Source organism: Akebia trifoliata, chromosome 6, assembly GCF_017979445.1.
Source record: "Akebia trifoliata isolate Shusen 1 chromosome 6, ASM1797944v1, whole genome shotgun sequence".
In the NCBI taxonomy this organism is placed as follows: Eukaryota; Viridiplantae; Streptophyta; class Magnoliopsida; order Ranunculales; family Lardizabalaceae; genus Akebia; species Akebia trifoliata.
The window spans coordinates 63,226-206,955 of NC_141380.1; the positions used below are offsets into that span (position 1 = coordinate 63,226).

Below are 143,730 nucleotides of genomic sequence, written 5' to 3' on the forward strand. Positions count from 1 at the left end.
GATTCGTAGCACATACCCACTCATCCATACAGATGTTAGCTACGTTACCATGTTCTCGGATTTCATCCCGCAGACTGGGATCCTTTCTGAAAAACATGATTTCCGTGAGGGTATAACTTTTTTGGGGTAAAACATATGCGCATTCAGATGGTCATATCTTATCGCCCGTCTATCGATTTTCAACGTAATCTACTCCCAATCATCCGTATCGAAAATGCCTATGTTTCACAAGAGAAAGATTCCCGATTCGGACTCATCTTCCTTGCCAAAAATGGCAAACAACGGGAAGCTCCGCCCAAGCGACCATTCTCATCGAAAACTCAAAATTTTTGACATTTTTTAAACACCCGTATCTCACTGTTCGTTCAACTGGTGGATTTGTAGTACATACCCACTCGTCTGTACGAATGTTAGATACGTCACCATATTCTCCGATTTCTTCCCGCAGACCAGGATCTTATCCGAAAAATATGATTTTCATGGGGGTATACCTTTCTCCAAGCAAGCCACGTGCACGTTCAAACGGTCGTATCTCATCGCCTGTCATTCAGTTTTTATCCATGCCCAATAGTCTGTATCGAAAATGCCTGCGTTTCACAAGAGAAAGATTCCCGGTTCGAACTCAAATTCCTTGCATAAAATGGCAAACAACGGGAAGCTCCGCCCAAGCGACCATTTTTGTCGAAAACTCAAAATTTTTGACTTTTTTTAAACATGCGTATCTCAATGTCCGTTCAACTGGTGGATTCATAGCACATACCCATTCCTCCGTACGGATGTTAGCTACGTCACAATGTTCTCGAATTTCATCCCGTAGGTCGAGATCCTTTCCGAAAAATGTGATTTCTATGGAGGTACACCTTTTTTGGGACAAGACACATGCGCGTTCAAATGGTTGTATCTTATCACCCGTCTTTTGGTTTTTAACATAATCTATGCCTAGTCGTCCGTATAAAAAATTCCTACGTTCATCGAGCAGAAAGATTTTCTCTTTAAAATCGTCTTCCTTGCCGAAAATGGCAAACAACGGTAAGCTCCACCCGAGCAACCATTCCCATCGAAAACTTTAAATTTCTGACGCTTTTTTAAACGCCCGTATCTCACTCTCTGCTCAATTGGTGGATTTGTAGCACATACCCACTCATCCGCACGGATGTTAGCTATGTCACCATGTTCCCGGATTTCACTCCGCAGGTCGGGATCCTTTCCGAAAAATGTATTTTCATGGAGGTACACCTTTTTTGGGACAAGACACATGCGCCTTCAAATGGTTGTATCTTATCACCCGTCTTTTGGTTTTTAACATAATCTATGCCTAGTCGTCCGTATAAAAAATTCCTACGTTCATCGAGCAGAAAGATTTTCTCTTTAAAATCGTCTTCCTTGCCGAAAATGGCAAACAACGGTAAGCTCCACCCGAGCAACCATTCCCATCGAAAACTTTAAATTTCTGACGCTTTTTTAAACGCCCGTATCTCACTCTCTGCTCAATTGGTGGATTTGTAGCACATACCCACTCATCCGTACAGATGTTAGCTATGTCACCATGTTCCCGGATTTCACTCCGCAGGTCGGGATCCTTTCCGAAAAATGTATTTTCATGGAGGTACACCTTTTTTGAGGTAAGACACGTGCACGTTTAAATGGTCGTATCTCATCGCCCGTCTTTCGGTTTTCAACGTAGTCTATGCCTAATCGTCCCTATCGAAAAGGCCTACGTTCCTTGAGTAGAAAGATTTTTGGTCCGGACTCGTCTTCCTTACCAAAAATGGTAAACAACTAGAAGCTCTGCCCGAGCAACTATTCCCGTCGAAAACTCAAAATTTCTAACATTTTTTTAAACACCCGTATCTCACTCTCTGTTTAACTGGTGGATTTGTGACATATACCCACTTGTCCGTACTGATGTTAGCTACGTCACCATGTTCTCGGATTTCACCCTGCAGGCCAAGATCCTTTTCGAAAAACATGATTTCTGTGGAGGTACACCTTTTTCGAGGTAGGATACATGCGCGTTCAAATAGTCGTATCTCATCACCCGTCTTTCAGTTTTCAACATAATCTATGCCCAATGGTCCGTATCGAAAATGCCTACATTTTTTGAGCAGAAAGATGTCCAGTCTGAACTCGTCTTCCTTGCCAAAAATGGCAAACAACGAGAAGTTCCACCCGAGCGACCGTTTCCTTAGAAAACTTGAAATTTTTGACATTTTTTTAAACGCATGTATCTCACTCTCTGCTCAACTGGTAGATTCATGGTAGATACCCACTCATCCTTACGGATGTTAGCTACGTCACCATGTTCTCGAATTTCGTTCCCTAGGCCGGAATCCTTTTCGAAAAATGTTATTTCTGTGGAGGTACACTTTTCTCGAGGTAGGACACATGCGCGTTGAAATGGTCATGTCTCATCGTCTGTCTTTTGGTTTTCAATGTAATCTATGCCCAGTCATCCGTATCGAAAATGTTTACGTTCTCCAAGGAGAAACATTTTCGATCCGGACTCGTCTTCCTTGCCGAAAATGACAAACAACGGGAAGCTCCGCCAGAGTAACCATTCCCATCAAAAATTCAAAATTTCTGACGTTTTTTTAAACGCCCGTATCTCACTCTCCGCTCAACTGGTGGATTCATGGCACATACCCACTCATCCGTACGGATGTTAGCTACGTCACCATGTTCCCGAATTTTGCTTCGCAGGTCGGTATCATTTCCAAAAAGTATGATTTCCGTGAAGATATACCTTTTTTTGAGGTAGGACACGTGCGCGTTCAAAGGGTCGTATCTCATCGTCCGTTTTTGGTTTTCAACGTAATCTATGCCCAATTGTCCGTATCGAAAATGCCTACGTTCTCCAAGTAGAAAGATTTCTGGTCCGGACTTGTCTTCCTTACCGAAAATGGTAAAGAAAATGGGAAGCTCCGCCCGAGTGACCATTCTCATCAAAAACTCGAAATTTCTGACGTTTTTTTAAACACCCGTATCTCACTCTCCGCTCAATTGGTGGATTTGTGGCAGATACCCACTCATCCGTACGGATGTTAGTTACGTCACCATGTTCCCGGATTTCACCCCGCAGGTCGAGATCCTTTCTGAAAAATGTGATTTTCGTGGAGGTACACCTTTTTTGGGAAGGACACGTACGCATTCAAATGGTCGTATCTCATCGCTTGTCTTTCAGTTTTTAACGTAATCTATGCCCAATCATCTGTATAGAAAATGCCTACGTTCTTCGAGAAAAAGATTTCAGGTCCGGAGTCTTCTTCCTTGCCGAAAATGACAAACAACGGGATGCTTTGCCAGAGCGACCGTCCCTGTCGAAAACTCGACATTTCTGACGTTTTTTTAAATGCCCATATCTCACTCTCCACTCAACTAGTAGGTTTCGTGGCACATACCCACTCATCTGTACGGATGTTAATTACATCACCATGCTCCCAGATTTTGCCCCGCAGGCCAGGATCCTTTCCGAAAAATGTGATTACAGTAGAGGTATACCTTTTTTGTGACAGGACACGTGCTCGTTCAAATGGTCGTATCTCATCATCCGTCTTTCGATTTTTAATGTAATCTATGCCTAATCGTCCATCTCAAAAATGCCTACGTTCTTCGAGGAGAAAGATTTCTGATCCGGAGTCGTCTTCCTTGTCAAAAATGGTAAACAACAGGAAGCTCCGCCATAACGACCGTCCCCGTCGAAAACTTGAAATTTCTGACTTTTTTTAAACGCCCGTATCTCACTCTCCGCTCAACTGGTGGATTTGTGATATATATCCACTCGTCTATACAGATGTTAGCTACGTTACCATATTCTCAGATTTCTTTTCGCAGGTCAGAATCCTTTCCGAAAAACGTGATTTCTGTGGAGGTACACCTTTTTTGGGGCAGGACACGTACGCGTTCAAATGGTCGTATCTCATTACCCGTCTTTCGATTTTCAATGTAATTTATGCCCAATCGTGCACCTTGAAAATGCCTACTTTTTTCGAGAGAAAGATTTCTGGTCTGGAGTCATCTTCCTTGCCAAAATGGCAAACAATGGGTACCTCTGCCCCAAGTGACCGTCCCCGTCGAAAATTCATAATTTTTGATATTTTTTTAAACGACCGTATCTCACTCTCCGCTCAACTGGTGGATTCGTAGCATATACCCACTCATCCGTACGGATGTTAGCTACTTCACCATATTCCTAGATTTCATCCCGCAGACCGGGATCCTTTCCAAAAAATGTGATTTCCGTGGAGGTACACCTTTTTCGAGGTAGGACACGTGCGCGTTCAAATGGTCGTATCTCATCGCCCGTCATTCGGTTTTCAACGTAATCTATGCCCAATCGTCCGTATCGAAAATTCCTACGTTACCCGAGAGAAAGATTTACTTTCCAGATTCGTCTTCTTTGCCGAAAATGGCAAACAACGGGAAGCTCCTCCCGAGCTACCGTCCCCGTCGAAAACTCAAAATTTCTGATGTTTTTTTAAACGCCCGTATCTCACTCTCCGCTCAACAGGTGGATTTGTGGCATATACCCACTCGTCCGTACGGATGTTAGCTACATCACCATATTCCTGGATTTCACCCCGCAGGTCGGGATCCTTTTCGAAAAACGTGATTTTTGTGGAGATATACCTTTTTTGAAGCAGACAAGTGTGCGTTCCAATGGTCGTATCTCATCACCCGTCTTTCGATTTTCAATGAATCTATGCCCAATCGTTCGTATAAAAAATGCTTATGTTCTTTGAGGATAAAGATTTTCGGTTTGGAGTCGTCTTCCTTACCGAAAATGAAAAACAACGGGAAGCTCAGCCTGAGCTACCGTTCCTATCGAAAATTTGAAATTTTTGACATTTATTTAAATGCCCGTATCTCACTCTCCGCTCAACTGGTTGATTCGTGGCACATACCCAATCGTCCGTACGGATGTTAGCTACGTCACCATGTTCCCGGATTTCACCCCGTAAGCCGGAATCCTTTCGTAAAAATGTGATTTCCGTAGAGGTACACCTTTTTCGAGGCAGGACACATTCGCGTTCAAATGGTCGTATCTAATCGCCAATCTATTGGTTTTCAACGTAGGTAATGCCCAATCGTCCGTATCGAAAATGCTTATGTTCCCTAAAGAGAAAGATTTACGGTCTGGAGTCGTCTTCCTTGTCCAAAATTGCAAACAACGGGAAGCTCCGCCCGAGCGACCGTTCCCGTCGAAATTTCTAAATTTCTGACATTTTTTTAAATACCCGTATCTCACTCTCCGATCAACTGGTGGATTCATGGCACATACCCACTCGTCCGTACAAATGTTAGCTACGTCATCATATTCCCAGATTTCGTCCCGCAGGTCAAGATCCATGTAGGTACACCTTTTTTGGGGCAGGACACGTGCATGTTCAAATAATCGTATCTCATCGCTTGTCTTTTGATTTTCAACGTAATCTATTCCCAATCGTCTATATCGAAAATGCCTACGTTCCCCGAGTAGAAAGATTTATGGTCTGGAGTCATCTTCCTTGCCCAAAATGACAAACAACGAGAAGCTCCACCCAAGCAATCGTTCCCGTCCAAAACGCAAAATTTCTGACGTTTTTTTAAACGCCCAAATCTCATTCTTCGCTTAATTGGTGGATTCGTGGTACATACCCACTCGTCCGTACGGATGTTAGCTATGTCACCATGCTTCCAAATTTCTCCCCGCAGGCCGAGATCCTTTCTGAAAAATGGGATTTTCGTGGAGGTACATCTTTTTCGGAGTAGGATACGTGCGCGTTCAAATGGTCGTATCTCATTGCCCATATTTCGATTTTCAATGTAATCTACGCCTAATCATCCATATAAAAAATGCCTATGTTTCTCGAGAGAAAGATTTCCAGTTTGGAGTCATCTTTCTTGCCCAAAATGGCAAACATCCGGAAGCTCCGCCCAAGTAACCTTTTCAATCGAAAAACTCAAAATTTCTGACATTTTTTTAAACGCCCGTATCGCACTCTTCGCTCAATTGGTGGATTTGTCGCAAAACCTACTCGTCCGTACGGATGTTAGCTATGTCACCATATTCCTGGATTTTGCCCCGCAGGCCGGGATCCTTTCCAAAAAATGTGATTTTCGAGGAGGTACACATTTTTCGGGATAAGACATGTGCACGTTCAAATGATCGTATCTCATTGCCCGTGTTTCAGTTTTCAACATAATCTATGCTCAATTGTCCATATTGAAAATGCCTATGTTTCCCGAGAAGAAAGATTTCTGGTCTGGAGTCGTCTTCCTTGCCCAAAATGGCAAACAACGGGAAGCTCCGCTCGTACAACCGTTCCCGTCGAAAAATCAAAATTATTGACTTTTTTTAAACGCCCGTATCTCACTCTCTGCTAAACTTGTGGATTTGTGGTACATACCCACTCGTCCGTACGGATGTTAGCTACCTCACCAAGTTCCTAGATTTTGCCTCACAGGCCGAGATCCTTTGTGAAAAATTTGATTTCCATGGAGGTACACCTTTTTTGAAACAGGATATGTACGTGTTCAAATGGTCATATCTCATCTCCCGTCTTTCAGTTTTTAACGTGATCTAAGCCCAATCGTCCGTATCAAAAATGTCTACGTTCTTCAAGGAGAAAGATTTCTGGTCTGGAGTCATCTTCCTTACCGAAAATGAAAAACAACGAAAAGTTCCGCCAGAGCGATCATTCCGGTCGAAAACTCAAAATTTCTTACGTTTTTTAAAACACCCGTATCTCACTCTCCGCTCAACTAGTAGATTCGTGGCACATACCCACTCGTCTGTATGGATGTTAGCTACATCATCATATTCCCAGATTTCACCCCGTAGGCCGGGATCCTTTCCAAAAAATGTGACTTTCGTGGAGGTATACCTTTTTCGAGGCAGGACACGTGCGCGTTCAAATGGTCATATCTCATCGCCCGTCTTTCGATTTTCAATGTAATCTATTCCCAATCGTCTATATCGAAAATGCTAACATTCCTCAAGGAGAAAGATTTCCAGTTTGGTGTCGTCATCCTTGACGAAAATGGCAAACAACGGGAAGCTCCGCCCGAGCGACCTTTCCCATCGAAAACTCAAAATTTCTGACATTTATTTAAACGCCCGTATCTCACTCTCAGCTCAACTGGTGGATTCGTGGCACATACCTACTCATCTGTACAGATGTTAGCTACGTCACCATATTCTCGAATTTCGTCCTGCAGGTCGAGATCCTTTTTAAAAAATGTGATTTCTGTGGAGGTACACCTTTTTGGGATAGGACACGTGCCCATTCAAATAGTCGTATATCATTGTCCGTCTTTTAGTTTTCAACGTAATCTATGCCCAATCGTCTGTATCGAAAATGCCTACGTTTCTAGAGAGAAAGATTTCTGATCTTGAGTCGTCTTCCTTACCCAAAATGGCAAACATCCGGAAGTTCCGCCCAAGAGACCGTTCCCGTCGAAAACTCAAAATTTCTGACATTTTTTTAAATGCCCGTATCTCACTCTCCGCTTACCTCAAAAAATGTGTAGTACATACCCACTCATCCGTATGGATGTTAGCTACATCACCCTATTCCCGGATTTCATCCCGCAGGCCGAGATCCTTTCCAAAAAACGTGATTTCTGTGAGGGTACACCTTTTGTGGGTCAGGACATTTACGCGTTTAAATGGTCGTATCTCATAGTTCGTCTGTCAATTTTTAACGTAATACATACTCAATTGTCCGTATTGAAAATTCCTACGTTTCCCGAGGAGAAAGATTCCTAGTCTGGACTCGTCTTCCTTCCCAAAAATGACAAACAACGGGAAGCTCCGCCTAGGCGACCGTTCCCGTCGAAAACTCAAAATTTCTGACGTTTTTGTCAACGCCCGTATTTCTCTCTGCTCAACTCGAAAAATTAGTAACACATACCCACTCGTCCTAATGGATATTAGCTACATCACCATATTCCAGAATTTCATCCCGCAGGCCGGGATCCTTACCGAAAAACGTGATTTCTGTGGGGTACACCTTTTTCGGGCAGGACATATGCGTGTTCAAATGGTCGTATCTTAACTTCTGTATTTCAGTTTTTAACGTAATCTATATCCAATCGTCTGTATCAATAATGCCTACCTTTCCTAAGTAGAAAGTTTTCTGATTCGGACTCTTCTTTATTACCAAAAATGGCAAACAATGGGAAGCGCCGCCCGGGCGACCGTTCCCGTCGAAAAATCGAAATTTCTGATGTTTTTTTAAACACCCGTATCTCATTATCCGCTCAACTCAAAAAATTCGTAGCACATACCCACTCATCTGTATGGATGTTAGCTACGTCACCATATTCCCGGATTTCATCCCGCAAGCCTGGATCATTTCTGAAAAACGTAATTTCCGTGGAGTGTACCTTTTTCGGGCAGGACACTTGCGCGTTCAAATGGTCGTATCTCATCGTCCGTCTATCGGTTTTTAACGTAATCCATGCCCAATCGTCCGTATCAAAAATGCCTTAGTTTCCTAAGAAAAAGATTCCTAGACCAGAATCGTCTTCCTTGTCGAAAATAACAAACAACGGGAAGCTCCGCCCGGGCGATCATTCCCGTCGAAAATTTGAAATTTCTGACATTTTTTTAAACGCCCGTATCTCACTCTCTGCTCAACTCAAAAAATTCGTAGCATATACCTACTCATCCGTATGGATGTTAGCTATGTCACCATATTCCCAAATTTCGTTCTGTAAGCCGGGATCCTTTTCGAAAAACGTGAGTTCCGTGGGGTACACCCTTTGTGGGACAGAACACGTGCGCATTCAAATGGTCGTATCTCATCGTTCGTCTATCGATTTTTAACGTAATCTACATCCAATCGTCCATATCAAAAATGCCTACGTTTCCCGAGTAAAAAAATTCCTAGTCCGGACTCGTCATTCTTGCCAAAAATGGCAAACAATATGAAGTTCCGCCTAGGAGACCATTCCCGTCAAAAACTTAAAATTTCTGACATTTTTTTCAACGCCCATATCTCATTTTCCGCTCAACTTGAAAAATTTGTAGCACATACTCACTCATCCATACGGATTTTAGCTGCGTCACCATATTCTCGGATTTCGTCCTGTAGGCCGGGATCTTTTCTGAAAAACATGATTTCGTGGGGTACACCTTTTTCGGGCAGGATATGTGCGCGTTCAAATGGTCATATCTCAACTTTCATCTTTCGGTTTTTAACGTAATCTATATCAAATGGTCCGTATCGAAAATGCCTACATTTCTTGAGTAGAAAGTTTTCCGATCCGGACTCGTCTTTATTACCGAAAATGGCAAACAACGGGAAGCTCTGCTAGGGGGACCGTTCCCGTCGAAAACTCAAAATTTCTGACGTTTTTGTCAACGCCCGTATCTCACTATCCGCTCAACTCAAAAAATTCGTAACACATACCCACTCATCCATACAGATGTTAGTTACGTCACCATATTCCTAGATTTCATCCCGCAGGCCGGGATCTTTTCCGAAAAAAGTAATTTTCGTGGGGTGCACCTTTTTCAGGACAGGACACGTGCGCATTCAAATGGTCGTATCTCATCGTCCGTCTATCAGTTTTTAATGTAATCCATGCCCAATCATCCATATCAAAAATGCCTTAGTTTCCCGAGTAGAAAGATTCCTAGACAAGACTCGTCTTCCTTTTCGAAAATAACAAACAACAGGAAGCTCCGCCCGGGTGACCGTTCTTGTCGAAAACTTGAAATTTCTAACATTTTTTTAAACGCCCGTATCTCACTCTCCGCTCAACTCGAAAAATTTGTAGCATATACCTACTTGTCCGTATGGATGTTAGCTATGTCACCATATTCCCAGATTTCGTCTTGCAGGCCGGGATCCTTTCCGAAAAATGTGATTTCTGTGGGGGTACACCTTTTGTGGGGCAAGACACGTGCGCATTCAAATGGTCGTATCTCATCGTTTGTCTGTCAATTTTAAACGTAATTTACACCTAATCATCCATATCGAAAATGATTACGTTTCCCGAGTAGAAAGATTCATGATCCGGACTCGTCTTCCTTGCCGAAAATGGTAACCTAGGCGACCGTTCCAGTCTAAAACTTGAAATTTTTGACATTTTTTTCAACGTCCGTATCTCACTCTCCGCTCAACTCGAAAAATTCGTGGCACATACCTACTCATCCGTACGGATGTTAGCTATGTCACCATATTCCCGGATTACGTCTCGTAGGCCGGGATCCTTTCTGAAAAACATGATTTTCGTGGGGTACACCTTTTTCGGGCAAGATAGGTGCGCGTTCAAATGGTCGTATCTCAACTTCCGTATTTCGGTTTTTAACGTAATCTATATCCAATGGTCCGTATCGAAAATACAAACATTTCTCGAGTATAAAGTTTTCCAATCCGGACTCGTCTTTATTATCGAAAATGGCAAACAACGGGAAGCTCTGCCAGGGGGACTGTTCCCGTCGAAAACTCAACATTTCTGATGTTTTTGTCAATGCCCGTATCTCACTATCCGCTCAACTCAAAAAATTCGTAGCACATATCCACTTGTCCGTACGGATGCTAGCTACGTCACCATATTCCCAAATTTCGTCCCGTAGGTCGGGATCCTTTCCGAAAAATGTAATTTTCGTGGGGTGCACCTTTTTCGGGCAGGACACGTGCGCGTTTAAATGGTCGTATCTCATCGTCCGTCTATCGGTTTTTAATGTAATACATGCCCAATCGTCCATATCGAAAATGCCTTAGTTTCCCAAGTAGAAAGATTCCTAGACCAGACTCGTCTTCCTTTCTGAAAATAACAAACAACGGGAAGCTCCACCCGGGTGATCATTCCCGTCAAAAACTTGAAATTTCTGACATTTTTTTAAACGCCCGTATCTCACTCTCCGCTCAACTCGTAAAATTCGTAGCAATACCTACTCGTCCGTATGGATGTTAGCTATGTCACCATATTCCCAGATTTCGTCTTGCAGGCCGGGATCCTTTCCGAAAAATGTGATTTCCGTGGGGGTATACCTTTTGTGGGACAGGACACGTACGCATTCAAATGGTCGTATCTCATCGTTTGTCTGTCAGTTTTTAACGTAATCTACACCAAATCGTCCGTATCGAAAATGCTTACGTTTCCCGAGTAGAAAGATTCCTGATCCGGACTCGTCTTCCTTGCCGAAATGGCAAACAATAGGAAGCTCCGCCTAGACGACCGTTCCCATCGAAAACTTGAAATTTCTGACATTTTTTTCAACGCCCGTATCTCACTCTCCGCTCAACTCGAAAAATTCGTAGCACATACCCACTCATCTGTACGGATGTTAGCTACGTCACCTTATTCCCGGATTACGTCCCGTAGGCCGGGATCCTTTCTGAAAAACATGATTTCCGTGGGGTACACATTTTTCGGGTAGGATATGTGTGCGTTCAAATGGTCGTATCTCAACTTTCGTATTTCGGTTTTTAACGTAATCTATATCCAATGGTCCGTATCAAAAATACAAACATTTCTCGAGTATAAAGTTTTCCAATCCGGACTCGTCTTTATTACCGAAAATGGCAAACAACGGGAAGCTCTGCCAGGGGGACTGTTCCCATCGAAAACTCAAAATTTCTGACATTTTTGTCAATGCCCGTATCTCACTATCCGCTCAACTCAAAAAATTTGTAGCACATATCCACTTGTCCGTATGGATGTTAGCTACGTCACCATATTCCCGGATTTAGTCCCGCAGGCCGGGATCCTTTCCAAAAAACGTAATTTCCGTGGGGTGCACCTTTTTCGGGACAGGACACGTGCGCGTTCAAATGATCGTATCTCATCGTCCATCTATCGATTTTTAACGTAATCCATGCCCAATCATCGTATCGAAAATGCCTTAGTTTCCCGAGTAGAAAGATTCCTAGACCAGACTCGTCTTCCTTTCCGAAAATAACAAACAACGGGAAGTTCCGCCCGGGTGATCGTTCCCATCGAAAACTTGAAATTTCTGACATTTTTTTAAACGCCCGTATCTCACTCTCCGCTCAACTCAAAAAATTCGTAGCACATACCTACTCGTCCGTATGGATGTTAGCTATGTCACCATATTCCCAGATTTCATCCTGCAGGCCGGGATCCTTTCCGAAAAATGTAATTTCCGTGGGGGTACACCTTTCGTGGGGCAGGACACGTATGCATTCAAATGGTCGTATCTCATCGTTCATCTGTCGTTTTTTAACGTAATATATACCCAATCGTCCGTATAAAAAATTCCTATGTTTCCTGAGTAGAAAGATTCCTAATCTGGACTCGTCTTCCTTACCGAAAATGGCAAAAAACAGGTAGTTCCGCCTAGGCGACCGTTCCCGTTGAAAACTTGAAATTTCTGACATTTTTTTCAACGCCGGTATCTCACTCTCTGCTCAACTCAAAAAATTCGTTAAACATACCCACTCATCCGTACGGATGTTAGCTACATCACCATATTCCCGGATTTCGTCCTGTAGGCCAGGATCCTTCTTGAAAAACGTGATTTCCGTGGGGTACACCTTTTTTGGGCAGGATATGTGCGCATTCAAATGGTCGTATCTCAACTTCTGTCTTTCGGTTTTTAACGTTATTTATATCCAATGGTTCGTATAAAAAATGCCTACATTTCCCGAGTAGAAAGTTTTCCGATCCGGACTCGTCTTTATTACTGAAAATGGCAAACAACGGGAAGCTCCGCCCGGGTGACCGTTCCCATCGAAAACTCAAAATTTCTGACATTTTTTTAAACTCCCGTATCTCACTCTCTGCTCAAATCAAAAAATTTGTAGCACATACCCACTCGTCCGTACAGATGTTAGCTATATCACCATATTCCTGGACTTCATCCTGCAGGCTGGGATCCTTTTCGAAAAACGTGATTTCCGTGGGGGTACACCTTATTTGGGACAGGACACGTGTACGTTCTAATGATCATATCTCATCGACCGTCTTTTACTTTTTAACGTAATCTATGCCTAATCATCCGTATTGAAAAGGCCTACATTTCCTAAGTAGAAAGATTATCGATTCGGACTCATCTTCCTTTCCGAAAATGGGAAACAACGGGAAGCTCCGCCTGGACGACCGTTCCCATTGAAAACTCAAAATTGCTTACTTTTTTTAAACGCCCGTATCTCACTCTCCGCTCAACTCAAAAAATTCGTAGAACATACCAACTCGTCCGTACAGATGTTAGCTACGTCACCATGTTCCTGGATTTCGTCCCGCAGGCCAGGATCCTTTCCGAAAAATGTGATTTTCATAGGGGTACATTTTTTTCCAAGCAGGACACGTGGGGGTTCAAATGGTCATATCTCATTTCACGTCTTTAGATTTTTAACGTAATCTACGTCTAATCGTCCATATAAAAAATGCCTACGTTTCATGAGGAGAAAGATTCTCGATCTTGACTCGTCTTCCTTACTGAAAATGGTAAACAATGGGAAACTCCGCCCGGGTGATCGTTCCCGTTGAAAACTCAAACTTTCTGACATTTTTTTAAACGCCTGTATCTCACTCTCTGCTCAACTGGTGGATTCGTAGCACATACCTACTCATCCGTACGGATGTTAGCTACATCACCATGTTCCCAGATTTTATCCCGCAGGCCAGGATCCTTTCCGAAAAATGTGATTTCTGTGGGGTACACCTTTTCGGGACAGGACACGTGCTCGTTCAAATGGTCGTATCTCAACGTCCGTCTTTCATTTTTTAATGTAATCTATATTCAATCCTCCGTATCGAAAATGCTTACATTTCCGAGTAGAAAGATTGCTAATCTGGACTCGTCTTTATTGCCAAAAATGGCAAACAACGGGAAGCTCCGCCAGGACGACCGTTCCTGTCAAAAACTCGAAATTTCTGACATTTTTTTCAACGCCCGTATCTCACTCTCCGCTTAACTCGAAAAATTCGTAGCACATACCTACTCGTCCATATGGATGTTAGCTACATCACCATGTTCCCAAATTTCATCCCGCAAGCCGGGATCCTTTCCGAAAAATGTGATTTCCTTAGGGGTACACCTTTTTTGGTGCAGGACACATCCAAGTTCAAATGGTCGTATCTCATCGTCAGTCTACTGGTTTTTAATATAATCCATGTCCAATCGTCTGTATCAAAAATTTCTACGTTTCCCAAGTAGAAAGTTTCCTGGTCCGGACTCGTCTTCCTTGCCGAAAATGGAAAAAAATGGAAAGCTCCGCCCGGGCGACCGTTCCTATCGAAAACTTGAAATTTCTGACATTTTTTTCAACGCTCGTATCTCACTCTCCGCTCAACTCAAAAAATTCGTAGCACATACCCACTCGTCCGTACGGATGTTAGCTATAACACCATATTCCCGGATTTCATCCCGCAGGCTGGTATCCTTTCCGAAAAATGTGATTTCCATGGGGTACACCTTTTTAAAGCAGGACACGTGCTCGTTCAAATGGTCGTATCTCAACGTCCGTCTTTCAGTTTTTAACATATTCTATATCCAATCGTCCGTATTGAAAATGACTACGTTTCCCGATCCGGACTCATCTTTATTACCGAAAATGATAAACAATGGAAAGCTCCACCCGGGTAACTGTTCTCGTTGAAAACTCAAAATTTCTGACATTTTTTTCAACTCCAATATCACACTCTCTGCTCAACTCAAAAAATTTGTAGCACGTACCCACTCGTCCGTATGGATGTTAGCTACGTCACCATATTCCCAGATTTCGTCCCGCAGGCCGGGATCCTTTCTAAAAAATGTGATTTCCGTGGGAGTACACCTTTTTTGGGCATGACACATACGCGTTCAAATAGTCGTATCTCATCGCTCGTCTTTTGGTTTTTAACATAATCCACGCCTAATCATCCGTATAAAAAATGCCTACGTTTCCTGAGTAGAAAGATTCCCGATCCGGACTCGTCTTCCTTGCAGAAAATGCCAAACAACGGGCAGTTCCGCCCGAGTGACCGTTCCCGTCGAAAACTCAAAATTTCTAATATTTTTTTAAACGCCCTCATCTCACTCTCCGCTCAACTCAAAAAATTTGTAGCACATACCCACTCGTCCGTATGGATGTTAGCTACGTCACCATGTATCCGGATTTTGTCCCGCAGGCCGGGATCCTTTCCGAAAAATGTGATTTTCGTGGGGGTACACCTTTTTCTAAGCAAGACACGTGTGCGTTCAAATAGTTGTATCTCATCTCCCGTCTTTCAATTTTTAATGTAATCCACGTCCAATCGTCCGTATCGAAAATGCCTACATTTCCTGAGTAGAAAGATTCCCGGTCCGGACTTGTCTTCCTTGCCGAAAATGGCAAACAACGGGAAACTCCGCCTGAGCGACCGTTACCATCAAAAACTCGAAATTTCTGACATTTGTTTCAACGCTTGTATCTTACTCTCCGCTCAACTCAAAAAATTCGTAGCACATACCCACTCGTCCGTATGGATGTTAGCTACATCACCATGTTTCTGGATTTCGTCCCACAGGTCGAGATCTTTTCGGAAAAACATGATTTCCGTGCGGGTATACGTTTTTTGGGACAGGACACGTGCGCGTTCAAATGGTCGTATCTCATCGTCCATCTGTCGGTTATTAATGTAATCCATACCCAATCGTCCCTATCGAAAATGCCTACATTTTCTAAGAAAAAGTTTCCTATTTCGGACTCGTTTTCCTTGCCGAAAATGGCAAACAACGGGAAGCTTTGCCCGGGCAACCGTTCCCGTCAAAAACTCAAAATTTTTGACATTTTTTTAAACGCCCGTATCTCACTCTCCGCACAACTCAAAAAATTTGTAGCAAATACCCACTAGTCTGTACAGATGTTAGCTATGTCACTATGTTCCTGGATTTCATCCCGCAGGTCGGGATCCTTTCAGAAAAATGTAATTTTCGTGGGGGTATAACTTTTTTGGGGAAGGACATGTGCGCATTCAAATGGTCGTATCTCATCGCCTGTCTTTTATTTTTTAACGTACTATATGCCTAATCGTCCGTATCGAAAAGACCTACGTTTCCTGAGTAGAAAAATTATCGATTCAGACTCGCCTTCCTTGCCGAAAATGGGAAACAACGGGAAGCTCTACCCGGGCGACCGTTCTCGTAGAAAACTTGAAATTTCTAACATTTTTTTAAACGCTCGTATCTCACTCTCCGCTCGACTTAAACAATTCGTAGCACATACCCACTGGTCCATACGGATGTTAGCTACGTCACCATATTCCTGGATTTCGTCCCGATGGCCAGGATCCTTTCCAAAAAATGTGATTTTCGTGTGGGTACACCTTTTTTTTAGGTAGGACACGTGCACGTTCAAATGGTCATATCTCATTGTTCGTTTTTCACTTTTTAACGTAATCTATGCCCAATCGTCCGTATAAAAAATGGCTACATTTTTTAAGGAGAAAGATTCTTTGTCTGAACTCGTCTTCCTTGCCGAAAATGACAAACAAAGGGAAGCTCCGCCCGGGTGACCGTTCACTTCGAAAATTCGAAATTTCTGACGTTTTTTTTAATGCCCATATCTCACTCTCCGCTCAATTGGTGGATTTTTAGTACATACCCACTCGTCCGTATGGATGTTAGCTATGTCACCATGTTTCCAAATTTCATCCCGCAGGCCAGGATCCTTTCCGAAAAATGTGATTTCCGTGAGGTACACCTTTTTTGTGTCAAGTCACGTGCGCGTTCAAATGGTCGTATCTCAATGTCCGTCTTTCAATTTTTAACGTAATCTATATCCAATCGTCCATATAAAAAATGCCTACATTTCTTGAGTAGAAAGATTCCCGATCCGGACTCGTCTTTATTGTCGAAAATGGCAAACAACGGGAAACTCCGCCCGGGAGATCGTTCCCGTCGAAAACTGAAAATTTCTGACGTTTTTTTAAATGCCCATATCTCACTCTCCGCTCAACTTGAACAATTCGTAGCATATACCCACTGGTCCATACGGATGTTAGCTACGTCACCATATTCTTGGATTTCGTCCCGTAGGCCAAGATCCTTTTCGAAAAACGTGATTTCCGTGGGGGTACACATTTTTCTAGATAGGACACGTGCGTCTTCAAATGATCGTATCTCATCGTCCGTCTTGCAGTTTTAACGTAATCCATGCCTAATCGTCCGTATAAAAAATTACAACATTTTTCAAGGAGAAAAATTCTTGGTCTGGACTCGACTTCATTGCCGAAACTAACAAACAACGGGAAGCTCCGCCAAGGCGACCGTTCTCGTCGAAAACTCAAAATTTCTGACATTTTTTTAAACGCTCGTATCTCACTATCCGCTCAACTCAAAAAATCCGTAGCACATACCCACTCTTCCATATGGATGTTAGCTATGTCACCATATTTTCGGATTTCATCCCGTAGGCCAGGATCCTTTCCGAAAAATGTGATTTCCGTGGGGTACACCTTTTTTGTGTTAGGTCACGTGCGCGTTCAAATGGTCGTATCTCAATGTCCGTCTTTCAATTTTTAACGTAATCTATATCCAATCGTCCATATCAAAAATGCCTACATTTCTTAAGTAAAAAGATTCACGATCCAGGCTCATCTTTATTGCCGAAAATGGCAAGCAATGGGAAGCTCCACCCAGGAGACCGTTCCCGTCGAAAACTCAAAATTTCTGACTTTTTTTAAAAGCCCGTATCTCACTCTCCGCTCAACTCGAAAAATTTGTAACACATACCCACTAGTCCGTACGGATGTTAGCTACGTCCCCATGTTCCAGGATTTCATCCCACAGGCCGAGATACTTTCCAAAAAACGTGATTTCCGTGGGGGAACACCTTTTTTAGGGTAGGACACGTGCGCGTTCAAATGGTCGTATCTCATCGCCCGTCTTTCAGTTTTTAACGTAATCTATGCTCAATCATCCATATCGAAAATGCCTACGTTTCTAGATTCCTAATTTGAACTCGTCTTCCTGGCCAAAAATGGCAAACAACGAAAAGCTCCGCCCGAGCGACTGTTCCCATCGAAAATTCGAAATTACTGATGTTTTTTTAAACGCCCGTATCTAACTTTCCGCTCAACTCAAAAAATTTGTACCATATACCCAATCGTCCGTACGGATGTTAACTACATCACCATGTTTCCGGATTTTGTCCCACAGGCCAGGATCGTTTCCGAAAAACATGATTTCCGTGGGGGTACACCTTTTTTGGGGCAGGACATATGCTTGTTCAAATGGTCCTATCTCATCACTTGTATTTCGATTTTTAATGTAATCCATGCCCAATTGTTTGTATCGAAAATGCCTACGTTTCCCGAGTATAAAGATTCTCAGTCCAGACTCGTCTTCCTTATCAAAAATGACAAACAATGGGAAGCTCCACCTAGGTGACCGTTCCCTTCGAAAACTCAAAATTTCTGACGTTTTTTTAAACGCCCGTATCTCACTCTCCGCTCAACTCAAAAAATTTGTAGTATATAACAACTCGTCTGTACGGATGTTAGCTTCTTCACCATGTTCCTGGATTTCGTCCCGCAGGCCAGGATCCTTTCTGAAAAATGTTATTTCCGTGGGGGTACACCTTTTCGAAGCAAGACACGTGAGCGTTCAAATGGTCGTATCGCATCTCTCATCTTTTGATTTTTAACGTAATCTATGCCCAATCGTCCGTATCGAAAATGCCTACGTATCCCAAGCAGAAAGATTCCTGGCCCGGACTCGTCTTCCTTACCAAAAATGGGAAACAACGGGAAGCTCCGCCTGGGCGACCGTTCCCGTCGAAAACTCAAAATTTCTGACATTTTTTTAAACGCCCGTATCTCACTCTCTGCTCAACTCAAAAAATTCATAGCACATACCAACTCGTCCGTACGGATGTTAGCTACATCACCATATTCCTGGATTTCGTCCCGCAAGAATGTGATTTTAGTGGGGGTACATCTTTTTCCAAGCAGGACAGGTGCGCGTTCAAATGGTCGTATCTCATCTCCCGTCTTTTGAATTTTAACATAATCTATGCCTAATCGACCTTATCAAAAATGCCTACATTTCCTGAGAGAAAGATTCCTGGTCCAGACTCATCTTCCTTGCCGAAAATGGCAAACAACGTGAAGCTCCGCCCGGACGACCATTCCCATCGAAAACTCAAAATTTCTTACATTTTTTTAGACGCCCGTATCTCACTCTCCGCTCAACTCAAAAAATTCGTAACACATACCAACTCATCTGTACGGATGTTAGCTACGTCACCATATTCCTGGATTTCATCCTGCAGGCCGGGAACCTTTTCGAAAAATGTGATTTTCGTGGGGGTACACCTTTTTTCAAGTAGGACACGTGCGCGTTCAAATGGTCGTATCTCATCTCCCGTCTTTCGGTTTTTAACGTAATCTATGCCCAACCGTCCGTATCGAAAATGCATACGTTTCCCGAAGAGAAAGATTCCCAGTCCGAACTCGTCTTCCTTACTGAAAATGACAAACAACGAAAAGCTCAACCAGGGCGACCGTTCCCTTCAAAAACTCAAAATTTCTGACATTTTTTTAAATGCTCGTATCTCACTCTCCGCTCAACTCAAAAAATTCGTAGCACATACCACCTCGTCCGTACGGATGTTAGCTACGTCACCATGTTCTTAGATTTCGTCTCGCAGGCCAGGATCCTTTTCGAAAAATGTGATTTTCATGGGGGTACACCTTTTTTCAAGCAGGACACGTGCGCGTTCAAATGGTCGTATCATCTCCCGTCTTTCCATTTTTAATGTAATCTACGCCCAATTGTCCGTATCGAAAATGCCTACGTTTCCCGAGCAGAAAGATTTTCGATCCAGACTCGTCTTCCTTTTCAAAAATGGAAAACAACGGGAAGCTCCACCTGGGTAACCATTCCCATCGAAAACTCAAAATTTCTTACATTTTTTTAAACGCCCGTATCTCACTCTCCACTCAACTCAAAAAATTAGTAGCAAATACCAACTCGTCCGTACGGATGTTAGTTACATCACCATGTTCTTGGATTTCATCCCGCAGGCCAAGATCTTTTTCAAAAAATGTGATTTTCGTGGGGGTATACCTCTTTCCGAACAGGACACGTGCGCATTCAAATTGTCGTAGAAAGATTTCTGGTCCGGACTCGTCTTCCTTACCGAAAATGGCAAACAACTGGAAGCTCCGCCTGGATGACCGTTCCCGTTGAAAATTTAAAATTTTTGACATTTTTTTAAACGCCCGTATCTCACTTTCTGCTCAACTCAAAAAATTCGTAGCACATACCCACTCGTCCATACGGATGATAGCTACGTTACCATATTCCCGGATTTCATCCCACTAGCCGGGATCTTTTCCGAAAAACGTGATTTTCGTGGGGGTACACCTTTTTTGGGGCAGGCCACGTACGTGTTCAAATGGTAGTATCTCATCATCCATCTTTCGGATTTTAACGTAATTCATGCCCAATCATCCGTATCAAAAATGCCTACGTTTTCTATGAAATATTCCCAGTTCAGACTCGTCTTCCTTGTCGAAAATAACAAACAACGGGAAGCTCCACCCGGGCGACCGTTCTCGTCGAAAACTCAAAATTTCTGACATTTTTTTAAACGCCCGTATCTCACTCTCCGCTCAACTCAAAAAATTCGTAGCATATACCAACTCGTCCGTACGGATGTTAGCTACGTCACCATATTCTTGGATTTTGTCCCGCAGGCCAGGATCCTTTCCGAAAAATATGATTTCCGTGGTGGTACACATTTTTTCAAGTAGGACATGTGCGCGTTCAAATGGTCGTATCTCATCTCCCATCTTTTAATTTTTAACGTAATCTATATTCAATCGTCCGTATTGAAAATGCCTACATTTCCTGAGTAGAAAGATTCCCGATCTGGACTCGTCTTCCTTGCCGAAAATGGCAAACAACAGGGAGCTCCGCCCGGGTGACGGTTCCCATCGAAAACTCAAAATTTTTTATATTTTTTTAAACGCCTGTATCTCACTCTCCGCTCAACTGGTGGATTCGTGGCACATACCTACTATTCCGTACGGTTGTTAGCTACATCACCATGTTCTCGGATTTCACCCCCCAGGCCGGGATCCTTTCTGAAAAATGTGATTTCCGTGGAGGTACACCTTTTTCGAGATAGGACATGTACACGTTCAAATGGTCGTATCTCATCGCCCATCTTTTAGTTTTCAACATAATCTATGCTCAATCGTCCATATCGAAAATGCCTACATTCCCCGAGAAGAAAGATTTTCGGTCCAGAGTCGTCTTCCTTGTCGAAAATGGCAAACAACGGGAAGTTCCGTCCGAGCGACCGTTCCCGTTGAAAACTCAAAATTTTTGACGTTTTGTTAAACTCCAGTATCTCACTCTCTGCTCGACTAGTGGATTCGTGAAACATACCCACTCATCTGTACGGATGTTAGCTACGTCACCATATTCCCAGATTTCACCTCAAAGGCCGGAATCCTTTTCAAAAAATGTGATTTCCGTGGAGGTACACCTTTTTTGAGACAGGACACATGCGGATTCAAATGGTTGTATCTCATCGCCCGTCTTTCGGTTTTCAATGTAATTTATACCCAATCATCCGTATCAAAAATGCCTACATTCCATGAGTAGAAAGATTTATGTTCCGGAGTCGTCTTCTTTGCCAAAAATGGCAAACAACGGGAAACTCCGCCCGAGCGACCGTCCCTGTCGAAAACTCAAAATTTCTGATGTTTTTCTAAACGCCCGTATCTCACTCTCCACTCAACTGGTGGATTTGTGGAATATACCCACTCTTCCGTACGGATATTAGCTACGTCACCATGTTCCTAGATTTCACCCCGCAGGCTGGAATCCTTCCAAAAAATGTGATTTCCGTGGAGGTACACCTTTTTTGGGATAGGATATGTGCACTTTCAAATGGTCGTATCTCATCGCTCGTCTTTCAGTTTTCAAAGTAATATATGCCCAATTGTCCATATCGAAAATGCCTACGTTCTCCGAGAAGAAAGATTTCCAGTCCAGAGTCGTCTTCCTTGTCGAAAATGGCAAATACTGGGAAGCTCCGCCCGAGTGACAGTCCCCATTGAAAACTCAAAATTTTTGACTTTTTTTAAACGCCCGTATCTCACTCTCCGCTCAACTGGTGGATTCGTGACACATACCCACTCGTCCGTATGGATGTTAACTACGTCACCATGTTCTCAGATTTTTCCCCGTAGGCCGGGATCATTTCTGAAAAATACGATATTCGTGGAGATACATCTTTTTCGAGGCAGGACATATGCACGTTCAAATAGTCGTATCTCATCACCCGTCTTTCAATTTTCAACATAATCTATACTCAATCGTCCGTATAAAAAATGCCTACGTTCCCTGAGTAAAAAGATTTCCGATTCGGAGTCGTCTTCCTTACCAAAAATGGAAAACAACGGAAAGCTCCGCTAGAGGGATCGTCCCCGTCGAAAACTCAAAATTTCTAACGGTTTTTTAAACGCACGTATCTCACTCTCCGCTCAACTGGTGGATTCGTGGCACATACTCACTTGTCCATACGGATGTTAGCTACATCACCATGTTCCCAGATTTTGTACCGCAAGCCAGGATCCTTTCCAAAAAATGTGATTTTCGTGGAGGTACACCTTTCTTGGGACAAGACACGTGCACGTTCAAATGGTCGTATCTCATCGCTTGTCTTTCAGTTTTTAACGTAATCTATGCCCAATCGTCCGTATAAAAAATGCCTACATTCCCTAAGTAGAACTATTTCCAGTCGGGAGTCATTTTTCTTTACGAAAATGGCAAACAACGGGAAACTTCGCCCGAGCGACCGTCCCTGTCGAAAACTCAAAATTTCTCACATTTTTTTAAACGCCCGTATCTCACTCTTCGCTCAACTTGTGAATTCGTGGCACATATCCACTCGTCCATACGGATGTTAGCTACGTCATTATGTTCTTAGATTTCACCCCCGCAAGCCGGGATCCTTTCCAAAAAATATGATTTTCGTAGAGGTACAACTTTCTCGAGGTAGGACACATGCACCTTCAAATGGTCGTATCTTATCGTCAATCTTTTAGTTTTCAACGTAATCTATGCCCGATCATCCATATCGAAAATGCCTACGTTCTCCGAGGATAAAGATTTCCAGTACGGAGTCGTCGTCCTTGCTGAAAATAATAAACAACGGGAAGCTCCGCCCAAGAGACCGTCCCTATCGAAAACTCAAAATTTCTGACGTTTTTTTAAACGCCTGTATCTCATTCTCCGCTCAACTGGTGGATTCATGGCATATACCTACTCATCCGTACGGATGTTAGTTACGTCACCTTATTCCTGGATTTCACCCCGCAAGCTGGGATCCTTTCCGAAAAACGTGATTGTCGTGGAGGTATACCTTTTTTGGGTAGGACACGTGCACGTTCAAATAATCGTATCTCATCGTCCCTCTTTTGATTTTCAACGTAATCTATGCCCAATCGTCTGTATCGAAAATTCCTACGTTCCCCGATGAGAAAGATTTCTGGTCCGGAGTCGTCTTCCTTTCCGAAAATGACAAACAATGTGAAGCTGTGCCCGAGTGACCATCCCCGTCGAAAATTCAAAATTTCCAACATTTTTTTAAACGCCCGTATCTCACTCTCCGCTAAACTAGTGGATTCCTGGCACATACCTACTCGTTGTACGGATGTTAGCTACGTCACCATATTCCTAGATTTTGCCCCACAGGCCGGGATCCTTTCCGAAAAATATGATTTCCGTGGAGGTACACTTTTTATAGGTAGGATACGTACACGTTCAAATGGTCGTATCTCATCGCCTGTCGGTCAATTTTTAACATAATCTATGCCCAATCGTCCGTATAAAAAATGCCTACGTTCCTTAAGTAGAACTATTTCTAGTCCAGAGTCATTTTCCTTGTCGAAAATGGCAAACAATGGGAAACTTCGCCCGAGCTACCGTCCCTATCGAAAACTCGAAATTTCTCACATTTTTTTAAACGCCCGTATCTCACTCTCCGCTCAACTGGTGGATTCGTGACACATATCCACTCGTTTGTACGGATTTTAGCTCCATCACAATGTTCTCAGATTTTACCCCGAAGGCCGAGATCTTTTCCAAAAAATGTGATTTTCGTGGAAGTACACCTTTTTTGGGGCAGGACATGTGTACATTCAAATAGTGGTATCTCATTGCCTGTCTTTCGATTTTCAACATAATCTATGCCCAATCGTCCGTATCGAAAATGCCTACCGGAGTCGTCTTCCATGCCAAAAATGGCAAACAACGGGGAGCTCCGCCCAAGCGACCATTCTCGTCGAAAATGCAAAATTTTTGATTTTTTTTAAACACCCGTATCTCACTGTCCGCTCAACTGGTGGATTCACAGCACATACCCACTCTTCCGTACGGATGTTAGCTAAGTCTCCATATTCCTGGATTTCGTTCCGCAGGCCGAGATCATTTTCGAAAAATGTGATTTCCGTGGAGGTATACCTTTTTCGAGGCAAGACATGTGCAAGTTCAAATGGTCATATCTCATCACCCGTGTCTCAGTTTTTAACGTAATCTATGCCCAATTGTCCGTATTGAAAATGTCTACGTTTCCCAAGTATAAAGATTCCTAGTCTGGACTCGTCTTCCTTACCGAAAATGGCAAACAACAGGGAGCTCTGCCCCAGCGACCATTCTTGTCGAAAACTCGAAATTTTTGACATTTTTTTAAATGCCCGTATCTCACTGTCCGCTCAATTGGTGGATTCGCAGCACATACCTACTTATTCATACAGATGTTGGCTACGTTGCCATGTTCCCGGATTTCATCCCGTAAGCCAGGATCTTTATGAAAAATGTGATTTCTATGGAGGTATACCTTTTTTAAGGCAAGACACGTGTGCGTTCAAACTGTCGTATCTCATCGCTCGTCTTTCTGTTTTTAACGTAATCCACGCTCAATCGTCCATAACAAAAATGCCTTCGTTTCCCAAGAGAAAGATTCCTGGTCTGAACTCATCTTCCTTGCCGAAAATGGCCAGCAACCGGGAGCTTCGCTTAAGCGACCGTTCTTATCAAAAACTCAAAATTTTTGACGTTTTTTTAAATGCCCGTATCTCACTGTCCGCTCAACTGGTGGATTCGTAGCACATACCCACTCATCCGTACGGATGTTGGCTACGTCGCCATGTTCCCGAATTTCATCTCGCAAGCCGAGATCCTTTGCGAAAAACATAATTTTTGTGGAGGTATACATTTTTCGGGGCAGGACAAGTGCGCGTTCAAACGGTCGTATCTCATCTTTCGTCTATCAGTTTTTAAAGTAATCTAAGGCCAATCATCCGTATAAAAAATGCCTACGTTTCCCAAATAGAAAGATTCCCAGCCCAGACTTGTCATCCTTACTGAAAATGGCGAGCAACGGGGAGCTCCACCCGAGCGACCATTCTCGACAAAAACTTGAAATTTCTAACATTTTTTTAAACACCCGTATCTCACTGTCTGCTCAACTGGTGGATTCACAGCACATACCCACTCGTTCGGACGGATGTTGGCTACGTCGCCATGTTCCTAGATTTCGTCCCGTAGGCTGGGATCCTTTCCGAAAAATGTAATTTCCATGGAGATATACCTTTTCGAGGCAGGACACGTGCTCGTTCAAATAGTCGTATCTCATCGCCCGTCTTTTGGTTTTTAATGTAATCTAAATCCAATCGTCTGTATCGAAAATGCCTACATTTCCCAAGAAGAAAGATTTCCGATCTGAACTCGTCTTCCTTGCAAAAAATGGCGAACAACGGGGAGCTCCGCCAGAGCGACCATTCTCGTCGAAAACTTGAAATTTCTGACATTTTTTTAGACGCATGTATCTCACTGTCCGCTCAACTGGTGGATTCACATTATATACCCACTCGTCCGTACGAATGTTGGCTAAGTCACCATGTTCCCGGATTTCGTCTCGCAGGCTGGGATCCTTTCCGAAAAATATGATTTCCGTGGAGGTATACCTTTTGAGGTAGGACACGTACGAGTTTAAACGATCGTATCTCATCACCTGTCTCTCGATTTTTAACGTAATCTACGCCCAATCGTCCGTATAAAAAATGCCTACATTTCTCGAGAGAAAGATTCTCAATCTAAACTTGTCTTCCTTGCCGAAAATGGCAAGCAACGGGGAGCTCAGCCCAAACGACCGTTCTCGTCGAAAACTCAAAATTTTTGACCTTTTTTTAAATGCCCGTATCTTACTGTTCGCTCAACTGGTGGATTCGCAGCACATACCCACTCATCCGTATGGATGTTGGCTATATCACCATATTACTGGATTTTATTCCGCAGGTCAGGATCCTTTCCGAAAAATGTGATTTCCGTGGAGGTATACCTTTTTTAGGGTAGGACACGTACGCGTTCAAACGCCCGTATCTCGGTTTTTAATGTAATCTACGCCCAATCGTCCGTATAAAAAATACCTACGTTTCCCAAGTAGAAAGATTCCCAGTCCGGACTCATCTTCCTTGCCAAAAATGGAGAGCAACAGGGAGCTCGACCCGAGTGACCGTTCTCGTCGAAAACTAAAATTTTTGACATTTTTTTAAACGCTCATATCTTACTGTCCGCTCAACTGGTGGATTTGTAGCACATACCCACTCGTCCCTACGGATATTGGCTACGCTGCCATATTCCCAGATTTCGTCCCGTAGGCCAGGATCCTTTCCAAAAAATGTGATTTCTGTGGAGGTACACATTTTCAAGGCAGGACACGTGTGCGTTCAAACTGTCGTATCTCATCACCCGTCTCTCAGTTTTTAACGTAATTTATGCCCAATCATCCGTATTGAAAATGCCTACATTTTTTGAGTAAAAAGATTCTCAGTTCAGACTTGTCTTCCTTGCCGAAAATGGTGAGCAACGGGGAACTTTGCCTGAGCAACCATTCTCGTCGAAAACTCAAAATTTCTAACGTTTTTTTAAATGCCCGTATCTCACTGTCTGCTCAACTGGTGGATTCGCAGCACATACCCACTCATCCATATGGATGTTGGCTACATCTCCATGTTCCCGAATTTCATCCCGCAGGCCAGGATCCTTTCCAAAAAATGTGATTTCCGTGGAGGTATACCTTTTTGGGCAGGACAAGTGCGCGTTCAAACGGTCGTATATCATCGCTCGTCTTTTGGTTTTTAACGTAATCTATGCCCAATCGTCCATATAAAAAATGCCTACATTTCCTAAGTAGAAAGATTCCCGTTCTGGAGTCGTCTTCCTTACCGAAAATGACGAACAACGGGGAGTTCTGCTCGAGCGACTATTCTCGTCGAAAACTTGAAATTTCGGACGTTTTTGTAAACGCCCATATCTCACTGTCCACTCAATTGGTGGATTCGCAGTATATACCCACTCGTCTGTACAGATGTTGGCTACGTCGCCATATTCTCAGATTATGTCCCGTAGGCCGAGATCCTTTCTGAAAAATGTGATTTCCGTGGAGGTATATCTTTTTCGGGGCAGGACACGTGCATGTTCAAATGGTCGTATCTCATCGCCTGTCTTTCAGTTTTTAACGTAATCCAAATCCAATTGTCCATATCGAAAATGCCTACATTTTCCAAGTATAAAGATTCCCAGTCTGGACTCGTTTTCCATGCCGAAAATGGCGAACAACAAGGAGCTCCGCTCGAGCGACCGTTCTCGTAGAAACCTCAAAATTTCTGACATTTTTTTAAATACCTGTATCTCACTGTTCGCTCAACTGGTGGATTCGCAGCACATACCCACTCGTCCATACGGATGTTGGCTACGTCGCCATGTTCCCGGGTTTCGTCCCGCAGGCCGGGATCCTTTCCGAAAAATGTGATTTCCGTGGAGGTCTACCTTTTTCGAGGCAGGACACATGCACGTTCAAACGATCGTATCTCATCGCCCGTCTCTCGGAATTTAACGTAATCTATACCCAATCGTCCGTATTGAAGATTCCTATGTTTCTTAAGAGAAAGATTCCCAGTCTAGACTATTTTTTCTTATCGAAAATAGCGAGCAACGGGGAGCTCCGCCCGAGCGACCGTTCTTGTCAAAAACTCGAAATTTCTAACATTTTTTTAAACACTCGTATCTCACTGTTCGCTCAATTGGTGGATTCGTAGCACATACCCACTCATCCGTACGGATGTTGGCTACGTCTCCATATTCCCAAATTTCGTCCCGCAGGCTAGGATCCTTTCTGAAAAATGTGATTTCCATGGAGGTATACCTTTTTTGAGTAGGACACATGCATATTCAAATGGTCGTATCTCATCGTTCGTCTCTCAAGTTTTAACGTAATCCATGCCCAATCGTCCGTATCGAAAATTCCTACGTTTCCCGAGGAGAAAAATTCTCGATCTGGACTCGTCTTCTTTGCTGAAAATGGTAAGCAACGGGGAGCTCTGCCCGAACGATCGTTCTATTCGAAAACTCGAAATTTTTGATATTTTATTAAACGCCCGTATCTCATTGTCCGCTCAACTAGTGGATTCGCAGTACATACCCACTCATCCGTACAGATGTTGGCTATGTCTCCATGTTCCAAGATTTCATCCTACAGGCCGAGATCATTTTCAAAAAATAATTTTCGTGGAGGTATACCTTTTTCAAGGCAGGACACGTGCGCGTTCAAACGGTCATATCTCATCGCTCGTCCCTCGATTTTTAATGTAATTCATGCCCAATCGTCTGTATCAAAAATGCCTACATTTCTCGAGGAGAAAGATTCCCGATCTGGACTCGTCTTCCTTACCAAAAATGGCGAGCAACAGGGAGCTCCACCTGAGCGACCATTCTTGTCGAAAACTCGAAATTTCTGACATTTTTTTAAACACCCGTATCTCACTGTCTGCTCAATTGGTGGATTCGCAGTACATACCCACTCGTCCGTACGGATGTTGGCTACGTTGTCATATTCTCAGATTTCATCCCGCAGGCCGAAATCCTTTTCGAAAAATGTGATTTCTGTGGAGGTATACCTTTTTCTTGGCAGGATACATGCACGTTCAAACGGTCGTATCTCATCGTCTGTCTCTCGATTTTTAACGTAATCCATGTCTAATCGTCCGTATCGAAAATGCCACGTTTCCGAAGAGAAAGATTTTTTATCTTGACTCTTTTTCCTTACCGAAAATGGTGAGCAACGGGGAGCTCCGCCTGAACGACCGTTCTCGTCGAAAACTCGAAATTTCTGACGTTTTTTTAAATGCCCATATCTCACTATCCGCTTAACTGGTGGATTCGCAACACATACCCACTCGTCCGTACGGATGTTGGTTACGTCGTCATATTCTTGGATTTCGTCCCGCAGGCCGGGATCCTTTACCAAAAATATAATTTTCATAGAGGTATACCTTTTTCGAGACAAGACGCGTGCGCTTTCAAACGGTCGTATCTCATCACCCGTCTTTCAGTTTTTAACGTAACCTATGCCGTGAAGGTATCCCTTTTTCAATGCATGATATTGATCTATTCAAATAATCATATCTCATCAATCATCTATGGGATTTAATTGTAACTTACACCTACTTATTCGTATAAAAAATACTTACATTTTCCGAGAATAAAGATTTTCGATAAAAATCATCTTCCTTCCTAAAAACGACAAACAATAGGATACTCCGCGTGAGCACTTGTTCTCGTCGAAAACTCAAAAAAATTTGTTTTTTAAACGTTCATATCTCCTTAGTTGTTCATCTAAATGATTCATACCACATATCCACTCGTCCGTACGGACGTTAGCTATGTCTTTATATTCTCGGATTTTTTTAGTGATACTAACAACCTTCCCAAAAAATGTGATTTCCTTGAAGGTGGTATCCTTTTTTTGAAGAAGGATATCGATGCATTCAAAATGTCATATCTCATCACCTGTCTGTGGGATTTAATAGCAAGTTACGCCCACTCATCCCTATCGAAAATACCTACATTTCCCAAGAAGAAAGACTTCTGATAAAAATTTATCTTCCTTCCCGAAAATGGAAAATATGGCATGTCAACAAGTGGTTGTTGGTTCGAAAAAAAATCCAGTTTTTTGTTTTTACAAAAATCAAATAGAAATAAATCAACCGATAAAAAACCTACCTCCATTTATGTAATCTTCCAAAATTTTAATCTTAGAAGCTTTAGAGATGAGGAAATGATCAGAAAAATGAAATGCAAGTTGCTCACTTTATTTTCTATATGTGACTAACGAATGAAAATGTTAGGATTTTTTTTTTAGATGTGGTGCAAAAAAACATACGATCGAACAACCCTTTGGGTGCAAATAGAGCTCCCCTTTGGAATTCCACGATGGACCGAGTGGGATGGTTGAATCATGATGTGATACACATACAACAATAATTAGTAAGTACTTTATAAAGGAAACTAAGTATTCTATCGAAATTGAGGTACACAATAAACATGGGAACATGACATTCCGAGTTCTTCTAAATTGACTTCCTTTGACATTGTGCTAATGTGGTAGTGTCCAGAACCATAGATTTTATCCTCAAGATACAACTTAAAAAAATCCATGGTTAACTTTCCTTTCTTACTAAGATTTTAAGCCTTACTAAGGGTTATTTTGCTCAAATGGAATATTATCAAATTGGCAACCCAACATCACAATCCTCAAGATTTCATGAAAAAAACTCAGATAAAGAAAAAAAAAAATCTTTTAGACTTGATCCAATATTTTGGAAAATGGACAGCTACGAAACTTCCACCTAACTCCAAAATTTAAAATTAAAATTCAATCGTGAAAATTAATTTTTTTGGGATTTTTTTTTTTTTCAAAGTTAATAGAATTTTTTTCCTCTACAACCTTGAAGCATCATATCATGGTTTTGGATGCCACAAGTTGAGCCTAAGGACACCTAGTAAAGGTGAAATACTTACTAACGAGTTAGTAAGGCTAGTCAGACTCTTTTCCAAAAGATAAAAAAAGGTTAGAAGACAACGGTTTGTGTCAGTGTTTGTTTCCCATGTGTATACATATAACATACTTTAAGAAAGAAGAAAGGGAACCGTTGCTTCCTTATCTTCGGTTTCGTCCAATTCCACCACAGAACACAACCCAGCCACAGTCATCCTCATGCCCACACCACACTACATCATAGCACTTCATCCCATTATCAATTAATTAATTGACCATACATATCTTAGAGCTTAGGCGATAGAGAAAATTAATGGCTGGAGCCACGGTATTCTTTTCCATGATCTATGGTGGTAAGCCAGTAAATAATATCAGGCAGTCTCCATCATGGTCTCCCAGCACCAGCATCTACCCTGCTCGAAACATCGGACCTTATCGCATGGGGGCTTCGGTGAGGTGTGGTATCCAAGACTTCATCGGAGGGGATCTACTGAAATTTGATCTAGGCCGTTGGTTATCTGATGTGGAGGAACACAAAGCATTGGCTATATACACACCACATGAGGGAGGATACGAAGGACGCTATCTTACAAGACTGCGGTACCAAGGTTACCATTTCTTAGACCTTTCTGCTCGAGGCCTTGGAGATCCCGAGACTACACTTACTAAAATTCACCCTGTTTGCCCTGTGAGTACTTTTTTAACCTTTAAATCATTAAAAATTCCTCCCCAATGTCGACAAGGGAATATCTGTTTACAGCTCCAACTTTATCAGAGGTGTAATTTTACTTTATGCTTTGACTTGGGACTTAAATTCAATTATTTCAAGGGGAGTGGATTTATATTTCTTCACTCACGGAATGTTTCAGTGTGATAATTAGTTGACATTGTAGCCAAACATTTTCTTCAAAGCCTCATTATTTTATTTTATTTAAAATAAAAAAGAAGGTATAAATTTATTTATTTACCATTTTTCAATGAAATTAAGAACGCAGTGATGGCCGAAATTGAGCCCAAGTCCATGGAATCATCAGCTAGACTTTACCAAATAAGAGAATGCATATACCATCATTAATTTTTTTGGAAGGCTTGACTATTTTATGGACCCCCCCCCCCCCCCCCCCCTCTTTTCCTCTAAATTGGTGATATTAAGTTTACTGTCCTTGACCATAAGTCAGCATTGCATTTTCTGAATGATTTAATGATAAAATTTTGATTTTTTATTTTATCAAAATGCTCTTCACATACATAAATCACTAAATCAAAATTATAAAAACAAAAAAAACAAAAAATCAAATCAAATCAAATTTTCGCTATTAAATCATCCAGAAAGAGCAAACCTTGACTTACGGTCATTGGTAAATCTAATCTTGCATTTTTGCAAAGGGGTAAATCTAATATCACCAATTTATCAAAGAGGCATTTCTAAAATACTCTATTTTATTTTATAATAGAATTTAGTCTTGGGTGGAGGATACCTTCATTAAAAAACACTTCCAACCAAATCATCAAAGCCTTCTCCTAGAGAATTGGGGTCGAAGGACAAATCTAATTAATTCTTCAATTCAATTTTGTCTAAAGAAATTTGTAACAAGTGTCTGGTGGTTTTTTTTATAAAGGAGATATTATATATGAGGAAATTTTATTTACACGCCATAGAGCTCTGAAGGCCCTCCAATTTTTAGGGGCACCTCTAAAAATAAAAATAAAAATTGTGGGCACCCCTCTCATCATCCAATGATTTTGATGAGTTGGGCGAGGAGAAGAAGAAGGAGGGAGAGGAGAAAAAGAAGAGAGAGAGAGGAGTAGAAGAAAAACAAAGACAAAGAGAGAGAAATAGAGAGGCGAGGAGGAGTAGGTGTCGGAAATTCGTGATCAATTTTCGACGTGTAGAATCATCAAAGAAGACAGAGTTGCCAGAGTTTTGTGGGTGCCCTAAAAAATAAATTTTATTATTATTATTATTATTATTTGTTCACTTTCGCTTGTCCTCGAAGAAACTTGGCGTATCAATAAAATTTCCCTATATGCCAGGATGTCAACTAATACACAGTGGCAATGCTATTAAGCTTGATAGATATGCTATTAACATACATGAAGAAAGCAGGACTCACCCCATCCCTCAAATCACATATGTTCGATGTTAATGTTTCAAGATTTCAATATTCGTGTCTTTCTTTAATAAATGATAACTAAATTTGCAGGCTCACTTGGGGAGACAGCCCATAGTTCGGTGGTATTTCCCACCGGAGGTTGATTACAGACTCTCTTTACTGCCTCCTTCTGCTAAAGGTCTAGTTGTTTGGATTATCGAAGCCAAGGTAATTAAAGGCTGAACAAACAACTGATTTATTTAGAGTAGTGATAAATTGACCTAGCAGTGCATAGAACCATAGATCTTTTTCTTGGAGATACACAAGGAAAAAAGATCTATGGTTCTATGCACTTCTACGTCAAAGAGCGTACAAAGAACATCAGGTTATCCTTAATCATTTATTTAAAAGCCCAAAAAAATGTTTAATATAATATATATTTGCTATATATCATAACAACAACCTCTCCTCTGTGTGCGTGTGTGTTTTTTTTTTAAGGTTTTGTCCAAATCAGAGTTGCAATTTCTTGCATTGCTTCCTAGTCTCCGACCTAAAGTGAAGGTCATTGCAGAATGCGGAAACTGGTAAGCTTTTCCAAATTAAAGAGAAATTGCACTTGTATATTGAATCTGAATGATGACTGATACATTGTATATATGTTCTAATTAATTACAGGAGAAAATTCATGTGGAAACCACTCAAAGAAATATCAGGATTGGCTGTGAATGAGGCAGCACCATCTTAGTCATCCTAGCTTGCTAGAAAACACCATCCATGTATGTTACGCAAGAGATAAGGGTGTGAGATGTTTTCACTCTCCCCTTCCCTGACTGTTGTATATATATATATATATATAATTTTTTTTTGGTGTGTGCTAAATGAGCAAAGGATGTATTAATAAGGGAAAATATAATATTTGTCAGGAATGAATTTTGTAGGTTGGGGGTGCGGGGCAACGCCCCTGCGGTATGGTACAGGGGTATTATTGAAATTTTCTAATATCTATTGTGTGATTAGGATTTATTATAAATTCTTATAATGTAACCCTAATTTGACATATAGTAAAAATTTAGTTTTTCGTTTTTGTGGATATAGGCACATCGTTGAACCCACGTAAAATCTGTGTGTGTTTATTTTTATTTCTTTCCTGTTTTTCTTTTTCGTATTATTCATTAAAATTGTCGCACGTAGCAAAACACTCCTATATATGTTTAGGAGGGGGGCGGGGGGCGAGGGGTCAGAGCTGAATATAACAAATTTCCAATTCCAATCGGCTACTTGTTCATTTTAATTCCCAAAAACAAAAATGTGAGAGTGCCGATTTTTCTTGTGACGATCTCACCAAGTCTAAAGTGAAAATCTCTTCTTTTTTTTTTTCAAAGTGATAATATCGTTGGTTTATATAGTAACGATCTTGCTAAAAGTATTGAACCTAAGAGATTGACACTTTTATAATCAACAAAATTGTCACATTGAAAAAATATATATATCAACGAGATTGTCACTTTAGACTTGCAAGGTCGTCACTTGAAAACATGTGATCTTTCATGTTTATGTTTTGGGAATTAAGATGAATAGTTAGCCTGAAAAGTTGATCACACATTTTGAGAAATTTCTCTTTTTTGCTTTTCCCATCGAAGCCAACGTTTTGTATCCTTAGGGGATCACATATGTAGTTCCTGAGCCTGTCACGTCAGATTATCTATACTATTGAGAGAATTGTAAGTTTAATTAATTGATACGCATAAAGAAATTAAAACACTACAATAAAAATAAAAAATCTCCCACCAATTAATCGAACTATCCCAAATAGATAGATGAGATACATGAGAGAGATTACAAGCAGAGGCAAAAGCAGACAAGACGATGCATAATTAAAACAAAGGACAAGAAGAAGAAGAAGAAGAAAAGAAAAAAAAAAGTCATAATCAAGAGGAGCGAACTGTAACAGTTTGCATCATATCCTTAAATTCATAAAAGTCTACTCGACCATCCTGGTTTCGATCAACCGAAAATATCATCTTGTGGACTCTATCTATTTCTCTCCCTTCTGACAATCCTAGCTTTCCTAAAACATTTTGCAATTCTGTAGCGGATATAAACCCATCTCCATCTTCGTCGAACACCTTAAACGCTTCTGTGAGATCTATCTCCTCTTGTGACATTGATGATGATGATGATCTATGATCTCCTCCTTTGTCCTCCTCTCCTATTTTTTCATCGCACCCAAAGTACATGTTCCCCAAAGCTTGGTGCAACAATTCGAAATCATCGAATTCAAGACCCATGTTCCCTGCTTTTATGTAACTATGCACCGTAGACTCCAATTCGTTTGAGTCGGCTTCCAACCCAAGCAAATCCAATGCTTGGTTCAGCTCTTCCACCGATATCAATCCATCACCATTCTTGTCGAATACATCGAAGATTCGCCTAAGTCGAAGGCAATTGAGGCTTGGGCTTTGGAGCCGAAAGGACAAAGACGGACGACCTAGGCACGGCTTGCAGGTCTTTGCTACTTCCATTGATTGATTCCGACCAATCTAGCTAGCAGCTGAGCAAACCCCAATGGAGCCCCGGCGGAGAAGAGAGAGATTTGGATTAATGATCAAAAGTCGTTAAGAGCTGAAGAAACAGGAAAATAAGGATTTTAATTTATAGAGAAGAAAATTAAAAAGCAAGCAAGCAAGCGCGTGATTAGGAGAATAGGAGCTGGTTGAAGACGGACGACTTTTATTTTCTCTTATTATTAATTATTATTTATTCCTTTAATTGGCAATTTTCCAACTCAATACCAAATTTTCTCTTTTTCTACGCCGGTCTATTTGGTGCTTGGATGTCATTTCTTGACCGTTTCCCATCTCCTTTTATTCGTCTAAGTAGAATTTTTCAAGTTGGATGGATGGAATGTTCGAATAAGTCTTGCCGAAACCTTGGTCCAAGGAAGCTTGTGAAACTCCAAAAATCGAGTCAATGAGTTGAATTAAAACTTCTAGTCCTCTTTAAATCTAATTTCTCCTTTTCAGCCTTCAGATATATATCTCACAACCTATCAAAATAAATTGAATCTCAGCCATCAACCCTGTGCTCATGTTATCTGGAACCTTCTTTTATCTTGTCATACATTTTGTAAGAGTTTTTAAATGAGTTGGTTGTAACAACTAACTTCTTGTTTGTTTGCTATGTTGTTGTAACCAATTGCATCATCCTCCAGTCCATTTGTTCTGGAGAGATCATCACAAACAAACCTCCATCATCATCATCTGTTCTTGTTAGTTTCCAAGTTACCAAAGCCACCAGATTAGCATCTTTGGCTGACCATCCCTTATCACTCCTCTCTTCTCTACTTATTTTTCTTCATTCCCAAACTCTCTTATGGTAACATGGAATCCCTCTTCACCTTTATTGGCATGATTTTAGTTCATCTTGATAATTACAATTATCTGGTGTGGAAATCTCAATGTCAACCACTTTTCGTGTTCATAATCTTCTTGGTTTTGTTGACGGATCAAGTTCTCCTCGTCCGTTCATTCTTGATGAAAAAGAAAATCCAATGGTCGAATGGTTGTTAAGATGGAATTCTTACCCATGTTGTCAGTCTCTCTCCATAGCTCGTGAGAAACGTTTTGCTTCTCTTTTAAGATCACATATCCCCAGTTGCAAACTCAATTACAATCCATGAAGAAAGGCTTTCTCTCGGCCACTAATTACTTATTGAAGATCAAATCTGTTACAAACAACCTAGTAGTTGGTGCATGTGTGGTGGATAATGAAGATGTGATTCTTCCGACACTCAATGTTCTTCTAGCCAATTACGTTTCATCCAACTAAGTTCGCAAGAATAGACTTGCACAAGTAAAAAAAAAAAAATGCAAGTACCTTAAAATCAAGTGGATAAGTAAAATGTAAGGTTTTAAATTTCTTCTAAAAAATTATCACGTTTTTAATAATAAAAAAACAAAACTAACGTTGTTTTAGTAATTTTAATTTTTTCCTTTAAAAAAAAATGTGATTGTGGTTAGTTTTGGCAAAAAATAATGTTTTTTTTTTTTCTGTAAAGTACACGACTATATAAAGAGAGCTAGATCAACTTTTAATTATAATGCACTAATTATTGGTTATTAGCCTTTGCAAATAGTCTTCTTTTATATATATATATATATTTTTTTAGGATGTCATGATCATTGGGATGCTTATTACAAGTAAAAGTCGGTGTGGCAATAGAAGTTCTCTTTGTATGATAGATACTCGGTAGTTTGTTGGTCACTTAGTTCTGAAGCTTACTTAAAAGAACACCTAGATAAGGGCGAGATTTGTTTTTTGGTTTTTGCCTCAATTCAAATCGATGGGTATTGCTATTGCCACGAGCTTGTCTCCCATCCTTTCTCTCAACAGTTATGAAAAAAATCAAAACCAAACCCAAACCCAAACCCAGAAGAAGAAGAGAAACAGAGCCCTACCCCGCATTTTCATCTCCACAAACCCTTCTCATATCAACCTCCTTCAACTCACAAACCTCTTCACCTCGTCCAATCTCTCATGCCACAGATTTCCAAACTTTGATTCCCAAGGCCGGGTCGAACCAGTCAATCCCGACAAGCTCTGTATCGCTCTCTCGCACAGTTCGGTCGTCGTCTCTGTCTTCTGCAAACCTGAATTCTTGAAGGATGATGAATCAAACATCAAGAAATCAGAATTTAGGTTTGGAGAATTGTTCGAGAGAGCAATTCCAGTGACAGAATTGAGTGGACAATTGGTGGGTTTCGGACGTGCCATTTCGGACAACGGCTTGACGGCTTCGATCCACGACGTCATGGTAATACTCATACTAATAACTAATAAGAAGGAATGCGGTTTAAGACTAATGTTTAATATGTCTTTAAATTATAAATAAATATGAGCCCTAGAAATCTGAATTTCTGAATAGTTAAAAGTTTATAGTTATTGTAGAGGTGATTTCGAGTTACCTCTGACAACTCAGCTCCTGTACGACGCTGTGTGCTCCTTTCTCCCTCTGCCAAGTGGTGATACCGGTATGGTATCTGCCAAAATTCTCCGACGATCTATACAGAAAGTAATGATCAGGAAAAACTCCCTCCCCTCCCTCCCTCAGTCTCCTTCTCTATTTATAGGATTCCTAGATCTTCTTGAATTACAAATCTCCACAAGATCCTTGATCTCCAAGGATCTTCATAGGAAATCACCTACCTTTAGAGGAAGTTACCCAGAGAGGGAGAGATCCGTGTTGATCACATTATCCCCCCTCCAAGATTCCCAAGATCTTTCCTGCCACATCAAGAGGTCTAGATTGATTTGGCGTAATCCGCAACTCTACCCTACTCGGCCTTCTGTACAAAGCAGGTTCGAGGCTGTACTCTGCCCTTCAACCGGGTTGTGCTGCCTCAGGTACCACTCTGAGCAGAGTAGCTCTACTCTGGTCTGTTCATATCTGGACATTTGTAGGGTCCAGATGCTTTATCATTTAACCTTCTACAATTATTGTAGAGGTAAAATCTCGGATGTTGTCAATTTCTCGATTATTGTTCACAAGGACTACGTCCCCAAGCTCCGAATAATCATTCCACTATTTTTGAAGTCATTACAAGATCTACAAAAACTACCTTCCTCTTCTTTTTTTCCTTCTCCCAAAAAATTCTTTCTTTTACATAGTAGTTCTCCTTATATAGATACAAAAGATGAAACTAAACCTTAATGGAATGAGTCAATCTCCCCCCAATCAAGGGATTCTCAACCAACTATTCAAATCTATCATTATCTAAAAATAGAAATTCCCTAGGTGACTTTTTATTTTTGGATAAGATTACATTTTTAATTAAATAAATTGTAATTTAAAATACATCAATTGACTCTCGAGATACGTATTACATACGTCATGTGATCACTATTCGTCTTATTTATACTACGTGTCTTGTACCACTTTTTACCCACACAGTTAGCTCCATCTCGCAGGTGGAGATTAGTGAAGTTGAGATCCACCTATGAGAATACTACACTACTCTCGTATCTCAACTTTATCTTACAAAAATACTGTCCCCTTTTCATCTTTAGTCAAGATGTTATTCACTCAGGACATTGGTCATTCAGGACCCTCATCCTCTCAGAACAGAGCTGTCACTCAAAACAGTAGTCATTCAAGACCCTTAAACCACTCATGGCTGCAGTTAGGATATCTTGGCCACTCATGACCCCTGTTCACTTGGAACTACTCTGCCACTCAAGACAGAAACTTGGTCAGTTTGGAGCCATTGTCACTCAAGACGACTTTGCCACTCAGGGTAGAAACTTAATAGAAGTCTGATCCTCTTAAAAAGTGGATCAAACTTCTTCAATGAGTCTGGTTTACTAAATGTTTTCCCTGCAACTCTTTAAGCTACACCAACAAAAAACAATAGTATATGCATAGAATATGACGTGGTTATTATCCCCCAAGTAATAATTTAATAATTTTACCTCATAAATTGTATTAATAGTGGGCTCCGGTGTATCCATTTTACAATCGATAAAATTGGTGACAGAATGAGCCCCCAATCTAGTCACGTGATCCGAGATAGTTTCTTAATTTGATCAAATTCTTGAACTATAAACTCGACTCAGTGGAGTCTTGTGACTCAACTAAGTTCATGACATAAATAAAAATATACCTTATTTTATGCCTCAATGTTGTGCATGAACCAATCATCATGAGCAGAAACCGAGCAGAGCTGGATTTCGAGTAGAGCTAAGTATAGCAAAACAAAGTATATCCTGAGGGAATCCCGAGTAGAACAAGGTTGGGTTCCGAGTAGAACTGGGTAGATTGAGCAGGACTGGGTAGACCGAGTAGAGCTGCGTAGACTGAGCAAAGCAAGATTCCGAGGGTTGATTCTACTTCCCATAGTTAGTGAATAGGACAAGCAACTTGAACCAACAAAATCGCTCTACTTACACAAGGATGTTAAAAACTCGTGATTTAATCATTTCTTGCAACTTAATAAGAAAAAATGTAATCAAAGGATCTGATCACAATTAAAATAAAGATTCGGACATCATGATTAAATAATCCAATCGGGAAACTAAGATCTGTTCCTCGTTAAGATCAGATTGGAAACTCTAACTTGCAATTGATTTTGGAGACAACCTCCAATTCTTAATGGGAATCCCAATCATTATTTGTGGTGTCTTGATCTGAATCTCCACATTGTGATTTTTGTTGGTGTTTTCAAAGTCAATTCTCATAAATGGCTCCAATTTGTAGAGGTAAAATCTCGAATGTCGTCGATTTCTCGAGATTTACCTATAACAATCAATCTTCATTGTTATTGATGTATACAAATGATCAAAATCACACATAAAACTAATCAAAGAAAAAGGAAAGGGGGAGAGAAGACAAAACACAAGATTTGTTCACGAGGTTCATCTCAAAATCGGACTACATTCCCGGGTTCCGAAGAGCTATTCAACTATTTTTTAAGCCATTACAAAACCTAGTCTCCTCTTCCTTTTTCCTTCTTCCAAAAGCCTTTTTCTTTTACATAGTAGCTCTTCTTATATAGATACAAAAGATGAAATTAAACCCTAATGGAATGAGTCAATCTCGCCCCAATCAAGAGATTCTCAACCAACTATTCAAATATATCATTATCCAAAGATAGAGATTCCCTAGGTGACTTTTTGTTTTTGGATAAGATTACATTTTTAACTAAATAAAATGTAATTTAAAATACACCAATCGACTCGCGAGATACGTACTACATTCGTCATCTGATCAATATTCGTCTTATTTACGCCATGTGTCTTGTCCCGCTTTTTACCCACATCATTATTATTATCAGTTACCAAAGTTCAGATTCAGCAATTGTTTGGTTTAGTTGGGTTAATTAATTCAAATATGTTCATGAAAGGCTTTAAAAAAATTAGGGAAAATTTCGGGGATTATACAAGTGATGTGTTTTAGGTTTCATCCCAAACCCGTAATTTTCAACTACACCCCTGAAAACCCTCGTCTTCATAAGATTTGAATGTTGAAGAGAGTAAAATCTTGAGGATGAAAGGGTGAAAATGTTACCCTATTCAATGATTATATAATCAATTAATTTGTCAGATTTAATCTGTAGGTCCCTTATTCAGAGAATTTTATGATTTTTTGGAAATTTTGTGACTGATTATCAGGGCAATGATACCACCGCACCATTATGTTATGAACAAGCATCATACGTGATTTTATTACGCACCCCATAAGTGAACAAATGCTACAGTCACGAAACCTCATTGTATTTGTCATGATTTTATAATAAAATCACTTATGTTGCTTATTCATAACTTAATGGTAATGGAGACTAAAGTATGTATTTTTTTTCTTGTTGGGTTTATTTCTCTTGTTAGTTATCTAATAGTAATAGAGGATTCTACTCTGGAGTTATCACAAATGGTATCCTACAAAAATTACTGCTGTGACATTCCCTCCGTTTACCTAATAAATTTCTTCTGGATCCGGAGTAAATATTTTAAGACAAGTAGCGGATAAAGTTTAGAGATTGGGTTGATTCTGATTAATGATTAAAAGCTATCTATTCTATGGATTTCCCTTGCTCATGCTTTTGTGTGCTGGGTTCTTGTTTTTTTTTTTGGTTCCATCAAATTTCCTCAGTCGTTTTGTCTGGGATTGTGAAATTTTGAAATTCACAGAGGAGTTTCCATCTCTTTTACACATACTTTTTGGAACTTGTATGATTTACTAAATTTACTAGAGGCATGATGGATTTAAGATCGTAACTGGATTTCACACAAGTCACCAGTCTATCGGCTTTGTGGGGACTTATGAGGATTATTCCATATTAGACTATTTTCAACAAGTCACTTCTGGTTTTTTAAATTGGAAGGCTGATTGGACTATAGTTTCAGATAACTGATTTGATTTCACCTTATTGAAGTATCTATCATTCCATTTCCATGAGTAAATCAATCAGTCCCTGGAAAGATGATCTGTTGCAGAAAAATCCAATTAAAATATGGACCAAAAATACATCTATAAGAAAAGCATATGTAACCCTCAGTACTTCAGTACATGGTTTCTTCCACAAAGTTCATTTCTCCAATCAGCCAGAACTTCGCTTTGGTTTCATGTTTACCATTTTTGGTTCTAGTAATCGTGATGTTGCATTCTTTCTGCTACTCATGTAACTAGGAGATGATAGTTTGTCATCTACATATTTATATAATCTTGATTCAGCAGTTTTCAGGTTCTCCCTTCATTACGGGGACTTGGAATTGGCAGGATGATAGTTAAAAGGATCATAAGGTGTGTATCTCTATTCATGTTAGAATTGATAGATTGGGCAACTTGATCATATTATGGTTTACTTTAATATGATCTTATGTAGCCTTTGTATTTGTGCTTATTATTATAAAATCTGACGTTTCTGACAAACCTACCAGTTAGACCTCATGGTTAGTTAACCAAGGCATACCAGTTCATATGGTGCAGACACATGAGAGCTACCATGTGATCATGGTCCCTCCCACTTAGTAGATCTTCTATACTTAGAATTGATGTGACCAGAGTCTGTTTTAGCTTTCTGGAGAAGAATAAAATATGATACTGATGGGTCGAGTTCCTTTATCTTTTAGTTTTTGTAAATTATAACCCACTCAGATCTGATCATACATTATTTATGCTAATATTTTTCCAGGGTGCTTACTAGTCGAGACATTTACGATATAGCAGCCCTCTGCTCAGAAAAAGAGAGGTATTAAGTTTCTTTCTGGCCTTCTAACCAAGTTTCACAATTTGGGGAAACCCAACTGAAAGTATTGTGGACTAGAGTCCTAGTTTACTCAGAACTTGGTTCAGTTCTTGATCAACAATTTTAAGCCTAATATCTTCTGGTCCACTATATCTATGTTTTTTTAAAGCACAAAATTATCAATGATTGTGTTCATCATGAATATAATGCAAACAAAGATTGTCATTTAAATTTTATAAATATATATATATATATATATAGATATCATCAATTAGATAATTCGGACTATATGATGTCTATCACTATCCAGTAGGTGACCTGAGATATGGTAGGCCAGTTTTTAGTGATGAGTAGTAGTATGCACAATCTATGGCATCAAAATCATGTGAAGGGTTCTTTATGCATCATCCTTGTGCGACAATCCCTCCCTCTCTCCCCTATTCAAGTGAATGTGGCAGTGTTTGGTACAGGCACAGTATGAGACATCATTCTTCCTCTCTTTCTATCCATTATCCATCCATGTGAGGCAAGGGATATATACTCCATTGAATTGCTTTCAGATACCATAGATTGAATGGTCTATTATGCACCTGTGCACATGCACCAGGTGGATTGTGGATAGTGGATGAACAGAGGAAGAACAGAATCATTCCATTCTGAAGCCAATACCAAATATATATATATATATCCACACACATGTATACGTGTGTGTGCATAGACAATTTATCTGTCTGCTCATACTAATGCCCTGAGAGCTCTTACACAGATTTTTCTTTGAAGCATGCGGATTTGGAGATGATATGTTAGGGTCCACCACAATGATGTATACACGGGAACCGTTGAGCCATTATACGAAAGGTGATCAGATGGTTAAACATGCTGGTCGGATGCTGCTGTTAGTTCCACCATCAAGAGAATCATTCTCTTTTAAGAGGATCACTTCTGACTAAATATCCGGTAAGTCCCTTTGTTGTTCACAGCTTAAACTACCCTTTTGCCAGTGTGAAGCATTGATGCCATACCTGAGAAGAGAAGATCTGATTGAAGCTTAACCAGGTCTTTTAAAATGGGGCCTGGTGTTCGACTTTCAAGTTCTCTAAACCAAAGCTTAACGGCATCTGAAAAGATGACAGTCTCCGTCCTTCGGTAGTTTGTGGTCGGCTTCTTTACTCATGTAATTTGAGTCGCACAAATCAAAGCCCATGGAACATTGTATACTATTTCCATTCTCATGTTATACTCTACATTTTGCAAGGTGTGGGTACCCTATTATCATTGTTATAGTGAAAAGACATGGACACCAACTCGTAATTATTGCAACTTGCTGGACACATGACCTGCACCCATGAATGTTGAATATAATTTGAGTCGTGATTTTCTGACTCGAAAATTTTCACTTGGTCTATTCACGACTGACGTGTCAAGGGCATAGAACCATAGATCTTTTCTTTGGGATACACAAGGAAAATGGTTATATGCCCTTGACACGTCAGCCAAGTACAGATTGAGTGAAAATTTTCGAGTCGAAAATCATTAGCGATATAATTTTTCTTGACTTAAAACTTTAGATTGTTTGTCTCCTCACACAGATTCATTCACATCACCAAGGTTAGCGATGGTAAACCCAAAAGCCAGATCTGGCTGGAATAAGGTCCAAATAACCTTTAATGACACCGAGGGGGTGTGAAAATTAACTCTTGCCAATTACATCTTTGCTTTTGGTATGTCATCGCATTGAAAACTTAAACATGGGATATCTCAAAATGTTTACCAAAACCCTGAGGGAAAGTCTTATAAAGCCTTTCGGTTCGTTTAGTAAGCATCTTCTCCTTGAATAACAAACGGATCAAAATAATAATAATAATGACCTCTCACTAAGGCCCTGTTTGGATTGAAAGTAATTTTGGGAGAAAGTAGTGTCCTTTTCGCATTTTAAAAAGTTAAAAATTTTTCCCTAGTAAGTGAATGCTCAAATCTTTATGCATGTAAACAAAGGATTCAGAGTTGAACGCTCAAAAATTCTCAAGAGTGATAACATTCCATCTAATTGTCCACTTCCTTTCTAGGGATCGTGACCCACCGACTCGAGCATGAGAATGCAACTCTCAGGGTCTACGTTCATTCTCGACTTATTTGACAGTCAAATTTATAGAAAAAGATAAAGGTTTAAGCTGTGGTAATTGATATTTGATCACCATTGTTATATTTATGTATTTTTCTTATATTTAGCTTAATCATAAAAATAAAAATGTAGAATGTTCAAGGAAGCTACTATAGGCCATATTTGGATTATCTTTTCACATAAAGGGGTGGTAGAGATGGCAATCCAAAATTATACATTTAATTTTGTCAAAGGGAATGAGTCTATTTCAATCCCATATTTTATTTGCCCATTCAATGCCCATTTCTTTGTTTTCTCAGTTTTTCATGCAAGTTCAAGAACCCTCCCCATCCATTTCTTTGTTTTCTCAGTTTTTCATGCAAGTTCAAGAACCCTCCCCATCCATTGTGTCCCGTGGCCATCTCACAGCCTTGTTGGTCATCAACCGCCACCGCCACAGCAAAATGACTGCATATAAATATGCCTGGATGAAGGGTTTACGACTTTCAAACTGCAACATTCCTTCCTGATGATGCTGACATGGCCTTCATTGAACATGTCCATGTCATCTCCATCCAATTTCTCCCAATTCAATTTCTCTTGGCCATGCACCGAGGAAAAATCATACTATTAATATGTTCCAAAGAAAATCCATACATAAGAGGATGGATGACTTTTAGGACAACCCAGGTCATGTGTGCAGGATAGATGGATCGATGTCCATGATATAGGGGGAGCTCCGCCAAGCAACAATTGTTAAAAGCGGCTAAAATGAGAAAGTAGAGGCCAAAACAGGCCTGCAAAATTTATTAAATGAAGTGATATTACCATTACAAGTTTGGCTTAATAGAGTTATAAAATAAGCACAGTAACAGAGACATTTATGGATCATATTATTGTATGTACACAACAGATACAGGTCTCTTATTTACAAAGAGAAGCATAAGGCATAGTGTGCTTTTTTTTTTCTTGAGTAGATAATCATATTTATATATGTAACTCGATTATTACCTACGGTCAGTTTTCAAAAACTGAACATATTCCTGCTGCAACATTTCCCCTCCATTCAAAGGATCAAAACTGCACCTGTTGAAACTGGAAAATTGAACCTGAGTTAAAAACAAGGGAGAGAGAATTCCAGAGCAAGAAACATACATAAGCCAAGGCATCATGCAATACCAGAATACTACAAAAGATAGAAATCAATTCGCTGTTTGTTTAAAAGGAGTTGAAGTTGAAAGGCTTTGTACCTCCCATCCATGCCAATAATTATGACACTGTTTTGAGATCCAAATGCAGCAATAAATCGGGTGCTTTCTGGAAAGTGAAACTGAGCAAATGACCATTCCGAGCTAAAATACTTAGGCAACACCCCTGACAAGTTCAGAAGAGTTCAAGTAAGATATAAAGAAGGAATAAAGCAAAGTGCATTATCGGAACCATGATGCGTAAAGAAAATAAGACCATTGGTTGAAATTGTTAAGTTCCAAAGGATGCATGACCAAGGTTTATAAGCTTGGAAGTAAGTTGAACACCACTGGATGATATCACCAACTCTGAGTCAATGCAATACAGGTCAAGAACTTGATCGATTTTCTTGGGTTCAACACTCTTAGAATGTAGCTTATTGAAATAACAAAAAATTAAAATAAAAAATAATGAATAATGTTGCAGTCTACTTTTTCATGTTCTCTTCGCACATTTTGTTCAGGATTCATTTTAAGAACTGGAACAAGCTTGTAAGTGCACTTGTTTGCTCTGTTCAGTTTGCATAGAAAATGATTACGTATGCAGAATCCAGTCAACTCTTCAACATTTGGTCAAACCTTGATACAGACAACCCAACCATTTACTCCTTTTTTTAAATATTCACCTTTCCAAGAGGTTTGAAAGTATTTCTGGATAAACAAATTTTACCTTTCATGAAAGACAATGACGAGCCTGGATTGGCACCTGTGGTTGGGGATATTAGGACATCAAGAGCAGTTGAAGAATTCTGGTGAACCAAATCTGACCCTTGAGCAGTACTGGAATGGTTCGACAAGTCTTCCCCCACCACTCGAACTCTGAGACCAAATATGTGGACTGTACCTTTGTCACTAGAGACAGCCAACCACTGGGCATTTGGAGAGAGTGCAATGCTAAAAATTTCTGCTTTGTCAACCCCCCTGCGAACCTACACAGAACAGAAGTACATGGATTACTCACAAGTTTTATCATAATTGTAGCCAACAAGGGTATTATAGAGCAAACAAGCCAAACAAATAGATAAGCAACTAATGATCAAGCTTATAGATCAGGAGATAGAATTATGAGCCACATTCAAGGACAAAATTACTAAGAATTTGAAAATAAAAAAACAAAGAGTAACCATTTGACAGTAATAATATGAAGACCTGAAATTCACAACAATAAAGCAAAAGTGACAATGAAACAGACAGAAAATAAAAACCAAAACTATGTGACAAGTATTCCAGCAGAGTTCAGGACGACCAAATCATTATTCAATAATATACATGTCTTGTGCAAGAAGACAAAGACCGAAAAGGAAAGCATAATTGAGGTGGCATAACTAATGCCCCACAATACTACACATAATATTTTGGAGATGTAAAGCTAACATAAAGGACTTTCTGAAGTCAAGGTGAAAAGGAGAATCATCACTTATTCCCACTGAGTGGGGGATAATCTTCACAACGGCTGCCAATACCATGGAAAGGAAAGATTTCTTATGGACTGAAAGTGGGAATCACAATATTTCAATAGGGAAGCAGCTGCACCATGAATACTAAAAGATCCTGTCAACCATTAGCAAGCATGAAATAATTTCGGTTGAGAAAACAATTTTGTTGTGTGGTACTGTCATTGTCTCAGGCCTATTTTCTCATACAATGCAATATACTGGTCCTGTTAAATTGAATTCTTTTTTCTGCTGGTGAACTCAACTATTTTCTCCAGTTCTTGTATGCATAATCAGTTTTGTGCGGATACTGGAATAGTAGTAAAGAGGCTCCTACTTCTTTGGCACTTAATTGTCTGTTGTACTATTGTAAAGGGGTTTGTTTTTACACTACATTGCCAGTCCCAACCCTGGACAGAGGAGGATTATTACATCAGGATGGTAGCTGAAGCAAAATTGTCATCTCATAAAACAAATAATTTGCGATAAGGCCCTGATAATGATGACGACTTCATTGTCTACGTGTTTACATGTTACAACCCTTCTACTTTTGCAATGATATCCCATCTAAATAAAAAATTCTTCAAAATATACATATATTCATACACTCCTTGAATGACTTGGCCTCCAAAAAAATTAGAAGCCTCAATGTTAGCAAATCACAAGGATAACCAGAGTTTCCTCCTCATTTCCATCACACACACTTCTACTCAAGCCCTTCCCAAGGCCTCAACACAGAGAATGGCAAAAACCTACATAGAACCTAGCCCCTACATGAGAAAATAGGAATGGACCAACTACAATAAAAATCCAAGACCATAAGGCATAGTCCAACAACTCAACGATAAACTCAAAAAGTGACAAATTATTTAATATCATGAGCATCACAACCTACATCTAAATTTCACTCTTTGAGAATTACTGAAAGGTTAATACTTAACCTAGATGAAGCAAGTCTTGGTAAGTTCGTCATCATCTTCATCGAAACCTTATCCCAAATATTTGGGATCGGCTGAATGAATCCTATTCCTCCATTCAATTTTTTCCAACACCACATCTTTTGTAATTGGAAGGTAGTTCACATCTTCTTTCACTATCTCAATCTTCTTTCTTTTGGGTCTTCCTCACACTCTTTTAGCACCTTCAACTTGCATGTTCTTACCAAAATTATTGAAGAGCTCGAAGTTTACAACTCTTACAGTAAAAGAATTAGCAATGCCCAAATCAAAGACAATTGTAGCCAATTTTATGTCTACAATATAAATTGTTATACTTTGGAATGTTTTAACCATGATAAGAACAAAGCAATCTTTGGTAATTAGTTCTAAATGGTAGCTATACTAAGCAAAAAACTTATATTTTATTTTATAGGCAGCAATAACTTATATCTGAATCCGCACAATAACAAATGCTAAAAGCTCAATACAACATAGATGAAAAATGAAATTGTGGAGATTAACATCAAATTTGTTAAAGAGCTCTTCAAATTCCAGTATGGAAGCTTACAACTCTTCCAGAAAAAAAATAATAATAATACTAATACGCCGCACAATGTTAGCCAGATTATGTGAAATTTAACAATTTTGAATCTCTAGAATGTTTTAACCATGATGATAAGAACTAACAAAGCTTCGATAATTAGTTCTTAATGTTAGACAAACTAAGAAAACAAAAAGAGTGACTTCATATGAAAATCAATTATTGAGTAAGGATACCTCTTGTAAGCGGGTTCCATCCATTGTGTTAAAAATTCTAATCAATGTACCCTTTATACTAGCAGTGGCAAGAAGCAGCCCATCCATTGTTAAGGCAAAGCACGCGATCTGAGAATCATGCGCATTAATGAACTTCGTCATCTTCAAACCAAAGTGTTCAATCCGAATCTGTCCTCGATGAAGACCTGGGCAAGCCAACACAGAGGTATTTGAATTGTGTGAAAGGCAACAAAGTCCCCTTGGGTTTGCTAGAGTTTCTATTTGATTAAGGAGCTTGAGATCCATGAAGTTGTAGACATATATCTTATGCTCAAGAACCACAACAATACGGTCTCGTCTTAACTTCACTCCACGAACCTCAGATCTGAATGAAAATTCGCTAATGCAGCGACTCTGATGATCGTCCCATATCATAACTTTGTTAGGAGGGTACTGAGGATTAGCTCCACCCCCAACAAGTGCTAGAATGTTGCACCGAAACAACATTTCAACAATTCCAAATCCACCAATTTTCAAATCCCTCTTAAAGGTTTCCTTGAAAGGCTCACAGTTATAAATTCGAAAACCACGGCTTGTGCCAGCAGCAAAGCATCCATAGTCTTGATTCCAGGACACTGACAGTAACTCGGTTTCATCACTATCTTTGAAGTCTGGCTCAGATTGACCAAAAGGTACGGAAGATTGTGCCTGTGGGGATCCACAGGTGACGAGCCTACCCGGTGGATGTATACCTTGGGAGGTGGAAACCATTGAACTCATCGTTGCCAATGTTAATGTTGGAAGCAATCAAAAGCCATCAGAAAGCAGCAGCAAAAATTGGAATTCCTCAAAAGAGGATGTAATAAAGGAATATAATAACCTGATGCCAATTATGAAATTAAGCAAGATGAATCAGGTGATTTAAATTGAAGAAAACTACCATAAACGAAATGCTAGAATACAAAAAAAAAATGAAACAGAAGAGAAGAAAATAGTGTTGTTGAAAGCATTAAAAAAAAAAGTTACTGGAATAGCAGGAATAGAATATTTGTCCTGTGAAATAAAAGAAAAGCTTTGAGAAAATATCTTGTCTTCACACAAAAATGCCAATCGAAACAGATCCTAGTAGAATAGAATTGCAACCATTTTGGCAAATGAGAAAATCATAAATTATTGCTTCCAATATAGCAAGTAAGCTTCTAATGCTAGACGATAATAAGCTCGTGTGAATTGTCTGCAACTTATATATATAATCAGTTGTGTTGCCTCGTCTTAAAAATTAACAGTAAAAAATATCAAATGTTGTGGATAAAGCTAGAGATCTAAGCGTTAGAAGAGAAATCTTGAATGTCCATAGAGATAATACAAGTCTCCAAATCATTGAATAAATAAGTTGTTACCATCCACTTTCTTTTTTATAATAATTTTTTTTTCATTTTGTTATCATTCTCAATCTCAAAGGATATCAGATCATCATCTAATACTCCAAAGTTTTGGATTTAGCTAATAGCTACAATTCTGAAATCATACAGATCGACTCAACTAAACTAAGCAAAGCAAAGCAATCGAACTATTTTTGACAAATCTAAGAGCGAGCAAGCGAATCACGTTCAAAATTCACCGAATCTGCAGCACAAAATCACTTAAAAACAAATACCCCCAGAAACATTCAACGAAGAATTGGATTATAAACGGATTATTGGACGAGTGCAAACAGCGATTCTTTAAATGAATTAACAGAACGAATTTACCTGAAATTTACTAGGTTTTCAGGAATGGCCGCCTCAGAGAGAGAAACCTGTTTATCAGATAGATGATCTCCGGCGTTTTAAGGAATGAAAGCAGAGTCGAATGAATCTATGTATATATTTTTGTTCTCTCTCTCTCTCCCCCATAACCAACAAATAATGGGAGAACTTCGGTGTATTGTTTTAAAACTCGTTTGGACGTCTTGCCCGTGAAATGTGAACAAGACCGAGTCATCTCGGATGAGTCATCAAATTTATTCGACTCTTCTTACTCAACAATGACTCAATGAGACAATGGACGATTGACTTAAGTCAATGACTTTTAAGATGAGTTTCACTGTTTGAGATGACTTGCCAATCCATCTCGTTCGTGGATGATATCTCGACAAATCGGACGAGTCGTCTCAATCTCGGACGAGATTTTAAAACATGAAGAGTACCCATCTTACCAAAATCGATAACCTCTATAGAGGGAAATAACTGTACAATCATCTAGATTATACATGTATTCAAATTGGTTAAGTAGTACCATGTGCAAATCAACATACAGAGCGCTGTCCAACAGAAGACAGGCCAAGGTGGAGAGCACCTGACTTAATTAGAATGATAGCACAACACTGAATAAAACCTGATCTACCAAGCAGGGCAAACCTAGTAAAAGAATATTCGTAATTCTAATTTGTGCACGTCATGCCTAAAGATCTCGGAGGAGATCTCCTCAGTATAGCATATCTAATCCATAAGGTCTCCATTCTGTTTAAGCTCTTGAGAATCAGGAAATTCTCCGGGATCACCTCCCGCAAAAAGGGGAAACCCTGATTCAGAGGAAAGATCTATAAATAACATAATATGCACAGATTTAAAGATCTTTTTGTCGATTGAAAGTCTAGTCAATATTATCCATTATTCCTCTGCTACTCTAATAGAAATAATTTCCCATTAACAACATTAATGGGAGCTTGATCGAAACTGACTCATTGACATCATTGATGGGAATGATTTCCCATAGTATTTTCTTCAGTGGTGCCAAGTGAGGAAGGAAGCAAGGCAAAAAAAAAAAAAAATACTTGCCCCTTGCTTGCCACCTGGCATGTTCTCGGTCACTGCTTGGTAAAATTGTACATTACAGAATTATTAGACGGACAAGGGATGATGTTTGTTGAGAGTGATCAACTGTAGAATAGCAATTAGAGAGAAACACCTATTTTATTCTCAGTTTTATTGAGAGAGATAAGAGAGAACAAAATCAACCTCGCTTAAGAGCAACTCCAAAGGGAATATCCAAGCCATAATGACCAAGAACAACTCCAACAAGATATGGATACGCACGCCCATACACTTTTATGGATCATCAAGTGATCATGGATATACGCTCCAACTAATTTTCTATTGGCACCCCCACAAATATTTTTATATTTTTTAATCCAAATTAATTTTCTATTGGCACCCCTAACTGTTACTGATCTCACCATTCCCTCATTTTGTTTATTTTTAATTGGGGTGTAAATAAGCAAAATTGGGGGTGCCAAAAGGTAACCCCATCTTCGTTTCCAGCAGTCTGGTTCAATGCCAGAGAGAGAGAGAGAGAGAGAGAGAGAGAGGTACATTGTGAGTTAACGCCATCAATGGAGGTTCACAGAGGTCCAATTGGTGTTGTTGAAGCTTTGATTCTAGGGTTTTTCAACAAAGCAACGACCTACAACGATCGGAAACCTACCCTTAACCCTACTCCAACCGTTTGATTTCGATTTCCTCAAAAAAAAAAAGGAAAAAAAAAAAAAATGGAGAACGTGAGAGAAGCGACGGACTTACAGTCGTGAGAATTGGAAGACCCAAAATCTGAGATGGTATGGGTCGTGCGTTCGAATTCATTTTATGCGTTCCACAACCCAAATCGACAGTTTAGGAGGTTATCGGTCGTTCGATCAGTACAATGGTACCGCGTTGTACTTGTTCTGACCATTCCACTATGGATAGTTATTTTGGATATTCAAAGAATATGCACTCCAACCATTAGAGAGTGGGATGAGTAGTACATTGAAGACACATTTTGAATTTCACTGTCCAAAATGACAATTGGGAGGGCATGGAAAGTGTGTTGGAGTTGCTTTAAAACACCATGCAGATCGACGAACATGAACATGTCATTAGAGGTTTGCTGTTATCCCAAATACAAACACTAGATATTATTCTCTATAACTCCTTGGAATAGTATTTGTAGCTCAAAATTAGTAAAATACTTGAGATGCAGGATCCAACCTTGAAATGTATAAATCATCCGAAGAAGATATGATCCAGTCCAATCAAAACCCAATCCGACAAAAGCCCAAACAAAGTGACCAACCTCCTATTCATGTGATAGGAGGTTCGCCTTTACCAATAGCCGAACCCTCTATCACATGCATGGATAGGAGGTTTGACCTGTATATCCTTGTGATAGGTGGTTCTTACACACACACACTCTCTCTCTCTCTCCAATTGATTTGGCCCCTACTTGCTTTTCTTACACTACATCACATTGCATTATTAGCAACTGCAATATTACGTTAAAAACGATTGATAAAAGTTGTCGTTCATTGTGACAATTTTTAGTTGTCATTAAATAGTCATTGTTAATCGGCAGTGATTTTAGATGAAGTTGTAGCCATTGAATATGCGTATAGAGAATTGTTATTTGTGAGAACATTATATCAAATCTCTCTCTTGCAAACTCACTCCTCTCTCTCTCTCTCTCTCTCTCTCTCTCTCTCTTTCTCGTGCACTCTCTCTCTCCATAGCTTCCCAGATCTAGGGTTTGAAGAGATAAAACCTAGTTTTAATTGGAGCTCTAGGTTAATCGCACCTCTCATTCCTCTTCGATTCAATCAAACAAGAACGAAATTACTCTTTGATTACTTTGTTCAACTAAGGTTTTACTCCAAGTTTTGAATTGATGTAATATTAAAAATGTCATTTTTAGGATTTCGTTTTCTCTTTAAAGGTTGATTTCGCGGTGAAACAATGCGAATCCGAAGTCTTAGGGTTTATGTTCTTGTGATTATTGTCGTTTGAATTGTCGCAATTAATCTAAAAAATTGAAGTAAATTTGTTTGTTTTAAGTTTTTTTATTGTAATTTTGTTTTTAATTTTTGTAAAAAGTTTATATTTATTGTTATCTTCTTATGCTTTTCTTCTCACACAAGGATTTTGGTTTGATTGGATCCATGCAGTTTTAATCTATTTGTATTTGTATTTAGAAATTTTTGTTGGAAACAAGTACTTAGATTTACTAATAATATAGTAGGTTTCAAGTAGCGTGCTTTTTTCTATTATTACATAAGGGTTCACAGTTTTAGTATTTTTATAGTACTTTGTGTGGTTTTTCTAGCAAATTTTCTTTTGCTTGGAAAGTCGGTTTAGTACTATTTTTAGGAAAGTTTGGGGTTTGGATAGAAGAAAGTGGGTTCTTTTTTGAAGTGAAAAACTCAATTGCTTAAAGTATTAGTCATGGGGGATTGGAATACCAAGCATCACCATATTCTTTGAAACATTTGTCTGCTAGGTGGCATTGGAGTGAACATATGGCATGTGAAGACTCCTTCATAGGAGGCCCAGGACATACTTGTGGAAAAGAGCTTGGTTGTTATTTATTTATTTATAATTTTGTTGTAATTTGAGTTTAAAGATTCAGTTAAAGCTCAATTTTTGAAGTTTATATTATGGTGATACATTTTTTGTTTGGTTTGAATTTGGTTTAGAATCTCGAAATTTATGTGCTTAATTTGGTATTATTTTTTTTCTTAATTGGTTCTTCTAGTGTCAGTTATTAAGTTCAACTTTCTCCATGAAAATCTCTCCCTAATGGGAACTGCAAACTTGAGTGGTCCTTTTTATACTCGATCCATGTTTTAAAGAAGGTGTGTCGGTACCTCACTTATTATATAACTTTTCAATATTTCTAATAGTTATCATCCAAATCAAAGTGATAGAGCTTGTGAAGTTTTGACCATAATTTTAAGAACAACATGATGGATCTTGTCTTAATGAATTTTTGTTTTTGATCTCTTAAACATCTCTCATGTGAAATCTCACCTAACACCTTGTATAAAGTTGTTGGAAATTTTTTGGTACCTTATTATACAGTAGTTTCCAGCATTGAATTCATTTATCTTCTTACCTATATTTGCAATTGAGTGAAAAAAAAGTAAGTTTAATCAATGGAGTCAAGTTCTTAATTTTCTTTGCCACCAATGTTCTTTTACATCTAGATGTCCATTTTTTAACAAGTTGCGGTGGATTCATTTAAATTAATGACTTTGTATGGAGTTCAAAGTTTATTGCTTATATATTTGTGTTTTTTTCATGCATCAATCTGGCATCAACATACATCTATATTGTGGGTGCTTAATATATGGAGGTTTATTTGTATAAATAAAATGAACTCTTTGTATTTGAAAATAACACTACCTTACCTGTTTTCTCCTTCGTTTAGCTTAATCAAGTAGTTGGTTCTATTGGAGCAATATCCAAAGCATTGGAAGAGCATATTTTAGAAAAATTAACCTTTCAATAGAGAAAGCAAAGACAATAGCAAGGTTTTTTAGAGACCCCAAGTATTATCTGGGTCCTAAAATCAATTAATCAAATAGGTAAGAACTTTTTGGATTCAATAGCTATCTTTATAATCTTTTTGACTTGAAATTTCTCGTTCATTGACATTTATTCTTCTCTGGTACATGTTTTGTTATCTATCCGAGGCAACACTCCTATTATCTTACATGAAAAAGAATCTAATCCAATTATTGCTCTTGTCATCATTTCTTAGGGATTATAAGATATAATCTATAATTCTATGTAGCTGATCTAAGCCATACAAACACTAGTTTGGTATAATTTTCTAAGGTGTAAACAGATTGAGTGTTAGGGGAGACAAGGAACAAAACATATTCATGTGTAAGATGAGTTCTCTTTGTCTCAATATAGCTAACCCTATAATTGAGAACAATTAGTTGGAAAAAAATTCAATCTTTTTCTGTGTGCTCTGCAGAGATGATCTCTTCAGATCATCCCTTCTTAGTCCATTTTTCTTATTTAGTTATTTTCAATAATGAAATTCATAAAGATCTACGGGTTGCATCTAGGCTATATATTATTTTATGTTTAAATATAAGCTTAGTGGTTAAACAACTTGAGAAACTATTTCTATAGTTCTGTTTATACTATACTTGAAATATTGAAAGCTTCATGTATTCAGTTTTTTGGGATTTATGTTTAGTATAACTTTGTTATGTAAGAGAAAGCATCATTGACAAGTATGATACTTGATAGTATAGAAAGGCAGGCTTCCCATCCTCCTCGTTAATTATTTCTATAGTATAATTATATTTAGGTTTCCTCCCATTTCTTCTTCTTCTTCCTTCTTAACAATTTTAATAAAAATCTTTTCCATTTTTGGTAAAATACAAGTTAAAATATGCTTACTTTTCTAGTTGGTTTTTAAGAGAATGGTTACACTGATCTTTCAGCTAGTAGAAAAACGTTTGTATTGGTGCCAAGAGGAGGCCATATCTGTCGTTCATGCATCAATAAGTCAATCCATTGGACTCACAGGTTTCTCTCTCTAAAAAAATTTCATATTTATTATGCCTTTAAAGGGTCTCATATATAGTTAAATTTTCTTTATGGCTAGAAAAATAAATAGATAAAAGAACATAGAATGCAACAAGATTTCCGTTGTTTGGTAGTGAGTCTATTTTGAATTTGAGAAAGATAATTGTTCTTTCAGTGATCAAGATCCTTTTATGGATTTTAGAACAAAACTCATTCTTTGTTAAACTTCATTTCAATACCTTAATAATGGTAGATTTCAACTTCATACAAACATAATCTTTCTATTGGAAAAAAAATAATCTTCACAATATAAGGTCTTTACACTTAGATGAATTGCTCACACTAAGTTGAGAACCTAAAGTTGGTCTGATTTTCAGGTAATAATTGTCACTAGGTAATAATTCTGTCATGTAATAGAGAACATCATTGACAAGCTAGATAATTGATAGTATAGATAGATAGGTTTCCCATTCTCATTTATTTTTTGTTATACACAAGTAGGCTTCTCATTCTCCTCGTTTTTTTTTTTTTTTTCAACTTTTTAATTAAATTTTCTGTATAAAACAAAGGTCACATAACAAGTTTCTTCTACGTCAAACCAGCAGAGCTTTTCCTAACAGTAGAACTTGAGGATAGATATGAGTCATAGCTCAATTCACTAATACAGTGAGCAACCTTTTTTTCTTTGCTTTTTTGTTACTTGAATGACTAATAATGTGTGAATTTAATTAGGTTTAGTTAGTTTCCCTCATAGAGAAGATTTTACATATTTACCAAAATCTATTTTATAAAATTTAATGATCGAGTGAAATATTGGATTACCATAAATGTAATTGATGCTTCCATCAAGCCCGGGGAGCTAAACCCTTCAAGTGATTGGTGCTACAGTTGACCTCCCACTCTTATGTGCCTAGGAAGAAAACCAGGACGAGAAGGTGGTACTTGGGCCAAGCACCTCTCATGTTCATATGGAAGCATGAGGAAATATGTGACCACTATTGCCCAAGTGACATAGTTGGGTGTACAAAGTAACACAAAAAACATGTTAAAATATTATTGAAAACAAAAATTCACTTATTATGTGTATTTGTGCTAGTAATTTTATCATCTAGTATCTTCAAATAAAGTAGATAGTTATGTTTCAATATGATATATTCTTGCAAATATGTGTTCTGATTTAATTGTCAAATCAATATATTTTTATTTTTTCTTTTGATGTTTTTGCTTTGTGGACTGTTTTTCTTTGTAGGTACTTTGATTTTTCATATTCATAACGGGGAGTTCAATATTGTGAGCATTTTCAATACAAGTCAATACGAACTTAAGAGTACATTAAAAACAATAAAGAAAACAAAACTTTTCTGACAACAAATTCAAACACCGAGAAGGATCTCTAACGCCATTTAAAAACTATGTTGTTTACCTCTTGAGAGTAATTTGTGTTGATCCTCTTAGAAAGTTGAGTGGCATTTATCATTCATATGGAGCAAAAAATTGGGTAGAAGTACCTACTAGTCATAGTTAAACATATGGTTCCCTAGGTTTTAGCTTCAAGGAAGAAGATACAAATTAGATACTTCAAATTTTTGTAATGTAAGTTTCATTACGAACTCATGGATTTGCAAATTCAACGATGTAAATATTTCAAAGAAAACAGAAAGTAGAAGTTTTTATTATTTCTTCAAGAACATATTGAGCCTTAAAGATGCAGTAGCTCTGAAGAGGAAAACGTCTAAAATAAATAATTTGTATAAAACAAAAATCAGTTCACTCAAAATTAGTGCCTAATAATGATTATTTCATCATTTCTAGGTACACATGATAGCATAATACTTCAATCACTCCCAAGTGCATATTACAAGAAAGTGGAATAAGGAAGAAAATTTAGATGTGAGCTGAACTATGACCTTGTTCCTAGCACAATGCTTTTAAATTCAAACTAGTGACAAATATATTTAACTCCATCTTATACTTATTGCACAATAATACAACATGCTACTGACAAACCAATAATCATTTTAATGAAGGTTTTTGGTGTGTGGTTTGGTAGGAGAAGTAGCTTGGACTACTTTTGGATGATGATCCTACATTGATGGAGTAGAGGCAACAATGTGCTAAGAGGCTTGAATTGTACAAGTCAACGAGGGGCGAGCTTGATTTTGTGTCATGGATCAAATGAATCAATAAAAGCCTTACAGATGCATGTAAGTTCCATGCATTTTTATTTCTTTCGTAGGTAAAAAATTATGGAAACAAAATTCCCTGTCCCTATCTACTAATATCTGGAACATTGGAAACTTCCCAGTTATCAAAAAAACTATATAAAAAAAAAAAAAGTAAACCCATTCTCATCTAAGCCAAGTACCATGCATTTAATTAGTAACCAAGTGGTTAGATAACTACTTAGTAACCTATGAGCTACTCATACCTAAGGATCCACTAACCAATATGTTCATTGTGAAATTTTTTCTAATTAATGGTAGATTTGGATATAAGTCTTCTCACGCAAAGTCTATTAATGTACATTTAAGCAACCATGAGTTGACTTGAATGCATACTTCCTTCTATTGTAACTCGAAAATCATCCAATGAGAGTAAACTAACATTTAGTCATCTAAATGAATGCCGACTTCATTAATAGTAGTGACATTTCAAGTAAAAGAAATTGGTTAATCAATTCTCTCATGGTAGCCTAAAACCAATCACTTAGCCGACTACAATATAACCTAAGAACCTTAACAATATATTATTTCTCCATCATCATCAGATGATCAAGTGAATTTAGCCATGTAACCCAACATCATAAAAATAAAATAAAAAAATGACCATATCATCTATTTATTAAATAATGGTACTAATCACATGATTATAAAAAATCTAAATAACATTAAGTAAAACAATGACTTGGCTATCTTAAAAGAGAATCAAAAAATATATATATACATTGATCCTGTAAAATCACTTCAAGACACAATGGACATTTTTTATTTTAAGATGACATTTGCCCTTCCTGTGTAAAAAAATTACCAACAAACTGGACTAACTTACAAAGAAATCCGGTACGAAATGACACGTGTAATTAAATTATTTATTTTTTGGGTACTTTGGATACACCACGCTGTTAAATTGGTGATACTAGGTTCACCTCCTTGACGTTTGACCTTAAGTCAAGGTCACTTTTTTTTTCTTGATTTAACAATGAAATTTTTATTTTTTATTTTTATCAAATTTTGATTTAGTAATTTTAAGTATTTGAAGAGCATTTTAAAAATATATTAATTTCACTATTACATCATTAAGAAAAACAACATTTAACTTATGTCCTAAGGGGGTAAACTTATCTTACATTTTGCAAGGGGGCAAGCATAAATCACCAATTTAATAGGGAATGTTATTAAAATAACCTTCTTTTCTAATCATTTTGGTACAAGTAAATTATGTATTTCATAGTGGTAGATAATTTAAACCCTCATAATCAATTATGATAGGACTGCAAATACCATAATATTTCAATTTTGTTACACCCTATCACATTGATTGAAGATGAACACCATAAAATACACTTGGGGAAGAAAAAAAATCTCTTATCTAAAATAAAAAAGAATGGCCAAGAGCCCAACATTACACTTGTAACCCAAAAATTTTGGGGGAGAAAGACTACTGAGCACTTCAAAATCCAAGTAACAACCATGATTTTAAATCTCAGATCCTTGCATCATTCATGAATGATAAAAATATGAACTAATTTCAAACATAAGTTTATTGCTAAAAATGGCAACTCAACTACAATGGTCCCCATATCCATCCATATTTGGTACGCTTTCAAAGTTGACAGAGAAACCCAATACAGATGTCCATAAAATAAGCAGAAATTAACAAGTTAAGCTCTTTATTATCCAAATAGCACAAGAACCACCCACTCCCATATATAAACTAAATATAAAAGCTCAAACACTTGGCACACCTTCAAATGGTAGAAAAATAAAATAATAAAGCAAGCGTTCATCAACTCAAGATTCAAAAAAAAACAAAAAAAGAGGGGGGGAGGGGAGGGAAGGGGGAGGGATGGAGTGTACTTCCGCCCTCGACCAACTCAATGAACTGAGCTTTTTAAAGTCTTTGCATCATGTGTCAGATATTATTACACACTATCAAATTAAAGTGAGTGGTTTTAATAATCACACACACTCAGAAAAGAATGGTAGTGCATTTTTTATGACTTTGCTGCTGTTAAGACCGTACTTACTCCTCATATCTCATATCAAGGGACCGCTAGCTGTTCGGTTGCACCCTTCCTTTATCTTATCTTATCTTATATATATATATATATATATATATATTATATTATATCATATTATACTCAATAAAATATATTGAGACCAACCCCACCACCACTGCCGAGTTTCTATAAATAAATAATAATAATCTCTAAAACATAAAAACAAACAAGTATTAATTAGCTTCAAGTTCCAACCTTTGCTACCCTATAAGAGAGGAGATTTCTGAGGGGAAAATTTAATGCAAACTAACACACCACCAACAAATTTGTTACATATAAAGAGCCAGTCGAAGTAGCACTGTCGGTGCATAGAACCATCAATTTTCCTCGAGTGTATAAACTCATATCTGGAGGAAGAGCATTTGTGCTAATTCAAGTCACTTTGGCATTTTTTCAGAGTTCTTTTTTTTTTTAACTTAAAGATATAATAGGAATCAATGACCTATAGGCGTTGAACTTATGCAGCGCCACAAATATATATATACCATCGGATCAGAGAAAAACATAGAACAAGTATGAAATTAGCTATTATGCGAATATCATCAGAGAAACTTAAGGTGCAGTCCAGTAGTCAGTAAGGAAGAGTGGAGTGTGTTGGTTCCCCAGAAGAATTCTTTCATTGACCATCTCAGTTATGCATTCTAGCAGTTAAACTTCAGTGCAAACTTGATAAAGATCAACCATCTGGTGAATCAAAAACAATTACACACAAAATTCCAAATAGTTAAATAGAGAGAGAGAGGGGAAAAAAGAAAGTGTAAGAGGGAGCTCCCTTCAGTCCAAGCATTGAGGGGCAAGGATGAAATTTACCTCCTGCATCATTCACACAGTCACAGTAGCAAATATTACTCCTTTTCTACCAGTGTTTGAATGAATGAGTCAGCAGCTAATTCAACTCCTTGACCCATCCATGAGTGGACTGAAGAAAGCTCTCTCAAACCATTTCCTTATAAGCATTTGTCAATACTTGGGATCTCTTAAGAAAAAAAAGCCTCATCCCAACAACAACAACAACTCGTCCCTTCAAATTTAGGATATCTTAGGAAAGAAATACTAAAATAAAAAAAAAATGAATGCATTCATGAAAACATATAAATCACTCAAATTGGTGATAAATCAAGGAAAAGTTGATTGAGATGATTCGGTCATTTGCATAAAATCCAATAACATACCCAATTAGAAAGATTATATGCATTGAAGGTTCTACACACAAAAAAAAAAAACAAGAGAAGGTCCAAAAAAAAACGTGCATTGAGTTAGTTAGTAGGAGTGGATATTATTAACACATTAGACGCAGTTTTAAACAAAATTGAATTGTGAAGTAACATTGATGACGACCTTTGATGAAACTACACTCCATTCCCTCCCTAGCCTCATATATCTGAGGAAAATCAATAGAGAGGAACAGCACTAAAGTTCCTCAAAGAACTCATTCAACGGAAACAAAAGGAAATAATAATATAAAAAAAAGTAAATGTTTACCACCATAATTGTGGAAAAACTATGTCTAACACAAAAACTGAAGAGAATGTGTCTAAGACAACCATATATTTGGTATTTGGGTTGCAAATAATGAGTTCGTTCTCAAGAAGATAAGATAAACTAATTTTTAATCTTTTATCAGATATGTTTTTTTTTTCCAATTTACAAAATCAGCTAGTGCAATTGCTAATTCAGTTTTGATAAATCATCATAATTAATAAATTGGGATTATGGTTCTTTCCCTTGGTTCGTGTAATAATTGCTACCACAGACTTATTCTAGGAAATTAAAGGCAGGATAAACAAAATACTTCGAACAGTTTCTCTTAAAAATAGGATTGAAGAAATGGGAAAAACCTAATTTTCCTTAAGAGTTCTCTTAGATCCTTAAGAAAAGCTGCAGAAACAAAAGTATCCAAATTAAGTCCACAACTTTTTTCACAAAATCTAAAGAACCCATAAACATTGTCTCTATCCACATCATAAACAAACCTGACATTTACCTTCCTTTCTTAGAGAAAAAACTCGTACAAAATAACACTTCCAAGCATCAAAAGCAACTTAAAATGTATCTTTTGGACCCTGTAGAAATAAATGAACAAAATCAAAAGATCACAAACGAGGATATGTTCTTAATAGCCAATAAAATGATTAGCGATTTCAGGATGAAGCCCAGAAGTTGTACGTTTCAGGAGCCTTTCCTGAACCATAAAAACTCGGTAAACCCTTTTAACATTACTTGATGTGAAAGAAGAGGGAAAACCCATTCTCCATTTAATTTAGAATCTAGAGATCACTACATAGCACCAAATGAAATTCAGATCAAATAGAACAGACCATAGTGACAAAAACTCACGTAAAAAGAAAAATATTAGTTTACCTTTCAAAAGGAGAAAAAAGAAAGAAAAATATTAGTTTTACAGCAGGTGAGATCCAAAGGAAACTCCTCAAATAATGTCAAGTAGGAATAAGCGACATCTCTTGCTTATACAAAAAACCCTAATGTTCAATATCTCTAACAAAACAAAGAGAGTGGCAAGATCTCACCAAATAGATAACCCAAAAAAAAAATAATTTGTAAAACCTGCTCCTAAACACAGGAAAATTGGAAATTTAAGGACACCGTACTTCCAAGAAAAAAAAATTGGACAAATAAATAATAGAATCATCTTGTTGAAACTAAACAACGTAAAATCCTCTCAGTTCAACCAACAAAACATTAAATAGATGAGAAAAAAAAATACCCAAATAAGAAAAGAGAGAAGATTTAGTACAAGGAGGAGAGTAGGTTACCATCCAATTTTATTGTGGGTATATTTGCACTTTTAGAAACCCTAAATGTCCACGGGTGGTGCTGTTGATTTCTAACTTACGAAACCCTAATACCCATGTTTGTTTTACACTCACCTGCACCAGATGAAAAAGGAAAGAAAAAAAAAAAGTAATAAAAACAGGAAAACAAAAGCCTCTTATAATATGGTAAGGAAAAAATAAAAAAGAGAACTGCACAAAGCACGGAGGAGAATGGAGAAATCGTTTATATTAGACGGTAGACGATATGTCATTTTCGTCATGTGAGTCAGGGCACAGGAAAACAACTCAAAGATCTCTGCAAATCTAGCAAGGAGAGAGAGAGAAAGAGTGAAAGCGAGTGAGAGAGAGAGAGAGAGAGAGTGGGAGTCTCGTTACATCTTACAGGAGATTTTCCAGTGAGATGATGCTACTGAGGGACAGAAACTGTGAATGGCAAGTATGCAGTCTGTGTGAACAATAAAGCTCTCACTCACTCTCTCGTCCCAAAAGCTAAAACTAAAGAGAGCCCCCTACGGCTTACGCTCCACAATGCAAATCAGAAAAAATTAGTCTTTCTATTTTCTTTTTTGAAGGTAAAAATTAGTCTTTCTAGCACATATAAAAATGTGTTATCGATATATTAATAATTTAAATAATCATTTCGAATTTTTCAAATTTAAAAATGTAAAACTTGCCGAAGGTAAGCATATAACTCACTCTTCCACTGTGGAAAAGAGTCACGAGTGTTTTACTGGGGAATCCAAGTACTATTTCCATATATTCCCCTAAAGTAACTTATATGCCAAGGACGAGGTAAAATTTCTTTGTAGATAAAATACAAATCATAAATCGGTAACATTCCAAGAAAAAAGGTATTTTATAAATATAAAATAATGAAAAAAAAACAAAAGAGGACTATCATGATTTATAAATTAGAATATATATAAAGGAGAATGTTAACTTCAAAAATAAATAATTTGGTATACTTCGACATAATCTAATAATTTTCAAGTTATGAAATTTTTAATTATATGAGTTATGACTCAAGAGTTTAAAATATATGACATATGATAATAATATTTAGAATCTAAAAAATAACTAATTCCTCTTCCACTTAGCGCAATTGAGCAAACAATTAGGACTATTTAATTATAAATCTAAACATCCAATAGAATATTCTAATAAAATTCTTAATCATATAATTCATTGAAAAATTTTGAATAATTAAAAACAGTTAAACTTAATTTTAAAAAAAGCACAATTTAGATCTCAAATAACCATTAAAAAAAATTCATATATATATATATATGTGTGTGTGTGTGTGTGTGTGAACATCCCATGAACTCAAATGAATGAGAGAGAAAAGTGTTAGTTCCTGTTGTTAAAAGAAAGAAAAATATAAAAGAGAACCAATAAATAAAAAAAATCTGAAGAGTTGTATAGATCGATATGATATCAATTCTTCTTTTCGAAATTGAAGAGATCAACTTGATTCTAGATCTACTTCTTCGTTGATTTTAGTCTAATTTTTTAATTTCTTTGATTGATTTGCCTAAGAGAGAGAGACTTCCTGGAAAAGTCTGTTGAAGAGTGGAGATAATCGAGAGATTGAGAAGTCTAATTGATGGAGGAAACTAAAGCTTCGTTGGCAACTTAGGTTGGTGTTGGTTTTTTTTTTTTTTTTTTTTGGTCAAATATTACAATATCTTTTATTCATTTTCTCAAAGAAAAATCATTTTTATTCATTTAAATATTTAGACAAATAATACTTTTATTGAAAAATTCATAAATTTTTCGCAAATAAAATAACATATTACTAACAAGGTTCTCTCCACTGCATTCACTTTTTAATAATACCCCTACTTCTTTTGCCTTTTAGTGAAAAAGATAATTGTATGTCAATCTTTATATAATAAATTATAGTTTACATAATAAATGATTGTCTTTTACATAATAAATAATTATTTACAGTAAAGGCTTTAGCAATTAATCAACAATACTTCTATATACAAATTACAATAATTTCGTTACATAAAATCAATATACCCTACGTTTTTTTACTAAAAAGACAAAATGGACAGGGGTATAATTGAAAAATGAATGTGGTAGAAAATGCTAACGTCCCAATGAGGTCTTGAATACAATCTTGATGATCCAATTAAAAAATATATATATATTTTAAAATAAATAAACTTTAATAGTGTTGAACATTTTAATGGTCTTGGATATTATAACTATTCATTTTTCATTTATACTCCATTATTGCATCGATGAACGATCTTATTATTAAAAAATAAATGATTTATGAAGGAAGAATTTTTAGTGAAGTTACAAAATTATACCACTTATAAGGATTTATTATTTCAACTTTAAAGGAAAATATGTAAATGGTACTTAGCTTTTGGGTCCACCCTGAAAGTGATCCGAGTCTTCTAATTAATTGTAACAATTGAGATAAATACTTGTTAAATCTAATTGGATAGTCACATTCTGATCTGTAGGCACAATTCAATACAAATTGATACAACATTTTCTAGTACATAAGGATTAAAAAAATATATCATATGAGTTTCAATTTCTAGCACTAAATAAAATGAGCAGTGGGAAAATCTTATATTTTTGTAAATTTATTAATAGTGATTAAGAGATTGGGTTCATTGTATCTTAAAGATATTTGTGGGAATTATGTTACAAACTTGAATTCAAATTCAAGTAGGGAGGGAATAACTTCTCAAAGACAACACTTGTGTGCTTCAAATTCAACTTTCTTTTGATGTATTTTAATTTTATAATTAAATTTTAATATTCTTGATCTCATGTCTTCCAACAATTGATTGATGTACGTGATGTGACACACAATGTGTTCAATTTTACTGTTAAATTAGATTTCATATTTTAGTACTAGAAAAACAAGATTCAAACAATGATTAGTAGGTGAAAACGAGTTTTGAATCCAAGTCGTGGTATAAACACAAAAGACTTTAACCAACTTAGGAAGTTGTCACCACAATATAGTGTTATTGATAAAATGGTTGGTGAAGCATTGCCATCCATGCTGGTTGCTAGTTCAAGAATAGATGGTGATAGATTTAACGTTTCACCAATTCAATATTTTAAATAAGAGTCGTGTTGGAGTGACCTCTAGCTGGAATCACATATTGCACTTCTTGACGTGAAAGTGGATAGGAACCATAGATGCTTTTTCACTTGTATCTCAATGAAAAGTATATATGGTTCCCATACACTTTCATGTCAAGAAGTGTGATATGAGGTTCCAGCCTGAGGTCACTTCAACATTATTCTTTAAATAAACATTTAGCAAGTATTTTAAATAAGCATCTAATAGTACTAAATAGTTTCTCATAAATGATGTATATAAACCTATGTTGCCCCAATCAATTTTATTATTTATTATTATAAACTGATATATGAACAAAATATGATTTCAAAGGATGGGAGGAAAAGCTAGCTAGAGAGTAAAAGATTGCACAAATTGGCTTCTCCTCAACTCGAAGTTGAGACGTCAAATTTCTTGCACTTCCACAATCTATAGCTTGCAAGAGAGAGAGAGAGAGAGACATTTACTAGTGACCTACAAATACTCTTACAATTTTTTTAATTCATCCTCTCAAAAATAAGGATACCTTTATTTTATCTCTTCTGCAATTAATCTCAAACCCCATGAATTAGAGTCTCATAAATTTCAAAGTTAGATCCACCAAAAGCTTTAAACGTAATAGGCAAAACCTCACGACCCCGAGTTACTAATCTCATTAAAAACAAATCTACCAAATAAGAAAAAGATTGTGGGTATGAAAAAAGATAGGCAAAAATGTCCGTGATGTAATACATATGGCCATATAAAAATAGAGAGCTGCCATTGCCACACCAACTTTTACTATTACCACATTAATTCCTATGTAAATCATCGAAGGATTGCACACAGTTGGTGTGACATTAGTAAAGCTGGTGTGGCAATAGTAACTCTCTAAAAATAATTTGTCATTTATCTGCAGATTGTCTGTAAACAAGTGTTTATGTTGCCACACCAACTTTCACTATAATAGATCAGTTCATTAAATTATATATGACACACCAAATAAGGATGTAGCAGGTACATCAAATAAAACTTTCTTATTCTAGAGGATGGCTTTCCTAGAAGAAAATCTCAAAAATAGATAAAAATGTACACTTTGCTTCTGATCAACAAGAGTCTCTCGCATGCCTCTCTTTTCCTATATATCCTTTCTTTACATGGTTTTGGTAGGACTTCTTATTTTTTAGTTTTATTATTCAGTTTATTATTATTTCAGAGAGTTTCTATCTATATTGATAGGAGTCTAATTAGGTTTTAGAGTTGAATTATGACCATTCTATTTTAGAATTGTAATCAAACTTGGCAAGTAGTCATGCTGGACCACTATATATAGATGGACATACCTTATAATAAGACTAGCAACATTAATAAATTCTTATCTTCCTCTTTTCAGTAAACATTTTTTTTTCTTCATTTTTTTCTCCTTCTTAATCATAGAAACCTAACATTTGGTATTAGAGCATATTTCATAACATTTACTATCCCTAACTCAATGAGTTAAAGAAAATTTTAAGACATTTAATCGAACAAGGATTAATGAACTGTCAAGGATAATGGAACATATATGGGAACGATTGGAGCAATTGACATCACTAGGATTCGAGCCTAAACCGGTGGTACACAATTGCCTAAATCAGAGTGGGATATAATTCTAAGTCATACCATTCGTATTTATTTTTCATTGTTTAATGGATATGATCCATTCGATTGGATTTTCTCGATGAGAACAACATCAAAAGATCAATATCATGGATGGACAAATGATGACTTTAGCATCACAACTCTTCTTATTAGATATTCTCTTCTATGGTATCAATAGTTGGAATGCACCTTAGGTGGATTGAATTGCATGCAATTTACATGGGCATTGCGTACACAATTTGGCACAATAGATTAGATCTCGATGGAGCTCTTTCCAAATTGCATCAAACAAAATAGTTTAACTACTATCAATTGCAATTCGAGTAGTTGGGCAATAGAATGAGAGGATTGCGAAAATACCTCCTGTTAGTTGCATTATTTCAGGTTTGTGTGATGAATTATGGGTATAAGTTCAAATGTGGACACTTGCTACAAGCTTTTGAACTCACGGAATTTTAGGACAAAGCGTAAATTCTTAAATAGGATGATGATAAAGTCAACCTCTCAAGTGAATACCAATTGTCCAGTACTCCACCTTGTTCCTACTGAATCAACATTTCTTGATCCTACAATATCATTGCTTTATTTGGGGTTTGTGTGAAGAATTATAGGTAAGAATTCGAATGTGGACACCTGCTACAAGCTTTTGAACTTACGAGATTTCAGGACAAAGTGGAAGTGCTTAACTATAATGATGATAAAGTCGACCTCTAGAGTGAATTCCTATTCAATCACTTTTTCACAATACAACAAAGGGACCTATGATTCAAAGGTCTTTGTTGAAATTGTGATGAACAATTCAAATTGGGCTATTGTTGCAAGAAACTCCTAATACTCCTTTAGAAAGTCGATATTCCTTCTGTTGATAATCGTGTAGACATATTTGATGGTGGGGTCACTTTCAAGATCTTTCTGACTTGAGGAAAAGTCGTATTCGAAAGGGGGTGGTGGTGTGGATGTTAGAACTCCTTATTTATTTAGCTTCCTAATTCTATTAGTTTTCTAATTCAGTTTATTGTTGTTTTAGAGAGTTTTTATCTCTAAGTTTAATAGTAGTTGAATTAGATTTTTAGAGTTGAATTAGGGCTATTGATCTATTTTAAAGTTATAATTAAAGTTGACAATTGATTGTGTTCGATCATTATATTTAGTGGATAGAACTTTTATAATACAAGCGCAATATGAGCAAAGTTCAATGTCCCTCTTTACAAAAAACTCTTCTTCTTCTTAATTTATATCTCTATTCTTAATCTCCTTCTTTATCAAAGAAACCTAGCATGTTTACTTCCTCAACTCACTCTTTAAATCATTATATCTACCAAGCATCAATCCTACATTCCCTTTTACTATTGATTCTCAGCCATACCTTCTTCCTTCGAAACAAGTAAGGCTGATCATTAGTTACGGCATCAAGTGAGAGATACAGAAAGGTTTGTTTCTTTGTTTTGTTTTTTTCAATATTCTTTTTGTGCGTCTTTGTGGGTTATTCTCTCACATATTTCCTCTCTATTTTTGTAAATACGTGGTAGGTAGATATAAACTCGATCTAATGGATGTTGAAATTGATCAATGTTTTTGAGCTCGTTAGGATTAGGATTTTCAAATAACTTGATTTAGGATGAATTACAAGTTGAAGGTGACCCTAACTTCATCTTCTCTTTTAAATTCATGCGTCAAAAATCCTTTAAATTTTCTTATTAAAATATAGGTTGTTCTAAATTGACATTCATCGAGATACAAGACAAAAAAATTTATGATTCTCTACACATTGCCACATCAGCATAGTGTTGAATGAAGTCAGTTCAACATTTTCCTAAGATATATATATATATATATATATATATATATATATATACAATTGTTTCTCATTCCCAGGTTTATGCAGGAGACTGATCAGTGTGGGACTTTAGTGAAAAGGTTTCACAAATAAGCCTCTCTTTCTCTCTCATTCTGAATTGAGGAAGAAACATGATGTGGTAGTGGGAAAAAAAATGGTTAATTCCACTTCCCGTAAAGAATCATTAAATTGTGTTTGGTGTACTTAACATTTTTTTGGTGTGGCAATATAAATTCCCTACTTAAACCATTATTATTAGTTGAAGAATCTAATATAATCCCAAAGTCAAATTGCATATATTATTCAAGAGATTGGGGTATTCCATGTTTTAGTGTTGTAGAGAAAATGACTAAAGGAAGAATCAATTTTGGGGGGGTGGTGATAATTATCGTGGCTATTTAGAAATCTTTGTAATTACAAAAGCAACCCCCCCATGTACGAAAGGAAAGTCGTTCATATGTTGCCATGCACTTTTATTCCAAAAGAGAATGACTTTTAAACATACTAGTGGACATCTGCACGTGATCTTAAAGTTATGTATAAGAGTGATGGAATCTTAAGAAAATGATCATGCCGACAAGATAAATTAGGATGGGCCTTTGGGCTTCGATTTGAGAATATAACTGTATTTTTGTATTTGACATTTTCCTTTTCTTTTCTTTTCTTTTTATAAGTCTAAACTTGTATCTAAAGTAGTTATATATATATTCTCAAATGTAATTTATCAGAGGAATTTTCAACTATCGTGAATAAGGTAAATGGAGAAGATAAAAGTTCTTAGAAGATTAATTGTATCCACTGCCCCCCAAGCTCCTACACTTTCCTCTGATTTTCTAATTCAATAATTCAAAAGAAATTGAGAGAGGGGGGAGAGTAAATATGCTAGTTTAACCATTCAAACACCACCCAAACTCTCATATTTAACACCAAAAATTACATCATAATGGCTCTCAAATCCCCATCATTGGATCCTCGAGATTGTTGGCAATGAACAATATATTGATTCTCTCTTGTAACTCTTGGAGCGAGGTGTCCTTACAATTTCACTCTAACAACTAAGTTTACTTACATTCCGACAGAGTAACAAGAAAAAATTTTAGATGTTAGTTATCTTTTCTTTTAATTGAGCTTCTTCTTATAATTAGGCGATATGCCTACCACTGGCATGGTTTATGGCACGATCAGTACAGGTGTTATTGGATCTCTTGTTCGAGCTCATCATATGTTTTTTTACTATCAGTGTTAATATGTATGCCTACTCTACGACAACTATCTTGCGCGTAGCTCTCCACATTATTTTTCTAACTCTATCGAAGCATTATTTCTTTTGACAATTTATGATTGTGGAAGAATCGATTGTGTGCTTTGGATTTCATGTTAGCATGGTCCAATCCATGACCTTGCTTTGTTTTTAGGTTTCATAGAATATTCCTTCTTTGTCATAACTTTCATACCTTACGAAATATGTGTTGTACCCCTTTTGTCAGTTCCTTCTATTTTAGACATAAGCAACCATCACTCATACTCCAAGGAGTCGGAAGCTGAGTCTTGGATCCAATTTGTGATCTTTTTGGACTAGGCCTCTATTGCCATTTGCTAGGTAGACCTCCATTGCCATCTCGCCACCTGCTAGGAAGATCTTGAGCATCATCTTTCAAAGTCGATTAGGTAAGGATGCGTGGATCATCCTATCTCTTAAACAATTCTAGGAATTAAAGAATGATGATGTATTTTGAGGAAATGTGTCATTGAAGGATATTTCGTACACTAATCATAATAGCCATTTTTTTAATAAATGATTATAAGCGAAATTTAAAATCCATAAGGTAGAACGCATGTAACCATAAATAAGAAATCAGTTTAAGTGGGATAGAAACCAAATATCATCCAAATTAACATGACAATAAAAACAGGTGCATAAATAAGAAAATTTTTATCCATGTGATTCTCATATCTCAACCCAAAATTACAAATTGTTATTTAACAATATTTCAAAATTCATACCTTAACCAATAAAATATAAATTCTAACTCACAATATAAGAAATTTTAGTTGCTTTTGTCATAAATCTTAGAATAAGGATTGTATTAAGACACTCAGTACTCATTTAAGATGTGGGAGCCCGCAACTCTAATTAAGGTGGACAAAATCTCTTCCTCAAGAACCATGACACTGACTTATAGTCTTTTATATGTATATAAACCAAAAGAAAGTGATTGTGGTTCTCAACTTCACAAAACTAAACTTGCACATGGTGTTACGTGGTATGTGCTAGTAGAGGACACCATTCATCCTTGATCCTATTGTGGTTTGTGGAGCCTGATAGTACTAGTCAACAAGGAGGTATTGTAAATCAAGTCATGTCTTTAAATTGAAAGAAATTTTTTTAAAGGTATTTTCATAATTTCACTAATTTTATATAAAATCTTAATTAGATTTTTTGAAATATTTATATTTCTCATGTTGGTGAAAAAGTGTAATTTGTAAAGATTTCTCTTCATAGTGGAATCGGTGTGATCCGTAAACGTACATTAATCTAGAAGAAATCATGTAAAATCTCAATGTCTCTTTGTGTGATTGTATATTTTTTTTATTTTTTTATTTTATCAATTCGTTTTCTTGTTTCAATTGCACATATTTTCTTAATAAATCCTTGATTTGATACGGTCCCTCCTTCATCGAGTGATCTTGAATCTATATGACCAGAATATCTCAGGGTCACACTTATCCTTTTCCAAATCTCTCAATGAAGAAGTAGGTGTCACGTGTGAGATTTGCGTTGCAATATATTGCGCACAGCGCACTGGGCGTACTTTAATGGCTGGCTGGTGCGGTGCAGTGCAGTGCAGTGGTATGCATCATTGACCGAAGGTATCACAAGTTTGAGCTGGCATTTTTAATATTATTGTATTATTCTGATGTGAGAGTAGAGAAAGAAAAGAGCATGTCCTTTAACTTTTTCATAAAAGTGTATTTTATATATATATATATGGTATGTGAGTGAAAGGCATTTACTTAGATAACCCAAGATCGAAGAACACATTTTTCATTCATTTAAGACATAAAGAAAATTCCTTCTGTTTTTTAGAAAAATCAGGTCAGTGGGCCCCTCACTTTCATTATTATGGGAGGGCAATCAATGGGCCTTAATCGAATTCTAATGGGCTACATTTGTAACATCCATAATTCTTTCATTCTCCGCTTGCAAAATGCATATACTACCTTTCTTGGATCCTTTTTCCCTCCTTTTCTTTTTCTCTCTCTCTCTTTTTGTTTTTGTTTTTTTCTTTTAAGCAAAATAGTTTGAATAATATTGTTGGTATCCAAGGGGATCTGGTGAGATATGGTGCTCTAGTCTGGACTTCTAGGTTCATACACCCATTGTCATAAAAAAGTAAATTATACAATAATAATAACATTTAGAATAAGATTCAGTTGAATTCTTCAAAGCACAAAGATAATATAATTGTTCAAAAAATCAAAAAAGAAAAAAAAAACCTTGTTCAAGTATGTGATGGTATCAAGCAATAGGTATTGTGGGGTCAAATTTCGATGATGGTGCTGATGAACTTTGTCCTACTGATTTGAAATCGCTTCTTTCCACCTCCCTGTTAGTACTGGTGTGATATCTGTCAAAAATTCTTCGATGCTTAAGTAGGAATTACACAAAAATAATGATTATTACTGGTTAGATCCTTAATTAGCCAAAAAGCTCCTTAGACCTCTGTCAATTGCATTATTTATAGATCATTCTTTTGAATCAGGATTTCCCCTCCTCATGGGATATGATTTCGAAGAATCCCTTGATTATTAGGATTCTAAATGGAATTGGGATCTTTGGGATTAAGTTTGCTATTCTAGAGAGATCTCCTCCGAAATCTTTGGACTTGACGTGCACAAATCAATATAACGAATATTCTTTGACCAAGCATGTCTTGCTTGGCAGGCCAGGTCTTGCTTATGGTTGTGCTACGCTTCTAATTAGGTCAGGCACTTTCTATCTTAGCTTGCCCTATTGCTAGGCAGCACTACAAATGCTAACTTACGCATGGTACCACTTAACCGGCTTATACATGTGTATGGTCTGGATAATTGTGTGATTATTTTCCTCTACAGGTATAAATAATATTGCAGCTTGTGCCAGATGATGATATAGATATCTTTTTTTAGACAACTTATTGATTTTCCTTACATTTCAAGTGTCCAAGTAGATGAAATAAATAGGGACCAACTAGTTGCACACCATCCACTACCAATTGCACTCTATTTGGATGATTGCATTGAAATTAAAATAAAGATATTGCACTTTTTTGTTGTTTTTTTTTTCTTTCATTCTTGTTCAACCTTATTCAAATAAATTATTGTTGGTTCAATAATTTTTGTAAGAAATGCTTGATGTAAAACAAGCATGTTTATAATTTATACTAGCAAACAAAACAAGGTAACGAGGAGGTGTATAATCCTAAATTTTAACATTATCGATAATGGTGTGCAACCAGCTAGTTGGTGGTGTGCAACTAGTCGGTCCCAATAACTATTTGTCGCTAGATTGTAGTGGATATCTTGAATACGCCTACGGTGATTATGAGTGACGGGCTGGAAGTTTGGGCCTAAGCCCCGTTAAACAAGTTCAATCCGGGCCATTAGAAGTTGGGAGAAGGAGACGCGTTTGTCTATTTAGTGAAAATGAAGGGCATTATTGTCGATATAGAGAAAGTTGTGGAATTTATGCGTATTTGCTTCTCTGTAAATCCTTTTTATTTTTATATAAATAATAAAAAAAAATTTCTTCCTATTCAGTAATCAGTAATAATTCTAATAATTGGAGTATTTTAGGGTTTCGGATCTCTATCTGTCCATCTTCGGGTGGTGGTTGTTCTGATAGATTATTATTATTATTTTTTTTATAATAAAAAGATTCGATTTGAATTGAAGATCATTGTTAATGTTTGGCGATATTCTCGGCTACAAAGAAGTCAGGTCATTGAGAGAGAGAGAGAGAGAGACGAATGAGGTTGGGATTTGTTTGATTTGAAGATATCATCTCATCTGTGAAAGGAAAGGAAAAGGAAAACGAAAGGAAGGAAAAGGAAAAAAGGAAAGCAAAGCAGCACAGCAAAACACTGATGAGACGTTGGGTGGGAATGAAATGAGGAGCTGTAGTTTTGTTTAGGTTTTTCTCTCTGAGTGTAAGAAATGTGAAGTAGGGGTGGTGATGCGGTCGGTGGATTTGTGATCTTGGACGAGATAAACAATGCCATTTCTGGAGAATCTTTTTTCGTTTCTATTCTAAATTTCTAATAAGAAAGAAATAGAAATAGAAATAGCCCCTTTGCTTAAATCTGCATTTTTTTGGATCAGGTATTTTGCTCCATTTATCGTTTCTGCTTTTCTATTCTTTGATGATGATTTTTCTCAATTGACACTGCAAATCTTCTACTGTAAACCCGGAAAGAAGCTCGCACTATTTGCAGTTTATTTAGATTGTTTTTTTGACCAGACAAATGCGAGGGGTTTTTGATTTCTTCGCAAGATCTAATACTTGAAAGATTCACCTTCACCTACACTTCTTTGCTGTGATCTCTCTCTCTCTCTCTCTCTCTCTCTCAAATTGTCTTTTTTGGACCAGAAAAAAAAAAAAGAAAGAGATCTAATGCAAATGCAGCCAGCCAGCCAGCCAGGTAGCCAGTTGGGTTGTAACTTGTAACGGTTGAAACCTTCAAAGCAACTTTACTAAAGAGTACCCGTTGGTTTGGTTTCATTTTAGGTCTGATATCGACTCCCAAGTTTGAAGTCTAGGAGGACTGATTTAGATCTGTTCAGTCTTTTTTTTTTTTTTTCCTGGATCCGGTGACAACTTCTTTCCTGTTGGTGTTGGTGTTGGTGTCCCTTTCTTCGATTAAGAAGAAGAAGAAGAAGCATCGATGGGACTCCTCCTTCGAAGTCTCTCGATGCTTCTTCTATTGCTCTGGATATTGTTTTTGCCTGAACTCAGAGCTCAATCTCAAGGACCACGATCACTGGATGCACTTCTTCAGGACTACGCTTACAGGGCTTTTGTTCAGCGGCCACGGACAGGGACACCGTATGATGGGAGTGTGCCCTCCAATTTAACTGGTATTAGGATTTCAGCTATGAGGCTAAGGAGTGGGAGCTTGAGAACTAAAGGTGTTACAAGCTACAAGGAGTTCGTGATCCCACCTGGAGTTTCCGTGCAACCCTATGTTGAGAGGCTCGTTCTGGTTTACCAAAACTTGGGTAACTGGTCTTTGGTCTACTACCCGTTGCCCGGTTACACTTATCTAACTCCAGTGTTGGGTCTCCTCGCCTATGATGCCATCAATTTAACTGCTACAAATCTACCTGAATTGGATCTAAGTGCATTGCAAAACCCCATCTTGGTTAAGTTTCCTGATGTGAAATCTGTGACAGATGCAAAATGTGTATGGTTTGATTTGCACGGTTTACCAGAATTCAGCAACTTAGTATCGGGCAACACCTGTTCAACGGTCCAGCAGGGGCATTTCTCTATCGTTGTTGAGTCCTCCACGGCACCACCCTCCCCAACACCAGTTGCTGCCCCTCCTCTTCCTCCACCACATGCTACAGGTGAAGGGAACAAGGACAAATGGAAGGTATGGAAGATAGTGGTTTCGGTGCTTGGTGGGTTTGTGATATTGGTTCTGTTGGGTTTATTGATATTTTGGGTGCAAAGATATAAGCACCAGAAGAAGATGCTACAGATGGAGAAGGCGGCCGATGTGGGTGAAGCCCTGCAGATGATGTCGATTCGGGATACGAGAGCACCTGTGGCAACGGTGACTAGGACACAGCCTGTCCTTGAGAATGAATATGTGCCTTAATTTTATTTAGTTTTATTTTTTTTCATTTTTCTTTTGCCAATTTGTACAAGCTGTCAATCATTCATATTCAGTTCATCAATTCATGCATTAAGAGATATTTTTTCTTTCCTTGTCTCATGTTCTTATTTGCCTCCTGCTGCCCACACACACACACACACACACACACACACGGTATGATACCAAGTAGAAGAGTAAAATATGCTAGCTAGACTATTATGAAAGTAATCTACTAGCAATTCTATTCTCAAAATATAGATAGATTGATAGCAGGATTTCATTTGAAGGACGTGTGAATGAGATATGATCATTCATGAGAGGGGTTCATACCTTGATAGAAGACTGTATTCTAGATTGAAGACAATTTTGATATGGGTTGCCAACCTGAGGTAATTTGATCAGGGCTTCCACCCTCTGTCTTTTCAATCCCACATCCAATTTTTCTTATTATTCTATCACATTTGTACAGGATTTATTTCTCCTGGTTTGATTGCTTGTTTCACAAAAGCCCTACCAGAGCACAAAAGATCACAAGCCAGAGAAACAGAATGATTGATTATGTTTTCAACTCCAAACTAATGCCATTAGGAGGACATTGGAACAGTTATATAAAGAAAGTTGCCAAATCTAGCTTTAAGCAACAATCTCATTGTCTGCAATGTTAACCCACTAATTAATGGGAACTCTGAACATCAACAAACAGACAGATTAAAATCAACAACTTCCATAATGCTCTAACATCACGTAAAGAACAAGAGATTAATAAGAAGTCAATCGATTTGGGTAAAGATAATATATATGTTATTTTTGTGCGGAAAAGTATGCTTTCTTTTTCAACCATTTTACATGCAAAACAGCTCATTAGAGTCTTCCCTTTTTCTTTTTTTTTTTCAAAAAAAGGTCCTTGTGGCATCCAAAAACATGATCCTATGCTTAAGGGGGTTGTAGAGGAAAAAAATGCTATAAACTTTATAAAAAAAAAATATAATAAAAAAAATTATTTTTCACCATAGAAATTTAATTTTAAGTTAGGGAGTTAGTTGAAAGCTCAATAGCCGTCCATTATCAAAACCTTGGATCAAGTTCAAAAGTAAGTCTTGAATTTTTTTGTTTGGATATGAGTTTTTCAATGAAATCTAGAGATGTGGTGTTGGAGTGCTGCTGTGGTAATCCATATGCACGAAACGACCCTTAGTAAGGCTTAAAAGCTTACCATGTTAGTAAGGAAAGTTTCACTATAGTAAATACCCTTACGTTGCACAACCCTGTTTTCACCAAAGTGCTTTTATAGAATTGTTTCTATAAGAATTTCTATTATGGCATCAGTTATTTGTCGACAACGTTCAAGAAATGCTTTTTGGGGCATAGAAGTTCTTTGAGAAGACATTTGTTGAAATCAACTAAAAAGTAACCCCATGCATTTTAAATTATGTGAAGAGTGAAGACGATAGGAGAGGGAAATCTAAAAGGTGAAAAATACATAAACAGATAAAACTTTTGGTCAAATTACGTTTCTAAATACAATTTTGAAAGAGTTGTGTTGGAGTAACATTGAAATTGACGTCATTTCACACATGGGTGTGGACGGAACCATAGATGCTTCTTACTCGTATCTCGACAAAAAGCTTCTATGGTTTTATACACACATCCATGCCAATAATGTTTGAAACGATGTCTATTTCAATGTTACTTGAGCATTTTCCATTTTGAAATTGTTGATATTTATTGATGATACCAACACTACAACTAACTTTTGTTGACTCCCCAAATGAAAGTTGTAAAATAGGACTATTAATTAGTAGGTTTGACCTAAGGCCTAGATGCCACTATTTATATATGAATAATGCTGAAGTGACCTCTAGATTGGACTTCATATCGTTCACCCTGATGTGAAAGTATATAGGAATCATAGATGCTTTTCCTCAATATACGATTGAAATTTCATCTATGATTCCTATCCACTTACATGTCAAGACGTGTGATATGAAGTCCAATCTTGAGGTCACTCCAACACAACTCTTTATATATTTCGCTTAATTTGGACATATAATTTATAGACAAATAAAGTCGAGCTAAGGCGCACTAGATAAAAAAAAAAAGGGAGTTACTTGGACACAACTTTTATCTGAAATCAACTTAGCCCAATACATTGTAATAGCTCAACTCCTCCCATCATTCCAACTAATGGGCCTGGCTTAAAAGTGCGTAGTTTAAGCTCGTGCTAAACTAACCCTAAATTGTTTAGAGTCGTAGAACTGCAACATCCATCCAACATCCCTATTGTTTTAAGTTCTTACACAGATCCCTTTAATAATGAGACAAAAGTGGTTCCTTCGGATTTTAAATAATAAAACATTCATTATAAAGTTGAATGTTAAAAAAGATTGACTCAAAATTGTTTCCACTCTAATAAAAGCTCGTAAAGATTGTTGGTGTGGGTACAAAATATTTGGTCTTGCCTTTAGTCTTTCTACCTCTACTAATTGAAATTGATACTTAAGTTGGAGGTTCCTCCTCTCATTGGTAATGACCTACAAAACTCTTATTAAATTAATACCAAATTCGAAAAAAATTAGATTTCAAAAGAGAAAAAAATTACATACATTTACTTTTGAATGAATCTTTATTTACATGATTTGGCATTTCTAGATGTATTGTAAATTTTATTGTTCCTATCATTCTTTCAGGATTAACACGTGATTGGATATGCATGTCATCATCCAACCAAGTTTGCCCATCCCACATTCTTGTGACGAGGGCAAACGTCATCATGCCAGATTCAAAAGGGAAGAACTTGCATTAGTATCTCAATTTCAATTCAAACATAGGTTTGATTCACACTCCATGTTCTGAGAAAGATTTACCATTTGAAAAGAGGAAATAATAGTTTTTTTTAATAAAAATGCATTGAGAAATGAAAATTTTATAAAACCTTTCAACGAGATAGTGCTTTTTCAAATCTCTCAAAATGGAATTTGTTCCAACATATACACCATGGTTCCTTGATCCAAGGCAAATCAATTACTTTGTTAGTTTATCTATTTACCAAAGAGGTGTCTCTTGTCATATTTGGTCAACCCATGCTCGCATGCTTGTGTTAGTAAGTGACTAATTAAGTGCTCTCAAGACAGATCGATCTTATCTGAGCTCTCTTCCCATGTGGCAAGCAGTGCACTCTCGAGGTATGTCTATCTTTGGGGTCTATAGGTATTCTCAGTCACGATGGCGCATTTTACCAGCTCCCATACTATTTTTAGATTAATGTAAATTTGGGGCTATGGGTTTGTAGGCAGAGGTGGGTCCACTAAATGGGGAGGCTTGATCAACCTGTATAGAAGATGTTGATGGGTAAATATGGAGAGAAAGAGAGAGAGAGAGAGAGACCTAGGTATCATTGTTGGGGAAGAATACAGACATAATAGACAATATATTTTGGTAGGTATTACCATTATTAGTAGTAAATGGTATAGGTATAGAGAGTTTTGGGGAAAGGCAAAAACAAACTGTGCAGGAATTAAATAATGGGGAGGGTGTGTGTTGCAATCGAAACAAGACCTTGTTGTCTCCGACCCAACAACGTGCAATGCCCTTTGTATTTGTAGACGAGAATGGAATCCTATGTTCATTTTCATATTTTACCTTCCCAACTCTATTCTCTTGGTTCCTAATGCTTACAAAACAAATTTATACCATTTTTACCTCCCTATTTCTCACACTTATTTGCATATTCCATCTATGCTAAGCTACTTTTACATCAAAATTTTTAAAATCTGCTCTCAACTATAACCTTCTAATTAATATAGACTATTTTGTATATCAACCAATTTAAATGTGTGACAAATCAATAATTTTCACTTTTGTAATAACTATGGCATGCAAATTTTTACTCTTCATTTTAATGGTTGAGAATTGAGATGTAACGTATACTCATTCAAAAAAGATAATTGGTCGTTGGGATGGTCCCCAATAATTATAATTTTAGGTATGTGTATGATATAAAACACATACAAAATTATGTATATACATAAATAAATATGTATAATTATTTCTTCCTCCTTTCTATCATTATCACTAGTGTTGATGGCCAAGATTATGATCATTTAAAAGAAAGATCAAATTACCATCTTCAACCAATTAAAAAGTAAAGACGACTAGGAGGGAGAGGGCCGAGGGGGTTATATTATCCTCCCTCCCTAGTGATCTCTACCACAAATTGTTTGGCTTGGTTTGGTTTGGGATTTACATTCTAAACACATCAGATCTCTCTGTTCAATCAATGGTCAAAATCCAATCTCACACTTTATATCGGACATAAGGGAGGACTGGACTGGACCCACTGCCACTGGAGAACAACATCCATCTAATTAAATTAATTTGACTGGCAAAAGGCTTGTGATTAATAAACCTTTGACGATGATCGGTAAAATTTAGTATTTGATCTTAACAGCTCTTTTTGAAAATTGTTGGGCTCCGAATTAAGGACATACGCACCCAACTGTATGTACTACAGCAGTACTCTCTCTCTCTCTCTCTCTCTCCATATATATATATATATATCCGTGTCCTGCCAAATTTTGAAGATCTCTCTTGGTTGGATCTCCGTAAATCTTACAACTACCTCTCTTTTATTACTGTCATTATAATGTAAAAAACATAAACATTTATCTACTGGACACACACTCTACCTTAACTCTTAAACCCCTCCCCACTCATTTCCACATAAATATATCTTTTTTTATTTTTATTTTTATTTTTATGTTTTTTTTTTTGTTTTTTTGTTTTTTACAGGGTGAGGGCTGCGCACGTTTAAGAAAACTTCTTCCCCTTTCTGCAACTCAGACACACCTTTCCTGTTTACATCTTTTTACAACTAATCAACCCCTCTTCTCTACTCTTTTGCTCTGCTCTTCAACAAAAACTTTTTTAATTTCTTCTTCTGGTCAGCCATGTCAGGCTTGTATGCTCACAATTTCTCACCTGCAAGAGCTGCTTCTCCACAGATAAGGAACACCCCCGACATCGACAGGTACTGCTTTTTTTTTTTTTTATATATTAAAAGAAGAAAGAAAGTGGGTGTGATTTGAAAAAGGATGAATCATTATTGTTCTTCTCAATGGGCTTGCTTTGATTTTGTAGTTCATGATGTTCTTTTATTTTTATTTTTGAATAAATTTTGATCGATTTCTGTGTTCTTAATGAATTTTTTTTAGTCAGTACCTGACAGAGTTGTTAACAGAGCATCAGAAGCTTGGACCCTTCATGCAAATACTTCCTATATGTAGTCGACTGTTAAATCAAGGTTGGTGTTTTAATTGGGTTTTTTTTTTCTTGTAACTTTTGGATCTAAGATGTTGATGCTTGATTCATAGCATTACCAGGCAGGCACAAAAATGTTTGTTTGTTTATGTGTAAGAAGTAACTAAATGTAAGATCAGGTTGGTTGGTAATTTTGATTGCTCACTTTCCAAGTTCTCTTCACATCACTTCTCTTCTAATTTTGATATTGATTTTCCTATGCCTGTACCCTTACACCAGTTTCCTTTCCCTTGATCTGAATTAATTAAATGAAGTTTAACACCTATATGATCCTTTTTTGTTTACTTAAGTTTCTTTGTTACTTATTTTCTAGCAATCATCTTGAGAATGCTTTGGGAAGAAGTAGCGTTAGAATCAATGATCTGTGAACGACACAAGCCAAAGGGCCGATCTAAATCTTCTATTTTTTTAGGGAATCTATTTGAGTGCATTGCTTGGTACATTGTCTCGGACAATGGTTAATTTGGACCTGAACTAGATTGATGGAGCACTTCATTTATTGTGAAGTATCAAAAAACAAAAAAAATATATATTGATCGCATTTATGTTTAAATTTTTGTTTGAAAATTGGTTCCATCTTCCATATGCTCCCCCACTTTGTGTCATCATATCATATCTATTGAAAAAGAAAGTTTCTCATGTTTAAGTGTATTCATTTCATGTGGACAGAGATTATTCGGGTGTCTGGGATGGTCTCCAACCCAGGGTCAGGGTTTGGTGACTACGATAGACTGCAGCATGGAAGCCCCAGCCCAATGGCTTCTTCAAATCTTATGTCAAATGTTGTTGGAGGAGGAACAGGTTTTGGTGCTTGGAATGGCCTACTGCAGGAGGTAAATAGTTGCATGCTTACTTAATTTTAACATCCCTGGCTTGTCTCTATGCCTCCTACTTTGTGTACTTATTAGGTTCTCTTTTGATTCTTCTTCTTTTCCAAAGTTGATTACAAGTGGATAGGCTTGCATGTTATGCCTAGAAGTAGACATTTCTGGCAGGCTTAATAATGAATGGACAATCATTAACTACGTTGATGTACTACTTATTGCAAAAATTAATAACAGTGAAAGAACTGGTGGAATTGTAATAACTGTAGTTGGTGCTATTAAAAGGAAGTTGGAGTTAAAATGTAAGTTTGAAGTTGAAGCAATCCTTCGGATAGCAGGCCCCCCTATTGGTTGCTCAGTGGAGAACTAGAATAAGGGATGTAATCTAGGAACAAGATTCAATCTCAACCGATATACCACACATAACAAAAGTAAAAGAAGAAAACAATATTTTTGCTCCATTGAAGTACACAATATTTTTGTTAGTTGTACAAGAAAAAAACTTTAACAGTGAAAAGTAAGAAAAATTGACATACATCGAAAGAAATTTTTCTTTTTGCATAAATTGATTTAGTTTTCTAACTTTCTTTAAAGAAAGTTGAGTCAGATAGGTGAGGCTTTTAGGTACTTAAATCATTTATTTTTCTAAATCATGATCAGATCTATTGCATGAAGGGTCTTGTCACTGTTCGTCACTGGCATGCTTTTTGTTCCCATAATCTTCTTGCATTTGTGAATTCTGGTGCCAAGTCTTTGTCCGAGTCCACAACATGGGGAATAGGTCCTCCTCCTTATGAATGGAACAGCAATCAAACAAACCAAGAGAAAACTCCAAACCTGGATGTCAGTTTCTACATATGCACTGAACAACTCCCCATTTTCCCTTCCAATGGGTACAACCAACTTACTCCCAGGTGTTCCTCTTAAATTTGCAAGCGGTCCAAAATAAGTTACTTGATGAGAGGAATCGACTTGTCAACTGTGTTTTATTGACATTCCAAAGGAAAGAGAGTCAAAAGGGAGGTTTCTTTCCTTTTCTTCATGCTATCTGATATCCTAATACACAAATGGTGAGACAAAATAGAGTTACAAGACATATATGCCCTATCCTTAGGTCTCTTTTTCTTATTGGTAGTTATAAAACTTAAAAAATGAGAAGAAATTTACTTGAGTGAAAAAGAAGAAAGGACACAAACTAAAGAGAGAGATCAAAAGGGAGCCTCCCAGCTATGCAAAACACCCGCCAACACATTGTCTGACAGTGGTACATCAAGGGAGTAGCATTCAGAGATGAACACGTCAAAAATCTCTTTAATAATATAAGAGGGTTTCCGCTTTCCCTTCTTTCTTAAAAACCCCACTTAATCAGGATACTTAACCCCCTCCCCCCCTCTGCACAAAGATAGTTTTGGGCTGATCCTGGGGACTATTGGAAATGGATTTCAGGGTACTTAAAGGGATGCAATACGAGTACACATTCTAAAATTGAATCACATTGAATGTCAGCTTGGTTATCGAGGGATCTGAGCACCCACAGTTCTGTAAGTGTCATCTAAGCTCACCTCAGGAGTGGGCGATGACTGTCAAAAAATAGGTGTGTATAAGGCACCCACCATTTGAAACTTCACCTGGTAGATTCGACTAGACTTAAGTCGAATGTCTGATGCCCTAAGCAGTCCAATGTTTATTTTGGATGATCAGTGAGAGTCCTTCCCCTCCCTAACCTTTTCACAATTACACACGAATTAAGGCTTCTTTAGATGAGATTGTTGCAATCATTTAACCAAGGTTTTTTTATCTTCGAAGTGGGCCATTTACAACTCTTACCCATGCAAAGCCTGTTTTAATCCACTTGACCGCCTGTATTTCATTTAGCCTAAATCTATCTGAATATAACTTTGGGTGTCCATGTTAGTTTTATACCTGAACAATGGTCCCTTCTTGTTTCTTCAATTTTAATTATCATTGTAATGCACTTTCAAAAGTACGGCCTCTCCCCTTCATCTGCTTTTCTCATGTATGTGAAATCTTTATCATTTATTTATATTTTTGTATTTTTAAATAATATCGAGTATAGAGCCACCAACTGCAAAATTGATATGTTTTGCTTCACCAAATAGCAGAGACTAGGTGGAACACAAGGGATGACAATGGACTGGCAAGGGGCACCGGCAAGTCCAAGTTCATACACCGTGAAAAAGATTTTGCGATTGGAAATTCCAGTAGATAGTTATCCAAATGTAAGCCTTATCCATTGGCTAGGTTGTTATGTGAATTTCACTTAATTATTGATTTCATTTTTTATTTCGTTCTTGTGGATATACAAAAAAAAAAAGGGGGGGGGGGGGGGAATCCTTATTATGGACGGGTGGCTTAATTTTGAGATTAACGTAAGTTCCGAAACTAACTTATTTATTATGGATGGTAGTTCAATTTTGTTGGGCGACTTTTGGGCCCCAGGGGCAATTCACTAAAGCGGGTGGAAGCTTCTACAGGGTGCCGTGTGTACATTAGAGGAAAAGGTTCAATAAAAGACCCAGGAAAGGTAATATTATATGTACATATGTATGTATTCTGAATGTAAATTCTGATACTATAGAATGAATGCATTCTTAAATGGCAGTCAAGAAAAATTTGGAAATTAGAAGTATGATTCCTGAGTTGAGTCCTTGTTTTTGAACTTTCTTTACTTCTGATCTTGTATGTAGCTTGGGTGCTAATTTCTCTGCTTTTCACCATTAAGGAGGAAAAGCTTCGGGGAAGACCAGGTTATGAGCACCTGAATGAACCGCTGCACATCTTGGTCGAGGCTGAGTTACCTGTCAATATTGTTGATTCAAGGCTGAGACAGGCACAGGAAATTCTAGAAGAATTGCTTAAACCCGTGGTATTTTTCCAATCTAGCATCTTCTTTTAGGCATTCATGGGCAATTCAAGGAGTCTTGAAGCATTTATTATTATTTTTACAAATTGCAATTTGGGTTTCCTGATAAGATGGTTAGAAGCAGGAGAAAACTCCATTTACTCTTTTTTTGGCACTATTTCTATATCGAATTCTGATGTAGCATATAATACTCAAGTGAGGATAGAATCGTAGCTAGAGGCTTGCCTTCGTCGTACAAGTGGCATATTATCCATTATCCAACCATCCATAGTCTGAATGGTTTTGAGTTTTAAGATTGTCTGATGAGGTCAAGTGGGGACCGAGTTTTGCTTCTGTTTGCCAACGTGAGCACCTATGGTGGTGGATGTTGGGTTGCAGAGTGTGGTGTTCTTGACCATCTATATGTACGCCATGTGATGAGCATGCCATGCGGGCAATTTTTCCCTGCTCTCCTGTCCTGAATTATTCCTTTAGCTTTCTTTTCTCTGACTTAGTATTTCAGGATGAAAACACATGAGGAAATCTAAGGCAAAGTGGGTAGACCACAATGATTATCTATCAATGACATGACAAATGGTGCAAATGCAGGACGATCCACCACTTAATGGGGTTCCACCTTAGAGTTGCCCTCACAAAAAAGAAAAAGACATCATTCATCCTTTCTGTTGCATTCTTGGGGCATATCCAAACACATGCAAACAAAATGGTGAATAGTGCAGAAAGATAGACAGTGTCCCTAGATTGGACATTATTTGGCCTGGCAGATCTATGGTGTAGGACCACCAATCCCATTTTCCTGCATATTCATGTATACAAAAGTGCCACTAAACCATCCTTGTGTCTACCCGACACATAGACCCTTTGATCTCCTCTATTAATGTTTTTTTGTATTTATTAATGTATTTTTTTGCATCATCCCAATATTTCTCCACAGGATGAGTCACAGGATTTTTACAAGAGGCAACAGTTGCGGGAACTGGCACTACTAAATTCTAATCTGAGAGAAGAGAGTCCTCGGCCAAGTGGTAGTGTCTCTCCTTTCAATTCTAGTGGGATGAAGCGTGCAAAAACTGGACGGTAAGGGTGGTCATTATTTCCCTCCAATGGTTTCTGAGATTTCGTGCTCCACTATGCTTCCTGGTACTTCTCGATTCAGTGTGTATCTACAAGGGAAGGGAGCTACTGAAATTGGCTGGTGAGTTTGCACTTCTAATGGAAATATAGTATTTCTTTGAGGACAGAAAAGAAGGCAATACTTGCTATAGTTTTTGTCATCTGTAGCTGGGGTTTGTTGATGTCAGTTGTGTTTGTTGTAAACTTAGGACATTTATTGGATTTATTCTTGTTCTATTAATGGTTATTTATTAATTGTTGTGTGATTGTGCAAGATATATCAACAGTTCAACAGTTGGCCCAATGCTGAGGTTACAATTATTATGGGCATATTGTCTTAACTTTGTGAGCTGAGTAACGAGTTATTTATAATCTCAAGCATTCACCACCGGTGAAGAGGATAATTAAGAAACAATAACTTTTTAGGCTGATATAGTGTTATCTCAGAATTTTGTGGTATGTTCTCAAGGACCAATGAGAGTAAAAATGAACAAAACAACGAAGATGCATGCCTTGATAGAAGATACTGCTCTAAATAAAATTGAATGGTGGGATATTACATTCTTGTTGCTAAATATTTGACTTTTGATACACGTTAGTGTTGAGTGACCCCTCAGAATCTCTTCTTTAGGGAAAAAGATCTATGATTCTGTGTATTTGCCACGTCAGTCAATCGAGTACAGAGCATATGTTTTTTCTGAGTCAAATTATCATGACTCTTGGATAAAAGTAGAAAGCAACTGTTGAAATAGCTCTTGGTAAAATAGTTTTGGGTGAACGTAGCTTTGAGGGAAAGTAGAAAATAGCTTCCTCAATACTTTTTAAAAAGTTTGGCTGTAGTGTTTTTTTTTCCAATTATTTTAAAATTGAATAATGCTGAAGTGCCCTCAGGCTGGAGCCTTATATCGCACTTCTTGATGTGAAAATGGATGTGAACCAAAATGCTTTTTCATCGCAGCTCTCGATGTTAAAGTGTATGTGAAATTTGGATGCTTTTCATCAAGATACAAGTGAAAAAGAAGCATCTATGCTTCGTATCAACTTTCACATCAAAGAAGTGCAATATAATGTTCCAGCTTGAGGTCACTGCAGAACAACTTTAAAATTAAACTCAAAAAAGATTTTTAACTTTTGCAACTTTTAAAAATATATTTTTTAAAGAAAACTACAATTAATTATATCCACAATAGCGTGACCTACAGGCTTGTAAACCACAACCACGACACATACAATAGCTTGTCAAATTCCCACCCCCATTCATTCATGTTTTATGGAAAACCACCGAAACCAACAATTAATTATATCCACAATAGCGTGACCTACAATGTTAGAAGAAACCATTACCAGGACTATCAATACCAAACAAACGGATTAAACAAGGGTTGCTTTTTTTTTTTTTGAAAGTGTTAAACAAGGGTTGCTTGTCTTCTACGAGAAATTCAGGTTATGTGCGTGGACTCCATTCAATATGCAACTCTGCCCAAACTTTGATACATCATAATAGTTTTGATGAAACATAAAAACGACAATATGTTGAGCTTATAAATACACATTATGAACAGAACGCAGGTTAAAAGGTGATCAATCCACTTCACCGTACATACCCACCACACACCACGAACATTGGTCATTATATCTCATTATGACACAAGGGGAAGATTCGATCACAGACACGAGGACACATGCAGGAATGCAGAAGGGTGGGCTTATCGGTATTATTCTTCAGCCTCTCCAATTGTCTTTCCGCTGCCTTATTTCACGGAGAGCTTCCACAGGAGTATGGCAACCAACTCTTGCCTAGAAAATAGAATGGTCACATTATATTTGCCTCTTTGGGCATAAATGAAATTGATGCATAATTCAAGGAAAAATAAAGACTCACATATCTCAACACACTAACATTTATGTGAGTGCTTGACAGACTATCCTTCAAAGTAAATAAGAAAGATGGTCTCACACTACAAGAGGGGTAGAAAGTGGTAGGTGGCATTCAGTTTTAAGACAAAGCTCTTGGTTTTCTTCTACTCCCATAACAAGTAATCAACCACAAATTGGGAAGAACAGTACCTGCAGTTCAGGTAGGTCAACCCGCATGAATGGATTAGTCTCCAACTCTTCCTCGATGGTTGAAGGAACAGTGGGGAGATTTGCTTGCCGTTGTTGCTGAGACCACGATAGCTTCTGAACTATCTTCTCATTCTCTGGTTCAACCGTCAGAGCAAACTGCAGGTTTTTCACTGTGTACTGAAGAAATGGAATAACTTGCACATTACCTTCACCATGGAAGTAAAAGAGATGCATTTGAACTTTAGAGATTTAAAAGGAAACAAAATTGCAAATTTTTTTGGTCATAGCAGACATTAGTATCATAGTGGCATGCTATGCATGTCTGACCAACATCCATTAGGTTGAATCATTAACCAATTCCTCCTGCATTGTGGTTTACCTTGTATGATCTAATTCCTATGGACCTATGCTACTGGATTCACTCCTATTATGCCAAACTGCAAACTGGTCCCCTCTGCCATACCTCTCTTTGCTCCCAACGTTTTGGTCAATATGACAAATATCCCTGTTTTGAGTTCTGTCTAATATTAGGGATAACTGTGTCTTCAAACTGATGACATGCCCCTTAACCTAGGTCTTCTTATATGAGACTAACAAATGGCCTAAATGCCCTCTACTAACCTGATTTGTTCTAAGAGTGGCAAACCGTGAGCTCAAATTCGAACTGACGAAGCAAGTAACATAGCTGTGGACCATTGTCACAAAATTTGGAAAAATTCTTCGAATCAGGGACTAGCATCATACTGAATCAGTGAATCAACAAAGTAATCTTTGATTTTCCAATTAATCCCCACTCTTCAACCCCAAGATTTTTTTCTTCTTCAACATTCATGTCTTGATCCCACCGATGCGCCTAGCCAGACTAGGGAAAGGGCGGTTGAGACAGAGGGCTCAAAGTGGAGTTGTCCTTTTTTCTAGATGGAATGGTAGGGGGAGCTGTGAATTTAGTCCCATAACAGTTGGGTAGACGTTCAGAGCCTACGCTATAAAGGCAAGCCTGACCCTTTCTTTTATGACGCGTTATAAATCCGTGCAAGGTAAAACCCAAAGTGGACAATATCATATTGGTGTGTGCCATGAGCACTACAAATGGCATCAAAGTTGAAGACGGCCCATTCAACTAGGTAGGGAGAATGTCACAATCCTGTCGGTATGCATATCAAGGCGCAAAAAAGGCTGTTGAGACCGAAGGGTTGAAGTGGAACCATCCTATGTGCTAGATGAAATGGGAAGGGAAATTGTAAGTTTAGACCCACATCTAGGAAGACGTTTAGAGTTTGTGCTATAAGGGCAAGCTTGGTCTGATCTAGTATGACGCATTTTAAAGCCATGTGGGATAAAACCCCAAAGAGGACAATATCATATTGGTGTGGACCAGGAGCACTACAGTTTAAATGTTAAAAAAAAAAGGGGGTTTTAGGGAGGTCAAAATTGATGGGTTTTTGGGAAGAAACCCAAAAACAAAAATTTTCAGAATTTTTTCATAAAGTTTCCTGGACTTATTGAAATTAAACCGAATTGACAACGCCGGATAGCTGTCGAATCTGAACTTGGTTACTATGTTGTAGACCACAAGTTCATAACGATATAATTTTAAGTGGCACATGCTAAAGGAGGTGGTCTGCAACATTACATGTTTCCACCTTTGAAACCTCCTCTTCCTAAGTTTAAAACTAGGAAACTCTGGAGGTTACAACCATTTTGCCCCCATCGAAATCTTTGAAGTGATCAAAGAAAATATGTCACTGTAAGAAAGGAATCATCCAATCCAGTGGCCTTTAACTCGGCAGAGTTCCTCGATGGGTCTACCATGCATGTGTTCACATACAAATCTGCTAGTTATGACAAGTACACAATCAGGCTATGAAAACCCAATAAAACCAATCAAGATACACAAACTCTGATGAGTTTCTAAATAAATGTTCAAGCTCTGGCTTTGAGATCTAAACTGATCCAATAATTCTCTTAAACCAGGTTGTGGTAAGGTTGACAGTGAATTAGACGGTCAATGGATTGGCTTCTGGATCCTATCAGAGTTGGCATGGAACTGAACTGATAGCTTGAACCTGGCCTGATGTTATCGGACCATCAGGTTGACCCAAACCATTGATATCCTAATGGTGAATTTAGAATTCTTCATCAACTTCTCAAATTATGAAAATTATCAACACGATTTCCAAAGCAGCTCTCTAGAAAATAAAAATAAAAAAGGATTCCCTGATCAGGAAAAAAAATTCAAAATGATTGTACCTCATGACCACAATAAACTCGAGTGGGCTTTGGTAATGATCCCAAAGTAACACATAGAGATTGATACATCTGCTCTGCAGTGCCTTCAAAGAATTTCCCACAACCAGCAACAAACTATAAAGAGAGATAGGTAAACAAAATCAATTTTTTAGTAGACATTAAAGAAAATTCAGAAAAAGAAGTCCACAATCCAAAATAAGATTATGTGTTTGAAGAACATGCCCAGAAACAAAAAGACCTCTTGGTCGAAGGTATGATGATTTGTGAGTCTTAAGTAAATTAAGTGTGCACAAAGTAGAATTAAAAAAAAAAAAAATGACATGCTTTAGATTTACGGATTTGGCACATATAAGCAATGTGGGAGCCACAATTCAATGACTGCCACTTGGGAGATATTCTGCCCAAGAACATGAGCCAACCAAATGATAACTATAGCTTTAGAGACCTTTTTCAACAGTTAATCCAAAATTTCTGATATCCAATAGGATGCAACAGATTGGATGGTCATGATCGGACTATCAGGCCATTCTGATCTAAAAGATCTCCTAAGAGTGACAATCAAATGGAGGGTACCAGCTTGCATGTGCTTTAAGTGTATGGTGAAACAGTGTAGACCATGCTTATTTATGACACATACTTAAGATTTCTCCTACAAAAAAAGGAAATCGATATTCAGCTCAACTCACCAATGTATCTCCAGTGAACACAGCTGGGTCCTCTTCCTCTTTGGCCGTCACATAGTAACTAATATGACCTTTGGTGTGGCTGCGGAAAGCATGTTAGTTTTTGTGGGGGGGACTAGAAATTGAGATTAGTGTGTCTGCAGTGATCCTATCTCTTGTAAAGAAGGTGATAATTGGAAAATAAGGATTTGATATGCATCCTTAGCAGTCAAATGCGTGGTTAATAATGGAAAAAAAAAATATATCATAGCTTTTGGGAAATCATAAGGGTAAGGAACTCAAGTGCAATCATCAAAGAGATGTTAATCCATATCTAACCAAAATAAAAGCTATGAAAGCGTGTTTAAAAGCATAGATGGTGAAGGATGAAATATGGTTGATAAATAAGGGAACAAGGCAAGCAAACATACCAAGGTGTGTGGAGGGACAAAATATTGACATCTGTCCCAAGTGAAAATTTATCGCCATTTTCCAATTTATGAGTGCATCCCTTCACATTATCGATTGAACCACCATAAACCTTAATTCCAGGCACCAGCTCCTTTATCTTGTCATTCCCACCAGCATGATCCCTATTATTATTATTGTAAATTTTAAAAAATAAAAATAAATATATATACACTTATAACTTATTAACAGTAGCTAAGAATGATACATAATATATCATTATGGTGCGTTTTGTGGATATAACCAACAAATAAAGAAATGTCACAAAAGAATAAATAAAGATCATTTATTCTAATGAAACAAAGTGACCCTACAAAGCACACACCAGAAGAAACTAACTCATAAATAAATAAATAAAAACGAGACATTGATAACGAATGATTGGATTCAACATTAATAAATATGAAGAAAAGGACAGTTAAAAAAGAGATTGAATTTGAAGTATACCAGTGATGGTGAGTGGTGAGGACAAACTTTAGATCGACGCCATTTTCTTTGGCTACTCGAAGAACTTTCTCTGGTTCAACCGGATCGACCACTGCAGCTACTTTGGAGGTCTCATCGATCACCCTGTAAGACACCACACCAATATAATTTAACGAATTTTTAAATAAAATAAAACACACAAACAATAAACCCTAATTAGAGCTTCAAAAGAAATGAAAATTTACAGGTATGAGTAGTTGTCCTCTAAGCAAGGAACGTGAAGGATTTTCATCTGTCTCTGTCTGTTTGTTAGGGTTTCCGAGTGAGGCAAGTGTCAAAAGTCAGAAATGATCGTCAGGGGAAGGGGGATAGGAAGGTGCAAGTATCTTAAAGGGTAGTGTTAAAAAGGGGTCTGAATTATTACCAAGGGCACCCCAATAACATAGGTAAATTATTTTGTCTTATATGAGTTAGAGACAAAAAAAAATATAATATATATTATATATATATGGGTCCCGTTCAGCACCCTAAGTTTTACCACACACTTTGACAAACGCGTTTTGTCCTACATGGGTTAGAAGTTTCGGAATGGGCTGATTTTTGGTGAGGATGATCTCTATGGTGAGGAGATCATCCTCACCAAAAATCAGCACATTCCAAAACTTCTAACCCCATCAAAAATGATTTACAAAAAATGGACGGTCCACGATTTTTCAACTTGTAAACATGGGGCTAAACATTTTGGAATGGGCTGATTTTTGGCGAGGATGATCTTCTAATTATAGAGATCATCCTCACCAAAAATCAGCCCATTCCAAAACTTCTAACCCATGTAGGACAAAAAACGTTTGTCAAAGTGTGTGGTAAAACTTAGGGTGCTGAACATTTCCCTATATATATATATATATATATATATATATAATATATATGTTTTCGTTCGGCACCCTAAGTTTTACCACACACTTTAACAAACGCGTTTTGTCCTACATGGGTAGAAGTTTCGGAATGCACTGATTTTTGGTGAGGATGATCTCTATGGTGAGGAGATCATCCTCACCAAAAATCAGCTCATTCCAAAACTTCTAACCCCATCAAAATGGTTTACAAAAAATGGATGGTCCACAATTTTTCAACTTGTAAACATGGGGCTAAGCATTTTAGAATGGGCTGATTTTTGGAGAGGATGATCTTCTAATCATAGAGATCATCCTCACCAAAAATCAGCTCATTCCAAAACTTCTAACCCATGTAGGACAAAAAACGTTTGTTAAAGTGTGTGGTAAAACTTAGGGTGCTGAACGGGACCCATATATATATATATATATAATATATATATATATATGGGAAATGTTCAGCACCCTAAGTTTTACCACACACTTTAACAAACGTTTTTTGTCCTACATGGGTTAGAAGTTTCGGAATGAGCTGATTTTTGGTGAGGATGATCTCTATGGTGAGGAGATCATCCTCACCAAAAATCAGCTCATTCCAAAACTTCTAACCCCATCAAAATTGATTTAAAAAATGGACGGTCCACGATTTTTCAACTTGTAAACATGGGGCTAAACATTTCGGAATGGGCTGATTTTTGGGGAGGATGATCTTCTAATCATAAAGATCATCCTCACCAAAAATCAGCTCATTCCAAAACTTCTAACCCATGTAGGACAAAAAACGTTTGTTAAAGTGTGTGGTAAAACTTAGGGTGCTGAACATTTCCCTATATATATATATATAATATATATATATATATATATATATATATATATATATATATGGGGGCGGTTCGTGGGACGTCTTCAAAACCAGCTGAAAAATTGATGAAAGTCAACCGTTGGATTTTTGGCATTTAACAGTTAGATGTCGTTTGAAAGTAGAACATGCAGCCAGCTGGAAACACAGTTTCTTTTAAATTTTTTGAATTATTTTCAAAGACCTCCCTCCATCATTTAGTTTATTAAAATTAAAACCATCTCTCTTCTTTCTCAAAACTAACATACGGACTCTATCTTCTCTCTCAAGTCTCTTCTCTACAAAAATCACAGATTCATACCCTTCTCTCTCACAAGAACCATCTCTCTATCATATATATAATTAAAAATTAAATGTTGTTTCTTGTGAAAGGAGGGAGACAACAGGAACATGGGCGGGTGCAGAGGGAGAAGGGCCATTCTCGTCTGAGTCATTACCTCGCCACCTCAGTAAAAATCGTGGGGACCACCCACCATCCATTGCCCCGATAATAGCAATAGCAATAGCAATGAAGGAAGCCTTAGAATCCCCATGAACCGGGGAACTTGAAAGTAAAACCATTTAAAAAAGGTTAACAATCTTACTAATTCCCCTTTAAAATTTCAATTTTTTGATAGATTAAACATATATATTTTTTGTCCTAAACAATAAATGTTCCCCAAAAGCCATGGATAAGTTCTAGTAGGCGCGTCACTTTAGCTACAGTGTTTCCCGTTGCAAGACTTCATGGCACTATCAGTCCAGAATTTACAGAAATATGGGAGGAACAAATCCAAGTTTGTGAAAGACTTAGGGAGTCACATTCTCCTTCACTTTATGAGAAGGTCTGTTTGCTTGGCAATTACATTTGCTCATATATCCATTTAAATTTTTTTACTGATACCTGGTTGTGATTGCAGCTACGACAATCTCTTGTTGATGGTGAAAATGAATCATACCCTGAGAATGAAAATGAAGACAATGGATATGACGTCCTTGATTTTTAATTTTAATAAACTAAATGATGGAGGGAGGTCTTTGAAAATAATTCAAAAAATTTAAAAGAAACTGTGTTTCTAGCTGGCCGCATGTTCTGCTTTCAAACGAGATCTAACCATTGAAAGCTAAAAATCCAACAGTTGACTTTCATCAGTTTTTCAGCTGGTTTCGAAGACGTCCCACGAACCGCCCCCTATATATATATTAGATCATTCCAAAACAACTAACCTCTATCAAAAGTAGTTGAAGAATCATGAATCATCCTCTTTTTTTTTATAAACCACATTTGATGGGATTAAAAGTTTAAGAATGGACTAGTTTTTTATGAGGATAATCTCCTCACCATATAATGGTTTCAAAACCCAAGATCGAGATGTATCGCTTGAATCATCTCGATATCACGCATGGACGAGACGGACATACATGTCAATTTTTCGGATGATATTTATTTTTCAAAATTTTGAACTAGATGCCTCAAACGTATCAAAAAACTCATTTGAGACAACTAGGTATCTGGCATGGATGAGACGAAATGCGAAACCGAACTTTAAAACCATTCACCATATAGATCCTCACCAAAAACCATCTTATTCCAAAAGTTTTAATCCATATAAGACAAAAAAAATGATTTGGTGTAGGGTGGTGCCATTGGTAATAATTTAGGTGCCTTCAACACTACCCAATCGAGCGGATTGGGCCGAGTTGGGGATTAACCCACACCCAACCCAAACTTGACAAACACCAACACGCGCCCTTGCCCAGTCCGACCTCGGACATGAAATGGTTAACCTGAACCCTACCCAAGTCGGGTTAATACATTCTTCATTAATACTAGGTAATTTAATATTGGTAAGGGTTTATATAAAAATAAGTGGTGTGTAAAAGAACTTAAAATTTATAATTATCTTTCCTAAAAATGTGTTTCAAAAGTTTATATACATTATCTTCGTCTAAGTCGAAGTTTGATCATCGGAGGGGGATGATTTACTTTTCAATTACATTATTTTTGTATGAGTCTAATTTTGATCATTGGAGGATTCTTTGGCAAGTACCACATAGGTGCCACCAGTAGTAGAAGAAGCAAGGAATCACCATTGGAATTACAAATCGAGTTGATAGAGGTAAGCACCTCTACACACCATGTGTTTATGCTGGAAAAAAAAGAAGTTATCTAGTTGAGTTAAGTAAATTGTGGGATATTTTAGAGGGGAAAAAAGTGGGATGAATTTTTGGGGGTATGGGGTACGAGTTACCTGATCCGGACGGGCTAACCAGTTGAAGCAGAGAACCAGACCGTGGGCTGGACCAAGGATGTAACATTGAAAAATGGGCTTCATTTTAGAAGAGTCGTTCAAACCTCAAAGGCAGCCAGCCAAGCCCAAGCGTCGAACACAGTGAACCCGAACTTCCATGAATCGAAATTCGAAAGGAGGAAATGGCTCTGAACTTCAGACTAAAACCCTAAAGGAACTTCTTCAACTTCAATGGCTCTTCCAATCCTTCTTCCCTTTGAATTCCACCCCAGATTTCAGAATCTTCTCTTTCTCTCTGACTTTGAAACCCTAATCATCTCTGCGACATTTTAGCAGCATGAGCAGACGAGGGTTTAAGATGGTTTTATCTCAATCACTCGTTGTCCTCACCTCTATGAAATCCAACCAGTCTAAATCCTCCCGCTTCAAAATTTCCCGCCAAAACTTCTCCAGCAGCAGCAGCAGCAGCAGCAGCAGTAGCAGCTCCTTCTCACACTACGATCTCGATGGATTGAACGATCCTGATTTCTCTGTTCCAGGAGAAGATGGAGTTTTTCCTGCTCAACAGAGGCATGGCCAAGAATCTGTCTCTCCCGAAGATTTCTCATTTTTGTCTGATCAGCCGAGTTCGTTGCAGAGTAGCAGGCTTGGCTCTGGTAACTTTTCTGATGAAGCTTGTTTGATCTCGAACACAATTACAGTCAATGAAGACAATTTTGGCGATAAAACCCAGAAAGTTCTTAGGAGATTTAGAGGAAAATTAAATGATTCTTTAGTAATAGAGGTGTTGAAGCTCGTAAAAAATCCCGAAATCTGTGTTAAATTTTTCATATGGGCTGGGCGTCAAATTGGTTATAGCCACACTGAACGTGCATATGACACTCTACTAGAGGCACTGAGTTTTAATAAGAATGTTAGAGTGCCAGAACATTTTCTTCAAGTAATCAGAGATGACGATAAAGAAATCCTGGGGAGGTTATTTAATGTTTTGATCCATAAGTGTTGCCGAAATGGGTTTTGGAATGCAGCATTAGAGGAGCTTGGGAGGCTCAAGGATTTTGGATATAAACCGACAAAATCCACTTATAATGCTTTAATTATGGTCCTTCTCAAGGCTGAACGATTGGATACAGCTTATCTGGTTCAGAGAGAGATGTCAAGTTCAGGTTTTAATATGGACAGGTTCACGCTAGGTTGCTTCGCTCAGTCACTCTGCAAAGTAGGGAAGTGGAGAGAAGCTCTCAGGATCATCGAGAAGGAAGAATTTGTCCCCGATACAGGAATTTACACAAAAATGATAAGTGGATTGTGTGAAGCTTCATGTTTTGAGGAAGCTATGGATTTCTTGCATAGGATGCGCTCCAATTCTTGCATTCCCAATGTTGAAACATACAGAACACTGCTTGATGGGTGTTTGAGAAAAAGACAGCTGGGGAGGTGTAAGAGAATTCTTAATATGATGATCACAGAGGGTTGTTATCCGAGTCGTTCGATGTTTAATTCTCTTGTTCATGCTTATTGCCACTCAGGGGACCATACCTATGCCTATAAGTTGCTCAGGAAGATGGCGACCTGTGGTTGCAAACCAGGTTATGTAGTTTACAATATCTTGATTGGAGGTATTTGTGGAAATGAAGAGCTACCGAGTTCAGACATGTTGGAATTGGCTGAAAAGGCTTACAGTGAAATGTTTGATGCTGGGCTTGTTTTGAACAACGTAAATGTAGGCCATTTTGCTCGGTGCCTCTGTGGGGTGGGAAAATTTGAAAAGGCATTTACAATTATTTGTGAAATGATGAGTAAAGGTTTCATGCCTGACACTAGTACTTATTCCCAGGTGATTGGTTTTCTCTGCCAGGCCTCTAAAATGGAAAAAGCCTTTCTTTTATTCCAAGAAATGAAAAGGAATCGTATTGTTCCTGATGTCTATACTTATACAATTTTGATTGATAGTTTTTGTAAAGCGGGCCTTATTCAACAGGCTAGCAATTTGTTTGATGAAATGGTAAGAGATGGGTGTGCCCCTAATGTGGTAACTTATACCGCACTTATACATGCTTACCTTAAAGCGAGGAGGATATTCCGAGCAAACGAAATTTTTGAGAAAATGTTGTCCGCTGGTTGCTTCCCAAATGTTGTCACGTACACAGCTATGATTGATGGCCATTGTAAGGCTGGAGATATCAAGAAAGCTTGTCAGATTTATGCGAGAATGAGGGGAAATGGGGATGTCCCAGATGTTGACATGTATTTTGGAGGTGATGGAAGTAATCCAACAGAACCAAATGTTTTCACATATGGAGCTTTGGTGGATGGTTTGTGCAAAGCCCACAAAGTGGTGGAGGCTCGTGACTTATTGGACGCCATGTCAGTGGAAGGCTGTGAGCCGAATCATGTTGTGTATGATGCTCTTATTGATGGATTTTGCAAGGTCGGAAAGCTAGATGAAGCACAGGAGGTCTTTGCAAAGATGTCAGAACGTGGGTATGGTCCAAATGTGTACACATACAGCTCATTGATAGACAGGCTGTTTAAAGATAAACGGCTTGATCTCGCATTGAAGGTCTTATCAAAGATGCTAGAAAATTCTTGTCCACCTAATGTGGTTACATACACAGAGATGATTGATGGACTATGTAAAGTAGGGAAGACTGACGAAGCCTATAAACTTCTGGTGATGATGGAAGAAAAGGATTGTTGTCCAAATGTTGTGACTTATACTGCGATGATAGATGGCTTTGGGAAAGTGGGTAATGTTGGCATGTGCCTTGAACTCTTGGGGCAGATGGGTGCAAAGGGTTGTGCGCCAAATTTTGTCACTTATAGAGTATTGATAAACCATTGTTGTGCCGCTGGCCTTTTGGATGAAGCTCACAAACTTCTAGAGGAGATGAAACAAACTTATTGGCCAAGACATGTAGCAGGCTATCGTAAGGTGATTGAAGGTTTCAACAGAGAGTTTGTAGTCTCACTTGACCTCTTAGATGCTATATCAGAAGATGGTTCTTCTCCAATTATTCCTGCTTACAGAATTCTGATTGATAGCTTTTGCAAGGCCGGAAGATTGGAGGTGGCTTTGGAGCTTCATAGAGAGATCTTGACATCTTCAGGGGTTTCATCTTCCAGCAAAAATATGTATTCATCCTTGATTGAAAGTCTCATCCTAGCAAATAAGGTTGAGAAAGCTTTCGAATTGTATGCAGACATGGCAAAGCGGGGTTATGTTCCAGAGATAAGTGTCATCTTTTACCTCATTAAAGGACTCATCAAGAGTGGCAAGTGGGATGAAGCGCTTCAAATTTCGGATAGCATCTGTCGCATGGACATCTACTGGCATAATATAGAGTAGACATGTGATGGGATCTTAGTGATTTGGACATTTATTGTCTATACTCTTTTGAGGAATATGAACCATAGTTATCTGGCAGTATGCAACTGCCAGGAATCCTCAACTAGTGGCATTGTTAAGATGGAAGGAGAGAGGTGTTCCTGTGCGTCCACAAATCATATGCTTATTGTAGCAGTTGGAACCAGTTCGCTAAATACACAGCTGATTTTAACAAGGACAACAACTGGCTTTTGCGGGTGCACCTTGTTTCCTTACCATGAGCATCTGATGAAGCACCTGATTAACTGGGGCCAGCCGAAGGATCTGGTGTGTTGGTTTCCAGTTTGTGTGGGCCACCAGATTCTGCTCTTTCAAATGACATGGCATCAACTTTGCCTTGTTGGGCTGGAAGAATTGAACTTGTGTTCATAACCTACTTGCCATCCTTCCATGGCTCTGATATTTCAAGACCCTTGGTATAAATACCAACAGATGTCGCCAAATGGAAACTTAGCGATGCAGGCAAGTGAAGGATTACATATTACCTCAATGTCTAGAAAAAGGATATTCATAGAACTTAACATCTGGCCACAAATCCTATTAGCTTTTATTTTGTCAGATAATATTATAAATTGAGTTTGACTTGGATAAGGATAACAGAAATTAATGGCTTTAGATACATTGTTAAGAATAAGACTCAAATACCATAACTAGACCTTAAATTTCTATGTAATAGAAACACATTTATAGATATCCAAGATTCCAATTACGGGGACATTATTTTCCTTAACCTTCTTATGATAAATCTTATCAGGGTTTGGCAGGACATGGTCATCATCAGCATGCTTCCTTACTTCAGCTTCCTCAAACAGCTTGTGGTAATATTAATCATTTTTTTAGGGTTATGCAACTTCTTCACATCTACCAATGGTTATTCTTGGTAACTTATCCATTTTGGCAGGTCCCGGCAATGGGAACAGTGCCAATTGCCATATCGCCACCATTATCCTACTAAGTTTTCCTGCATCGATCATATTGTCCTCCATGGGTAAACTGGTTATGGCTCCATCTGAAATAATTAAGTTGGTTAAATCTGTGGTTACTGTTATAGATGGCATCACAACCACTGCCTATTTGAATATCAGGGGACACGGTGCACATCCATGGGGTTGGGACCCACCCATGAGATTTCTTAGAAAAAAATCAAATCCAATCAAATGGTTGTAACTAATCTAACTTATCACATTTTAATCTCATTATAACCGGAAGGGATTCTTTATCGAGGAATGGAGGGCACTACAAGAAAGGTCCATTTTCCCATGGATATAGCTAGAGGACTAGACGTGTGAAGCAGATTTCATGGCTCTGATCATTCAATAAGTTAATTTTAACCAGGAAATTTCCTAGATGGGTTCCATTAAATGGTCAACCCTTTACCCAGCAGGTTCACCACATATCCTATTCTATATTTAAATAATAACGTTCATAATACATGGACCACAGATTTAACCTTCATTAGATTTTTTTTTTGGTTCTCATGGATGCTGACTAAATGTTTCTTAATTGTGGCTTCCAGTGAAGAGCAGATTGTCTGAGCCTATTCATCAATTCAATTTGAACTGTTTGTTCTCTTACTCATTGGTGAGTAGGAGATCCTCTTTCATATCACTGATGTTTCAGAACTTTCCAAATGAACTAAGATGAGCATGTTCAGAAGCTACCCACAAAACTCTTGGTCAACCATTTTCATGGGCATTGGTGAATAGGTAAGGCAATAAGGACGCCTTCTCCTGTTTCTCTTTAATTTTACCACATTCAATTCATCCAAGCAAAAAATCTGAGGCTTCTGGGCAAGTTCTGAGTTTTTTATCACCATTTATAAATTGATCAATATTTGATATGTAAAACCAATGTGATCGTGCATTTTTTGTTTGTTTGCACAGCATTGAAGCTTTCTCTACCATCTAACTTTCCACATTTGCTGGATTTGGTATTGCAATGAGCAAGGACTTCGATCCTAGTCGAGTTCATGAGATGAGAAGACAGTACTCTGCTTGGTCAGATGATCACCGTGGCTCAAAAATAACCTTTCCAACCACAGATCATCAGGAGTTGCACATCCATCTGAAACAGCCCCCACCACCCCACCTAAGCATTGTGAAACTGAAACTGAAAATTAAGTATGCCGTGACAGTGCTGAGTTGGTATTTGTATAATGTTTGAATGTTCATATTCATGTTGTAACTTGTAACAGTGTAGAAGATGGTTTGGCTGTATAGAAACCAATATTCATCTGAAGAGATGTTGCTGTTTATGTATCTTTTTTTTTATATTGGGTGTATTGTCTTCTTTTTCAATACTAAACTTTAAATTTTCTCCGCTGGAAACAGAAAATTAGGTTTTAAATTTGTGAGAAATGCCACTAATCTTCGTCACTTTTTTGGTGTATCCAATCATCCCCCAACATAAGATTTCATAAAAATCCCTTGAAAACATGAAATATCAAGTACCTTTTTTATTTTTTATTTATTTATTTTATTTATGTTGAAACCATCCATTGAGCAAAACCCATGACATGACGAGTTAGGTCTTGGAGTTTGTGGTACTCTTTTTAACTTTTATGGTATACAAGCATGTTACTTATTATAATATGTATTTATGTATGACAATTTATTCAAACGACCTTGCTGAGCACAGACTAATAAAGGCTAGCATACATTTTTCCACAAGAAGAATGGGTACAAAGCCTATAAAAAGGGATCATGGCACCTCAAGACAAGTTGAATTGGAATTACAGGACGAAATATTCAGAAGCAGTGTAGCATTAACAAATTAATTACTTAATAATCACCCATGGTATAGCTTTCAAAAGCTATCAATTTACGGTAAATGAGGGAGGAGCCCTATAACTAACGAAGAATTAAATAACCACGATAAAAATTCGAAAGTTTGAGTAGCTAACATGGAATTATACAACCAAAAGAGTCCCCACCATGTCTCGTCCAACATGCTTGACATGAGTGAAGCTAATATCTTGGATACCAGAACATGCCCTTAATGCCTTCAGGGTCTGGTTCAAACCCTAAATTTCTATAGAAATCCACAACTGCAATGACAAAATATTTGATTTGGTAAGTTTCATAAGCTAGCATATCACACATAGTTGTCCCTCTCTAGCTTACAACTCACAAAGCAGCACAGTTAATAATTGATAAGCTTAGTGAATGTGTTTCCTCTAAGAGGAACAACTGTGCTAGATGATCCTTAGGTTCCAATCAATAGAATCCTAGATCAAAAGGCTAGGGTCATTCCAATAGAAGCCTAAAAAGGTTCACACCTCAAGGATTTAGAATCCGAAAGTATGGACATGAGTAACAGTATGACATTTCCCTAAGGTAAACCATCTGGCACAATGCCAGAGGTTGGAGTAACATCTAAGCTAGAAAATGCTGAGAGAGCTATAGTTCTTAACAAACCGTAAAAGACTTAGCTGTCATACCTCGACCATCTGCGAACAATGTTATATTACCAATATCCCTCTGCAGCAGAACCCTTATCAGCTGTTCAACAAGGGCCTTTCCAAGACCCTGGCCCTGAAAGACAACATCAGTACCAAATATTCAGAATGACTTCTCCTATTTAAATACCAACAGCCTTGGAGAGATTAGTCCCAATCTTTTGTACTACAGGCACTATTATTTGAAAGGCATCCCTCAAAATGTACGGTAAGATATTTGCTCTAAAACTTGTTAGAAATTCAACATGCTTATCAGGACAATATTTGCATGTATCTTATTCCTGTGTGGATGTCACCTTCATGATATGTATAGTTCTAATCAATATTGGAAGATCCAAAGTCAAATTTGGACAAAGAATTTGAGTAAAGATTATCATCGAACTTGAATCAAGTTATCTTGGACAAAGCCAGCTCGAGTTGGATGAATTTTCTATTGGTGCAAGAAACTTCTATCTTTAGTTGCATGCTTGTATAATTATGAAGAATATACTATACTCAAAATTTCCCCAAAAAACAAAAAATGGGGTTGATAACCACTTTAACCTCTCCTATATAACATAGCTGTGTTGTATGTGCCCATATATATATATTTGCTTGCTGACTGTATGTGCCCACATGTTTCAGCTATTATGGTTCACAACATCCAATACAGCAATAACATCTAGTGTGTTCCAGCCCATGTAACACAGTTCTTACCTGATAGCCAGGATCAACAAGGACATCCCAAATTGTGGCATTGAAGGCATGATCTGATGTAGCACGAGCCATGCCAATGAGCTCCTTTTGATCATTCCCCTCTGTCAAATAACTTCTCCAAGTACACTAAGATGTTCATCATTTATTTAAATAGATCTCAGCTGCAAATTGTATTCGAAGTAATAGAAGCATAAATATCAGCTCAACTCTAATTGATCAGAATAGTGATCAAGAGAATACTACAACGCTATGAAATTAATTACCTGCATCTGAAGATTTCCTTATGGAATGCAAAGTGGCTACAATGTAGCTATTTTTCAAAGCTGCAGCTACTTTTGATGGTGACCTCCGAGGCCAGCCGACCTATAAAACCCATCACATTTATGGTGATAATAATCAGGGAATGTACCAAAGCCTGTCGTTTCCAATAAAGGGTGTACAACAAAATTATTTCTTGAAGTTACGAATAATCCTAGTGTCTGAAACCTAGTATTTTTATTTTTTTCCAGAACAATGTTGAGAAGTCAAACTTTACCTAATGTGGCCTGGGAGAATAATGACAGTGTCAGGGTATCTTTTCCATTTATTTACAAAATGCAACATTTTTTTCTCCATGTAGACACACCATCTAATCTTTGGTAACTTTTATTTCCATCACCTATCATCCTTTTCTTAGAGTAAACATTTGTAACAGCTAGCCTACGCCATGTGATCAAACTCTCCTTTGGGACAACTTCAGAATCTATGCATATTGATCGTTCTTTTCTCCCAAGTAGAAAAGCTTTATATGGCTTTTATTTGTTCCATTCTTGAATGTAACTTACGTCCATCCATTTTTCTGATACATGTTTTTTATTGCAAGGTCATATGCCATCGCAAAGTCAAGGATTGAATTTACAAATTTCTTTCTTTCTCCTAATCTGATTCCTCCATGCACCTCTTTCATATCCTCTCCAAATTTATTTCTTTCGTTTTCCAGTATATTCTCATAATTTTTATTTTTTTATTTTTTATGGAAGGCACGACTTTAAAACAGAATATGTGACTTTAGAACAGAAGATGTGGCTTTAGACAGGATTAAATGGAGGAAGATTCGTTTTGAGAGAAGGTTTTAATGATGATGAACTCTCATTAAAGAGATTTGCTGAATCAAAAGGGTTTCATTATCTGGTGCAGGTTTAAGTGGATAACCAAGTAACTACATAGATGTAGAATTCATTTATAGAGATAGAAGAGGTTTATATAGTCAAATCCTTAGGAAGTCAATGGCTTGCCCAAATAACTTGGGTAACTGCTTATAAAAAACGATAACTTGGGTAACTGTGCATGCATTATAGGACCTATAGTGACCATGCAGCTCATACAGTTACCAACCCAGACAATCCAAAACGTAGGACCCGGATTTTATTGCTTACAAGTCGATATACACATCACTACCACAACCTAACAATTCTACATTCTAAAAATGTGATGTATCCATTGAACTGTAAGTTGATGATCTTATCCAGATGATGGGTCTCAATTTAGCGATTACCCAAGTAATGTGAATTTGTTTGGAGCAATTTCAAGGTTGGCCAACAAATGGACAGTCAAGGTTGGTGACAAGTGCTGAGGGATCTCCATACTTCCAGAGAAGTAGCCTCGATTATCAGACCAGAGAAGTGAACCTCACACATGTGAGTCTATACAAGGATGTGGTGAATTTATATGTGCAAATAAATGGACGTGTGGTTATATTAACTTTTAAGTGTGAATAGCAAAGGAAAAAAAAAAAAAAAACACGCAAACAAGCATATGATGATCACCCAAATTGAGCATTTGAAATGTATTCTTTGAATCATCACCTTATCACACAAGGCTTGGAGATCATACACATCAACATCTCCACCTGAAGAAAACATTATCTGTTCGATTGTACCATCTGTTTGAGTCTTTTCAACAAGAACAATTTCCTGAGGCAACAGTTGTTCTTCTTCTGGGAATGTTGATGGTGGTTCAATAACTTGAGTTATGTTGTTCTTCAAAAAACTGCACCAGTAGGGGGGATTATAGCGATGTTGAATCATGGTTAGAGAACAAGATGGGAAGGACTAGATAAGGTCATAGGAAAGAAGAATAGAGGTAAGAGCATATTGTTCATTCAACCACAGGCAAACCAAGCATTAGCTGGAATGAGCATAAAATAATTACCTACTAAAATAGACAAAATTGAGTGGATGAACAGGATTCTTTCAGCTGACACAATTTTTGGGATAAGGCTTTGATGATAATACCTATATTGATACCGGATATAGCATGTATACTTTTATGTCATGATTTCTACGTTTCTTATCATAATACTAGTCATTTCTTAGATCATAACAGTATGTTTGTATAATCCACAAAAATCTGCAAATAGTATATTATATCGTGTGTGTGTGTGTGTGTGTGTGTGTGTGTGCACGTTACAGCTCTTTGGGAGAGAGTCATTTAAAAACCATGTAGTATACAAAAGTTGTTTTTCAGCAAACAATCAACAACACTTGTAGACCAGAAAACCACTTCTTGGTCATGTATACCAAATGCCGAATAACACAACCACGAGTCTCAAAGAAGTGCTTTTATAGACAGAATTCGGAGTGAAATTGTTAGTATCAACACATATTTGCAGTTACCCTGATCTGATGGAATCCCAAAAGCTAGCCTTGAGCGGGTAAACCTTTAGCTTCCTTGTTGCTGCAAAAATAAAATCAGAATGATACAGTTACTAGAGTGCCTGCCTAGATGTATTACTTAACTGTCCATTCTTCCAAAAGAAAAGATACACATGGATTTATGATGAAAAATATTGGAGCAAATCACGAGAATACAGTGGAATGGATCACTCAAGTATATTCACAAAGAAGAAAAAGCTTTCTCAAGTGAAAATTATATATCCACATTTGCTCCACTAGAGAAATATATATAGGACTTGGGATAAATGAGTTTGCATAAAATATGCAGCGCAGCGTAGCGGATGACTTTCACATCAAAGTAAAAGCAAACAAACAATTGAGTAACATATGGCAGCAAAGAATTATTGAATCTCGGATAATAATACAGAGAGTATAGTATAGTGTTAAATAGTAAATACTGAGTAAGTATACTGACCTAAATCTGAACTATGAGGAAACACGAATTGATTTCGTTGTTGAGAATAATAATTGGTAGCCAAAGAGTGAACTGAGTATCTGCAAAACCCAACAGATGAAACTTTAAAATCCAAAATTAAATTATTAAAAATAAATAAAAAAATTAATGATCACACATCCTAAAATTACTAACTCAAATCTTTGGCAAGAGAGAGAGAGATAATAAAACCCTAATCCCATCCTGCAACATAGTTAAAAGAGGAATTCCGCAGATAGAAAACAGAGCTGGAACTTACAGTGAAGAAGATGCAATCACGCCGTTAAGTTTCATTTTCCTCTCTCTCTCTCTCGGTATGATAAAGCGTCCACTGAAAAAAACACACCAAAAGTAACGATAATGTTCAATGCATTATGACATTCTAGGATAACACTACAACGAAGAATGATGGTAGATACTTTGTTGGAAATTTCTAGAATGCTGAAAATTGTAAAGGGATCAGGATCAAGTTGGGTGTTCCGTTCCTGTTCTATTGGAACGGTGCCTACGTGGCACATTTTGCTTGGACTTCAAAACATATCCTTCCCTTGCAATCTCTCAATTGACGCTTATTCGGGATCCTACGAAAATACTCTAACGATCACATTAGTGAATAAATCATGTAAAATCATAATATCAGCCTTAAAAAAATGCATACATTTGTCTTGTTTAGATTTTTTTTTTTATAGATTTTATGCTTCAAATATTTCTAAATTCATTTTTATCTCTTAATTGGTAGTTTTCCTTTGAACATCAGCTTTTTCTAATTATGTGAGATTTTAAGTTATCATTTTTCTACGTGGAACATTAATTGGTTTTAGTACATCTCTGCAATGTGAAAAATCCTACCCTTTTATTTTCAAATGCAGATACACGCTTGCTTAAGTAGCAGAGCAAGTTTGGGAATATAATGATTTCTACTAGGATTATAAGCTATTTGTTGGGATTCAAAATGGCAAATTTTTGTGAATGTTTCATGAATCGAGTTTACCTTGACCAGTTCTACTCTACTGATCCAAACTAGCTCTTCAGTCCCTCCTGTAAGCATTGGTGTGATACATTCCAATAATCTTCTGATGCCCAAGTTAAAGTTGTAGAAAAAAATAATAGTTTCAACTCTTGTTCTCTCGGCCAAAAGATCCATATTCTACCACCAATTCTTTTCTTTGTAAGATTTTCCCTCAAATCAGGATTTCCCTTTTAATCGGGATTTAATTAGAGTGAATCCCCTTATTAGAAGGATCTTAAACAGAATTTGAATCTTTAAGATTGAATTCAGGATTCTTGGAAGATCTCTTTTCAGATCTTTGGACTTGACATGTGTGATTCATGATTATGTAGATACCCAAATTAGGCTTGTCCTACTAAGCAGGCTAGGCCTCCCCTTAAGCTGTCCTACCCTGCTAGTTAGACTAGACGCTACTACCTTAGTCTACCCTGCTGCTGGGAAAGATTAGATTTATTGGTTCGTTCCAAGTACCACTTACTCGGCCAGGATACGTGTACGGTCTAGATTACGTACCAATATTACCCTCTATGCATAGTATAATTAAGTTAGAGATCATCAAACTAGCTATAAAATATTACAGTATCAAATTACTCTATTTGATTTTCTTGTGCTGTAGTTCATTTTTTCTTCTTCTTAAGTCTATTTGTGTTCATGTTTAACTTTTAAGTGATTGCTTGATTTAGTTTTTCTTGTCACGGGTTTGTGAAGAAGAAGAATCAATTTTTTTCTTTCTTTCTTTTAATTTATATGTGTGAAGCTCTCTCTTCGTGTTAAAATGTTTTTTTTCAGTGAAGCCCGAGGTGAAAAAATATATAGATTTTGAGACACCATAACTGGTACTAGCAGTATGATCATCTTTTATCCTAAATTTCCTCATGGAGTTCTTCATAGAAGTTAAATCAGTTACTTTCCTGCAGTTTTAGGGGTTTGCTAAACAAATCCTGTTCCTCCATTCCACTTTGCCCAAAATCAAGTCCTTTGTTATTGAGAGTTGGTTCATACCCTAATCGAGACTGAAATCAGCTTTCGTTGAGCATCCCAAGCCATTGAAGTTCAAATTTCGCCCATTGGAGCCATCCTACACATTTTCTTGAATGCCTTTATGTCTAATTTTATCTTTTCTAGTCTTTCCATTCATCCATCTTAACATTCATATCACCTCTACTACACTCAATTTATTAGCATGATGCTTATTCACAGAGCATTGCTGGTCTTAATTCCGTCCTATACTTTTTTTCTTCTTTCAGTTTGATTGGTATATGTGTTGAATATTTGAAGTGGTAGATACCCGAGAATGAACAAAAAGAAAGTTTGACCGAGGCTTGTGTTGAACACAATGTCCTTAAGACAATTTTGTTCCCGCAACTTGGTGCACACGGATCAATGAACAATTGTCTCCCAGGATACAACGATCACACGTGTAGAGGCAGCACTACAATCTACACGTCTAGCGAACCGAACGCTACTGTTTATACTCTCAAAGAATGCAGAAGGAAACAGAATGCTTGCACGTTTAAACAGCAAAGAGAGAAAAATTTTGAGTGTATAAAACTGAGGTCGAGATGACCTATTTATAGAAATTTAAGAGACAAGGTGTCTCAGAAAAGGAATGTGCAAATGTCTCTTAGAAAAGAATCAAAGGAGGTGTCTTACTGGCCGTCGCGCGCACCCACGTGAAGCAAATTGACGGGATTTGCACCCCCCCCCTGCGCGCGCATACGCATTAAGGATATTTTGGACCAAGGATTAATCCTTCTTGAGCCCATGGGCCCCTTGTGCGCGTGCGTGGGCTTATCCAAGTCTCTCTCTCATATACACTTAAGTGATATAAGAAGTTCTATATAAGAACTAGACAATTTTCTTATTCCTATCCGATGTGGGACTAAAGAGTTTCTCTTATAAACTCAATAATCTTATAAACCACATACAACAAACCATGGCTAATAGGGGTTCTTTGAGCTGATTTGTCATTCACCCATAATGAATTTTTGACAACTTAAAACATGAAACTATTCTCTTAATGAGATGAATAAGTTCCAAGTGGTCCAACTACAAAAAAGTAATGGGACCCACTTGAATCGTAGCTCAATATCCCTACTTGATCACAAAAATCTGCATAGAAATGCAGATTTTTCCAACAATATGTCTGTCACATTTAGCCATTTAGCTTTGATTCTATGAGCTACATCTTCCACAATCTCTCCATCCCTATGTACAATGGACCTGAGATGATGAAATTGATTGCTTCGAGGTAATCTTGGTTCTAAGACTAAGATAGGTAATGCTATTCTTGGTTCCTTGAGCTCTAATCTGCTATGAGTTTTCAAGGATCAAAGTGAATGTGTTTCTTTTATTGGAACCATACCTAACTTGTCTTTAATGCAGACAACCTTTGTTTGAGAAGCTTTGACTCGAAGGAGGTCTCGAAACTTAGTCTGCCATTAATCATTTTTCTGCTAGAATTGGCTTTTATGCACCTATTTCTTGGTTTACTTTCTGGAGTGTTGAGAGTTGTTCAGATAAAGCTGCTGAGATGTCAACCAAACAAAAACTAAGAAAAAAAAGGCTGAGATGCCATGTTTCTATGGTACTCCCACCACCTAGAACATGTTAAGCTTTAAACTTAGAATCACTTTACTTGGATAATTCAAAATGGGTGTTACATCAACACTATATATATTTTTTTTGGAAGGTGCAATAACACTATATTAGTGCCCTTGCTGTGTGTTACGTAGCCCAATATCAACTTTCATAGGGAATTGATCAAGACCACAATCCCTTATACATGAATATTCTTGAGACACCCAATATGATGTTTTCCACCTTGTTGATTACGCACTTCACTGTTTTGTTTTTTTCCCACCTCAATCACAATGTTGAATTCGTCAAATCCCATTTATAAAGTGGCTCTCCATTCGTATGCAGGATCTTTTCAGATGTTGCAGGGGACATTACAATAGTTGTTGACGGAGTATCTTTTCCATTACACAAGGTAAACATCATTTTTTACATACATTAAGATCTCAATTGCCCAGTTGAGGTTCCTCTTTGCCATAAAGACTTGATTGGTTTTGGAAAACTGTGCTTCCTATTACATATTACTTGAGTTTTAATGGAGTTGAGTTACCACTGCATGTCTACCGATTAATCAACCATGTTGTTACTAACATTTGCAAATATATCATCTCATCACCATTTGTGTCTTACCCAAAATATCCAGGTCGGCAACAGATTTGCAGAGAAAGGTGTGATAATGTATTTATTGATATGGTAAGTCCTCTTAAGTGTTGCCTATTTCCATTTCAAGCTCCTAAACTTTGCACGATGAATAGTGATTTATGCCGTCTTCTACAACATAATTAAGTAATCAAACTCTCATATGTCTTTGCTTTGTGGAAAAACTGATCAACCTATGGATTTTGGTCTACTTTATTGAATTGGGTATTGTAAACAAATGTGTGGAAGCAATTGCCATGAATGTCAGCAAGGAGCAACTGGTATCAAGCTTGTCTTGTTTAGACTGTAGTGGTGGTGGGCCAGCAGGGAAACTGAAGATGGATTGCCCTGAACCTGAGTGGTGGATCAAAGACCTCTCAGTATTAAGAATCAATTTCTATCGGAGAGTGATATTTGCCTTGAGAAGAACAGGTGTTCGACCAGATAGCATTACGCTCAGACATCCCTGAAGGGTATTGGAAAATGTCAAGGTTGGAATCGAGGAAGGATGAAACCTCAATCTGGCATGGAAGAAAATGAAAACAAGATAATTCTTGAAACTCTTGTTAGTCTTCTGCCAACGGAGAAAAAGCACTTCCATTCATTCCTCTGAGTTTTCTGTTCGGGATATTGAGATTGGCAATCATAGTGGAAGCTGCCGTTGCCTGCAGGCTTGAGCTTGAAAGGAGGATTGGTTTCCGGTTAGAGATGGTGTCACTCAATGACCTGCTCATACCTTCCTCGCAGACTGGTGATTCTCTCTTTGATTTTGACACTGTCCATCAGATACTAGTAATTTTTTTTGCAGTGGTTCTAAGAGGAAGAACCTGAAGAAGCATCTGACGATCTCGGATCTCCAAGTCATGATTCGGTATCGAAAGTTGGATGGCTTATTGATGGATATCTCGCAGAAATTGCATCTGATCCATATCTGGATGTGCAAAAATTCATTGATATCATCGAGATTTTGCCTGACAATGCTCGAGTTGTCGATGATGACGGACTTTACAGAGCTGTTGATATGTATTTGAAGGTATAACCCGAACTTTAAAAAAGGGGAACCAGCATACAAATGAGTCATTCATGCATGGTGTGGTGTGGTTTGGATAGCTAGAAGCATCCACTTGTGTTACATATGTGGTTGGGATCTCTTCCTCTTAGGATTTGCTCAGCAAAATTGAAGACACAATTCTGAGTTAAGAGTAGGGATAGTTCATGGCTCATATCAATGTTTTCAAATGCTTTGGATATGTGTACAAATTGAGACCCACCTCAGGGACATTTTCTCCGAGGCTTTAAGTGAAAAGGCCATATACCCTCAAGGCACACACCTCTTTGACCTCTTTTAACTAAGGTGTGCACCTTATTAGGATGTGATGTATTATGTATTTCTCTTTCTCTCTCTATTTTTTTTTTTTATTGCATAATAAATCTTTCAAGTATACAGTTCTTCCTATAATGAAAATTTAATCACGTTAAGGTACTTAACTATAATGTCGACCACTGGTTCTTCTTCTTCTTCCCCTATTTCTCTCTCTCTCTCTCTCCCTCTATGTTTATTCGGTCGCTTCTAATCCTAGAGTGGTGGTATGGTTTTACTTATTTATTATTACTTGGAATGGTTGTTACATGAAACTTGGGTGTAGTACAGTTGTAATTTGTATATTATAATTTAGAATCCAAAATTGCGAATTGTTGTCACATGTTTAAAATTTGTTTTTTTTTTTTTTTTTCCGATTTTCCCAAGGTTGTCTCTTTTTCTTTCTTTGTTTTTTATTTTATTTTATTTTATTTTAGAATTTATTTATTTGTATATCTTAACTATTCATCTATTTAATATGTGCATTCTTGTGAGAGTTAGGCCTTATGCCTCAAAGTTTTGGGCTTGTGAAATACATCACCTCATACCTCCTAAGCTTTAATAAGACTAGTTCTTATTGAGTCATATCTGATGTGTATAACGACTGCTTTTTTCTCCAAGTATAGATGCCCTTCAAAGCCCCAGTATTTGATCAATTTTATGCCAAATGTTGAGCCGTAGACTTTAGAACTATCTAATGGTTCAAAAACAGGCAATTTGATTGAATGGTTATGATCATCCCATGTATGAGTTTAGGTTGAATCCCAACGGTTGGATGGTGTAGGGAAATGAATATAAGATAATGTAATTCGTCTCAAAAGTACAAATGCCTCCACAGTCCATACTCATATTTAAAGGAATTAGTTTCATTAAATGAATATAATATTCATAATGTAATTCGTCTCAAATATGTAAATAATTAACTACAAGCAAGTTGCATCAAACAGTGCAAGTTTTCTCCATCTGAATCTGATGCGAGACTTACAAGTCACGTGAGTGAGTAACGGTTTTTTAAGGACCAATGAACCGGAAAAACCCGGTTATTCAAGTGAACCAGCAGAAACGCAAACGTGAACCAGAGCGTAAAGTCCCAGAGAGCTTATGTAATTTATTGAAGATGCAAGGAAGAAAACTCAGCAAACGTGGAAGTAAAATTATAATGGTAACGAGCCGAATAACTGGAAGAAAACAAAGCCAACTTCTTTTTTTCTGATTTTCAACCTTTTGCCATCTCTACTCTCCGCTGAATTTTTTTTATTTTGTTTTTTTGTTTTAAATGGCGAAACCCTCTGGAGCTCTTCGGAATTTACAAGTCAATCGAATTCTTTCAGAATCTGTATCACAAAACGGTATTTTCTCTTACATATTTTCTACACATCGCACTTCATACAGTCCTTCCATTCAGAATTCCCTTAGACAACACTCTTCTTCCATTTTTCCTTCTGGGTTTTCAAATTCAAGAAATTTAACCTCAGAGATCCATTCAAAGCTGTCTTTCCATGAGATTTCTTTCAAACCCGCATCCCCAAATTTCCGTTTTTCTTCAAATTTCACACAAAAACAACATTTACCTACTCCATTTGTTGGAAATTCGAAACTTAATGGGGCTTTTCCGTCTGGGTTTTCAAATTCTAGACGTTTAAGTCCCCAAATATCTCCCAAGATTTCGGCGCTCTCTTCTAGAGGATTAGGGTTTAGGTATATATCTTTCAAGAGTTCAGATACTTCTAAACTCAATGGGAATTTCACGAAAACGTTAGTTAATAAGCCATTATCGGCTGCTCGATCAGCATTGGCGAGGTACCGTGAGGCTGTTGGGCTACAAATTGAGGCGTTTTGGAAGAGGAATTATCTGGTGCTAGTGGGGGCCGTAGGAGTTGGTGTCTGCATCGTGTTATGGAGAATAATGTTTGGAATTGCAAGTACTTTTGTTGGGTTCTCAGAAGGCATGGCGAAGTATGGGTTTCTTGGTTTGTCGTCCGCCATTGTCACTTTTGCTGTGAGTTTGCCTTTTCCAAAATTTCTTTCTTTTTTTATTTTTATTTTTTATATGAATATATTTGACTTCATGCTTACTCTGTTGCTTAGTTGTTTCTAACAATAAATGGTGAATCCATTAATTTTTAGGATAAGGCTTCTTTCATATTGCATTTGCGGTTTGCTAATGATACCATCATTCTTTTGGATGTTGCCTCAGAAGATCAGTGTCAGGTTTGTGAATTAATCAGGCAAAAACCAAACCTTTGGCATTGGATGGGGAGGAGGTTGTAGGCTGCTTGGGATGCTCTATGGGAAGCTCCCTTGTTACATTGGCATTCCGTTAGGAGCATCTTATAAAGTGAAACTGATTTGGGTTCCCATTGTTTAAAGAATGGAGAGAAGATTAGCGGCTTGGAAGAAGAGTTATTTACCCAAAGGTGGGTTGTTTGACTTTGATCGGTCTGGTTTACCTATTTACTTCATATCTTCATATTCTATTCCAATATCAGTAGCCAACCACATAGACAAGCTTTTGAGGGTTTTCGTGGTAGGATGGGAAAAACAATTGCAAGTTCCATTTGGTAGCTTGGCAGCATGTGTGCTCACCCAAAACTCCAGGAAGTTTGTGCTTCGACCTCTCAAAGACATGGACATGGCCTAGTTAGGAAAATTGCCCCAGAGATATGGGAAAAAAGGGAAGGCCATGGAGAAATGTTATGGATAACAAATTTTGTTCCGGCAATTTTGGTTGTTTCTCAAATATTCTTGAACTTCCTACTGGTTTGGGATTTGGAAAGACATAATTTAAACATGTTTTGTGGAGTTATCTTCTTTAAGCATGGTTTGTGTACTTCCATAAGATTTTGGGACAATCTTTGGTGTGGTGAAATTCCATTATGTTTGTATATCCATTCATATATGCTCCATCCAATTGTAAAAAAGCTGTGATTAGTACTGATAAAAAAAAGCTGTGATTAGTCATTGTATGATGAGGGTCTTGGAAGACTTGGATTGAGGAGAAATATGATCAATTGGGAATTTAGATCCTAGTGTCGCTTGTCAAAAGAATCAATGCATTAACTACTAATTCTTCAAACATAATGCGAGAATTTGGAGCTAGAATTCAAATTCCTCCAAATGCTGAGGTTTTTTGTATGTTCTATAAGCACGTCTAGTATGGCAATATGGTTGGTGATCTTTTCTAGTGGAAGTTTTATGGGAGCTCCCATGTATGTCTAAGGTGGTCTTCTTTAAAAGACAATCATTTTAGATAAGATATTAACAGTGGATTATTTGATCTATAAATCCTAAACATTGTGTATCTTGTTAGAGAAGCAGAAGAAACAATGGATCATTTTCCTTTTCATTGCCCATTCTCATGGAAGATCTTGGGTTTCCTTCTTCCAAGTATTTGTCTTCTCATGGCTGCTGCCTATGAGTGTAAGAATATAGTTCAAATCTTGGTTTGTTTCAGCCTTATCCTTCTGTCCTTTTATTTCTTGTACTGTTGTCTATTTGAGAAGAACACAATGACTGCATCTTTGAAAACAAGGAAAGGTTGCTGAAATCCGTGATGCTGAAGATTAAGCCTTTTTTCTTCTTTTTTTATCTTTGGTAATCCATTTTAAGCAATTGCTTTTTTGTAATTATAAGTTTACCAAAAGAGAAATTCAATCCTATGAGATCAAGGAAATCTACCAAGGGTTAAATAAAATAAACAACTCTATCCTACACTGTTAATGAGAAGATGCTATCTGAATTTAAAGTGCCCTTATAGGAGATCTCTTGGTTACACAATTTGGTGATTTTGTATTTCAGTAGGAGAATTTAGTTCCTTTCTAATCTTGCTTACATGTTGGCTGATCAGGATTTGTGAGTTACTCTCTAAGCATTTCCGCTTCTTGTAAGCATTTTTGTCCTCTTTATTAAAATTTATCATCTTACCAATCTTTAAAAAAATAGATAAAAATAAATGTTAGGATTTCATGTTAATAGAGAAAATTTGGTCATATCGGCATTGAACTTGCAAGCTTTGAGAGATTTTTGGTGTGATGCATTTATATTTCATATAATTTTTTGTTGGTGTTGATGGTGGTTAGTTTTTTCCCCCATCTCTCCTTTAATATTAATGATGGTGGTATAATTTCACTAAAGTAATATGAACTATTTTTATAACTTTTGGAAACTATTTAACATAACAACATAGTTTAAAATGACAAAAAAAAGTAAAGATCATCTATCACAGGCGCATAGTCATTTTTTTTTTCAATAAGTATGATATATTTCAAAGAGAAAAAGCAGAATACATAAAAAGTTCTTTCGTTCCATCTAAAGAACAAGAGAAAGCAGAAAACACAAGGAGGCCGAGGAAGCCTCATAAAGAACAATAGAGAAGAAGAGCAAACAACATCAATGGTTACATAAAGAGTTCCATCTGAAAACAAAATCATCGAACCAAGTCCCCACGAACTCTATATTTTGTTTGGACCATAGGTACAAGAAGCCCAAGATCTCCAAAAAACCTGCATAAGAGCTTCTAATCTTGCCATTGAACACCCTGTTATTTCTCTCGTTCCAAATCCCCCAAGCAATAGCCGAAGGTAGCATAGCCCACAGGTAACGTTTTCTGGTGTGAAGGACATTACTGGTCCACTCTTCCAACAATGAGGAAAACTTACGAGGAAATACCCAAGTCATACCAAGTACTAACACTTCCCCTCAAGTTGGAGCGATTTTTCCTATTTTTGTTCAAGGTAGATCTTCTCGACCTCTTAGTATGCATTTTTCTTTGGCTTTAATGAAATTTTACACATGGAAAAAAGAAACGAAAAAAAGATTGGTCTGATCTGATCCGATGAGATTGCAATTAGTCTATTAATATCTTTTCTGAATCTATTCCTTTTGACTGGCTAGAAAATTCAGATAGTTCACATGGTTATTCTATGGTTTTGATGGCCTAGGGATCCCTTTGTTTGACCATTTTTTTACCAAGGAGTTTTTGATGTGCCACATGTCCTAATATTTTGTTTTGCATATATCGATTATAATCTTCTCTTGATGATTCCTTTGGATTAATTATTTCTACCAGATGCTCGTGCCTTGATCTTTTATCAAAGTTGAGTTATTGTATTGTTCTTGTTATTTTAAGGGTCTCTACGTTCGGTCAAGATTCACTATCAATCCTGATAGGGTTTACAGAATTGCCATGAGGAAGTTGAACACATCAGCAGGGATTCTTGAGATCATGGGTGCTCCTCTATCTGGGACGGACTTGAGAGCTTATGTTATGTCTGGAGGTGGGCTTAGGTTGAAGAACTTCAAGCTGAAACTTGGGGGCAAGCGATGTTTCCTAATTTTTCCTGTACGAGGCTCTGAAAGAAAAGGCCTTGTAAGCGTTGAAGTAAAGAAGCAAAAGGGCCAGGTTTGATTCATCCTCTATTTTAGTTGTTCTATTTTCATTGAAGGAAAGATTTATTTTTCAAAAAACTACCTGGCGTTGTTCTATGGTAGTTTTCACTTGATTTTTCTGCCATGCTGTTTGTATTGGAACACTTCCTGGTTTCTACGGAGTCTTAAGCTACCCTGGTCCTATGGTTTGCCAGTTTTCGTTGTCAAGTTACACTGAAACCAAGCTATTGACTGCATAAGTGATCCACTTGGTGCACATGCTGGGGTTGGAAGTGGAACCTACCAATCTGATTGGTCGAGAAGAACTACTGGGTAAAAATTGACCCTACCTGACTATAAACTTTACTGGATCTTTCCAATGTGTTTTGATTGTTCAAAAGGGGAATTAGATTTGATGGTTAAGATTATTCAATTGGATAAATTTTCCCTTGAAGACTTCTCTTGTGGAACATATTGAATGGCACCCAATGAACGTCGGTTTTTTCTTCCCATATGCCAGCCATATCACTGTGCGACCATTGGTCCAATGTCCGATATGCACTTTAAGCAATCCTGATCCTTTGTTGAATAGCCAATCCAATTCCATATCAGTTGAAGTAAAAGCAAGATCTGCGTTTACATTAGGTCATAGACTGTCTTGATTGACTAGGCTGTGAAACTTTTTGTATTGCCAAAGTGAACTTGACGATGCAAATCATCCACCTTTTTCATTTTTGAATTTTTTTCCTTTTAGTTAATAAAATAATCATTGTTTTCACTTCTTTATTTTTTTTACCCTAAATTGCTTTGTAGAAAACATAGATCTGAATGTTAATCAATGTGGAACAATTGTCTCTTGTATGACTTAGTTCCATTTTTTTTTACTTCTGTATCTCTTAATAGTACATTTATTTGCTATGTACTATCAAGGGAAGATCACAAGGCTTTTTTTAGTAAATCTTAAAACCATTACCATTTTATTACCGTATTTTTTGTGTGGAGCCTTTTAACAAAAGGTTCTAAATAGGGTGGCTACTTGGATAGCCTTTCCATGTTTCTTCAATCTTTCTAGGTAGGGTGAGAGGGCCAGCAGAACCTTTTTTGATCTTAATGACAAAAGAGACATTGCTGTGTGCAGTATGACATGAAGCTACTTGCGGTTGATATTCCAATGACAGCAGGACCAGATCAGCGATTTTTCTTGATTGGGGATGAAGAAGAGTACAAGGTAGGGGGTGGATTAATATCAGAACTTAGAGATCCCATAGTGAAAGCAATGGCAGCAGAGAAGGAGTTTGAAGCTCTTGATCAAAAGGAGGACGATGAAGATGCTGAAAGAGAACTTAAGGAGGCAGAAAGAAAGGACCTCGAAGAGATCGAAAAGCTGGAGAAAGGTAGTCCATAGTAGCTGTTTCTTAGGTGTCCTTTTTTCAGTTCTTTTAATCTGCCGCTTGAAGGAAAAGGGAACTGACGAGGTTTTGTCCATTTGAGTGATGGAACCTCAAAGCTGAGGGATTTTTCATCTGCATCATTGAGTTTTTAACTAGTTTTCTTTACTTTATAAGATTATTATTGCCTTATTTTGCGTATGCAGTAGAAAATCTCTTTAATAAATTTGGGTTCTTTGTTTAACTGACATGAGTGGAAAAGTTGGATAATATATTTTACAGCGGCCAAGTCATGCCATGTATAGGAGGTACCCAAGGCAAGTGTTAGGTGATTCAGCTAGTCTCAAAGAATGACTCACCTCGGTCAGTGTATCCGATCTGGAAACTAACACCTGGCCAATCCATTGTGTTGCCTTGCTAATTTTATAGCTGGCTGGGAAAATTAATTGGGTCTATTTCAAAATTCTCAATTATACGAGAACAAAGAGTATCAATAGAATTCAATTAGAAAGAATGCCAATCTGCTATGAAATAGGCCGACTTAAGTTACAGAGGAGGCATTTTTTTCTGGATGACACATGAAAATCTGAAAGGGGATAGATATACTTAGTTGAGGCCATGAGGCCATGTAAATGAGAACTTGATTTAACTGTTCTTTCCAAAGGGAATAAATACAAATAATAATTGGTTTTTTGTGATATCAATTTCATTGATTTCATAGTCCAGTATATTAAATAAATAAGTTTGTCTAGCCTTACTAACTTAGTAAGACTTGAAATCTTACTTGTGGCATACAAAAACATGATCTGATCAATAAAATTCTATCAACTTTGAAAAAAAAAACTTACAAAAGGCTATTTTTCAGTGTTAAATTTTAATTTTAAATTTGTTGTTTGGTAGGAGTTCGGTAGGCATCCATTTTCAAAACCATGGATGAAATCCAATTTTATTTATTTATTTATTTATTTGAATTATTATTATTTTTTGGATCTGAGTCTTTCCATGAAATCTAGAGGACTGTGGTGTTAAATCCATTGAGCTCAACTTGAATCATACTAAGGAAAGTGATGCTCTAAATAAATTTGTAGTCACTTCAATTAGAAATAGAAGCTCTTACAAGGTCTACTCAAACCATTTACATGAAATTTTCACAAGTCCTAACTAATTTTTTCTGCTAATAGAAATGGTTGGTCATGGGACCTAAATCTTAAAAATAGCTTGAAATAACAATTGGATAAGAAAAGATGTAGTACACAACCGTGATGGGTTAGGAATGGTTTTTAGGAATCTGTGAGCAGATAGATTGAACCAATAATTAATTTCAATTTTCATAGGTACCCAGCTAAGTGCTTAAAAGTGAGGTTAAAAAGTTTTTAAAGACTAGTTGATTAAAGTGCCAACGGATCTGGAAATTCACTATTAGTTAACCATTAACATCATCTGCACCTTATAAACTCATCTTCCAAAGTACACAGCTGAGTAGAGGAGAAATTCAATTCATACTACGACCACCACCGATGACGACTAACATTGATAATTTCCTGGTGTTTCAAGTGTACCAAAAAGAAGTCGCCACCCCCACAGAGGTTGTAACATTTATAGTTCCTCATTACAGATTGATGAGACTGAGGAAGACAATCCTAGTAACTCATCCAGTTTATCAATAGTATTTTAACGAGTGCTGATTTTCTAACACTAGAAAGTCTTCACTCAATCAATACTCAGCTGATGTGGCACGGACATGGAGCAATTGATATTTTTTTTCTCAGGATACACAACTTCACATCTCCATAAAAATGAGGAGTTGTGTATCCCGAGGAAAAATCTCTATGATTCTGTGTTTGTATCATGTCATCTTCATCTAAGTATTGACCAAGTGAAGACTTTCTTGTTAGAAAATCATTATTCTATTTTAATCTATCAACTAAAATTCCTATTGAGTTGGAAAAATATGTACTGAAAATACTAATTCAATATATATAATTTTACTGATTCACAGTTGTATTGTATCTCTATCTCTCTTAACTCACGAACAAAGATAATTTATGGTGAAACATGTCATCCATTTTTTAGAATTATTTATTTTTACCATTTATATGCACAAAATTCATTGCTTCTAATCCAAGCAACAAAGATGATATTTTTATGGGAACGACAAATTCTTTACATTTTTTTTTTTTTTTTTTTTAAAAGTGGAAAATTCAATGACCATTGGCCGACTGAGGTCCTTCTCGGTAGGTGGCCATGGTGGATATTTTGGGTGGCTATTTTCTTACTTCCATGTAGTCTTAAAGAAACAGAGAATATAAAAAAGTGCAAATCTATAATATATCTCCAACAATCTCTATGGCTAAACATCATGTGCATCTACATTTTTGCCAATGGACTTATCGTATGAGCGAGCCCGGCCTATAATAAAATGGGCCTAGCTTAGCCTGATAACTAAATGGGTTACTTTTTGAAACCCAATCCCAACATTTGTGTTTATGTTTTCCTAGTTGGACTACAAAAATATTTAGTTTGTTGGAAAAAATTAGAAACATAATTCCTTTTATATTCATATATACATAATGGTGGATTTCACTTTGCAATAGTTTGGAAGGAAGATAAACGTCCCACTTTAACTGCACCACTCCAACTATAGTTGAGTGAGGTACACACTACGCATTTTATTGTTTTTCATCTTCACCCTTTTCAATTTTATTATCTTTCTCTCCTCTAATTTTCAATAATATCATATAAATTGTACTATCTTTTATCTTTTATCATTTTTTCAATAATATCTCTTTAAATTTATTATTTTTCCTCTTTTAATCCCCAAGGAGGATGTAAGCCTGAGGGAACTCTAGTTTACTCATAAAAGACATTATTATTTTCTGTACAGGTTGTGTGGTCCAATAGCCTTTTGATATATGAATTTCATAGAAATTAATGTTCCATATTAATTTATGTAAAAGGTGCGTTGAGAAGAATATGGATTTGGGCTTAATACAAAGGCCCAAGATCAGTTTGGAATCAAGTTGAGGGGGACACTTTATTTTCTTCATCATCTTTTTTTTTTCCGTTTTCAGTGTGGGCCAGCATGATCTGAGACCTGTGGGAGGGCTGAAGCATTAAGATCAGTTCTTACCCACTAAAAAGGATTTATATTCTCTTAATTAGAACTTAGTATATATTATTTGGAATCTTCATTTTTCTCTTAACAATATTTATCAAGATTTCTAATCATTGAAAGTACAATTACTTAATTTTATCAAAGTATAGTAATTTGGATAAAGTAATTACTAATTAGGGGGGGGTAGGCTACATATTATGCGTTTTCAAGGGACAAAATACATGGGATTAGGAAGCTTAAATGTTCGATCACCCGAACAATCTCCAATTAGGTCACTCCACTGGTCTCCAACATTCCCCCAAATTCTGTATCCCTCTTCCACTAATTGCTTACGCATTTCTGACTTGAACAACACTGCACTTTGTCCCCTGTAAGCTGGAGTTCTGAAAACAAATCAATTAATTAGTTATTATAGATATATCATCAACAATTGACTTTCGTGGGTGGTCTTCACTTTTATTCCATTTCTACAACCAGAAGAGAAGAAGAGACAAGTGTGATAGTCATATATATACCTTAGAATCAAGCGTTCGTAGCCAACGAATCCCCGCTTATGCAAATTGTCCATAGTGGGTTGGCGCAGTGTCTCTTCATCTCTTCCTGAGAGGAGAAAAACCTTAAACCCACTATAAACCAACTTTGTGAACAACACATGAACTGCAGGAATTGCAAGACACGCTCCTCTCCTTGCCCAGCTTTTGAATCCTATTGGATCATATGGGTCGCACCTACATATATATACATTACCCCCACCCCACCACCACCAAAAAAAAACAACAAACAGTCCATTAGATATTGATATTTAAAGAAATGGAAAATCTTCTTTGAGCATAGAAAAAGAATTAGTCAAAGTAGAATTAAATTGTTAAGAGTAATGGTCTTCATGAAGATTTGCATAGATTTTGAAGAAATTAATTATATTGGATTAGGTTTTGCTATTTACTAATGATTATTTTTCAAAAAAAATTTTAAAAATTCTTAAGGTCCATTATAAATTAATCAATCAAGAGAGTAATATAATTTCATTCTTCTTTAATTTATACATACCCGAATCGCTTTGTTCTATAGTAACGGATATTGGAAATGCAGGTATCGTCTATGTCCATAATCCAAGCATCTGTGCCATTGTTGGCCAATACGATTTCATTAACATAGCTAGAGATCTGCTCAATAACCAAGTTAACATCCCGTTCATACTGATCACCCAGCATGTAATTTTCGACATATGGTAGGCATTGAGTTGGCACGGTGCGCCATGCTCTTACATTGTTGGCCTCTACTCCCACCCTCCAACTCGAGCAATAGCTTGTGCCATTGGATCTTGGAGTATCCCTTGCACCAATGGCCTTTGAGCATATGGCCAACAGCATCACCAGTGACATTTCCCATAGCACCCGCATTGTCCAACACATATGCACCTGATCACCAAACAGAAAAAAAAAAAAAACAGGAAACAAACATTTTATCCTTATAGTACATTTAATAATATATAAAACCCAAAAAAAAAAAAAAAAAAACAAACATGTATGATTGTATCATTTCCTGACCCAAAAAGAGAAAGAAAAAGAAAAAATAAAAAAGAGGGTGGGGGGGCTATTAGAAACATTGTATTTGGTTTGGTGCGCCATGATGAAGATGCTAAGGACCCTTTGACCGAAATTTAATTAAAAGAAAGAGCACATTCACATATTGCGGTTACACTTTTAGAATGAGTGGATGATCATAACCTTTCCACATTTATTTTTCGCGATATTAATATAGTTTAGTTTGATAAAGCACTTCAACTATTAAGGGAACCTGTACTCCAGAAATGGGATTGCAACTTGGCTCCGTATCACCTGGAACCGTTACTACTAGGGAAAATCCTAAACAGACTTCACACTTCCCTCAACACTGTGCTGATGTGGAAGCGTGCATTTCATCATAGATTTTTTTCCTTATATCTCGAGGAAAAAAGATCTTTAGTTGTGTACATTGCCATATCAGCGATGTCGTGTAAAGTCAGTTTAGAACGGCTCTATTGCTTATTTGAGTATGTTGACTAGGCAGGACACTGCATTACACACAGTGTTGATGTGGAGGTGCACACAACTACAGATTTTGCACTCAAGGAAAAGCATCTATGGTTCTATGTGCACCTCCATGTCTGCATAGTGTCGTGAGAAATCACTTCAGTACTTTCCTTATGGCTTAAATGGGTCGGTTTGGGTTGGATATGAGTACATCCATATCTAGTTTCAATTTTTTTTTTACCTGGGTTTGTATTCAACCCAACCGAATTACTTATTTAGATCGGATAATTTTGGACCATTCAATATTTTTTGCTATGTATTTTTATTAATTTCTATACTATTCTATTGTACAATTATAATTCTTTTATTTTATAAGAATTCATGTTATATTAAAGTAGTAGAACAAGATATTTAAAATATATATATATAATTTTCAAAGTAATATATTATTCGGTCTAAGTGGATATAAGGATGGATTTGTATCCAATCCAAATCCTACTCAGATCAAAGGACATCAACCCATATTCGACACATTTTTATTATGGTCAACCGGCTAAATTTGATACAAATCACTCAGACTTCAAATAAAATCCGGCCCATTTTATCCACTAATTTTTCTTCTTATTAGTAGTTGTGTTGTGTACAACTGGGGTAAATCCACTTGTGCTTAGAAATGAAATATGAATAATGCAGAAGTGACCTCAGGTTGGACTTTACATTGCACACCCAGACATGAAAGTTTAGGGGAACTATAGATATTCTCCTCGAGTCTTTCACGTCAAGATGTACGATATGAGGTCGAAACTTTGATATCACTCCAGCACGACTCATGAAATATTATATGGTCCATTTAACGAGATTAAAGTGTATCTTGTACACCGGAGTACTTGGGTAGCTACCTTACTCTCCTTCCTATTTAGTGTCACGTGGCACAGGCTTCAAGCCTAATTAGTCATGAAGATGAAGGCTTGGCACATACGCCTTGAAAACATGAAATGAATGATTGGTGATATCAAACTAACTTCCTTGGGCACTGCACTGGCATGGAAGTATGGAAAGAACCATAGATTTTTTTCCTTGAGATACAATATAAAAAAATCTATACAGTGTTGAGTGCAGTGTCGAAGGAAGTCAGTTCAGCATTTTTTTAGATTTCACTATAGGTGCATAGCTTACAACACCCAAATCTTAGCACAAAAAAAAAAAAAAAAACTCTGAATCCAACAGCTGAAAATCCGTTATCAAGAATCAAGATGAGCTTTGGTGAAGGTGCATCACAGTTAACGTGTCATGGTAAAAAAAAGTGTTCCAAGTGGGATGAAAAAGAAACCATGAATCGATTTGTAACCAAAGTTGTGAGAGTACTACAAGACCCGCCGCAGAGAGGTGTCGACTGTTCGAATGTAAGCAAAAGTTACTATGGTGATGGGTGGCATTATATATAACTTTATTTTATGCTTATTACTTTCGCTTTCCCAAAACAATATATCAAAAAGTTGCAGATTATGAGCTCGATTTAATTTCTTTTCCACCTTAACAGCCGCGGCTCAATCCAAAACACACACACAGAGAGAGAGAGAGAGTACCTTTACGATCCACCCAGCCCTAATAAAAGGAGAGATGGCGAAGGGATAACGTACGCCGGAGGAAACTTGACGTTTGTTAGTAATGAGTCGTTTTTGGGTGGAGACTGAGAAACATAGCAGCTCAATCCTCAATTTATAAGATGATGAGTGGTGGTGGGTTGACAAAATCCAGTAAATAAGTGTTTCTGACTTTCTGTATTTTTGTCTCCTACGTGGCGAACAACTTGATATGCCACGTTGGCTAAGAAAAAGTTCTGTTTTTCCCTTTTCAGATCCATCGTCTAGTTTACTTTAAGAATATTGAACGCACGCGGTTTGATTGCAGAGAAAATATTAATTGGCAAATCATTTGCCAGAAAAATAATTTGTCAAACAAATTCTATTTTATCGTTTAGGCACAACATGAAAATTTTCGTGAATTTTTTTTTTTTTTTTTTTTGTTGTTGTTGTTGTTTGTTGTTTGAATTACATAAAAGAAAATTAAAAAAATATTATTCTAATTTAACTTTTATGATAATTATATAAAAAATAATGATAATTTTTTTTTTCTGGAAAAGATTTGGATTATTAATCCCCAATTTCTTAAATCATTAGAGAACTACTATTGACACCCCAAACTTTTTAGAGAGCTACTATTGGCACCTTACATTTTAATTATTTCACTCCAATTTCTTAAATTATTTATTACCCTTCAAAAAAATTAAAACACACTCTTCAAACATTACAAAGATTTGGCTCAAATTATAATCTCAACATTATAACACTCGTTCAAACAATTTTAGTAGTTGTTTATAATTATAATTAAGCTCATATAAAATCCTAAATCTAAAAAATAGATCAAATCTAATGAGTAATAAGAAAACTTTTTTTTTTGCACCCCAACTTCTACTTACTATTTTCTTTTTTATTTGAAGTGTAATCAATAAAATTTGGGGTGCCAATAGCAGCACTCTAACTTTTTTATAAAGTAAATATTGATATAATTTAAAATTAATCATTCAAATTGAAATTTACAAAAAAAAAAAAATGATTGATTTTGATAATTTTAATTTTTATTTTTATTTGTCGTGTGCTAGTAAATCATTTTCCAAAAGGGGAGGGGGAAGAAAATGATTTGTCATTAATGAAGGAAAATTGGGGGTGTTGGCAAATCATTTTCCGCGCAAATTTAAAGTTTTTGATGCGTTAAACACTAGAAAATTGTCATTGTTCACGAAACTTCAATTTCTCCCTAATTTTTCGTGCAATCAAACATACCCTAAGAATAAAATAATAAATGCACGCGGTTGGGTACACGGTTGACATGGCAAGGGCACATAACCGAACCTCTTTTTCTTGTGTATCTAGATGAAAATAATTTATATGGTTCTATGTCCTTGCCACGTCAGCCACATACCATGATCACGTGCATTCATTACGACTCTTACTTCAAAGTTTTCGTAAATTTAAAGGTTTTGTTAATGTGTGTCCTTAGGGCACACGTTAACTAAGACCCTTTAAATAATGAGTCGTGATAATATGATGCCCTCATCATAGAATCATAGACTATTTCCTCGGGATACACGAAAAATATTTATGGTTATATGTATCCCGAGGCAAAGGATCTATGTTTCTATGATGGGGGTGTTGGGGCGTGTGTCAGAGGAGGGCCTTAGAAGATCATTACACTTAAATAATATCAAAACACGTCAAATATTTTTTTAAATAGGAAAATGCTGAAGTGACTTCATGACACTAGGCTGACGTCGAGGTATACTTAAAATCATATATGATTTTCTTTAAGATACGTGTGAAAAGCATCTATGATCAACAATAAATTTTTCCTTGGTTTTCCTAAATCTACACTAAGCTGTTAACCAAGTTTATCACACACGAAACAACTACATTTTGGCTTTTTAAAGTCAACGGTATTCTTTGTTCTTAATCCCTCTTTTTTATACATCTCTTAGACTTAAACCTAGGTGATTGAGAATCTCCTTTAACGAGATTGGTTTTAGTGACAAATTGCTTCACCTTACCATTTTTCTTTCTTTGTCTATTTGTGTCTTCTATGTTGATGTGGACAATAAGTTCTTCAAGAGATGTTTCTTTCTTTTTTTGCCTCAAATTAGTCTTGTATTCATTTTAGCTTTCAGAAAGTTTCTCAATTAAAGATAACACAACAAATTGTTCGGGCAATTTAATGTCTTCAAAGGTTAATTCGTGAATGATATTATTAAATTCATTCACTTAGTCTATAATTGATTTCCCATCAACAATTAAAAAATCTAGAAATGGTTTGACTACATATTTTTGACACTCGTATTTTCTGTTAATTTCTTTTCTAATGTCCCTCACAATTCTTTAAAAGTCTTATACACACAGTAAATATTATACAAAGTGTTTACAAGACAAGATAAAATATAATTCTTACAAATCCCATATGCTTTGACCCAATTTTGCAGACTAAGGTTTATTTCTATACGTTTCTCTCCCTTGAGAATGAACAATAAATTTAGGGCTTCAAGGAAGAAGAGCATCTTTTGACTTCAGGTTTTACATTTTCAAGTTAGAAATCCATGTTTCGGGGTGCAAAAACAAAAATATAATATAGATAATTGGTTTTAAGATTGTTGAAATTATGGTTCTATATTTAGGTTTTGTGTCCTTGAAACAAAAAGATTATAGACAATAATATAATGAAAAAACATGAAGAAATTGGAAGAACTTATCAGTGACTGAGACACGAGCAAGCCGTTATCCTTAAGACCAATTTCACCCCTTTATGAATGAATCCTTAGTACAATCGGTCTCAGGCGTCTGGTTACAAGATTCAACAGTCGTTGTCTCTACCAACCATGACTCAAAAATAGCAGATATATGTCAAACTCAATCGAATCGAACATTGTACAAGCAACAAGATATTGCCTTAGAGAAAACAATAAAATAGAGAAGAAGAGAGATATCATGAATATTTTTGTGTATCTCAAACGCTAGGGCACGATTTATTTTATAGACAATAGGCTCAATGGTTTAAAAGAGCCCAATAGACGTTGGATCTAGTAGAGTAAAAATGAAGAGAATGATCAGAAAGGTTTTTATGTGTATTCCAAGCACTAGGGCACAATCTATTTTATAGACAATAAGTCCAACGAAACGTTGGAGGATTCAAACGGTCAGCACTAGACTATACAAATTTTAGCAAAAGTGGGTCTTTCACGCGCACCTACGCAAGGCTTAAATCTGATATTTGCACCTTACTGTATGCTTTGCACCTCACTGTACGCGTTTCGCATACGCACACACGCACTAAAATTTTTCGACAGGTTGGCCCCAAACACAATAGGTTGCAGTCTCATGGTACTTTGGATCCCCATGTCCAAATGAGGCCCACTTTTTTTCTCATTCACATTTAAACAAGTGAAAAAGTGGGATCCTTTATTAGGTGAACAATACTCTTATATTTATTCGATGTGGGAATAAAATTTGGAAGAATTATCTTCACAACTCTCATAACTAAGAAAATAAAGAAATCTATGGCTTTCAAATTATAGAAAAAAGGAAAGAGCTCATTTAGCTTAGGTTTCACGGGTTAAAGAAATATATACACTTTACAAATAACACTAAAGAAATCTTGAGTTCAAAACTTGCCCCCAACAAATACATAACTAAAATTATGATAAAATTATGAATTTTACAACAGACAATAATGGTTGAAGTAAGTAACGCTTGACATTTGTTTTTATTATTATTATTATTATTTATTTTTATTTTTTTGAAAGTGAGTAGGCTACTGGTTAATAGGCGAAGGCTAGTTTTGATCCTAGTGGTATTTATTAACACTCATTGACCTCAGCCAACTTAGCAAGTTGGCATCCTCTCTTGATCTATCGAAATTTGATTGAATATATTTTTACGAGAGAGAATCATTAATAAAATGACCTCAATTTTACATTTATTTGGTCATCTTCTTTCTTCTCAATTATAACATTATTTCATTATAAAATTACATACATAAGTTGATACTTAGATAATAAAAGGACTTTTCTAGAATTTTTTTTTTTCGCTAAGGAAGCAAAGATATATTATAAAAAAAAAATGCAAATTACAAAATTCTAGTGTTTGGGAGATTCAATTAATCTCCAAAAAAATGCCCTTTCTAGCAAGAAAATGAAGAGAAATAACAAAAGTAAAAATAAAAAAATAAAATAAACTGTAGAATCTAATAAGAGCATCCAACAAATAATTAATTTGAGAAGAGAAATACAAATTTTCTTAGGGATCCATTTCTTGAAAAATATCTTTTCATTTTAGCTGTTTCATTGTGATACTATTATTTTACATTTTAGCAAAAGTGAAACCCTTTCCTTACTAACTTAGTAAGATTTTGAAACTTACTAAAGGTCTTTTTACTCAAATGGATTACCACATCAGAAATCCAACACTAGAGTCCTCTAAATTTCATCAAAAAACTCAAATAAAAAAAAAATCAAAAGCTAATTTCTTTTGAACTAGTATAAAGGTTTTGAAAATGAACGGCTACCGAACTTCCACATATCTCCCAAACTTAAAAATGAAATTCAACGGTGAAAAATAATTTTTTTGAATTTGTTTATTATTTCAAAATTTATAGAATTTCATCTTCTGCAACCCTAAAACATCGGATCATGTTTTTGGATGCCAAGAGATGAGCCCAAGGACTCTTATACTCTGTTTGAAAAAGCCTTTGCATGACTAAAATCATGCCAAACACGTCCTGTTTTTGAAACTTCAATGTTTGTGATCGACAAGAACCCTTTTTAGTTGTCAATTTGTTCAAAAAAATCAGTTGATTTTCTCGACTACCAATACTTCAACGAACCTCCGCAAAATCACACAATTGATAAAACTCTACCTAAGCTAACTTGGAATCTCCCAAAATACGCCAAAAAATACACCAAAAATGCAATATCAAAGATCAATAGATTGAAAGCGCGCGTACAAACATAAATTGAATCAAAATTTGACTTAATGAATCGAAAATTGAGGAAATTAGGGTTTTGCTAATGAGATTGGGATTATTGGGGTTAGTGATGGGGTGAAGAATCTAACTTAAAAAACTACGAAAGAGATTTATTGTGAATTGCTCTACGATTGATTAGCGAGAGAGAGAAAGAGGAAAATACAGTTTAGATCTTCAAGCCCCTTTTGGGTAAAATTTCTAAAAATAAAAGAAATTAAGAGAGAGAATAGTTGGTTACCTGCTCTCAGAAGCAAAGCGTGGAGCAGCTGAAGATGACTGAGAATTATCTACGCTTCTCTCTCTCTCTCTCAATCCCTCTGATATCAACTGAGATGCTCATAATCTGAGCGTTTAAGAATAACTAGGAAATGGGTTGAGATGGTGGAGGCGAAAGGGGATGCAGCCCATATCAAGTGGACTTTTGTTCAACAGGTGAATTGTTACTTTTCACCCAAATTTCTTTTAAGGCAAAATATTGAATTAAATAATAAAAACTATTTCTTTCAAGTATAGATAGCATAGTATAGTAGTTATTATTTAGTTTGTACAACAATGTGGCTAGAAAACTGATACAACATCTTTATTACCAAATTGGGTTTAGGTAACAATTTTCACCATAACCCGGTTTCATTTACACGAATTTAATAAATGGGTACTTTCTCAAAGTTCCTTTTGTCGATGAAGAATGGGTTGCTATTGAATTCTACACTCTAACATTAACTTCTGATTTATAGGTCAAATTTTGATGAGTTGAGATTCAATAGATATGGATTGAACATATCATGAATCTTTATCTAAAGATATCTAGCTAAGTATGTCTCTTTCTTGGAATAAAATATTATTTGATTTGAAGTGCCAACTCAGCTAAGTGGTAAGACGTGTGGATTATTGTTGCTACTTCCTAAGCTAAAATCCCCTTGAACCCAACTTCATTTGCTAACCACTAACCTTATATATATCCAAAAATAAAAATAAAAATAAAAATTATTTGAGAAGTTTGTTAAAACAAAGAAACCAATTATACAAAGGAGGTCAACTGAACAGACACGATTTCCATATTCAACAAGTGGGCCCAGACACAGTAACAAAATTATCAACATTTATACTTATTTTTAACATATTAGTACTTATATTAGATAAAATCTCTTTTTTTAATTTCATCCAACAATTTCTAAACGACGGGTTACCAAACAGTTCAACATCTTAACAGTATAATTAGACAGTATATTACCAAATAATATACTCAATTCAACAAGTTACTTTAACAACAGCAACAACAATTTTTTCTCAGTTTTAACAATTTTATTCAACATTAACAATTTTACATACAAATTTTTCAAACAAAACATTAGTAAGGGTGAAATTAAGGCTATGGAGGACTCTTAGTCAAATAAGCAGAGATATATTTTGAATCATTAATTTTAAAAGTCGTGTGAGATAGTAGTGTGGCAGTGCGGGTTGCATTGGCATGGGTAATGGAGAGTGAATATATGTTGTAAGTCAACCTAAAGCATGAGATCATATTTTTATTTTATTATTTAAATGTCGAGAGGTAATCCCAAGGACCCTTAGTAAGGCGAGGGGGACTCCTTAGTAAGATAAGTAGTGATATAATTTGAATCATTAATTAATTTCAGAAGCCATAAGACTTGAGATAGAGTAGTGTGGCGGTGGTATAGGTAATGGAGAGCCACGTAGGATTATTGAGAATCAAAGATGTGTGATAAGTCAAGAGTGGGGCCACTGCCACATATGAAAGACACACCGCCAAACTTCACCGGGAGAGTTTAACCCCTAAAAGTGGGAATAACGTCAGAGGCCATTAACCTTCCAATTTGGAATTATAACGGAGTGAAGGTCCTAATCGTCATGAGTGCAGTAACTATGTACTTTATATATATTATGTATGTGATGTCTGTTGTATATCGTTTGTCTTGTAAATTACGATATCTCTCTTTTTTATTAATTATTAAAAAAATAAAAACCACGTTTTCGTGAACTTTCTTTCCATTGGAATAACTAGAGATCTAACCAACCTAAAGAAACCAGTCTAGACAAATATATACACGCCACGTGCACGTCATATAATCAGGAAGATGCGTGAGAAGTCACGCTAGTCCACCAATACATTTTTGGCAAGTAGAGTGGAATCTATGAACTGGCGATTAAGATTCTTCTTCTAGTAAAGTCATATCCAATAAGAGTGGCGCACATATAGTAGAGGTGGGTCCCAAGTTCCACTCCTCTCCCCTCCTTTCTTTTTTATTTTCTTTTTCTTTTATCTTTTATACATTTTTTCAGGTAAAAGATGGAATGCCCCAACTTACTTGGATGGACATCCATTTCTAGTGGAGATGATGCTTGCTAATTTAAACCCAAGAGGGCCATTTTTAATATAATTGGACCGACTAACTAATTAAGTGACCACTTCCCCACCCCCACCTCCACCCCACTTGTGGCAATCAAATGCGGTTGTTGACCTACCACAGATATGTCTGTGTTTGGCATCTAAACACCAACATATAGCACTTGCCACTTGCCACTTGCCCATACAGAGACTAATCTCAATCAGAGTTTTTGAGGCAGAGACTGTTTCGATTGGCAGCCCAAGTCCAACCTAGGGTAAGACTTAAAATGCTCATACTCAATTGAAGCTTTACCATTGGATTGTATCACTTCATATTCATTAATATTGCGGAAAATATTCCCCCCACCACCTTGAGATTTACGACACCACCAATTTTAATTGACATGCAAAGAAGAATCTATCTAAGCATCAATGTGATATTTGTCTTATGATATTTAAATCAGATTCACAATAATTATCTAATCAAAATTAATTAATTATTAATAAATAAAATTACTTTCTATTTTTCACTTATAAGATTTCCCTTTTGCTTTTCATCTAATCTTCATTTATAATTCATTTTTCTTCTAATTTGATAAGTTCACACTCAATCCCTAGATCTTCTCCATGATTCCACAAACCTAAACAGACCCTTAACTCTTGGGTTGGGATCCATAGCATTGACCTGAAAGTCTTGCTTTTCCTTTACTTTGATGCAGATATCCCAATAATTCATCTCGGGATATCCTCAATTCATTTTGCACTTCGTAGTGTAGTATCTCTATAACAATCTTACGATCATATACAAATGCCAAATAATGCCCATACAAATATTGTTCATAAAATTTACTTATTACTACTATCACTAATTTTATCTCAATTATTTTATTGAACTCTTATCCCATTGGTCAAAAAATTCACTTCTAAATGCAAATCATAGCCCAAGTCGGAAATAAGCTAGTTCAACCTCGATCATATACACTAGACACCCCTCAATCCCAAAAACTATATATGGTACAACATTCTAGCAAGGACTACTGTCAATAGATCAGGTCCAAATGGATCAGAGTTGCTTCAGGACCACTATGATAAGGATTGGACTAGACATTACCAATCTAATAAGAATCGTATATGGCTCTTGTCGCTCTCAATATCACGGTTCAAATCTGATTTGATATACAAAATATACATGAACTTCATGTATTTAAACTAATCCAATATATAATTAAATTAGATCCTTGTTGACCAAATCGTTGATGAATATCCAAATTTATTAGATTGGAATGGATTGGATTTTGGGTCCCTAATATTGGGTATTACCCAAAGATTAGTTCAATGGAGCAATATTTATTTGTTTTGGAAAAAATGATATGACACCACTTGAGCAAAACCAGGTCAAAAGAAAAGAATATTAGTGAAGTTGCATATCCGATGGACTCAAGGCTTGAGTAGAATTTGATGCCTTTTAATTCAGTTTGAACTCGATCGATGTATAGAAATTGTCTTCTAGATACAAAGAATTTAATTAATCTTATTAATTATACACCATTAAATCACAACTAGGACACTGTAATTGACGTATATATACATTATAGCAACATCCAATTTTAAGACAAAGTATCTATTGAGTTCTTAAAAGCACTATGCAGTATCCATTGAATAGTTGAATATCGATAATATCTAAAGTCAGATATTCATGATTCATATTGACTTTTTCAGCTTTGAGTGTTAGATCTTGTCGAGATTTTTACAATAATATTTATTATTTATTTTGTGGTTTTACTTAAATCTACAATATGTGGTCCAAATGCAAGTTAACTACAACACGATTCGATAGAAAGAGAGAATCTACAAGTTGAAGCTGCCATCATCTTGATGTATCCTTACACGTCTTTTATCTACATATATCCAACTTATTGATAAGCGAAGCGTACTTTAAGACGGAAGATACGACATTGACATGTGGTCTATGGTATCCAACCACCATCCACAGTTACAGTTTCACTTTCACTATCACAAGGGCTACAACCAAACTATCTAAACATACCTAAGAAAAGGCAAATTATGGCTAGCGTTAGCTGGGTTCACAAGACACTACTTTTGGGACAACATGGCCCCCCTGCTGTCTATTCATCTCCAAAAGTCTTTGTCCATATGTTACTGTTTCACACACACACCTTTCTTTTTTTTTCACTTCTATCTTTCTTTCTTGTTTCTCTCTTTCTTGAAAAATTCAAAATTTCGAACGAACCCTCTCCTATAATTACACATGACAATTCTCAGGATGTATTCTAAATATTATGCGAATGGGCCATGAAATTAGTTGAAAATACAGGAGTATCTCAAAGTTGGAGAGTGGGGGGAGAGGGCAAAATGGGAGGGAGTGAGAGCAAATAGGGTTTGTAATTAGTTGGAAGAAGTATAAGGGTATCTCAAAGTTCTATGGGGGCAATTTCCCCGCACTGGCTCCTTACTATCTAGGCCCCAGACTCTCTCTCTCTCTCTCTCCTTTAATTTTCTTTTACTATGACTCATAATCCCTCTAGACAATGAAAGGAAGTTGAGCCGTAGACGCCATGCATACTTATGCATTTTTTGTGGATGCAATTTTTTTTGTTGTATTAAATATCTATAACTAATTTATGGATTTTTTTCCCATGTCTCCAAAATCTAGATTTAAGTCAATTTTGATGGAGTGGATAAATGACACTAGAGATAAATTAAAGAAGATAGAGATAAGTTAGATACATTGTATATGTGTACAAGGCACACTATCATTGTTATAATTGTATAGGTGAAATTTTGACTGCCATCTATTCCTTGAGATTCACCCTTATCAATCGATCTTTATTATTAATGATACACATGAATAATAAAAACGACATGAAAAAAATAATCAAAGTGAAGGAAAAAAGACAGAGAAGACAATACACAAGATTTGCTCATGGGATTCATCCCAAATCTAGACTATGTGCGTCCTCAAACTCTAAAGATTCATTCTACGATTCTTAAAGCTATTACAAGAACTACAATACATGTCCTCCTTTTCGTTTTTCCTCCCTCTTTATATGGTAGTCCCCTCTTTAAATAGAAAAAGATAAGATTAATCTAAAAATGAATAAATCAATATTTTCCCTCAAATCAAGAGATTCTCAATCAGTCATTATCCAAAAATAGAGTCTTAATTGATAAAGAGATTTTCTATTTAGATAAGATTACCTACTTATTAGGGTTGCAACTCAGATGGGTTAGACTAGGTTGGGGATCAATCTACGTCAAACCCAAACTTGACAAACACCAACCCGTGCCTTTGCCCAATCTGACCTCGGGCATTAAAAGCTCAACTTGAACCTTAGCCAAATCGCGTTGATCGGATTAATTCATTCCTCATTAATACTAGGTAATTTAGTATTGGTAAGGGTTTATATAAAACTAATTGACGTGTAAAAGAACTTAAAATTTATAAATATTTTTTCTAAAAATCTATTTGAAAAGTTTATATACATAAAATTATAAGTAAATTAAAAGAGAAAAGAAAAATAATAAAATTAACTAAAATAAAAATATTTTTTATTAATAATTGTACTTTTGAATAAAATAAAAATATTTGAAGTTGTAATACTTGTAGGACAATATAGAATTATATTGAAAACAAAGCATTAATAATAAAGCTATTATTTATCTACTGAAAATAATCATACATTAGTTTTGATATATAGTTAAATAAGAACATCCATATTGAACTATGAATTGTGAGTGTGAAAGAAATCAAGATAAAAAAAAAAAATTATAATCATATTATGTTCGGGTTTGAGAAAATCAGGTTGGTCAATACCTATGCCCGCGCCCAACCCGATTTAAGTCGGGCATATTTTTTTGTTGTTGCCCATATCCAAGGCCGAACGCAAGCTAGCTATGCCCAGACATGACCCAATGGATTTGGGTTCGATCTAGTGGGTTCAGGTTTTGTCCGCCTAAGTTGCAGTCTTACTACTTATCTCAATATTTTTTAGAATATATCAATGCTGGCTCAAGATAAGCACTAAATCCGCTACACAACCAATCATTGTGATTTGCCTTGTTCATGCAACGTGCCAAATACAATTTTTTATTCACACATTAATCATAGCCAAATTTTAACAAACAAAAAAAAAAAAAAACGTAACTTATATCATTCTATGAGAGTAATTTAACTCCTAATACTATAGTGGTAGCCGGAGATTGGTGTATATATATATATATATATATATATATATATATAATATATATATATATATACATGGATTAGGATCCGTATACACATAAAGCTACTCATAAAGCTACAACATGTTTTGTCTTATATGGGCAAAAATGTTTGGAATGAGCTGATTTTTTGTGAGGATGATCTCTATGGTGAGGAGATCATCCTTGCTAAAAATCAGCCTATTATGAAACATCTAGCCCCATGTTTACAAGTTGAAAAATTTTAGACCGTCCAATTTTTGTAAATCACTTTTCATGGGGTTAGAAGTTTTGGAATGTGATCCTTTTTTGCAAGGATGATCCCCTCACCATAGAGATCATCCTCACAAAAAATCAATTTATTCCGAATCTTTTTAATCATATAAGACAAAAATGTTGTAGCTTTATGAGTAGCTTTAGGTGTCTACGGAACCCGACCATACATATATATATATATATATATATGTGGTATCATAGGGGGATACCCCCTTAAGTGAAAATAACAACAACAAAAAATTGGAATGCTAAACCAATTAAACCACCTTGGAAGACAAGGGGAGATTGGACCTACAAGAGTAAAATCTAGATTGACGTGAACGAGCTCCTATGGTTGCCAAATTAGCTGGCACAGAGGTTCCTTCATGAAACACTTGAGAAATGGACCAATTTAACCATTACAACTTCTCAAAAATCTTCTTAATTTAAAAATCAACTTGTCAAGGATAGTTAGGTCTCTGTAAAGCTTGGACAAGAATAAAAGAATCAAATTCAATCAATGGACCCAATACCCTCTGTTGAAGCTCTAAACTCCACACCATTGTTCCTCGAAATACCAAAATGATCACTCACAGCCCAAACAAAATCGCCTTTATCATCCCTTAATTATAATACAATCTCCTCTTGATAGCCCAGGGTTACCAATGCTGGAGCCGTCTTCATTAACCTTTAACCAACCTGGTTTAGGCTTAACCAACTAATCTGCTTTAGATTAAGTCTTGAAACAAACGACCGTAGTGACCAGATTCACTAAAAAAATCTTCTCCTCAATACCCACAAAAGATTTGGGTTTAGCAATAAGAGAACTTTCTTTAAGCCAAGAAACAATGGAACCTATAGCCCGGGGAATGGTGATGGATACATGTTAGAATCAAATTGTGATATTTCTCCGTGTATATGCAAAAAATTCATCCTCAATCAAAAACCGAAAGGGTTGGTGAGATGGACAAAACCATGCACTAGGAAAGAGAGGTGTTGAGTTGGAATCCCACCCTAAGGACCACCCTCAAGCACTTATCCCATTATCCGTTATTTATGAGGAGAGAGGGGACTACACGTGCCTTGAGGATTAGTTGAATGCTGTGAGAGATTGAATACTTTGGTTTAAAAAAAAATCCTCACCAATCACTTACATTTTAATACAAGGGAAACAATTCCTGCATTTTACCTAGTTTCATCAAAAGATTTGAGTTGAATTCCATACATCTTTTCAAACATTTACATTTTAAGACTTATAGGCCCGGAATTAATCACTATTTAAAAATTGATGGGCATTTAAATTACAATATAAGTAAGATTGTCAAATGGATCAACCTAATCAAAATATTTCTAGTCCTAATCATGGTTTTAGGGCCCAATACGGATCCAATCATAAGTTACCGGACTGCTCTGAACCATTTCCCCCATTGAAAATGAATCCAATATGACAATATACATGAGCTTAAATACTATACGTGAGAATACATTTTATATGTATTTTTACATATATTTATTTGTTTGATTGGATCCGAATCCAATTATTCAACACCACACCCCCCATACCATCAGAACGACTGAACACCCAACTATAGACACCCGTATGTTTTGATTAAATCTTTTTCTTAATCTGATCTCCCACCAAACTGTACCTCAGCCGACACTAACTTGGACCAACACTCTCTTTAGTCTTTTCTGGCATCATATTTTTTATGAAAATATAAATTCATCATCTTAATTAGCAAGAACAACCATGGTGGGCCAACTCCTATACCTTGATACTCATGAGAACCAAGACAATTGAATTTTTTTCAATTGTAATATTCTCTATTCTCTTGCAAATTAACACAAATATTATGTCTGAAAATTCTGCTCTGACACTTAAATCAATCCACAATTGAACAAAATAAATGATCAAAATTTCATAAATTCCATACTCTTCTAAAATTTTATTGAAACTCATTTGAACTCGAGAAATTGAGTTTGTCTATCTCACTTTGGGATTTTTAACCCTCTTGTTAGTTGCTTTTGAAAAAAAATAAAGAGAGCTATTATTGGCACCCCAACTTTTACTTATTACACTCCAATTTTATAAATTATTTGCATCAAATTATAATTTCAACATTACAAGACATTACAATACTCGTTGAAACAATTTCAGTAGTTGTTTACAATTATGATTAGGCTCATATCAAATATTTTGACCGCAATATATATGTATATAAATCTAGCAAAAAAACATAGGAGTAGATATATATATATATATATACACACACATAAATCTAGCAAAAAAAACATAGGAGAGACTTTTTATGGGCACCCGAACTTTGACTTATTCTGAACCATTCACTTATTTTCTATATTTTTTATTGGAGTGTAATAAGTAAAAGATGGAGGGTGCCAGTAGCAGCTCTCAAATTAAATGTGGGGGTTGAGTTATAACATATGAATGTGGATACATTGAACCTACCACACCTAAAACTGCAATATTTGGGTCCCTGGTCCATAAATATTTGGCCCAAACCTTGGTGGACCAATCGCAAATTTTGTTTGCAGCAAATCCAGCCCAATAATATTCCAAGTGGTGATTCCTAATCATGTGGTTGTCAGCGTCGTCTTAGTACTTATCTGAAGAAAAAAAAAAATTTGTGGTGGGGTTAGCGATTTGAATCCTCTTTTACCAACTGACTCTGACTATATCTTAGGCCGAAACGAATAGCCCAAGCCCAGTGCAACAGAATGTTGGACATTGGTTGAACCTTGATCATCTGAATTCTCAAGTGATCTGAACCGATACGACTAGGTTTCATGCTTAGCACGTGTGACTTTATTTCTGTACGAGTGAGAATGTGACCCCATTAAGAAAGAAAGCTCCACTTTGTTAACGACAGGAGAAGCAGTTCATTCGCATCCACAAGTTGGTATGATGATGGCCACCGGGGACCCAACCCCTCTTGTGGTTGTGGTAGGAGAGAGACTCTCTCTCTCTCTCTCAAAGTCGTTTGCCCCACATATGACCTCACACAGCTATCAGTACCATTAAAGCAACTTCTCCTTACCTGTCTCCAAATTCACTTTTCCTTATAGCCAAAGCTACTCAACGTTATTTTACTATTGTCCAATACTTATAATGACTTGGGGGACATATAGTACTCATCAAACCACGTAAAAAATGGTACATGTCACGATCATTTGGACCACCCACTGACCCAAATACCGACATTTTGTTTAGTTTTTTTTTTCTTTTTACGTATATCAAAGGCAACTAAATTTTGTTATTTTTTTTTATAAATAAAATTTAAAGCACTTAATCTACACGTTTCAAATCAAGGACGAGAGAGAGAGAGAGATCTTGAACCAAAATTAGTTTTGCATGCTGATGACTCAATATCACAATGCCATGTTCATAGAGGAAAAGTAAAATTCTTCAAACTCTCACGATTTGCTGTAGCATCAGACTCAGCAGCGCAAATCTTTATTAATCTAAGGATGGATAGATGGATAAATAATTTATGGTACGTACCATCAAACATTCAAATGTACCTTTCGTATGGCCCACCAATTGAAGAGTCAGGATCAATTTAAGAATGGTTCTCACAAGGGACTGGGCTGGCTTCGATTATTCTTTCATATATTAAAGATACGTATTTACATTGATCATTGGGATGAATGTGACACGTGTAAAGAGAGTATTTGATGATTAGATTTGTCAGATAACTGTGGAACCCACCATGCATGTTATCCTGCCGAAGATAGCTCAGCACGCAGTTTGACTTATCGTACTTGGTTGGCGGATGACGTGGCTGCGCCACATCCAAGATTTTGAGGTGAAGTAGCTGGAGACATCGTAGCCACAAGTTTGAGTGGAGGAGACATTTCAACGAGAAGGGACGAAGAATTGAGAGACTTACCCATCATTAAGGTCGCATCCTTCGATTAAAAAACAAAAAGGAAAAAAAAAGCTTCAATCTATTAGCTAGGGTGGGCTGGTTCATACTTCATAGCTAGTCACTTAAGCCAAGCCGAGTTCAAGAACTGAAAAGGCTTTAGTACCGACGTCATTTTCTACACCAGCAATCACTCACATTTAATGAAAATTATGAATCTGGAAGTAAATAAAAATTGTTACTATTTCAAACAACAAATACCAGTTTTAGGATCGAGATCCACTAAATTCAAGGATGAGCGGCTCTTTTGAGATGTCTCGAGCGATTTAAAACGACAATGAAAAAGATGGGACAATCCCCTAGAGTCTATTCGAGTCATTTGCCCGGGCCATTCATGCATACTGATAAAGTTGGTTGATTTAGTATGATTAGCTCACCTACTCATATATGCATATTTGTAAAAATGATTGATTTGATTTAAATATAACAATATTGCTATATTAAAGTATCAAATTAATAAATTGGTTGACATACTGAATTTATTTATAACCAAAGGGGGATATGCAAAATGACAAGAAGACACATATCCACATCATACAATATGGGATGGGTAGATATATCCAATCGGATGTTGACGTGTGTTTATTCAATCACGTGTCAACACTTGGGAAGATCAAAATTCTTCATAAGTAAAGCCACCTTAATTAATAAAGCATCAAGATTCGAACAAAAAATAATACTAATCCTCAAGAGAAGAAAAAAGTGCTCGAAAACCTTCGACAAAGAAAATAAATATTTTTTCTCAATTGATGAATGCAAAATACAATGAGAAGAAAATATCACAACAAATCTCTAGAGTGTAACAAACACCACACCCTAATTTTTATGATGATTCAAAATGTCCTACTTAGTCATTCAAACAAGAAGGTTGAGGAGGAGAAATCAAACCCAATTTCCTTTAACGCACGATCAAGGAATTTTAGCCATCATCTTTCTAATTGCAATAAAAAAATCTTTTGACGATGAAGAGATACATTAATCAATCATAATCTTTCCCAATAAAAAAAAATGGCTATTGATTATGGATATTCATACTATCAAATGTATTGAGATTTGTATTACCATGTTAAGATTATAAATAATTTGTTATCTAAGATATTGGTTTTTGTTAGGGTTGCAATTTGTTATCTAAGAGATTGGTCTCCTTAATTTAAAAATAAATAAAATTATTTATATGTTACCATATAACATTAGGTTCGGGTTGAGTTGGGTTGTCCAAACCCTCAACTCGAATTGAGTTTGCGTTGAGATATCGTAGCCCAGGCTCAACTTATCTTCTACATAACTCAACCCAAGCTTGACCATCGATTGGGTTGAGCTCGGGTTAGTTCGCCCA

The 143,730-nt window shown here is 36.8% G+C and overlaps 11 protein-coding genes across 20 annotated transcripts; 6 read left to right on the forward strand and 5 right to left on the reverse strand.

The window, feature by feature from the left end:
* The first annotated feature begins 30,925 nt into the window (after positions 1 to 30,925).
* On the forward strand, positions 30,926 to 33,970 carry NDHN (NADH dehydrogenase-like complex N). The gene is made up of 4 exons (XM_086444624.1): positions 30,926 to 31,467; positions 32,984 to 33,100; positions 33,371 to 33,456; positions 33,548 to 33,970. Exons 1-4 carry the CDS (start codon positions 31,093 to 31,095, stop codon positions 33,615 to 33,617), a joined length of 648 nt encoding a protein of 215 aa, XP_086300750.1. The 5' UTR covers positions 30,926 to 31,092; the 3' UTR covers positions 33,618 to 33,970.
* A 651-nt stretch (positions 33,971 to 34,621) lies between these two features.
* Positions 34,622 to 38,276, reverse strand: LOC147399325 (calcium-binding protein CML42-like). Its single transcript, XM_086444625.1, has 2 exons — positions 37,837 to 38,276; positions 34,622 to 35,494 (listed from the first exon to the last, which is right to left on the reverse strand). Exon 2 carries the CDS (start codon positions 35,392 to 35,394, stop codon positions 34,801 to 34,803), a length of 594 nt encoding a protein of 197 aa, XP_086300751.1. The 5' UTR covers positions 35,395 to 35,494; positions 37,837 to 38,276; the 3' UTR covers positions 34,622 to 34,800.
* LOC147399326 (Acyl-CoA N-acyltransferases (NAT) superfamily protein) lies at positions 37,035 to 43,916 on the forward strand. The gene is made up of 5 exons (XM_086444622.1): positions 37,035 to 37,685; positions 42,109 to 42,167; positions 42,559 to 42,615; positions 43,379 to 43,569; positions 43,669 to 43,916. The coding sequence occupies exons 1-4, from the start codon at positions 37,215 to 37,217 to the stop codon at positions 43,560 to 43,562; spliced, it is 771 nt and encodes a 256-aa protein (XP_086300748.1). The 5' UTR covers positions 37,035 to 37,214; the 3' UTR covers positions 43,563 to 43,569; positions 43,669 to 43,916.
* Positions 43,917 to 45,114: 1,198 nt separating this feature from the next.
* Positions 45,115 to 51,006, reverse strand: LOC147399327 (autophagy-related protein 18c-like). Its single transcript, XM_086444621.1, has 6 exons — positions 50,839 to 51,006; positions 49,109 to 49,967; positions 46,631 to 46,889; positions 45,964 to 46,087; positions 45,725 to 45,808; positions 45,115 to 45,510 (listed from the first exon to the last, which is right to left on the reverse strand). Exons 2-6 carry the CDS (start codon positions 49,865 to 49,867, stop codon positions 45,480 to 45,482), a joined length of 1,257 nt encoding a protein of 418 aa, XP_086300747.1. The 5' UTR covers positions 49,868 to 49,967; positions 50,839 to 51,006; the 3' UTR covers positions 45,115 to 45,479.
* A 23,865-nt stretch (positions 51,007 to 74,871) lies between these two features.
* Positions 74,872 to 77,023, forward strand: LOC147399328 (uncharacterized). Of its 2 annotated transcripts, none has more exons than XM_086444626.1 (2): positions 74,872 to 75,413; positions 75,553 to 77,023. In XM_086444626.1, exon 2 carries the CDS (start codon positions 75,977 to 75,979, stop codon positions 76,913 to 76,915), a length of 939 nt encoding a protein of 312 aa, XP_086300752.1. In that variant the 5' UTR covers positions 74,872 to 75,413; positions 75,553 to 75,976; the 3' UTR covers positions 76,916 to 77,023. The 2 variants fall into 2 exon arrangements, with proteins under 2 accessions (XP_086300752.1, XP_086300753.1); XM_086444627.1 differs by having other exon boundaries at positions 75,820 to 77,023.
* A 4,665-nt stretch (positions 77,024 to 81,688) lies between these two features.
* On the forward strand, positions 81,689 to 87,353 carry LOC147399329 (KH domain-containing protein At2g38610-like). 3 transcript variants are annotated; one of them, XM_086444628.1, is made up of 7 exons: positions 81,689 to 81,938; positions 82,123 to 82,211; positions 82,898 to 83,061; positions 85,173 to 85,292; positions 85,481 to 85,597; positions 85,796 to 85,939; positions 86,871 to 87,353. In XM_086444628.1, exons 1-7 carry the CDS (start codon positions 81,859 to 81,861, stop codon positions 87,015 to 87,017), a joined length of 861 nt encoding a protein of 286 aa, XP_086300754.1. In that variant the 5' UTR covers positions 81,689 to 81,858; the 3' UTR covers positions 87,018 to 87,353. The 3 variants fall into 3 exon arrangements, with proteins under 3 accessions (XP_086300754.1, XP_086300756.1, XP_086300755.1); XM_086444630.1 differs by having other exon boundaries at positions 82,127 to 82,211; XM_086444629.1 differs by having other exon boundaries at positions 81,690 to 81,938; positions 85,176 to 85,292.
* A 1,158-nt stretch (positions 87,354 to 88,511) lies between these two features.
* Positions 88,512 to 93,326, reverse strand: GLY2 (Metallo-hydrolase/oxidoreductase superfamily protein). Its single transcript, XM_086444631.1, has 7 exons — positions 93,168 to 93,326; positions 92,944 to 93,066; positions 92,460 to 92,621; positions 92,053 to 92,131; positions 91,367 to 91,480; positions 89,117 to 89,293; positions 88,512 to 88,846 (listed from the first exon to the last, which is right to left on the reverse strand). Exons 1-7 carry the CDS (start codon positions 93,212 to 93,214, stop codon positions 88,772 to 88,774), a joined length of 777 nt encoding a protein of 258 aa, XP_086300757.1. The 5' UTR covers positions 93,215 to 93,326; the 3' UTR covers positions 88,512 to 88,771.
* A 3,572-nt stretch (positions 93,327 to 96,898) lies between these two features.
* On the forward strand, positions 96,899 to 102,627 carry LOC147399331 (Tetratricopeptide repeat (TPR)-like superfamily protein). Of its 7 annotated transcripts, none has more exons than XM_086444635.1 (3): positions 96,899 to 101,677; positions 101,810 to 101,999; positions 102,177 to 102,627. In XM_086444635.1, the coding sequence occupies exon 1, from the start codon at positions 97,243 to 97,245 to the stop codon at positions 100,252 to 100,254; it is 3,012 nt and encodes a 1,003-aa protein (XP_086300761.1). In that variant the 5' UTR covers positions 96,899 to 97,242; the 3' UTR covers positions 100,255 to 101,677; positions 101,810 to 101,999; positions 102,177 to 102,627. The 7 variants fall into 7 exon arrangements, with proteins under 7 accessions (XP_086300761.1, XP_086300764.1, XP_086300763.1 ...); XM_086444638.1 differs by having other exon boundaries at positions 96,899 to 101,289; XM_086444637.1 differs by having other exon boundaries at positions 96,899 to 101,281.
* A 369-nt stretch (positions 102,628 to 102,996) lies between these two features.
* Positions 102,997 to 108,015, reverse strand: NSI (nuclear shuttle interacting). Its single transcript, XM_086444644.1, has 8 exons — positions 107,853 to 108,015; positions 107,576 to 107,655; positions 107,101 to 107,161; positions 106,291 to 106,474; positions 104,710 to 104,809; positions 104,447 to 104,547; positions 103,733 to 103,826; positions 102,997 to 103,339 (listed from the first exon to the last, which is right to left on the reverse strand). Exons 1-8 carry the CDS (start codon positions 107,885 to 107,887, stop codon positions 103,260 to 103,262), a joined length of 735 nt encoding a protein of 244 aa, XP_086300770.1. The 5' UTR covers positions 107,888 to 108,015; the 3' UTR covers positions 102,997 to 103,259.
* Positions 108,016 to 114,251: 6,236 nt separating this feature from the next.
* LOC147399333 (import inner membrane translocase subunit) lies at positions 114,252 to 120,177 on the forward strand. The gene is made up of 3 exons (XM_086444642.1): positions 114,252 to 115,177; positions 118,307 to 118,579; positions 119,684 to 120,177. Exons 1-3 carry the CDS (start codon positions 114,455 to 114,457, stop codon positions 119,948 to 119,950), a joined length of 1,263 nt encoding a protein of 420 aa, XP_086300768.1. The 5' UTR covers positions 114,252 to 114,454; the 3' UTR covers positions 119,951 to 120,177.
* Positions 120,178 to 123,109: 2,932 nt separating this feature from the next.
* LOC147399334 (acid phosphatase 1-like) lies at positions 123,110 to 126,798 on the reverse strand. The gene is made up of 4 exons (XM_086444643.1): positions 126,647 to 126,798; positions 124,096 to 124,466; positions 123,564 to 123,776; positions 123,110 to 123,431 (listed from the first exon to the last, which is right to left on the reverse strand). The coding sequence occupies exons 2-4, from the start codon at positions 124,458 to 124,460 to the stop codon at positions 123,254 to 123,256; spliced, it is 756 nt and encodes a 251-aa protein (XP_086300769.1). The 5' UTR covers positions 124,461 to 124,466; positions 126,647 to 126,798; the 3' UTR covers positions 123,110 to 123,253.
* Between the last annotated feature and the right edge of the window lie 16,932 nt (positions 126,799 to 143,730).

What these genes read in the sequence shown, in the direction of transcription:
- NDHN (XM_086444624.1), top strand. Translation starts at nt 31,093, where the DNA reads ATGGCTGGAGCCACGGTATTCTTTTCCATGATCTATGGTGGTAAGCCA. An exon ending in AAATTCACCCTGTTTGCCCT is followed by an intron (nt 31,468 to 32,983) that starts GTGAGTACTTTT and finishes CTAAATTTGCAG; the next exon opens with GCTCACTTGGGGAGACAGCC. An exon ending in ATTGCAGAATGCGGAAACTG is followed by an intron (nt 33,457 to 33,547) that starts GTAAGCTTTTCC and finishes AATTAATTACAG; the next exon opens with GAGAAAATTCATGTGGAAAC.
- LOC147399325 (XM_086444625.1), bottom strand. Translation starts at nt 35,394, where the DNA reads ATGGAAGTAGCAAAGACCTGCAAGCCGTGCCTAGGTCGTCCGTCTTTG.
- LOC147399326 (XM_086444622.1), top strand. Translation starts at nt 37,215, where the DNA reads ATGGGTATTGCTATTGCCACGAGCTTGTCTCCCATCCTTTCTCTCAAC. An exon ending in CTTCGATCCACGACGTCATG is followed by an intron (nt 37,686 to 42,108) that starts GTAATACTCATA and finishes AGCAGTTTTCAG; the next exon opens with GTTCTCCCTTCATTACGGGG. An exon ending in ATAGTTAAAAGGATCATAAG is followed by an intron (nt 42,168 to 42,558) that starts GTGTGTATCTCT and finishes ATATTTTTCCAG; the next exon opens with GGTGCTTACTAGTCGAGACA.
- LOC147399327 (XM_086444621.1), bottom strand. Translation starts at nt 49,867, where the DNA reads ATGAGTTCAATGGTTTCCACCTCCCAAGGTATACATCCACCGGGTAGG. An exon ending in ATTATTGGCATGGATGGGAG is followed by an intron (nt 45,809 to 45,963) that starts GTACAAAGCCTT and finishes TCAATTTTCCAG; the next exon opens with TTTCAACAGGTGCAGTTTTG. An exon ending in TTTTTGAAAACTGACCGTAG is followed by an intron (nt 45,511 to 45,724) that starts GTAATAATCGAG and finishes TAAATTTTGCAG; the next exon opens with GCCTGTTTTGGCCTCTACTT.
- LOC147399328 (XM_086444626.1), top strand. Translation starts at nt 75,977, where the DNA reads ATGGGACTCCTCCTTCGAAGTCTCTCGATGCTTCTTCTATTGCTCTGG.
- LOC147399329 (XM_086444628.1), top strand. Translation starts at nt 81,859, where the DNA reads ATGTCAGGCTTGTATGCTCACAATTTCTCACCTGCAAGAGCTGCTTCT. An exon ending in GGAATGGCCTACTGCAGGAG is followed by an intron (nt 83,062 to 85,172) that starts GTAAATAGTTGC and finishes TTCACCAAATAG; the next exon opens with CAGAGACTAGGTGGAACACA. An exon ending in CAGTAGATAGTTATCCAAAT is followed by an intron (nt 85,293 to 85,480) that starts GTAAGCCTTATC and finishes TATGGATGGTAG; the next exon opens with TTCAATTTTGTTGGGCGACT.
- GLY2 (XM_086444631.1), bottom strand. Translation starts at nt 93,214, where the DNA reads ATGAAAATCCTTCACGTTCCTTGCTTAGAGGACAACTACTCATACCT. An exon ending in TTGTCCCTCCACACACCTTG is followed by an intron (nt 92,132 to 92,459) that starts GTATGTTTGCTT and finishes TGCTTTCCGCAG; the next exon opens with CCACACCAAAGGTCATATTA. An exon ending in GAGTTTATTGTGGTCATGAG is followed by an intron (nt 89,294 to 91,366) that starts GTACAATCATTT and finishes CCATTTCTTCAG; the next exon opens with TACACAGTGAAAAACCTGCA.
- LOC147399331 (XM_086444634.1), top strand. Translation starts at nt 97,243, where the DNA reads ATGAGCAGACGAGGGTTTAAGATGGTTTTATCTCAATCACTCGTTGTC.
- NSI (XM_086444644.1), bottom strand. Translation starts at nt 107,887, where the DNA reads ATGAAACTTAACGGCGTGATTGCATCTTCTTCACT. An exon ending in TCCTCATAGTTCAGATTTAG is followed by an intron (nt 107,162 to 107,575) that starts GTCAGTATACTT and finishes TTATTTTTGCAG; the next exon opens with CAACAAGGAAGCTAAAGGTT. An exon ending in TTGTTGATCCTGGCTATCAG is followed by an intron (nt 103,827 to 104,446) that starts GTAAGAACTGTG and finishes GTTGTCTTTCAG; the next exon opens with GGCCAGGGTCTTGGAAAGGC.
- LOC147399333 (XM_086444642.1), top strand. Translation starts at nt 114,455, where the DNA reads ATGGCGAAACCCTCTGGAGCTCTTCGGAATTTACAAGTCAATCGAATT. An exon ending in CCGCCATTGTCACTTTTGCT is followed by an intron (nt 115,178 to 118,306) that starts GTGAGTTTGCCT and finishes TGTTATTTTAAG; the next exon opens with GGTCTCTACGTTCGGTCAAG. An exon ending in TAAAGAAGCAAAAGGGCCAG is followed by an intron (nt 118,580 to 119,683) that starts GTTTGATTCATC and finishes TGCTGTGTGCAG; the next exon opens with TATGACATGAAGCTACTTGC.
- LOC147399334 (XM_086444643.1), bottom strand. Translation starts at nt 124,460, where the DNA reads ATGTGTTGGACAATGCGGGTGCTATGGGAAATGTCACTGGTGATGCTG. An exon ending in TATAGAACAAAGCGATTCGG is followed by an intron (nt 123,777 to 124,095) that starts GTATGTATAAAT and finishes ATATATATGTAG; the next exon opens with GTGCGACCCATATGATCCAA. An exon ending in TACGAACGCTTGATTCTAAG is followed by an intron (nt 123,432 to 123,563) that starts GTATATATATGA and finishes ATTTGTTTTCAG; the next exon opens with AACTCCAGCTTACAGGGGAC.